Source organism: Mesocricetus auratus, unplaced genomic scaffold (assembly GCF_017639785.1).
Source record: "Mesocricetus auratus isolate SY011 unplaced genomic scaffold, BCM_Maur_2.0 Super-Scaffold_4256, whole genome shotgun sequence".
NCBI classification, from domain to species: Eukaryota; Metazoa; Chordata; class Mammalia; order Rodentia; family Cricetidae; genus Mesocricetus; species Mesocricetus auratus.
The window spans coordinates 117,500,716-117,609,552 of record NW_024429182.1 but is presented as its reverse complement, the minus strand read 5'-3'; the positions used below and the strand labels follow the sequence as shown (position 1 = coordinate 117,609,552).

At 46.3% G+C, this 108,837-nt stretch overlaps 3 protein-coding genes and 1 non-coding gene across 6 annotated transcripts; 2 read left to right on the top strand and 2 right to left on the bottom strand.

The window, feature by feature from the left end:
• Positions 1-6,614: 6,614 nt before the first annotated feature.
• Positions 6,615-21,758, bottom strand: Rlbp1 (retinaldehyde binding protein 1). Of its 2 annotated transcripts, XM_040729930.1 has the most exons (10): positions 21,672-21,758; positions 19,788-19,959; positions 18,209-18,323; positions 17,480-17,508; positions 17,146-17,274; positions 14,663-14,867; positions 13,160-13,338; positions 8,877-9,035; positions 7,647-7,757; positions 6,615-7,454 (listed from the first exon to the last, which is right to left on the bottom strand). In XM_040729930.1, the coding sequence occupies exons 4-10, from the start codon at positions 17,489-17,491 to the stop codon at positions 7,296-7,298; spliced, it is 954 nt and encodes a 317-aa protein (XP_040585864.1). In that variant the 5' UTR covers positions 17,492-17,508; positions 18,209-18,323; positions 19,788-19,959; positions 21,672-21,758; the 3' UTR covers positions 6,615-7,295. The 2 variants fall into 2 exon arrangements, with proteins under 2 accessions (XP_040585864.1, XP_040585874.1); XM_040729940.1 differs by lacking the exon at positions 17,146-17,274.
• Positions 21,759-31,885: 10,127 nt separating this feature from the next.
• Positions 31,886-88,068, top strand: Fanci (FA complementation group I). The gene is made up of 38 exons (XM_013118943.3): positions 31,886-31,956; positions 36,053-36,155; positions 38,989-39,061; positions 40,576-40,706; positions 40,974-41,130; positions 41,210-41,267; positions 43,118-43,159; positions 44,137-44,260; positions 45,183-45,268; positions 47,001-47,127; positions 50,507-50,599; positions 51,493-51,629; positions 56,321-56,501; positions 58,862-58,949; positions 61,095-61,222; positions 61,857-61,927; positions 63,098-63,212; positions 64,403-64,525; positions 67,711-67,779; positions 70,111-70,212; positions 71,280-71,453; positions 71,527-71,648; positions 72,316-72,480; positions 73,256-73,435; positions 77,489-77,655; positions 78,916-78,998; positions 79,788-79,904; positions 83,432-83,483; positions 83,644-83,771; positions 83,859-83,927; positions 84,057-84,165; positions 84,292-84,479; positions 85,106-85,159; positions 85,241-85,300; positions 85,763-85,828; positions 86,498-86,593; positions 86,742-86,846; positions 87,421-88,068. Exons 2-38 carry the CDS (start codon positions 36,072-36,074, stop codon positions 87,490-87,492), a joined length of 3,996 nt encoding a protein of 1,331 aa, XP_012974397.1. The 5' UTR covers positions 31,886-31,956; positions 36,053-36,071; the 3' UTR covers positions 87,493-88,068.
• Positions 87,353-105,018, bottom strand: Polg (DNA polymerase gamma, catalytic subunit). Of its 2 annotated transcripts, XM_005077785.4 has the most exons (23): positions 104,867-105,018; positions 103,383-104,150; positions 100,752-100,947; positions 99,483-99,647; positions 99,242-99,388; positions 99,005-99,084; positions 98,150-98,332; positions 97,928-98,076; positions 97,657-97,783; positions 96,656-96,892; positions 95,236-95,356; positions 94,998-95,075; positions 94,596-94,703; positions 93,983-94,137; positions 93,218-93,271; positions 93,005-93,122; positions 92,465-92,600; positions 92,114-92,360; positions 90,044-90,166; positions 89,760-89,928; positions 89,445-89,653; positions 88,284-88,444; positions 87,353-87,815 (listed from the first exon to the last, which is right to left on the bottom strand). In XM_005077785.4, the coding sequence occupies exons 2-23, from the start codon at positions 103,988-103,990 to the stop codon at positions 87,739-87,741; spliced, it is 3,648 nt and encodes a 1,215-aa protein (XP_005077842.1). In that variant the 5' UTR covers positions 103,991-104,150; positions 104,867-105,018; the 3' UTR covers positions 87,353-87,738. The 2 variants fall into 2 exon arrangements, with proteins under 2 accessions (XP_005077842.1, XP_040585855.1); XM_040729921.1 differs by lacking the exon at positions 90,044-90,166.
• Positions 105,019-105,204: 186 nt separating this feature from the next.
• Positions 105,205-105,277, top strand: Trnar-ucg. The gene has a single exon. It is a non-coding gene; the product is annotated as a tRNA-Arg (tRNA).
• The last annotated feature ends 3,560 nt before the right edge of the window (positions 105,278-108,837 follow it).

The window sequence follows — 108,837 nt, the reverse complement described above, 5'->3', positions numbered from 1 at the left end:
CGCCATCTTAAGGGTGCAGCACTTCACAGCTCTCTACAGTGCTGTCTCAAAAAAATAACCTTTTAAAAAGACATTGCAGGCAATTGACTGAACTGCATAGCCTTTCCCCAGAGAAGACAAAGTCCTCTCTCCTTGTGACTCTGGGCCACACCCAGAATGTCCTTCTGATGTTCTTGTTGGGAGTACCCAGCATTCCTACTGAACATATACTCCAGTTTTCTCTTCAAGTTATTGTCTCCTTTATCTTGTGACTGGGAAATGAAGTTCTCACATCACCATTCCTCGTCCCTTTCGCTGTCTGTGCCTCTCCCATGCCCAGATTATAATGAATAAGTTAAGTAAGGCCAACAATAGAGAGAGGCTAAGCGTGGGTAGTAGCAGAGTCAAAGGGATTTGGAGGCAGAGTCTCATGGCAGCCACTTCCGGGCCCTTTGACGCTGAGCAGGAATTAGTGTTAGATTTTGATATTTCTAGTGAAGATAAAAACAATAATGCCTACATCTTGGTCTTGGTGGCATGGCACATGCATTTAATTCCAGCACTCAGGAGGCTGAAGCAGGAGGATTGCTGAGTTTAAGCCTAGGATGGGGTACATAATAAAACCCTGGCAAGTAAATACATGGCAATTGAAAGAGTCAAGTAATATTTTCATAGTTTCTGAGTTACTTCTTTACTTTTATGATCATTGTGTTTCGCCTGCATGTATCTCTCAGTGAGGGCGTCAGAAGCCCTGGAACTGGAGTTACAGACAGGTGTGAGTCACCACGTGGGTGCTGGGGATTAAACCTGGATCATCTGGAAGAGCAACCAATGCTCTTAATCACTGAGCTGTCTCTCTAGTCTCATCTTGTGTTATTTTTAGCTTGGATCACCTGGTTCTTTCAGGATAGTGTAGAACTTGATGTTTTCCCACGGTCCAGCTCTGTCCCAGAACATCTAAAACTGAGAGGCCCAAGGACAAAGCAGAGAGAAACCTGGGTATGTAATTACTAGAACATTCCTGGGCTTGGAGATCTGCAGAACTGCAGTTGGGCACCCCAGTCCCATACTTTTTCTTCTTTATGTATAGAGAAAGCACAAGGCTGACTTGAGGAACAAACTTGACAGACAAGGAGAGAGAGGCACCATGACTAGGAAATAAAGGCAAAGAGCTTCCAAGGTGGCCTCTTCCTCCTCCTCCTAATCTGAGACAAAAGCCTGGCATCTTAAAACAAAGGCCTTGTGGTCTCCAGCTGGCGTACTAATTCAGTAATTCCCAGACTTTATCAGGGCACGTCACACAGATTTGTCACACACAGTTGTGGGCCAATCATCATCCCATCTACTTCAAACTTGCCAGCCTTAAACCAAGAGAGAAAACTCTTCAGAGACTTAAAGATCTCCAGCCCTCAAGAAGAGACTCCATGTTTTGGCTTTCTGAGCCTCCCCTGCTTGGTGAGAGAGGGTTGTGGTGTGTGTTTGCTGCCTGTGTGTGCTCCCTCGGCTGTCTGCTCCTGTTTGCTGTGTTTGAGATTTCTTTCCAGCCTTCTCATTCTACAGCTGGCAGAGAAAACTGACTGGATCAGGACCCCAGACTCTCACAGGCTCATCCACATGCACAAGTGTAGTTCCACCCAAGTCACTGTGGAACCTGGAAACAGCGATGACTGGCTGGGACATCGGACCAAGCACAGCAGAGCTCTGCATGGTTGGGAATGTGGCTCACACAAAGCCCTGGGTTCCAGCACTACACAACCAGGCACTGCAGTCACGTCTGGGACATGGAGGCAGGAGGAGCTGGTTTAAGGTCATCTTCGGCTGCATAACAACTTTAAGGCTAGTCTGGATGACATGGGTTCCTGTGTTTAAAAAATAATCTGGGTAGAGTGAAACCAGAATTCTCCCCACTCCCTAGAGGATCCTAGTGGGCAGAGGTTACAAGCTGCTGTGTTGGAAACTTTGATGTGTTCTTGAATGTTCAATCCCCTGGAAGTCTTTGTTTATTTGTTTGTTTGTTTGTTTGAGATGGGGTTTCTCTGTGTAGCCTTGACTGTCCTGGAACTCATGCTATAGAACTCACAGAGATTCACCTGCCTCTGCCGACTGAGTGCTGGGATTAAAGGCATGCGCCACCACACCTGGCTTTGGAAGTCTTGTTTCAAATGCAGGTTCTGATTCAGTAAGTCTAAGTGTAGCCTCAGATTCTGCAGTCCCGGCAGGCTCCCAAACAGAGCAATGCTGACTTCCTTGGAGCACCCCCTTTGAATGGAGGTCCTGTAAGTTTCAGGGGAGCTCGCAAGCTTCCAGGTTCAGAGCTGTGCCCTCCTCACCCTGAGAAGCAGGAGTAGAGTGGTCCAGTGCGCCCCCTTGGTGTGTCTCCATCTCTTCCCCTAGCTGGCTAAGACATGGCGTCTTAGAGAAGCCTTAGTCAGAACAGGCTGCACTGGTCTACTGTGGTGTCTCTAGGTTCCAGGCAGTGGCCAACTCAATTCAGGGTCTCTGAAGCAAGGACTCCCTCTCTGTCCACACCTGATGAGTAGCCCCCAGAATACGCTGTCCAAATTCTCTGAAGGTTCGCACACAAGGAGGGTAGAAATACACAGCTGCTGTCTTCCAGCCCATACCCTGCTCTAATCAGTTTGTGGCCAAGTCCTGCCAGATGTCTCCAGAAGGATGCTATTATATGGACCAAATGGTTGTCATAAACTTCTGTTTCTTTGTTCCCATTCCTGTGGCGTTCAAGAGTATTTTATCGTCTTTCCTATATCTCATTAGTGCAGGAGGGTGGGACACTTGTGGAATCGCAGATATGGGGGCGGGGCGCTCCGATCTTACAGGGCTGAGAAAGTCAGATTTTAGCATCCTAATGGCAGCCCACCTTTCCCAGACAAGGCTTAGCTGGCAGCCCCACTGCCCATCACCTCCACCTTTCCTGTCCGTGTCCCAGGGCTGTGCCATGCAAGGCCAGCAGGGGGCAGTGTGAACACATAGCAGCCTCACTGGGTCCCAATGTTATGGCTTCTCCCACAAAAAGCCACTGGGTTCTCTTGTTACGAGGACCTCTGAACTAAGTCTATGCCTTGCTGACTTCAGATGGATCCCAGTATCCTCTTGGAGCTCAAGTAGGACTGAGAGCTCCCTGGCCACAATTCCTGGCCAGATCTACCTGCAATGTCCTCCCTATCCTTATAAATAAGTTGGAGCTACCACAATACAGCAAGCCTATCCAAGAAAGAGATATCCAACACTATAAGTCACTGTTCTCTCAGGCTTGTAATATAATGCTAGCAAAACAATTAGAAGTGTGAGAGGTAGGTGGGTGAGTGTGTGGGGTGTGTGTGTGTGTGTGTGTGTGTGTGTGTGTGTGTGTGTGACTAGGCAGCCGTGGCTGGCCTGGAACTTATTATGTAGACCAGGCTGGCCCCTGCTTCTACCCCAGAGCTCTAGTTTTTATTCTTGTTTTTTGTTTTGGTTTGGGGGGTTGGTTTGTTTGTTTGTTGAGACAGGGTTTCTCTATGTAGCTTTGGAGGCTGTCCTGGAACTACCTCTGTAGACCAGGCTGGCCTCGAACTCACAGAGATCCACCTGCCTCTGTCTCTCGAGTGCTGGGATTAAAGGCGTGCACCACTGCCAACACCACCACCTAGCCAGAGCTCTAGCATTAAGCATACATACATGCCACCACACATCAGAAGTATGACTTGAAAACAAAAATGCTCATTTCTCAGAGGTAGGGCAATTGTTCAGTGGGTAAAGTGGTCCCATGCCCAGAAGATTCAGTGGTGCCCTATGAGGAAACTACGTGTTCAGCAAGCAGGAGCTCTAACAGGAATTCTCACACACTCTCAAAAATCATTATGTATTTGTGGAAGCCAGCTCCCTAGGAGGAAAGCATTTGTATTCATCAAAACTTGCAGATTTGAGAAATGTAAGCTGTACTGACTAGTTTTATGTCAGCTTGACCCAACCTGAGTCCTTTCAGAAGAGGGAACCTCAATTGAGAAAATGTACCCACCATATTGGCCTGCGGGCAAGCCTATGGACCATTTTTTTTTTTGACTGGTGGATGATGAGCAAGAGCCCAGTTCACTGGCTGGGGGTCCTAGGTGCTACAAGAAAACAGGCTGATCAAGCCATGAAGAATAATAAAGACCTGAGTCAGGAAGTCCAGCATCCTAGGTGGGTATAGTGGTGTCTTCCTGTAATCCCAGAGCTGCGGGGTGGAGACAGAAGGATCCCTGGGACTTGCTGGTCAGCTCAGTCTAACTGAAACAGTAAATTCCAGGTTCAGTGAGGCCCTGTGTCTCAAAAAAAAGAAAGAAAGAAAGAAAGAAAGAAAGAAAGAAAGAAAGAAAGAAAGAAAAAGAAACAAGTTGGAAGACACTTAACATTGACCTCTGGCCTCGACACATTTATGCACAAGCAATTACACATATAAATGAATAATAGCCAGATGCAGTAGTGCACGCCTTTAATTCCAGCACTTGGGAGGCAGAGGCAAGCAGATCTCTGAGTTCGAGGCCAGCCTGGTCTACAAAATGAGTTCCAGGACAGCCAGGGCTACACAGAGAGACCCTGACTTAAAAACAAAAAAGTCTATGACTCAGTCAAATACCAGTTCCCTCAAAACCACTCCTGCAGAAGTCACCATGGTGACCCTCCCATCTTGACAAACGCTAGCCCCTATTGTCACTCACCTGGCCTGACATCCCTGGACATAACTGCAGGGTTCTCATTCTTGAAATGCCTTCCACTCCAGAGGGTCTGAAGAGATCCCTCAGGGTTAGGATTCCATACCAAAGTTCCATGTAAGATTTAGTTTGAAAAGGAATCTTCAGCTTTTTAAACTATGGCCAAAAGAAGCTGGGAGGGAAGTCCACACTGGCCAGCCTTCACCCTTCTGGCCACAGAATAATCATTTGTCCTCCCCCAGCTCAGAAGCTCTGTGTAAAGACCGTTGAGGACCCTGACTGACGACTGTGAATGCCATAAGGAAGGCAGCTTCTTGGGTAAAGAACACTAACTGTAAACCTTGTTATTGAAAGATGTAAGAAATAGGACAGGTTTAGTGAGATGAGTCATAGGGTAAAGAGATTTGCCGCAGAACTTCACAATCTGAGCTCAGTCCCCGAGACACACATGGTTTAAAGAGAGAACTGACTGCTACAAGTTGTCCTCTGACCTCCGCAGACACACTCACACACAACACACTCACACACAACACACTCACACACGTGTGCACACACTCAGGCACACAAACACTCACACACACACACACACACACACAAATGTAAAAAAATAATTTAATGAATCCATGTAGAGGCAGGAGGATTGCCACAAGTAAAATACCTACTTGGGCTCTAGGGTGAGACCCAGTCTTAAAAAAAAAGAAAGAAAGAAAACAAGATATGTGTATTCATATACGTATATGTTCATTTATACATGCATTTATTACAGTCTCACTGAAATTAAGAAAGAACTTGTGGGTCAGAGAAACTCTCAAAGGTGTGAAAGCAGATGGGATTTAACTGGCCTCAGAATTCAGGGAATAGCTGAAAGGCCCACAGTCTGTGTACAGGACCAAGAATTCCTCATGTACATAGGAAGCAATGACCCCACAGGCAGGAGCTTACCTTGGTGGAACACAGGCAATCAACCAGGCCAGTGGACCCTCCCCTCAGGCCGCCACCACTGGCCAGACAACAGGAATGAATGCCTGCTACTAGCTGGGAAAGCAAGGGCGCATCTTGGGGGAAGTAACAATCATTGCCGGCCTAAGGGGAAAATCACATGCCCAGCAAGCAGAGATTCTGACAGGAAGTCTCATTCAAAAGGAGGAGAAGGAGGAGGAGGAGGAAGAGGAAGAGGAGAAGGAGGAGGAGAAGGAGAAGAAGAAGAAGAAGAAGAAGAAGAAGAAGAAGAAGAAGAAGAAGAAGAAGAAGAAGAAGAAGAAGAAGAAGAAGAAAAGAAGACATGAAGACATGAGCTGATGAGCTGGGAGTTAGTAGCTCACACCTTTAGCCCACTCGGGAGGCAGAGGAGGGTGGATCTCTGTTAGTTCAACGCCAGTCTGGTCTGCAGAGTGAGTTCCAGAACAGCCAAGGCTACACAGAGAAACCCTTTCTCAAAAAACAAAACCGCAGCACTCAGAAATCACTGTGCACTTGTGGAAGCGAGCTCCATAAGAGGAAAGCATTTGTATTCATCAAAGCATGCAGACTTGGGAACTGTAAACTGTGCCAACTTGTTTTATATCGAGTGACACACCTAGAGTCTTTTTGGAAGAGGAAACCTTAATTGAGAAAGTACTCCTCTGGATTGGCCTGCAGGGGCCATTTTCTTGATTGGTGATTGATATGGGAGGCCCAGCTCACTGTGGGTGCTGCCACACTGGGCTGTGGTCCTGGGTGCTATAAGAAAGCGGGCTGATGAAGTCATAAGGAACCCGCCAGTGAGCTGCACAAATCTATGCCCTGTGCTTCAGTTCCTGCTTTGAGTTCCTGCCCTGCCTTCCCTGGATGATGGACTACAAACTGCCAAGATGAAATAAACCCTTTGCCAAGTTGCATTTGGTCACTGTTTTATCACAGCCATCAAAACCCTAAATATAAGCCATAAATTCATCATGAAAGAGCTTGACACAAGACAAAGAATAGCTTTATTTGTCTATCAAGGACTAAGTGCTCAGAGATGATATCAACTATAAATTTAAGTAAAACTCACCCAACAAGACAAAGAGAGCTTCGAGTGAAAGGAACCACACACCTAAGATAGGTGGGGAGGAAGGAGCATGACCTCCACCCCGGACAGACCCAAAGCTCTTAGCTCCTGGGCACTCAGCAGCAGACCACCCCCAAATGCAACTGTTCCAAGGCTGCTGCCTCCCTGCAATTCTGGGTGGGAAACCCCTACTGGTGCTGTGTTTGTTAAATTATTAGAGCTTCAAGCCTACCCCCTCTGTACAGAATTGTGAGTGGGCTTTCAATTCTGCCTTACATACCCTAAATATCAAAGTGATTACAAAGGAAATCATGAAGAAACCTAATTAGTCTTTGAAATTCAACTTCTTGCATGGTCATTGTCCTATAACTGCAGAGGTGGGTGGGACTACAACTCTCCTACAAGTCTCCTGTTTAAGGGCATTCCCCTTGACTCACTACCCTCCATGTCAGTTTGGGATGAGGTGCCTTCCCTCCTAAACCTAGGGAAGTCTGGGGAGACCACAATCACCCCAGGCATCCTTGTTCCCAGGCTTGGGTTAGAAAAGTCGAAGAAGGCCTAGGATGCTAACACAGACCAGAGGGCAGGGCGTCTCCTCACAGGGCTGTATTCTCAACTTGGACCCGGGGGCCAAAGAGCTGCTCAGCAAGCACCTTTCCATCGTACTTGGGCAGTGTACCCCCAAAGTCAGCGGGCAAGATGTCCTCATCAATCTCCTGGAAGAAGCCATCGAGGTCATCTCCATGAACAAAGACCTGCAGGACAGTGAGCAGAGCAACTGAGCAGGAGGAAGAGGGAGGAGGGAGGACAAAGCCATCGCGTGCTGTCTTTGCCTGGCGATGTCTCTCCCTACAGTCTTCCATGTGGGGCTGTCAGGGCATTGCCCATTCAACTCGGGACCAGTGTGCAGTGTCTGAGGAAGGCTCTGGGGGCAGCCATGAACTCACCCTCTGTAGCAACTTGTTCTTCAAGAAGGGCTTGACCACGTTATAGGTGGTGGTGAAGTACCATGGCTGGTGGATGAAGTGGATAGCTTTGAACCTGGCTGGGAATGAATCCTGTAGTGACAGAGAGAGACCCCCTCACACCATTGGCCCAGTGGTCTCTGAGGCTTCTACTTATCAGCACACACAGAGACAGCCTCTCCCCATGGAGTGAGGACTGACTTTTCCAGCATTTACATGCTGCCCTGGAGGATAGTCCATTCCGGGGTCAGCCACCAGAGAAACTTGACTTCACCTTTGCTCCAAGTTACACAACCTAAAGCTGTTCCATGATGCAAAGCAATTGGTGACTGTCTGGTGTGTGTGTGGTGTGTGTGTGTGTGTGTGTGTGTGTGTGTGTGTGTGTTGGCACTATTTGTTGGTTTTTGTGAGACAGGGTCTCGTGTGTCCAAAGCTGACCTTATGACACAGTTGAGTTATGACCTTGACCTTCCAATCCTTCTACCTCTTTCTTCTGACTGATAGAATTACAGGCCTGTGAGACAATGGCAAGTGTTGGGGATAGAACTCAGAGTTTTGTGCATGCTGGGTAAGCACTGTACCAACTGAGTATTATCCCCAGCTGCAGTGATTGATGTTTCTCCAAGTCTCTTGTCCCCTGGGTAGACTGCAAATGGTTACAGACCATAAGAACATCATTGTCATGCCTCCTTGTCCTTCAGCAACTGCCATACCCATATCTCCAACCTCTTCTTTCCCAACACACATAGGGTAGATATAAGGAAGCTCAAAGAAAGGACTGGGGATATCTGTATATATAAAGCAATAAGAAGGGGGCTGGTGATGTCCCCTCCTCAGGACAAACTCACAAGCAAAAAGGCAGCAGACAGCCTAAGGTTCCAGGATCACTCACATAGAGTCAACTCCAACCTCAGTCACTTTATCTGTGTGACCTTGCAAAGTCACTTAACCTCTGAGCCTCAGGTTCCAGGTTTGTAAGATGATGCAGAAGATAAGATGAGAACTCTCTCAAGGAAGCAATGACATCATCACCATGTCCTTATCACACTCAGTCGCCATGCAAGTGTTTGTGGTTGACATGACAGCTGTCACTGCTCTGCATGACACTAGGTTGTCAACCCTCAGGTCCCTTCCTGCATTGTAAAACTGAGAAACTAAGTCAGGCCTTCCCACCTGTGAAAGTTTCCTATGGAGCGGGTTCCAAGGTCTCACCTGGAGCATGTCCACCATCTTTTTGAGATCCGAGGGGCGGAGCCCCGCTGCCTGCTGCATGGTGAAGCCCTTAAAGTTCTCAACAATGCAGAAGCCATTGATTTGCGTTTCCTCATTCTCTAGCAGCTTCTCCAAGATGAAACAGTATGCCTGCAGGATCTAGAAACACAGGGGCTAGGTATGTGGTCAGTCACAAGGCCCCAGGGTTGGTCTCCAGCATCAGAAAGCCAGAAGCACAGCAAGTGGGGATTAAGATCCAACCCCCAGAGGTGATTAACCCCCAGGGTCCTGAGTGGAGAGCCAACTGACACATTCCTCACTGCAGGAATTTGCCAAGGTGTCCATCTAGGGCTTTCCCCTTGCAGAATACATGCTAATAAAATAACACTGAATGTCACGTTCACAGAGTTTATCCCAGCACTCTTATACTGCTGGAAACCACTAGAAACAACCTAAGTATCCAGTAAGAGAGGAGTGAAATAAAGGTAGATTTAAGCCATGGAATATTGTGTCACAGCAGTGGAAATGATGTTAAAACATTAACAATGCGGGGAACTCTTCGTGACACTTCATTGCACCGAGGAATCTCCTGATTTTGTTATGTTTTGGTTTGTTTGTTGGTGCCAGAGATCAGTGGTAGAGTCTTATGCATGCTGGTCAAGCACTCTACCACTGAGCCATATCTCCAGCTCTTGGTTTGTTTGAACAAAAGCTCCTCCTACAACCAACTCCTGAGTGCTGGAACTTCAGCTCTAATCACCATTACCTTGACTGCTGCGATCTGCTTATCCCAGATCCTTTTGCCTCCCTCCTCTCTCCTCTCTCTCTTTCCCTTCTTCTCTCCCTCCCTTCCTTCCTCCCTTCTGGGGATTGAACCCAGGGTATTGCAAATTACTAAACTATATCACCAGCCTTCTTTTTACTTTGTATTTTTAGGCAGTGTCTTACTAAGTTACTTAGGCTGGACTTGAACTCACTTTAGCGCCCAGGCAAACCTTAAACTTGTAGACAGTTCTCTTGCTTCAGCCTCCCTAGTAGATGGGTTTACAGGTCTGTGACACCAAGAATGATTGATGATCCTATGGTTAAAAGTGTGTTAAAGCAAAGGATAACTATACTACAGGCCACAACCCCAGAGAAGCTAGCTAACAAAGAGGTCCCTAAGAGAAACATGTGGTTCTGCCTAGGAAGGGGAATTAGAAAAGGTCTCCTGAATAAATTGGGAGCATGGGAGGGAGGGGGAGAGCGAAAGGGGAGGAGGGAGGAGGGAGGAGAGAAGGGAAGTGGGGAGGAGAACATGAGAGAACAGGAAGGACAGAGAGGGAAAGCAAAGAAAGAAATATCTTCATAGAGGGAACCATTGTAGGATTATTGAAAAAACCTGGCACTAGAGAAATTCCCATGAACACACAAGGATGACCCCAGATAAAAGTTTAAGCAATAGTGGAGAGGGGGACTGAACTGGCCTTCCCCTGTAATCAGATTGAGGTCTACCACAATTGTCAAACCTTCATCCTATAATCAGATTGAGGTCTACCACAATTGTCAAACCTTCATCCTATAATCAGATTGAGGTCTACCACAACTGTCAAACCTTCATCCAGTAACTGATGGACGCAGATGAAGTAATCCATAACTAACCACCAGGCCAAGCTCCCAGAGACCAGTCGAAGAGGGGAAAGTGATAATATGAGCAAAGGGGTCAAGACCATGATGGGGAAATCCACAGAGACAACTGACCCCAGACTGACCGCAGCAGAACCTGCGTAGGACTGAACTAGACCCACTGAATGCAGTTAACAGTAGGTGGACTGAGCAGTTTGTAGGACCACTGGCAGTGGGCCCAGTGTATGAACTGGCTTTTTGGAGCCCATTTCCTCTGGAGAGATACTTGCTTAGCCCAGTCATGAGGGGTGGGGGTGGGGGGTGTTGGTCAGACCTCAGCATGGTGATGAGACAGACTTTGTTGACTCCCCATGGGAGACCATACCCTCTCTGAGGAGCGGGTGAGGGATAGGGTGAGTGGAAGGTAGAAGGAGCAGGATGAGGGGATGGAGGGAGAACTTGGATTGATATGTAAAATTAAAAATTAAATTAAAATTTTAAACGTGTATGTGTGTAATGCATAATCTTCCTGCCTGCTGCCTGGGTCCTGTTGCTGCTTTCAGCCCCCAAATAACACACAAGACACTCTATTAATTATGAAGCTGTTGGCCGTTTGCTTGGTTTCTTCTCGGCTAGCTCTGATTTGATTATTGACCCATAATTGCTAATATATATTTTATAAGGAATTATCTTTTTGAGGACGCAGCCTCATGAGTCCTTTTCTCCAGGGATATCACATGGTGAGCACTCTCTTCACTACATTTCCCAGAATCCTCCTAGACTCCTAGTCCCACCTATCTTGCTTCCCTATTGACCAACAGTGCTTTATTTACATATACACAGAAGGACTTCCCTATCATATGTGTGTATAAATTAACTGGAAGGATACAGTGATAAAAAAAATCTAAGGTAGCAGAATTATAAATGATTTTTTAAGCTTGCAATTTTTTACATTACCATGTAATGTAAAAATGCAATTCTTTTCAGAATAGATAGGATTTGCATAATAAGCAAAATGCATGTTTTGAAATCTTTTTATAAAAAATAAAAACAATACTTTCAGTTGGAGCTAGAGAGATGGCCCTGAGATTAAGAGAGCTTGCTGTTCTTACAGAGGACCTGAGTTAGGATCTCAGTACCACAGTTGGTTGGCTCATAACTGTCTGTAAGTGTAACTCCAGCTCCAGGGGATCTGATGCCTCTGGCTTCCCCAGGAGCTACCTCTCTCTCTCTCTCTCTCTCTCTCTCTCTCTCTCTCTCTCTCTCTCTCTCTCTCTCTCTCTCTCTCTCTCTCTTTCTCTCCCTGTCCCTCTCCCTTTCCCTGCCCCTCTCCCTCTGTCTTACACACACACAATTTTAAAAAATATAAATCTTTCAAGTCATGGTGGTGCATGCCTTTGATCCTAGCACTCTGGAGGCAGAACCAATTTATCTGTTTGTTCAGGGCCAACCTGGTCTACTTAGTGCGTCCCAGGAGAGCCAGGACTATGTGAGAGATCCTGTCTTTATGTGTGTGTATATGATTTACTTTACTTACTTTTTTGGAGACAGGGTTTCTCTGTACCGCTAAGATTTAAGGCCTGTACCTCCACCGCCTGTCTTATTTTTATTATCACTTACTTGTGATGAGGATGTGGGTTCCACTGAAACTGGAGTGACAGGAGACTGTGACCTGCCTGACGGGGGCTGAGAACAGAACTCCAGTCCTCTGCAAGAGCAGCAAGCGCTCTTAACAGCTGAGCCATTTCTTCAACCCTTCTCCCCGAAATAATATGTCTTTCTTTTTTTAAAGCTTTAATTCTAAAGCTAGAATCTCATTTACTGAGAAGGCCTAGTAACACCCTTAATAAGAGCAGGCATAAGGCAGGGATGTTGACTTTTTCCATCACTGTTTAACTAGACTGAAGGGCTGGTCAGTGCAATCTAATTTCTTCTTAAAGTCTGGGGTCCAAAAAGTAGAGAAGGTGGAGGAAACAGTCTCCTTTATTTATATATACTAGTATGCTTAGAAACACAGGTGAAGGCCGGGGGACTTAGCTTACTTGGTAGAGTGCTTGTCTAGCATGTATGCAGTCTTGGGTTTGATTCCCCAACACTGCATAAAACCAGGTATGTTGGCTCATGCCTGTAAACCCAGCATGGCAAGAGAAGTTTGAAGACCACCCTTAACTACACAGTGAATTCAAGGCTAGCCTGGGATACCTGAGACTCTGTTTCAAAACAAAACAAATAAGAAAGGAAGAAAACTAAGAGAAAGATTAAAAAATAAAGGAAAATCCTAAATTCTTTCTCTTGATCAGCCCTCCTAAGGGCGTAAACATATGACCTTACGGAAAGCAGATGGTTAAGTAGGACAGAACCTGTGCCTTCCAGAATCCTCCTGCCCACAGCCCTCTGATCCCAGTCTCTGTTGTTCTCAGCTTTCAGGCTTGGCAAGGTTTCCTTCAGTCCATGGCCCACAGCTGTTGCCTCACTCGGCATTGCTGGGGATAACCAGGCCAGTGGGCTCTACTTGCAAAGCTGCTGGGCTTCCCAGCTGTCCTGGAGCATCCTAGGAATCCTCTCCCTGTTTGGGAAATGCCTGGTGGCAGGTGACTGCCTGCCCTCATCCCTCCACGGACTTGTCTCCTGGGGAACCCCACGATAAAGACAGGGCTAGGACAGAGAGCCCAGCTGACCTCATCAAAGGTGACCTCTTCACAGTGCCAGTTTTCAATGTTGAAGAGCATAACCACTCTGCCATACTTGTCCCGACTAGAGAGAACGCCAGGGTAACCCGCCTCGATAGTGCAGCGGACGGCCTCCATGGACAGGCTATCGAAAAGTTCAGGGTACTGGAGCCGGAAGTTCACATAGCCTGGAAGAGGGAGAGGCAAGGAGCCATCTCGGAGGCTATTCCAGCCACGCTCACCTATCTTCTCTGGTGGTACATGGTGGGAATCAGAGACCTGGCTGTCTGTGTGTGACAGGACTTCCAGCTGTCTGAGTCCCTTGTTTCCTTCCCACAAGATTGGCCTGTCTCCCCGAAAAGTTGTGGCAATTACACGTGGTTCACAATGTTCACATTCTGAGCTGTACAGGCATGAGGTACAGTCCTACATAAGAAGGTAATCCTATGCATTATATTCCTTCGCTTGGGGACAAGGCACAGGCTGTTAACTGGGCACAGGGCCAGCTGAGTGGGTGGGTGGGTGGGTGGGTGGGCAGGGCTGAGGATAAACTCAGGGCCCCAGCTAGACTCAGAGGCTCTTCCTAATTCTGGCAGTGCCTGCTTTGCTCACAAATACCATTCAACTTACCCTGCCTTCCCGTGGCCTTCTGCGCCCCCAACCTGGGGCCCAGGAGAGGGGTTTAGGAAGCAATTGCCAAGAAGCTGCCAACAACTTCTCTGCCGTTCTAGAACACTGCAGTCTTATCCCACCTCACGTGTGCCTTGTTCCCTCTGCCCAGTTACTCGATGCCTCGTTTCCTTGGGGGTTATTTTCAGATGTCCCTTTGCAGTGGAAGCCTTTAATGTAAGTTCCACAAGAGCATGGGAGGCTTGAGCTCCTTGACCTAACACAGTGGTGGGCCCTGGTGGCACTGACTTGACATTTGGGGGCAGAGGGGAAACGTAAAAAGGAAAGCCATTAGGCCACAGATCACCCGCTTCAACACTTCCCTCTATAGACACCACAGACTTGATTTCCTCAGGGAATGTTTTTTTCCACCATGCACCCACCCACCCACCAACAGAGCCCAAGTGATCTTGAGTGTTAAGAGAAGCTTTTTCTTTTGCTAGCCGCTTTGGTTTATCACCCGCCAGTCGCCTGGGCTCTGCAGCGTATCAGTCCCAAATAAACACACAGGAGGCTATATTAATTATGAAGCTGTTGGCCTTGCTTGTCTCTTACTGGCTAGCTCTGCCTTAAGTAATTACCCCATAATTGTTAATCTAAGTATGTTTCTTACCGGAGAAGTTTCCGGGCTCCTACCCGGCGTTACACTTGAGGACTGCTCAGCTGGCACTGTGTTCACATGCTTGCACACACAAACTCATGTCGCACACACAGACTCATGAAGGAGCTGGAGACAGTGACTACATCGTGGCATAAGGACAGCTTCTTGGTGTAGAAAGGGTAGACACCCTCCCCAAAACTTCCTCCCACATTATAGGGCCAGCCCTCCAATGCAGGCCTTACCTTTGAGCAGCTCATAAGCGCGGCCCACGTCAAACTTTCGAGCACGGATGAAGCGCAGGAGGAAGGCACTGTCCCTTGCCTGTACCCTCTCAGCCACCGCCAGGGCCAGCTCCTCCCCTGAAGCTGCCTGTGCCTGCACCAACTCCTGCAGCTCCCTCACCACCTCCTCCCGGGTCTCCTCCTTCTCGTTCAGCTCATCCTTGGCCTGCAACAGGGTGGGTTGGAGCAGAAGTTACCACTCGGTGCTGCTGAGAAACGGGGCGCATGTGAATAGGCTCAAATCTAAGTTGGCCTGCTGGAGTGCCGCCCAGGGTGCTACAGTTTGGGCCTTACTCCTTTGCAGCTCTGCCTTCCAGGGTCAAGGAGTGGTGTGCTGCTCTCTCATAGACACTTGCATTTGGAGAGAGTCAAAACTGCTCAGCCTGGCTTTGTTTGCAAGACATTGACAGCCATAAGTGATTCTAACAAATGCCCATGTGTACTGTGCTCTTACTCAACACCCTGCTCAGTCCTCTAAATGCCTTGTGTGTTTCTTTAATTCATTGAATTTATTCGTCGTATATGTGAGTGTTTTGCCTGCACGTATGTCTGTGCACCATGTGCATGCTAGGTGCCTGAGAAGGTCAGAAGAGGGCATCAGGGCCCCTGGAAGTGGAGTTATGAATAGTTGTGAACCACCACAGGGAGCTAGGCATCCAACTGGAGTCCTTTGCAAGAGCAACAAGTGCTCTTAACCACTGAGCCATGTCTCCATCCCTACACTGTGTTTTTAATTTTTGCCACGACCCATTGTGGGGTTTGTTTGTTTTATTATTATTTTGCTCTGTGTTTGTTTGCTTTTAATTATTATTTTGTCCTTTTGCACTGATTTATTTTTGCACGCATATTTAGGGAGGAGCATGTGTGTGTCGTGTTCATGTGGAAGTCAGAGGACAACTTGTGGGCGCTGTTTCTCTCCTTTTACTGTGCGGGTCAAGTTTGATAGCAAATGCCTTTTAGCCAATGAGCCACCTCACCAAGCCCTTATTTTTGTTTGGGGTTTTAAAATTTATTTTGTTTTGGTTCGTTGGGGGTTATTTGGGGGGGGTTGTTTTTTTTAAGACAGGGTTTCTCTGTGTAACAGCCCTGGCTGTCCTGGAACTCACTCTGTAGACCAGACTGGCCTGGAACTCACAGAGACCCATCTGCCTCTACCTCCAAAATGCTGGGATTAAAGGCAAGAACCACCACAGCCAGATGTTGGTTTGTTTTTTGAGACAAAGGTTTTAGCTTAGTCTGACTTCAAATTTGAGATACAACCAAGGTTGACCTTGAACTTCTTTTTTTTTTGTTTTTGTTTTTTTTTTGTTTTTTTTTTTTTTCGAGACAGGGTTTCTCTGTATTGTTTTGGAGGCTGTCCTGGAACTCACTCTGTAGACCAGGCTGGCCTCAAACTCACAGAGATCCTCCTGCCTCTGCCTCCCGAGTGTTGGGATTAAAGGTGTGCGCCACCAATGCCTGACTCGACCTTGAACTTCTGATGCTGCCTGTACCTCCCAAGTGCTGGGACTACAGGCATGTGCTACCATACCTTGTTTTATGAGACGCCAGAGGTGGAATACAGAATCTCATGTGCTTTAGACAATTCTGTCAACCGAGCCACACCCCCAATCCTATTTTCAATTCTTTTGAGACAAGATCTCTATATGTAACCCAGGCTGGCTTTAAAATTATAATTCTCCAACCCCTCTCTCCAAATGCTGAGGTTACAGGCATGAACCACTATACTTGGTACAGTTAGCGTTCTTATGCCTATCTCCCAGAAGACTATGCTAGGGGGACTAGATGTGACCTGTACTTGCCCTAGTTCCCCCAAGGAGGAGGACACCCTGTCTTCACTCAGAGGCATCCAGACTTGACCCAGCAGAGAACAGCCTGCCTCAACTCCCCTACCCCCCATCCAAGAGCTCCTGTTGCTAGAGACACCAGTCAATGCAGAACAGAGCCTGGCAGAACTCAGCCACTTCCCACCTCCGCTCCGGGCAGCCACTAGTACAACTGCCATGTTTCATAGACACACAGAGACCAGATGCAGAGAGGAGAGCTCTTTGCTCAAGGTCACAGAGCAAGTTGAACATGTCTGGTCCTAGAGCTTGAGCCTCCTGCTTTTCCCCTGGGGACAGTCATTTTATCCTTGTTCATTAGGGCCACTTCAGAAGCCTGTTCCTTATATGAGCCGAGGTTAGCCCCGGGCCCTTAGGCTCCAGGCTGCAGTCTCAGATTAAGGTGTTTTGAGTACTGACTGACTAGCCCAGTAGTTGCAATAGCTCTGACCTCCAGGATAGTCTAGAACAGGCCAGTCTCTCATGTCCAGGATGGCCTAAAGGGTGCGGATGAACCTTTTCTAAAGGAGAGAGGACTCTGTCTCATGCCCACCCCACCCTACTGTGTTCCTTACCAGTTTGTCCCAGCCAGCGCTCCCCTCCCCCACTCTGCCATCTCACCTTCTGCAAAGTGTGGCGGGGCAGCCGGCTGCACGGGCCAAAGACAGGACCGTGGTCCTTGGTTGTGAGCTGCTCCAGCTGTGCCCGGAGCTTCTGCTCCTCCTCGGGGACCATTCGGTATGTGCCCACCTGGGCAGAGACGAGTCATGTAGAAGGCAGGACAGCTCTGCCCCCAGCAGCCAGAACCACTGTCATATGGGTCTGCTGAGATCTTACATAATGCCTTTGGCCAAGATCTTTGCTGAGCCTCCTCCCTTTGGTGGATCAGGGCCCCAGAGAGATTATCAAGGTATAGGGAGGAAGGGAACAAGGGAAGAAGAGCCGGGCTACTCACCCCCTCGGACATATTGCCTCTCGAAGACACTGAAAGAAAGAACCTGTTTGCTCTACCCTGGCCTCTCCAGGTGGCCTGTTCCCAGCAGCCAAGGAAGTCAGCAATACAGTGATATTGGGGAAACCCTTCTGTGTTTGTCCTAGAACAGTGAATCTCAAGCCTTCAAGTCCCTCCCAACAACTAGGTGATTGGTCAGAAATTCAGACGCATAGGTCCTGGCCCCTGTGATTCTGACTAGAAGGCTAAAATTAGAGGCCCCTCTTCCCCACCCAGCTCTAAAGGACAAGGTTCCTGGGCTACACTTTGAGAACACTGCATTTGGAAGGAGCACAACACTAACCCCCTACTCTTTAGCTGTGGCTCGCCAGGAACAAAGCAGAACGGGGCCCCATTCTCAGCCACAGGGTCAGGTCACTACAGTGTAAGGGAATCTCTCTTCCATTATGCAGCCTTCCTTCCCCAGTGCAAATGGGCACCCCAGAAACCTCTCAGCCCAGTGGATGACTCTGTCCCCAGCATGTCCATTCTTAGGCGCGATGGTGAATCTTTATACCATCAGTCCTGGGTGTGTGTCCAGAGCTGTGTGACACACTAAGAACTTTCAGATTCATTATCTCAGAAACAGGCACGGTAGCACCATTCCTGTTTTATCTATGGGGGAAATGGGGCCAGGATAGTGACTTGTCCAAGGTAGCATAATCCAAGGAAGCTGGGGACTAGGATACATACCTAAGATGTGAGTACTATAGGCAGCAAGGAGCAGCTTGGGGCAACTGGATGAGGGTCCTGGTTTCCGATCCTGTCTCTCTCACACTTGTATGATTTCACTTGAGTCTTGACTGCCCTGTTGGGATGGGAGGGTTATGAGATGTAATTAAATATTGTGCACACAAGCAGACCACAGAAGAGATTTCAGTCATGGCCTACGTGTTCTCAGATTTTCTCCTCCCAGGCCTGAGTGTCCCTAGTGACTGTGAGGATCTTTAATCACTGTTTCCCCCCTTGATCCGGTTCCTTTGGTCAGCTCAGCCACATACTCACAGTTGGTAAGTAACTGGGATTTGAACCTGAATCTACCTGACACTGAGTCTGTTTGATGCTTGCAGCCATGTCATCTCCATGCAAACTCCCTGGGGGAGCTGGTGAAAACCTTGTAGGTTGGAGAGATCTGGATTTGAGTCTGACTTTTACCCAAAGTGACTGTCACAAAGACCACAGGGTTTCTGTGACATAACCTAGAGTGGAATCTTGCTCTATAACCGAGTCCCCTCTTCCTTTCACACTGAGATTAACCCAGTTTGGACACTGGAACTTGAGATCCAAGAGAAAGTCCGAGGATCTCTCACATTTTAAATATGTCCTTTCCCTACACAGCCCTGCAAGGACGAGGGGATTCTGGGGACTGGAATCCACCCATAGGAACCAAGCAAAAGTCTGTCTGCTTTTTAAATAGCAGACAGACATCCAAATATGTGGGCATAAAGAGCTAGAGGGACAAAAAAAAAAAAAAGAGCAAGAGGAGCGTATAGTGGCACATACCTATAATCCCAGCGCTTGGGAGATAGAGGCAAGATCAGAGGTTAAGGTTATTCTTGGCTACATAGTGAGTTCAAAGCCAGCCTGCATTACATGAGACTCCATCTCAAAAAACAAAAAGCAAAAGCTGGGTGTGGTGGTGTGCATCTTTAAACCCAGTACTAGGATCACTGAGTTTGAAGCTAGTCTGATCTACATAGAGAGTTCCAGCCAGCCAGGGCTATGCAGGGAAACCCTGTCTGAAACAAACAAACAAGCAAACAAAGCAAAGCAAGACTGTCTGAAGAACTCAAGAGGAATTAGTGGATCCCCCAGCCAGATAAGCAGATCAGCAGCACAGGTCCTAGGTCTTAGAAATGTCAAGTTAAAGCCAGCACTTGCGTTTATCTCTCATTTTTAAAAAGCATGTACCCATGAGCTGTTTGCATGTATGTAATGGAAACGTGCTCCCCCTCCAGCTCCACGTCGATATTCTCTGCCATTTAGAATTGGCAAATAAAGTACAATTAATTTCACATATAGGACATAAAAGGCATTGGATCATCTGCAGTTCTAATTGAATTAGGTACTCCATATTTATATGCGCTGAGTCTACCTGTAGATGGGTCTGGCTTACCCTGAAGAGTAGCACACCACTTTACAGGCAATCAGAGAAACCCTGACCACTCACACACACACACACACACACACACACACACACACACACACACACACACACACACACAGTCTTCTGCTCCCTGGCCTGGCCTGGCCTTGTTACTGACTTACTTACCCGACAGCTCTTCCTTAGGGCTATGGTGCCTGAATTCTTCTGGCACTCCAGAAGCTGCCTCCTTTGGAGGTGTGGTCAGGTCAGCAAGCTCAGATTAGTGTGTCACAAGGAACTTCTCAGGCCCACTGTTTCCCATTAAATCAGGCTCACAAGAGGCCCAGAGTGAAACATCCTGAGGGAGAGGGGAGAGGCCCAGCCTGCAGGCAACCGTCAAAGCCCTTTGTGAGCTTCTGCTTGAAGCTCTGTTCAGCCATGTGGAAGCCACTTCTCTGGGACCTGGGCCAGCCCCAGCCCATTCCTCTGCCCCCTCTCTTCTCCGACTGGGAGGCAGGGGATCCTGAGTGAGCACCCCCTCCCCACAAAGGGAGGACAAAGATAGAAATGAAGAGAAACTGTAAATGTCATCATCAGTGCAATCCAGGCCTATGGTCCACTGTCCCACACACACACAGGGCACGGTGAAACCGAGCAGGGGAGAACCTGCTCTGTGTCCTAAGCTGGCCCACTCTCAGATGTGTTTGTGGATTGAACCAGGCCTGACACACGAAAGAACTCTATCTCTAAGCCACACCCTCAGCCACCGCACCCCTCCCCAAGCCAGGTAAGTTTTGAACTTCTGATCCTCTGCCTCTCAAAGGGGAGGAAAGCAGGTGTGTGCTGCCCCAGCCGGTCTCCCTTTGCTCCAGAGCCCGTCAGGCCGAGGTTACTTCTCCACACTGTGACTTGGTCTCCTTTGAGAAGTGAGATGGCCAGAGAAGAAGCTGGGGCTGTGGGGAAGGTCGGCGGTGGCCACACAGCACCCACTTCAGGTGCTTAGCTGCCTGTTCCTGCGGAGCTGCCAGTCATGCCCAGTACAGAGTCAGTGGGCTCCTAGGTGAAGGGGACACATCCAAGCCTCAGTGCAGCCAGAAACTCCTGAGCAGCCCTCAGTAGGGGACACCCTGCCTCTGCCTTGGTATTGCCCTGGGGTATGAGAGATACAAGTCTTTTAGATCATTCTCTGCAGGGGATTCCAAAGCCAGGGAGCTCCCTAGGAAGTTCTCCTTAATGAAGCTCATCTTAGTCTGAGCCCACGCAGCCCACCTTCGATCCCAGTCCTCTCTCCCAGAGGTACTCAGGGCAGCCTGAGCTCATGGGTACAGGCCATTCTCTGGAATCCAACCACAAAAATGATTTTGCTCTCACCACAGTTTGGGGCTTACACAAGAAAGAGCACTTGCAGACACGGAAAGAAGACACTACCCACAAGCTAAGGAGGTGACAAAAGACAGCACCTTGGTCCTAGACCTCCAGCATCCTGGGTTCTAGAGAGTGGATTCCTGGTGGTGAAGTCACCTAGGCTGTGGCATTTTGTTATCCCCAAGAAACTTCAATGAATGTAAGGTTCACAGGAGGTGATAAGAACAAGAGGCCAGGCTGCCCCCTACACCACTAAGAGGCTCTGTCAGGACCCAGTAAAGGGCTTCATTACAAAACATCCCTATGAACCCAGAGCACTGTGAAGTCCACGTCATGGCCTAGTAGAAGAAGGCAGTCTAGAGCATCAGTTCTCAACCCGTGGGTTGTGACCCCTTTGGAGGGGGCACCTTTCAAATATCCTGTATATCAGATATTTATATTATGATTGATCATGGTAGCAAAATTGCAGTTATGAAGTAGCAACAAAATAACTAACATTTTATGGTTGGGGATCACCACATCACGGAACTCTATTAAAGGGTCTCAGCAATAGGAAGGCTGAGGACCACTGGCCTGGAGCATCTCAGGACACCAGCAGGCATGAAGCCCTCCCTTCTGGGGAAGAAGAGCCCCAGAACAGATTTCTGTTCACAGCCCTTCTCCTGTCTCCTCCTGCCCTCCTCCCATTCCGAGAGTCTTGTTTACCTCTAGGTCCTCTGGCTAGAACAATGGTGGCACTGTCCTCATTGGCCCACAAACCTATGCTGGCTGTGCTGGCGGACACCCTTGGGCTTCCTGGCCTGCCTGGCCCCAAATGACTGAAAACAGGGAGGGAGAGAGAGAAGGAGGGAGGGAGGGAGGGAGGGAGGGAGGGGGAGAGGGAGGAGGCTTGTATTTATAGGGTCAGTGTATTAGTGTGAAAGTCTCTCAACTTTGTTTCTGTCATGAGCAGAAACAGATGGACATGCTCATGTCTAAATTTATTGAATACAAAGAAAATCACAGCTTTGTTGGCTGCAACCTCCCAAGTAATTTTGATTTTGCTTGAAAGTTGGTCATAGACAATCATCAGAATTTTATTCCAATCTTAATTACCAATATTAACTATTAGATCACACATATATGTGTATACACACACACACACACACACACATATGTATATATACACGTAGATAACAGAATGGCCATGAAAAGGGTTGAAGAGGCTGTGACATTCAGAAAAGTATTCAATAAGTCTTAGGAACCTAAGGGCAGCATTGTTCTGGTACAGAGGTGTCAGACCCAAGTTTAGAAAGCCATTTAAGGGTCAGTTTGAAGAGGGATCTCATGGGTAGGAGAGACTGTGTGCTGGACCTGAGGGACTAGGTCAGGAGACAGTCACTGGGTGGTTTTATTTGGTGAGGGTTGTAATGAGTGGCTGAGTGACATTTCTGCCACGTGTCGACCTTGGGGTGCTCTGCTTTTATAGTCCCGGGTGAAGGGTTTACATCTGGTGTGGTGACATGCTCACCTGACTGGCATTTCTGGTATTATTTGCTATTCTTCGGTTTCATTGTTTATTGGCACTAATGAATTGTTTGTGTTTCTAGTGTGCCAACAGATGGAGGTCTTTCAACTAACATTTACTGACTGGGTACTACGTTTGACACTGGGAATCCAGAGAAGAATGAAACACTAACTCTGCAGTTTAAAAGATCAAAATCATACACACAAAAAATAAAACAATAATGTACTGGCTTTAGACCCCACCACCACCAAAAAGGGAATAGCGTGTGATAAGTAACGCAATAGTATCCTCAAGTGTTCCAGAACACACCCATCTACAAAAACGCCACAAAAGATGAGCATGCGTCTGGGGACAGGGGTTGTCTTTAGATTATTAAATTTGAAATATGTTACAAACAATACTTTCTTCTAAGAAATTGCCAATGAATGTAAACAATGTAAAGGTTCTGGAAAGTCCTGAAGGAAAGAAATCTTTTCAAAACCTATGTAGTCCTTAAAGTGCTTGCCACTCAAGCATGAGGACCTGGGATTATCTCCAGAGCACATGTAAAAAGTCACTGTGAGGAATTATAATCCCAGAATTGGAGGGCTAGAGACAGGAGGATAAATGGAACTCACAGATGGACCAGCCTAGCCTCACTGGCAAGCCCTGGGTCCTGATGCAAGACCGTCTCAAAAACAATATGGGGGGATGGGGCGGGGTGGCAGCAGCTCATGCCTTTAATCCCAGCACTCAGGAGGCAAAGGCAGGTGAATCTCTGTGAGTTCAAGACCAGCCTGGTCCACAGAGCAAGTTCCAGGACAGCCAGGACTGTGTTCACAGAGGGACCCTGTCTCAAAACACAAAACAAACAAATAAACAAACAAAACCAGCATGGAGGAGCAGCACTTGAGGACGACCTTTGGTCTCCACTGCCCATACATGCACATACATGTGAGCATACATGAACAGGTTGTAGGGAACAGAGGTCCATACGGGCAGGTTTTTGTTAGATTACTTGGTGAGGGTGTGGATAGTCTGCATGGGCCTAAGATGTTACAGAGACCTTAGCACAGCTGACTTCATGCCATTCAGGTTGTAAAACTCAGCATGTAGATAGTACAGCCTGCCACAAAATGAAAACAAAGACCCAAGCCATCAAAGCCCACAGTTATGGGGAAGTCTTTAAATGTCCTAACCTTGCTTTTTGGCTTCTATAGTTTCACTTCTGGATAACTGTTCTCAGTTTTTGGTTTTTGTTTTGTTTTAAGGTATTTATTTATTTACTTATTATTTATTTATTATGTATACAGCGTTCTGTCTGCATATAAGCATGCACACCAGAAGAGGGTTGTGAGCCACCATGTGGTTGCTGAGAATTGAACTCAGGACCTCTGGAAGAGCAGTCAGTGCTCTTATCCTCTGAGCCATCTCCCCAGGCCCCCCTGCTCTTGTTAACTGAAGTGTGTCAACCCAGGACATGATTTTGTGTGTGTGTGTGTGTGTGTGTGTGTGTGTGTGTGTGTGTGTGTGTGCTTAAACTTTCACCCTCAGAAAAGCTTGGGGCTATCCTGGAGTCCCTAACACTCAGTATAGTCAAAGGCAAAGACTTTCTATTGCCTTAAACCCATGTCTGAGCAGTCTTCTCTGGTGAATATCCCACAACAAAGATAGCTTATGATGCATATATGGGAGTGGGGGCTCTGAGTCAGCACAAAATAGCCGAAACCAGGTGTCTAGGGGTGTGTGGGCCTGCATGCCACGGCACTCCTGTGGAGACAAGGCACAAATTGCCAGAATCAGCTCTCTCTCTCCTTCTACCTTGTGGCTCCTGGGTACTAAACTCAAGTTATCACATTTGGTGACACGCTTCTTGCCCATTGAGCCATCTTGCCAACCCAAAAATTTGCTTTCTTTTTTTTTAATGTTAAAAAAGTTGTTTAATTTTGTATTGTTGGGGGAGGTGTACAGGTATGTACATGTGCAACTGCACATGCCCGAGGAGCCCAGAAGAGGCTGTAGGACCCTGGAGCTGGAGTTACAGGCGGTTACCAGCTGTCTGAAATGAGTGTTGGGAATTGAATTTTGATGCTCAAAGAACAGCAAGTGCTCTTACAGTTGAGCCACCCCTCCAGCTCCCAGTTTTAATTTACAGAACACTGGGTGCCAGGCCTGAGCCAGGTGTGGGAGGAAGGCTGTTGTGGTGGTTTAAAAGAAAACGGCCCCCAAAGGGGAGGTGGGGCTTTGTTAGAGGAACTGTGTCACTGTCCGAGTGGGCTTTGAGGTCTCCTGTGCTCAAGTTACTCCCAATGAGTCAGACCACTTCTGATTGCCTGCAAGATGCAGGGCTCTCAGCTCCTTCTCCAGCTCCGTGTCTGCCTGCACATTGCCATGTCCTGCCATGACGATAATGGACTGAACCTCTGAAACTGTAAGCTAACACCGCAATTAAATGTTTCCCTTTATGAGAACTGCCGTGGTCACAGTGTCTCCTCACAAGAATAAAAACCCTAAGACAGCTGTCTTATGACAACCTACTCTTACTAGCCCCCAGGAGAGCTGCAGAAGGGCGTGGCCTGACTCCAGGACAGAGAGATGCTGTGGTCTGAGACCCACCAGGTTCAAAACATGAAAGTGCCACACTCTTGGCCACAGAGGTTTGGTGAATTAATTCAGAGCAGAAGAATGAAGATTCAGGAATAACATGTCCTCAAGGTTCATCCATGTTGTAGCACATGTCAGGATTTTCTTCTCCTATAAAGGTGGATAATAGTCCCTTGTGGGGATAAACTAGATTTTCATCATCTATTCACCAGGTGGCAGGCTTTTGGTTGGTTTCTACTCTTGGTATTGTGAAAACCCTGGTCTGACTATGGGTCTGTTGATATGTCTCATAGTAGTCTTTTTTCTACAGACAGGATAGACAGGACAGGATCTCACATATTGCAGGAGGATATGTTATGTGGCTGAGGTGACTTTGAACTTCTGATCCTCCTGTCTCCACCTCCAGGGCGCTGGGATTACAAGCATGTGACACCACACCCAGTGCTTCTCACCAGGAAAACAATGAACTAAACTTCTGAATTGTAAACGAGCCCCAATTAAATGTTTTCCTTTATAAGAGTTGTCATGGTCATGGTATCTCTGTGCAGTAATAGAAACGCTAAAACAGAAGTTGGTACTAGGGACTGGGGTATTGCTGTGATAGACCTGACTGTGTTTTTATTTGGAGGAATGTGGACTTTGGGTTAGGAAAGCAGTGGAATATTTAAGCACTGCCTAATGGGCCATACTGGTAGGACCATTGTAGACAATGGTACTGAGGGTTTTTTTTAACTGTGGAGGCCAGGCTCAAGAGGTTTCAGAGGAGAAGAATGTTAGTATTGACCTAGAGACAGTTCTTGTGATTTTTTTGGTGAAGAATGTGACTGCCTTTTGCCCTTGTCCAAAAAGTCTGCCTGTGGCTAAAATGAAGAGTTTTGAATTAATTCCATTGGCAGAGGAACTCTCAAAAGACTCTTATATAGATTTAGAATGAAAAGGAGCAAGATGATCAAGGAAAAATACAAAATGTACAGTTCAAGGAGAAAGGGACACCTGGAAATGGAATGGAGCTAAATCCTGTGTTGAAAGAGATAAACAGATTAAAGAAAATCCTGATGTTAAATGGAATAAAGGGAGTAGTGACCTCAGGGCAAGATCTCGCCCAGTTAAGCTTCTAACTTGTGCAAAGCAATTACAGAAAGCTTAGAGCCAGGTATGGTGGTGCATGCCTTTAATCCCAGGACTCTGGAGGCAGAGGCAGTAGGATCTCTTGAGTTTGAAGCCAGCCTGGTCTGTAGAGCTCGTTCTAGGACAGCCAAGCTTGGGCAGTGAAGGAAACCACTGAAATCAGAAAGTTGGTGACAATGTAATTCAACATGGGGGGTGGGGGATGTTCCAGCCCCAGCCAGCAGCAGAACTTGGCAGCTTTGGCCATATTGTTCTGGTTTTAGAGTCAAGGATAGAAGACAGAATTGCCTCCTTGACTAAGGAGAGCTGCTGAGGCCAGGCATGTGTCAGAGGTGTCCCCGTGTGAATGCCTAGAAAGGCCACTGTGTGAAACTGTGAAGGTGAAGCCTGGATTGCCTTGGAGACCCCAAAATATTGGATGCCAGAGCTGTGGGATACCTGCTAAGGAGGTGGAAGGATTAAACTAAACTCAAAAAGGCTTCAAGCCTTCAGAAGAAACTCATTCCCACCCTCCCCCTTAGTCTCCAGGAGACTTAGTTCTTGGAGACTGTGTTATATACAGCAGTCCTAGGGCCAAAACTAAGCACAAAGACTCCAAGACAACCTTCCTCTTAGACTTAGCTAATATCTGGAAACTGTGTTTAGCAACAAACCACCTCCAAGAGACAGACAAAGTCATAGAAACCACAGAATGCGCCGGGCATTGTTGGCGCACGCCTTTAATCCCAGCACTCTGGAGGCAGAGGCAGGTGGATCTCTGTGAGTTCGAGGCCAGCCTGGTCTACAGACTGAGTTCCAAGACAGGCTCCAAAACAATACAGAGAAACCCTGTCTCGGGGGAAGAAAAAAAAAAAAGAAACCACAGAATGCTCCCTCCCAGTACCAACCAATGAGAACAGGCTACCTGCAAGTAACAGACAAAGCCATAGAAACCACCAAATGTTCCCATCTGTAGCCAGCCGATCAAAAATGCTAACACACCAGTTGCCCTGACTCTGAAAAATTTCCCTAATTGTTCCCCAAATGTCAAGCAATCAGGATCTGCTCCCTAACTATTGATGTAATCCTATGATTTTTGCCTTCAAATACTCCTGCAATAGACTATGTGGCCGCTTCCTCTGGTGGCTGCTGAGTCAGCTAACTAAACAAAGTCCCTATCATGGATGGATGAACAATAAACCTTGCTTTTGCAGTTCTGTGGGTCTGTCTACCTCGTGGTCTTTGGGGATCTTTGTGACTTGGGCAGAACAGAGGACTGCTAACAGGGAGCAGAACCAGCCCAAGAGAAAGAAGTGTGTTGCAGTCAACAAAGCTGAAAGGAGTTAGAGATGTGAAGAGCATCTTGACATCAGACATGGGGATGCAGAGTTTGGAGTTTGCCCAGCTGGTTTTTGGTGTTTGGTTCAGTATTTCCTCAATGTGCTCCCTTTCCTCCCTTTGGAATGGTAATGCATATCCTGTGCCATTATATGTTGGAAGTATGTGATCTGCTGTTTCATTTGATTTTACATGAATCTGAGAAGAAACTTTGGACTTTTAAACAAGTTTGAGACTGTTATAGATGACGGGAACCTTTGAAGTTGGACTGAATGCACTTCTGTATTATGTTATGGCTACAAGCCTATGGCAGGGCAGGGAATGGAATGCGGCAGTTTGAATAGGAATGCCCCCAGAGACTCATGTGTTTGAATATTTGGCCCATAGGGAGTGACACTACTAGGAGGTATAGCTTTGTTGGAGTAGGTGTGGCCTTGTTGGAAGAAGTATATCTTAGAGGGTGAACTTTGAGGTCTCAGAAGCTCAAGCCAGCTCACTTTCTGCAGCCTGTGGATCCAGATGTAGGACTCTCAGCTCCTTCTCCAGCACCATGTCTGCCTGCACGCTGCCCTGCTTCCCAGCCTGATGGTAACGAGCTAAACCTCTGAACTGTAAGCCAGCCCCACTGTGGTCATGTGTCTCTTCACAGCAATAGAAACCCTAAGACAGCAGTTTTCATGCCTGTGAAGTAATAACTCTAGCAATGGAGCCACACCCCATCTCCCTGTTGCATTTCTTTTACACTTGAGACTGCTGCAAGTTAACACTGTTAAGTGCTTCTTAGTATGGCTCTTTGTGTGTCCTTGCTGAGTCTGCAAGTGGTGTTGCTCTTTAGCTGAGGCTACTGAGGGCTTCCAGTACGTACCTCATTGGTCTTCCTCTGGTTATGCCCTTCCCTGAGTCACATGTTCTCTTTAGAACATGTATTCAGTACCTCCTTAGACGACCTCAATCTTGTAGCCAACCCATGCAGGCCTTTTTCTGAGGTCCATCCTCTGCAGAGTGGGCCCACCAGTGTGTGAGGCATGATGGGTGGCTGAGGAGTGACTTTGCGGGAAAGACAGATGGCAAATCTTCAGGGTGGGTGTCCACAGTAGGTGCACAGAGTCCCTGGCATAGCAGGAATAACGTCAGTCCCCACTCAGACTGTTTCCCCGGACTCTGACCTTGTTTGTGCTACAGCATTGCTAGGCTCTCATACCTCTCGCCAACCTTGAAAGCTCTTTACGTTCCACTACTGTAAACCTGTATTAACTTACTCTATTTCCTTTTTTATAATTCAATTTACTTATTTGTTTATTTTGGTTTTTCGAGACAGGGTTTCTCTCAATTCCTGGCTGTCCTGGAACTCACTTTGTAGACCAGACTGGCCTTGAACTCACAGAGATCTGCCTGCCGTTGCCTCCCAAGTGCTGGGATTTAAAGGTGTGTGCCACCACTATCCAGTTTTTTTTAAATTTTTGGTTTTGGGACATGATTCCACTATATCATTCTCTGTCTTCCTGCATCAGCCTCATCCCAACTGAGATGATAGAAGCATGCCACCATGCCTGGTGCTGGCTATATTTTCTAGTATTGGGTACATCAATCTACCTTTTTATGTTATCATATCTATATGATATGTGTAATGTGTAATGAAGCTGCTTTTTGGTGAGTGCAAAGTCTCTGTGTACAACCAGGAGATAGAGGAACACAGAGGTTCACATTTGCAGCAAGTAAGGAGCTCACTAGCGATCATTCCCAAAGCAGTGTCTTCCCAGGAAATCTCACACATATAGGAAAGGCATCATCATATGTAGAGGCAGGCACATTTTTGTTGTTATTTCTTTAATGTGTGTACATGTATGCTCACGTTTGTATTTGTAGTTGTGCATGTATGTCTGTGCAAATACAGGCGTTTCAGGATGGGTCGGGACAGGATGGAACAGCAGTGGATCAGGTATTCTGGCACTCAGGAGTCACAGAATACTCAGTGTTACACAGCTCAGGTGGAAAGGTCCTGGAGCTCGGGAGCCAAGGACCACCACAGGTTGCAGTAAGTTTAGCAGCTTACAGCCTTGCCTCAGAGCTTCCCCGGTGTATCAGCTCCGCTCCAGCAGGACAGGGTCTTCCAGCTGGGGATGTTCGCCTAGTGTAGCAGTTTTGCTCCGAATGAGGTTTAGGTTTCTTGGGCGAAGTTGCTACAGTTCAGCTCTGCTCCTGGAGAGCAGAGAGCCGGGATTGGAGTGTACTCAAAGCTCATCCAAAGGGGTTTATTGGAAGGAAGCAGCTGGACCAGCCAAGCTGAACATACACAGTGTTTATATAGGGATTCTTGGGGGTGGGGAAGTTTTTCCAGGGTAGGGATTGGTCTGATTTCAGTGCTGAGCTCAGATTGGCTAGAGCTCCTGCTCGAGGATTGGTTAGTTTTCTGCACAGACTTAAGGTCAGATTTGGCTCTGGTTTCAGGGCCAAAGTGTGTTTCTTTCTTTGGTCCTTTTTAGCTTTTTGCCTCCAATTTTAGGGCCAGGTGCATTTCTCTCACTGACTCAGATTCCAGGGACAAAGTGTGTTCCATTGGAACTGGTTTCAGGGTCAGGGTACATTTCTTTGGTTCTGGTTGCAGGGCCAAAGTGTGTTTCTTTGGCTCTGCTCAGGGTGTGTTTCTTTGGCTGGTCCCTTTTCCCTACACAGGCCAGAGAGCAACCTCCAATTCTCAGGCTCTATTCACTTCTCTCTCTCTCTCTCTCTCTCTCTCTCTCTCTCTCTCTCTCTCTCTCTCTCTCTCTCTCTCTCTCTCTCCCTTTCTCTCTCTCCCTCCCTCCCTCTCTCCTCTCCCTCCTTCTCTCTTGGAGACAAGGTCTCTCACTGGTCTGGAACTTGCCAAGTTGGCTACACTACACTAGCTGGTCAGTGAGCCACAGAGATCTGCTTGTCTGTCACCCCAGTACTGGAATTACGGATGAGCCCCTAAATAAGTACCTACCTAGTGGCTCACATAGAGAATCTAGCTGGTGAGCTGGATGGAAAAGATTATTAGCTGCTTAGTTAAGGAAGTCTGCAGCAGAGTGGAAAACTACAGATACTAACCCAAATCTATTCTTCTTTATCTTACTAGCACCGTTAATGCTGGCACATTTGTAATCTCAGGCATTTGGGAAGTAGAAGGAGGATTAGGAGTTCAAGGTCAGCCATAGTTACATAACAAGTTAATGTTAATGAAAAACATAGATGCTTTTTTTTTTTGTTTTTTCGAGACAGGTTTTCTCTGTATTGCTTTGGAACTAGCTGTGTAGACCAGGCTGGCCTCGAACTCACAGAGATCCACCTGCCTCTGCCTCCGGAGTGCTGGAATTAAAGGCATGCGCCACCAACGCCCGGCTACATAGATGCTTTTATTCACATTGCTGGGTAGGCATTCATATAAACAATTCAGTAAGTGCTGAGATGCACAAATGGAAACCCAGGGGTGCTGATGAACTCTGAAGCTACACAGACTGTGCCGACCGTTTTACAGCTGAATGGTCCAATCCTAGAAGGGATTTGGAAGGAAGGTTTGCCAGAAGATGGGACGAAGTCGTCTATTTCTTTAGTGAAGTAAAGAATTCCTCTCAGGAACCATCCTCCACCCCAGCTGCTGGGTTTTAGCTACATCTCACAGCTCAAAGTTGAGACAGAAATGCAGGAGAGTTCCAGCAAGGAGCATAGAGAGACAGCGGAGGCCGTCACTTTCCTCCAGCAGTTATGTCTTCCAGATCTGGTCAGGTAGACCCATCACACGCCTGATGTCTTTCAAATCCGAGGCCTTGCTGACTGCCACAGTCTAGACCACAGCTTCTTAAGGGGTCCTACTTCGGGCTCCCTCACTCAGTTCATCATCTCTGGGGCACACACGCCCCATCTGGAGCTTGTTGCCTCTGGGCACTTTCCACCAGCCGTACCCTCAATCTAAAGTAGAACCTCGGTCCGCTGCTCCATTGATCTTGACTCCACAGTCGGGTGTTTATTAACAAATATGCTTCTGTGAAAGTACCAGCTAAACGTCGAGGTTATGTAAGGGAGCAGAGGTTAGTTCCCGCTTCTTCTCCCCAGGACAAGGTGAAATATGAGCGCCCCCTCACTCCGCCTTTCAGGTGCTTCCAATGCAAAGACCTGCAAAGCCATCCATTGATGCAATTCCTTCCGCACTGGCTTTTACTACAAAGCTCAAGGAAAGCTTGGCTGGGTCAGACCATAACACGCATGCTCACTCTGGGGTCCCCAAGGCGAGTAAGTAGGTCGTGTCTCCCTTGCGGGTGAACTTAGACCATGAACTCCGCAATGATTCCCCCCACTCTGTCAGCTGGAATGGTACGCTCCATCGAGCTAGGGAGTCGGAAATGAGCCGCGGGGGCGGGACCTGTTGCTCTGGGCGACGGAAGTGCGGCTGCGTGGAGTTGAGCGGGAATTTTGGAAGGAGGCTGCGGTGAGGTTGAGGTGACTGCCCAGGGTCTGCGCACGCAGGGCGGGAGGAAGTGGGCTCGGGAGGACAGGCGGTCTCTTTGCGACGTGGCTTCCCGCGCGGTGCCTGGATGCCTGCGCCGGGGTCGGGTGCCTCGGCTTTGGCGGGTTTCTCCGGGCCGCGCTCGGCTCAGCTCTCCCTATTGGTCCTGCGCTTCGGGGACGTCCCCGAGCCCGGTGTCGCGCGTGGAGCCCAGTGCCAGTGGGAAGACGGGCCGGTGGCACTGCGTGGGATAGGCAGGCTGCTCAGGAAGGTACACTCGCGAGTAGAATGGAGCTCCAGAAGCCGACAACCCCCACCAGAGATGCCTCGTGTTGTTTCCTGTTTACATAGCGTTTACTATAACATACAAACCCAGCACCCAATCTTCATTAAACGTTTGGTATATTTTTGGCACAGTATTTAAAAGCTGAGATAGCAAAGTATACATTAGCTGCCTCGTTTTATAGTTCCTTTTTCCCTTTCGTTCTGTTTTTGAGCCAGGGTCTTACGTAGCCTAATTGGCTACAAAGTCTGTGTAGCCGAGGAAAACCTTGAACATCTGATCTTGTATCCACCTCCTGAGTGCTTGAATTACAGGCATGCAATGCCATGTCAGGTCGACACAGTCTTGGGGTAGTGTTGTGGTCAAACACAGGACTTCATGCCTGCTAGGCAAGCCCTCTACCAACTGAATGACATCAGGTGTTAGGTCCTTAATAGATGCTTGTTACTGTGCTCAAGATAACAATGATTAAACAAACAAACTGGATACACTAATGGAATTGTAGTGGGAGACCTAGCCATAAATTCAAAATGTATTAAAAGTTGGTAACATTGGGGAAGGAATTTTACTGGGGCTTTTAGAGGATGCAATGGAGAGCATCTAACCCCAGCATCTAAGAGGGTTGAACTGAGGTCTGAAGGTTTTGTAGAAACCAAACGGTTAGAGAGCAAGGATGGAAGGGTGGGTATTTATTTTGTTTCAGGCGAGAAATCATTTGTAGGACCAATAACAGGATGGCCTTGGGGCTTTGAAGGACAGAAAACAATTCGCTGTTCTTAGAGTGATAAAACTAGAGAAGCAATTAGCTTTATATCCTTTTTTGGGACTCAATGTCCGTTTCCTGCAAACAGTCCTTTCTTCTCACCTAGTTTAAACTCTGTCACATATCTTTCTTTTTGGTGGCGGGTAAGTGCATAAAAACATATTTGGCAGAGAAGGTGTAAAATCCAGGGTGAAGCGCCTCTGCTTCAGAATGGCTGTTCTCACTGTATAGTTCACTGTGATTTATAGACTTTGTGTCTGGTTAATTTCATTGTGATTTTTTTTCTTATTTGCTAATTATGATAAAGTTTTAGTGTGTGTGTAGGTGGGAGGGGGTGAGTTAGGCATGGGCTTAGACCCCATGGCACGTTTTGAAGATTTGTTTTCATTTTTCTCAAGTGTATGTGTGAATCTGCCATGTGTGCGAAGGTGCTCTTTGAGCCTGGAAGAGAGTTAGAAGCAGTTGTGAGCCACTTGATGTGGGTGCTAGCAGTGGAACTCGGGTCCTCTGGAAGAGCAGTAGAGGCTCTGCTGCTGAGCTGTTTCTCCAGCTCTAGGATGAGTGTGTGTGTGTGAGAGAGAGAGAGAGTGTGTGAGAGAGAGTGTGTGTGTGTGTGTGAGAGAGAGAGAGTGTGTGTGTGTGAGAGTTTGAGTGTGTGTGTGTGTGTGTGTGTGTGTGTGAGAGAGAGTGTGTGAGTGCCTCTGGAAGAGCAGTAGAGGCTCTACTGCTGAGCTGTTTCTCCAGCTCTAGGATGAGTGTGTGTGTGTGAGTGTGTGAGTGTGTGTGAGAGAGAGAGTGTGAGTGTGTGTGTGAGAGAGAGAGTGTGTGTGTGTGTGTGTGTGAGAGAGTGTGTGAGTGCCTCTGAAAGAGCAGTAGAGGCTCTGCTGCTGAGCTGTTTCTCCAGCTCTAGGATGAGTGAGTGTGTGTGTGTGTGTGTGTGTGTGTGTGTGTGTGTGTGTGTGTGTTTGAGACAGAGTCTCACATGTCCCTGACTGTCCTGGAACTCACTGTGTAGACCAGGCTGACCTCAGACCCACAGAGATGCACCTGCCTCTGCCTCTCGAGTGCTGGGAGTAAAGGTGTGTGCCACCACTATCTGGCTGGAAAACCATTTTTAAGATAAGGTAAGGATGGTTTGGAAGGAAAGGATATATTGGAAGGAAAATATATAATTTGGTTTTGTTTTTAAAGTAATCTTTTTCTGCTGTGTAGAGGGGGACAGACTAAATTATTTTTGGAATGGTTCAGTGAGAGATGTTGGTGACTTTGAAGTAATGTGGAGAGATGCTGACAGATTTGAGAGATGTTGGGGTGGCGACACTGCAGGTCTTGGTAGTGCATATGGAGGATGAAAGAGAGTTCCTGAGAGCTTGCCCAGCTTTCTGGGTTGAGTGCACGATGCTGATATGTATGAGGATGAGAAACAGGAGGAGAGGCGGGCAGGCTTTCCCCCTGCAGTCCTCGTTTCCCCCTTCACACCTCATTGTTGAGGGCTGTGTCCAGTCTGCGTTTCCCCTTCACTCCCCATTGCTCAGGGCTGTGTCCAGTGCGCCTCCACTCGTCCCTTCCATTGCACAGACTCCACTCTTACAGACCTTCATCTTTACCACTCACATAGCCTCTAGGTTGCCTCTTGGTTTCTTCGTTTTCCATATTTCCCTTCCCACTTTGATTTCCACAACAGTTTGACAGTTGGTGCCTCAAAGACTGTCCCCAGTCTCGTGAGACTCTGTCACTTAGAGACTTTTTTTAAAGATTTATTTATTATGTATACAATGTTCTGTCTGCATGTATGCTACACACCAGAAGAGGGCACCAGATGTCATTACAGATGGTTGTGAGCCACCATGTGGTTGCTGGGAATTGAACTCAGGACCTCTGGAAGAGCAGTCAGTGCTCTTAACCTCTGAGCCGTCTCTCCAGCTCCCCACTCAGGGACTTTTGATAGTTGTCAGTAAAATCTAAATTCCTTAACCGAGTCCTGAGATCTTGTTTCTTCTCAGCCTCTTCTTTAGCCTTCTTGTTGTTCTACATGGTCTCCCTCTCCACCTGTTTACTTATGTTCCCAAATACACCTTTCAGTTCAGACACGCCTGGCTTTGTTTATGGTACCCTCCTTCCCAGTGTTGTAGACCATCTGGTTGTCTTGGTTACCGAAATTTAGTCTCTTAAACCGGGTGGTGGTGATGCACAACTTTAATCCCAGCACCTGAAAGGCAGAGGCAAGCTAATCTCTGTGAGTTCCAGTCCAACCTGGTCTATGGTGTGAATACCAGGACAGCCAGGGCTACACAGAGAAACCCTGTCTTGAAAAACAAAAAAAACAAAAAAAGTAGTTTCTTAATTTCCAGTTCAGACTTCTCTTCTGAGACCATTTTTAGGGTTACTAGCTTCTCACTTGTTTTGTTTCTGTTCTTTGGTTTGTTGAGACAGACTCTTGTAGCCTGGGTTGGCCTCAAACTCACTATGTAACTGAGGGCTGGTCTTGAATTCCTAATCCTGTCTCTCCCTCTCCTGGTGTGAGCTAACCAACCAGCGCATGTAATCTCCACCCTACACACACACACACACACACACACACACACACACACACACACACACACACTCTTTCCTGCTCTCATTCTCTCTCTCTTCTTTTTTATGGCATGGGGATTGAACCCAGGACCACACTGTAACACTGAGCCTTACTTGTTTTTTTCTTTTTAATGCCATTTAATTGGCACTTAACACTTGCAATGCTGTTAGTTTATTCATTTGTTGAATGGTATTTTATTGTATGCTTATATAGTCCTATATATTTATAATATATCTGATATATGACTAAGTGCTCTTTGGGTTTTAAGCATTATGTTGAATAGATGGTGAAAATGTATGCAGGAGCTATGAAACCATGTACAAACTTGTAGGGCATTCGTAAGACTTGATTAGGATAAGCATCATCTTACCCTAGGTTTCCATCTGCTGAACACTACTGTGTTGTCTGTATCTGGTATGAATTACTTCTAGATGCTTCCAGCTGTGACCTTTTTTTTTTTCCTTACAGTTCTTTGATATGAGCAACCATGGACCTGCAAATTTTATCTCTAGCAACAGATAAAACAACAGATAAACTGCAGGAATTTCTTCAGACCCTGAAAACTGATGATGTGAGTACTGCTGAGAGCAAAGGCCAAGCTTGACAAATCCTAAGGATGTGTGAGCAGCCAAGAGAGGAGCAGCTACAGGGCCACAGAGATACACCGGGGCTTATGCTCACCAGGGTCCTCAGGTGGTGAGGCTTACTTGATGGACATGGTAGACAGTGAGCTGTATGTTTGTGTACCATGTGCATACCTGGTGCCCATGGGAGCTAGGAAACCGTCAGATGCCCTAGAATTGGAATTATAGATGGTTGTGAGCAGCCATGTGGGTGCTGGGAATCAAACCTGGGTCCTCTGGAAGAGCAGCAAGCACTGTTAGCCACTGAGCATCTCCTCGGCCCCCAGATCAATGCATGTTTGTAGTCCTCAGAGCAGGCATATTAGAAGCTGCGTAGAGGCTGGAGTTATGGATTTGAAGCATTAGTTTACTTGTTGATGCATCTCCATTTATGTTTTTCTTTAAAAAAATAAGTTAGTATGCAGAAAAATCTTTTTAAAATGCTGGTAAAAGAATGCAATGTCTAAGTCTTCACTCTAAATCCATGATTATAAAAATGCAACAATAATGACCTAGTTATCTCCTTGTCATTTTTGCCCTCATAGCTCCGAGGAGAGGTCCTAAGCTCTGAGAAAGACACCTAGACAGACGCTGGGTAGAGCCCAGCAGTGTGCAGTAGTAGCCCTCTGGTTATGTAGGTGCTCACTAAAACCCACATTTCACCGTTTTCATTAGATGCTACCACCTCCAGTTAGTTGCTCAAGTCTGAAATTAAGAATTCTTCATTGGCCTGTTTTTCTGCATCGCTCTGTCTCCTCTTTACCTCTGAACTATGATGGGTTTCTATTTTTAGCTCTCAGATGTCTTGAATCTGTCTCTTTCCCCCCATCTCCTGTATATTAGTGTGTTAAGGCTGATCTTATAAAGGACCTCAGACTGGATGGCTTAAATAGTAACAGTTTATTTCCTAATTCTGGGTACCAGAAATCCAGATCAAGACTCTGACAGGGGTGGCTTCTTGCAGGACTGTGGTAGTCTATTCCAGGCCTACCCCTTAATTTCTCATCATTTTGCTGTGACCCACATGGCTTGTTCCTGGAGCTCTGACTGGGGTGGTGAGGGAATGGAGAAAGAACAGACTTGCAGACAGGAAAGAGTTGGTGGGCTGTAATGGAGTGCTACCAACTGCTGCAGCAACCTGGAACCTCAGTGTGCTCACTGTGCAGCACAGAAGGGTGCAGCTAGTCTCTGCAGGAGGGTCTGTAGGCCAGCAGTCTCAGGCTGTAAACACTGAGGAGGAAGTTGCAGCTGCTGGTTTTTGCACACACTGATCAATCATTCGTAAGTACTGTGCGTAGACCAGAGGAATCCACCACCTTTTGCCTTTTTGAGCCTAACGTGGCAGAAAGGCTTTGCCAGTTTTCCCATGGGTTCAAGGCCTTGGTCCGCAACATGGCCATGCCATGTCAACAATGTACCTTCACTCAGGACTTCAGCTGCTCTTTACACATTCACTCTTTCTCCTAGTAGGCGTCTCTCCCCTCCTCAGTCCCCACAAACCATTCTCTCTTCATAAGAAGTATCGCTTGTTTTTCTTCAGCAACTCCTCTTGCACTTAGAGGAAACCTAAGTTTCCTACGAGGGCCTGTGGGATTCTTCTTACTCTGGCCCTTGCCTTTTGCCCCAGTATTACTTCTTGCTACTCTTCCTTCTTACCACTCACCTGAACATTGGTCTTTCCTCGGGTACTCAAGCGTACCAAACGCTTGCTCTGTTGGGGCCTTGCTACAAGAATGCCTGATCTCTCAGTAGCCTGCTCTTTCCTACTTGCCCACTCTCTGCTCAACTGTTTCCTGCCTCAGAGAAGCTTTGACTGCACTTCCTGCTATTTGCCATTGCCTCCCTCCCTCAAGCTATTGTCTATCGCAGCTACTTGCTCCTCATCTTGACAAATTCTTTTCTCTTTTTTCTCATCCTTTCCCCTTTCTCATAAACTTTGAGGAAATGACCATGTCTGTTTGTCCAGCCTTATGCTGTTCTCTGAAAAAGTACATGCACCAGAAGTATTTGTTGATGGGATGTCTCTAAATCATGCCATGGTACCTAGTGCTAATGAAAGAGTTAATAAATATTTGTAGAATGAATTTTACCCCCTTTGCAATTTTGAGACAAATTCTTACTCTGTAATATAGATAAACCTTAAGCTCCTGCCTCAGCCTCCCAAATACTGGGACTATAGACATGAACTGTTTCCATATCTGGTCTAAACTTCTGAATAGCTATTAGTCTTTTCTTTTTTTTAGCGGGGTCTGTAGCCCAAGCTGGTATTGAACACCTGTGTAGCCAAGGATAACCCTGGACTTGTGATCCTCCTGCCTCCATCTCCAGAGCACTGGGATTGTAGGTATGTGTCGCTACACACAGTTTTTGGAGAGCAAGAGTCTGAATTCAGAGTCTTGTGCATACCAGAGGCAAGTGCTTTACCAACTGAGCTACATCCTCAGCCCTAGTCTTTACTGTCTTTTAGAAGTTTTACTCTGTGGCCCTTGCTGGCCTTGCAGTTGCCATGCATCCTAGGCTGACCCAGAACTCATGGATGTCCTCCTGCTTCAACCTGAAGTGCTGGGATTTCAGGTCTGGGTCACTATGCCTGGCTAACTTTTAGTCGGTGGTGCAGGGTTCTATTAAGATCTTGCTGCTCTATCAAAATAAAAAGGAGAACCTGTGTGTTTTACTTGGCCCTGAAGCTGGCAGCACCTGTTTTCCTTCTGCACAATGAGGTCACGTAGGCAGAGGAGCAGGTCCTGGAGACTTGTAATTGTGGTCTCCCTTTGGTTGCAGTTGACCGATCTCCTTCAGAGTCAAGCCGTGAAAGGAAGAGCTGTTGGAGCGTTCCTGAGAGCCATCTTCAAAGGTGATTGCATCCCTCTCAGTGTACCCCTCAGTCAGGTGGTTTACTTTGGATGTCATTGCTGTTTTTCTGACTGTCAGACACCCCACGGGAACATCCTTTTTGTTGGGGAGATCCTATGGAATCAGCTGCAGCGGAGCTCGCCTTGGTGTGATACTGAGATACCTTACTGAGGGAATTGGAAGGACTTGCTGACTTGGGGCCTGTAAAGTGCACTCTACTGTAGTTTACTTGGTGTTTCAGAATTGTGGAGAAGAGACTAGGATGTGTCTGGTACTCACTGAGGGGCTAGGGACCTCTGGGTTTGAATAGAACAGAGTGTCTTGCATACCTCATACAGAGCCTTAATTCCCAATGTAGTATGTGTGTTTCATTTTCTTAAAGAAGGACTTTATGGGGAGCTGGAGAGATGGCTCAGCGGTTGAGAGCACTGGCTGCTCTTCCTGAGGTCCTGAGTTCAATTCCCAGCAACCGCATGGTGGCTCACAACCATCTGTAATGAGATCTGGTGCCTTCTTCAGGCCCACAGGGATATATGCAGGCAGAACACTGTACATAATACATAAATCTTTAAAACTGTAAAAAAAAATAGAAGGGCTTTATGTTCAGATTGTGATTCAGAGTAGTTTCATAAAATATGGTAGAATCCTCTAAAAAATTATTTGCTTATTTATGTATAGACAATATCTTACTATGTAGCTCCAACTGGTCTGGAACTTGCTATGTAGATCAGGCTGGCCTTGAACTCACAGAGATTCACCTGCCTCTTCTGAGTGATGGGATTAAAAGTGTACACCAGCATCAAATACCTAATCCTGCCTCAATGTCCAAGTACTGGAGTTACAGTGTGTGCTACTATACCAGATTTTGCTTAAGCTCTTACATTCAGATCTTCATTTGTTTTTGAATAGACTTTTGTGTGTGTTGTGAGATAGAGATTTAACTTTACCTCCCACCCTGCCCCAATTTGGAACCTTTATAAAATTGATTGCCTGGAATTATTCCTCTTTGTTTTAATTTTTGAGACAAAGTGTCATTTAGCCCAGGCTGGCCCTAAACTGATGCAGTCCAAGGTGACTGTAAACTCCAGGCCTCTTGCCTCCGCCTCCCAGTGCTGGCATAAAGGGGTGTTCCACTGTGTCAGGGACTATCTCTTACAGAAGTGCGGAATTGAATTTGGCTACTTCCGTCAGTATTCTTGTATCTTACTTATGGAAGAGATGAATTTTACTGTCTTTTTTACCTTGTTGACATAGCCTGACAATAACATAAAGCATTAACAGTGGATAAGTGACGCCCCCTTCCCAAATTGCTGCACTGTGTAGTAAAATAAGTTAGTGGAACAGAAGGTGACATTCTTTAGTCCTTTGCTTAGCTAAACCGAGTGCTTCTTTAAAGCCCCTCAATATTGCTGTTAAAGACACCATTACACTGTTTCGGTATTACATTACAGGCTTGCTTGATTTTCCTATTTATCCTTGATCTTTGTTCCTTCTTCCTTTGTTTAAAACACCAAGGCTCCCCCTGCTCTGAGGAAGATGGAGCCCTTAGGAGATCCAAGGTATATTCCTGTTGTATCCAGTTGGTTGAATCAGGAGATTTGCAGCAAGAAGTAGCATCTGAGATCATGGGATTGCTGATGCTGGAGGTAAGATGGAAGGGGCAGTGCTCGACACAGCATAGTTCCTCCATGGGGAGAGGACCTGTGACTTAAAACGTGGGCCAGGAGGGTATTGGCCACTTAGATTACAATTACCTTCCGGTACCATGATGCAAATCTCCTTGTAGGGGTTGATGGAGGACTCTAACCTTTGATTACAAATATGGAACAAAACAGCATGATTCCATGAATCCCTGGCAGTGCCTGTTGTGGGAGGCTATGACTATTCAGTATTCTTTGTCCTTGAACTTTTAGGTTCACCATTTCCCAGGACCATTACTTGTCGAATTAGCCAGTGAGTTTGTTGGTGCTATCAGAGAGGACAGCCTAGTGAATGGGAAATCTTTGGAGTTATTACCCATCATTCTTACTGCCTTGGCTACCAAAAAGGAAGTGCTGACTTGCGGGAAAGGTAATTTTCTTCCGACTCTGTGAGCTTTTTCTTTTTTCATATTGCGCATTCAGTCTCTCCATCCATTTTGCGTTTTTAGGTGATTTGAATGGAGAAGAATATAAGAGGCAGTTGATTGACAGCCTGTGTTCTGTCAGGTGAGTCTCTGGACACATACACACACAAAACTCTAGATGATTTTGTTGTTTTGAGACTGGGTTTCCCTGTGCAGCTTAGGCTGTCCTTGAACTTATGATCTTCATGCCTCTGCTTCTGAGAACTGCCATTGTAGAATGATGTGGTCCCTGACTGTATTTGTAAACTTTCTTGTCTGTTTTGTTGATGGTTGTTGCTTATAATATAACACTATAAGAGCCAAGCATGGTGGCATGTGCCTGTAATCCCAGCACCTGGGAGGTGGACCCAGGAAGATTAGGAACAAGAACTCATCTTGGCTGTGTAGCAAGTTTTTTAAGAGTAACCTGAGCTACATTCGACCCTGTCTCAGAAAATGGAATAAGTGGTTCCTTGTCTGGCTTCCATCATTAGTGCTGCTACTGCTGCTTTTCAGCTTTTCTGAGTTCTGTGTGTGAGTGTGTGAGTGTCTGGTGTGTGTGAGTGTCTGGTGTGTGGGCGGGTATATGCACACTACTGCCAAAGCCTGGGCATGCTTTCCCAGCACTGGGCTTTCTCATTTCGGAAAGCTCCCTAATACTGTCCACTGCTTGTTTGCCTGCTGACTGCCAGGCTTAGCTCAAAAGGCCTGGCCTTTTCTCTTCCCTATATCTTCCAAACCTAATATTAATTTATTATTATTTAATATTGTTTCCAAACCAGATAATAATATAATAATAATCTCTATTATATGTAAATTTATATATAGTTACATGTAAATATATGTCAGCACATGATATATTAACATAGTTATAGCAATTATGGTAATAACTTTAGTATTATTTCTAAACCAAGTAATAACATACCAACAATCATAGCACCATTGGTTTGCAGTAAGTATTTAAGAAAAGGAAGAGCTGATTTAGTACTAAAGCTGCACATGCTTCCAGTTTACTTGGCTGTTTGTTTTACTGCAGCTGCACAGTACTCTAAAGATGGTCCTGAGGGAGTGTCTAGTTAAGGCAGAGGAATGTCTAGTTCATTTGTGGGGTTTTTTTTCTTTGTTTTTAAAACACTTTGGGTTTTTTGTTTGCTTGTTTTGTTTTTGAGACAAGGTCTCATTGTGTAGCTCAGGCTAGCTCCAAATTTGTGGCATTCTTTCTGTCTCAGCAAGTACTGGGATTACAAGTGTACACCATCAGGCCTAGCTAACTTATTTGTTTTACTAAAGACAGATTCTCAATATATAGCCTTAAATCCATGCCCCTCCTGCCTTATCCTCTAGAATACTGGCATTATAGGTCTGTGTCAACAGTCCTGGTTTAAATATTTTCTCTATTTAAAAACAAAAAAAGTTTTCCATAACCTGTTTATATACCTAAGTGACATTTTGTAAGTATATATGTAAACTGTATGTAAACTGTTCCAAGTAGTAAATTGATTTGTTGAGTGTGTACTTTTTTAAAGTTGTAACTTGTACACTGTAAGATGTATATAAAATGTGCTTGCTTCCTATGATTTTACCAGTATTTGATATTATCAGAGTGGTCTGTTTGTTTTTGGTGCTAAGGCGTAAACCTTATCATCTGTTTTTATTTTCTAGTCTGTTAAGTTAAAGTTATTGGGCCTATTTATTCATTTTGTATTTTTTAAAAAGGCAGGGTCTCATGTAAGCGGTGACCTTGAACTTCAGGTCTTCATACTGCCTCTGAAGTCCAAGATCCCAGGGCCACTAATACCCAGCTATTGTTTAAATTGTGTTTGTTTCATGCTGTTTCCCAGTATTTGAAAATCAAACTTGAAATGCCCCCCTTTTTCTTCATTAGTTTTATAAAATTGTATGTAAAGGAGTTAAAATGAAATAAACATACTCTTCTTCATTGTCTTTAACCAGATGGGCCCAACGATACGTGATCCAACTCACTTCTATGTTCAAGTAAGCATTGTTTGTTTGTTTGTTGTCTTTGCATCAAGCTTTGTCAACATGCCCATAAGAAATTGAAACACAGTGAGCTCAAACTCCACTTTTTCTGAATAATAGCATTGTACCTTTATTTTCTGCTATGGCATTCTTTCCCCTCCCTCTGCTTTGGCTTAGTTTATTAAATATATGACTGATTTTTTTTGAGATGCTTAGGTAAATTTATTAGTTCTCCTAAAAGACTGTTCATAAGAAAACTCAAAGAGGACAGCTATAGTCTAATAGCTACTTTATACTTTAACTCCAAATTTTATTTAAAGACTTGTTTTATTGTTTATGTGTGCATGTGTGTGTGCATGCCTGAAGAGGCTAAAAGTGGGTGTCAGATCCCCGGAGCTGGAGTTATAGGTGGTTTTGAGCAGCTCATTGTGTGTGTTGGGAACCAAACTTCAGTCCCTGGAAGAGCAACAACTGTTCTTAACCACCGAGCCATCTTTTCAGCCCCTTAATTAATTAACTGATTGATTGATTGATTGTGTGTGTGTGTGTGTGTGTGTGTGTGGTGTTTATATGTGAATGTGTCTTTACTACTATGAAGGTACTTATGAGGTGTATGTGTCTTTGCTGCTGCGAAGGTACTTAGGTTGTAAGTGTGGGTATATGTGGCGGCCAGAGGTTGATGTTGGGTGTCCTCCTTGATCATCTTCTACCTTAGGTATTGAGACATTTATCCCATAACCTATTCTAATTAGGTTGCTTGTCCAGAGATCCTGTCTTGGATGAAATTATAGGTGACGGGTCCTGGGGATCCAAGCCCTGGTCCTCACTCTTGCATAGTAAATGGTTTACCCTACTGAGATGTATTCCCAGTCCCTACATTGTATTTCTTAAAAAATGTTTGATAGGATTTTAATTATTACAAAGCCCTGAATTTAATTCCTAAAAACAAAGCAGTTAGGCTCTGGGCTAGACTTTAAATCTCTGCTCTACAGGGATGTCCGTCTGACGACAGAAGAGATGGATCTGGTGGTGGCAAAAGTGTTGGCGATGTTTTCAAAGTTGAACCTGCAAGAAATACCACCCTTGGTCTATCAGCTTCTGGTTCTCTCTTCCAAGGTACAAATAAACAGTTATTCTTATTCTGTGACATAAGCAGCTGTCCCAGCTCAGCCTTTTCAGATTGTTGGTTTCCATACTAAGACATACATGTTTTTATTTTATTTGTGGTGATTTGACCATGCTTTTCAGCCAAGGGAAAAAATTTTTTTTTTGCGTGTGAAAGTAAAAGAAATAGACCTAGAAAGCGTGTTCACTAAGAGCACAGAAACTACAGTATTCGTTGTGTGACACTATTCCTAGAGGGATGTAAGCAAACACCCACTCACACCAGATAGGGAGCCAACGACAGATCCCTTAAGAAGCCACCAAGGCCCACCTTGGGGAAACAACAAGCTTTACTGGGGTTGCTTTCAGGAGTGTGGGTGGGAGTTACTTGCAGGAGCAGAAATGACTCAAAGACTATATTGCCAAAGGCCCACCGCAGCATGGATGGCAGCCCACAAAAACTGGAATTGTGGAGTGTAGGGCACTGGGAGAGGCAGCGCAGCAGGTTGGAGTCTCCTTCCAGCAGCTCAGCTGGTCTGACAGTGTGTCTCACCAGTCCTTGCTGCCTACATGTGCTTGAGGAGGTTGAGGCCTAGTGCATCTCTTCAGTTCCTGGGACTTCCTGAAGCTTTTGCCTGTCATTATTACCTAGGCTGAGGGAGCTTCCTTGCAGAATGAAATGTTTTATCTAGAAGGAAAGCCTCACAACCATGTTTCAGCTACGGTTGGGCCCCCAAGGCACATACTCTACAACCACGCGGTTTCCCTGGCATTGTAAAGTATTGCAAACTTTTGCAACTTGCAAGTGTTCTGTGCGTTATTACCATGACACTAGGTTGTAACTTATTTAAACTTCTACTTGATAGCCCTTGGTTATTTTACCTTCAGTTAGGAGAGCATTCTTTTATTATAATAATAATTATTTTATTTTTAGGGAAGCAGAAGGAATGTTCTGGATGGAATAATAGCCTTCTTCAATGAGCTAGACAAGCAGCACAGTGAGGAACAGAGCAGTGATGAGTGAGTAGCACAGTTTAAAAGTGCAGCACATTTTTTGCAAATTCACCTTCCCACCATGCGCTTTGATCATCAGTGTGGTTGTTAGCTTTGCTTTACCCCCCTCCCTCCCCCCTTCAGAACTGTAGCCCCCCCTCCAGCTGCTCAGTTAGGAAGGTAGGAGAATAATTCAGTGTCTTACACTCTCACTCACACCCTTCCAGGAAAGTACCACTAACTGCCTTGTGAGATGCAGGTTTAGCATCTGTTTTAGAAGAAAATTAACAAATAGCTGATTGCCTGCTCTGTGGGTAGCATTGGCCTTGGGACTATAGTGATGAACCAGTCAGATGAGACTTCTGTTGCAATGGAGCTTAAATTTTGGTGAGAAGAGAGTCTTAGAGTTGGCCGTGTGTGACGAATGGAAAGGATGATGTGTCAGTGACAGCACAGCTACTTTCAGTTGGGACTGGGAAAACGTCTCTGGGGAGGCTCTGCTTTAGCCTAGCCTGACTGATAAGAACCACCATGCGCTGATGAGGAGCGCATTTTCAGGTTGGGACTAATACAAAGACAGAGCACAATGTGACATATCTTAGAAAACTGGTGGATTTTTTTAATGTTTATTTTGTGTGTTTATGTGTGGCCCTAAGTGTATGTATATGCACCATGTGCATGCAGTACCGTCAGAAGCCAGAGAGGGCATCAGATCCCCCGAACTGGAGTTAATAGATGGTTGTGAGCTGCCATGTGGGTGCTAGGAACTGAACGCAGGTCCCCTGCAAGAGCAGCCAGTGCTCTTAATCACTGAGTCATCTCCCCAGCACTGGATGTTTCCTTTAAACAAAAAAAAAAAAAAGTGTACAGAGTGCTTATTCTAAGTCAGGTGCATGTACTATAAACATTGCTTTTTTGTGGATATGGAAACCAAGAGACAAATTTAGGTATTATCCTCCGTTGTATAGCCAGATAATAATAGCAAAGATTTGAATCCAAGTGGCCTGGCTAAGGGGTTCTTGGGGTTGGGTCTAGTACAATCAGCTGCTCCCAGTCTGTAATAACCTTTGTTACTTGGCTTGCACAGTTGACAAGACAGTAGTTCTCTACATTGACTTAGTCTCTAAGTTGACAGCAGGTTTCACAGATGGTAAGGAGATCTGTTCTAACCACATTAGGCTTGCAGTGCTCACTGGCAGCTGGTATGGAGCATTGAGCAGGTAAAGGTCTGAACCAAAACTATAAATTGATATATATTGAAAAGTAAACACACATATACATGTAAATGGGAAGGGACTAAAACCAAGGGGCAGGATGGAATTATCTAGGGAGAAATGAAGAGGAAGAAACCTAACAGCTCAGAGATACTGGACATTTTCAGATGGGAAGGTGAGCTAGGGCTGGGAAAACATTAAGATCAATGGCAGTGACCCAGAGGACAAGGAAACCAGGCATTAGGCGCACGCTTACAATCTCTGCACTTTGGGAGCTGAGGCAGATAGATCATGAGTTCAAATTCAAGGCCAAATAGGCTGCATAGCCCCGTGAGACGGTTTTGGTCACATGGACATCATCTGTGACCCTTACGAGAATAGTGAGATGGGTTAGGAGAGGACAGAGCCTGAGTGAATTTGGTTGGACTTGGGTAGAGAGTATGAGATAAAGAAATGGAAATGCTGACTACAGACAGTCCTTGCTGTGTGTCCCAGCACCTTTTTATTTGCTAACCCTACTTAGACCTTGCTATTGAATCTTCTAGGTTGCTGGAACTTGTTACCGCCCCAGAAGATGAACTCTATCATGTGGAAGGCACCATCATTCTGCACATTGTGTTTGCCGTCAAACTGGACTGTGAATTGGGCAGAGAACTTCTGAAACACATAAAGGTAGCACCAGCTCTTACTAAGATGTTTCCAGGTCTCCAAGAGACAGGGAGTTTGTACTGAAGCCTCTTTCATGCAGTGACCTCAAAAGATCCGCCTGCCTCTGCCACCTGGGTGCTGGGATTAAAGGCGTGTGCCACCACTGCCCGGTGGCACTTCTACTTTCAAATTTTAATAAAATTGCCCTTGAACTCCAAAAATAAATTAATTAACTTAATTAAATAAAAACATTTAGGGGGCAGTCAAATGGCTCAGTGGGTAAAAGCAATGACTGTCAAGCCTGATTGCCTGAGTTCAGTCCTGGGTCCAGCATGGTAGAAGGAAAAAACTGACTCTCGAAAACTGTCCTTTGACCTGCATGCATGTGCTGTGGCATGTATGCTGTATGTGTACACACATGCACACAATTTTTAAAAATCTTCTGTAGTACGAAACAACAAAAGCTGAGAACTGAGAAACTCACTCTAATTTTATTTGTTTTGATTTTATCTGTTTGTCTATCTATCTATCTATCTATCTATCTATCTATCTATCTATCTATCTATCTATCTATCTATCTATTTTTGAGGCAGGGTTTCTCTGTGTAGTCTTGGCTGTCCTGGAACTTGCTTTGTAGATCAGGCTGGCCTCAAACTCAGATCCACCTGCCTCTGTCTTCCAAGCCCTGGGATTACAGGTATGAGCCACAACTGGCAGGAAACTCAGTCTACTTTTAAGTATTTTTTATCTTGACTTCAGCTTCCCTGTTTATGAACTGGGATTCTACTTATTTCTAGTATATCATAGAATTTTATGATGCTAAATTAGTCATCATTAAATGTCTGTGAGGTAGAAAAACAAACTTTTTTTTAAAGATAGGATTTGTGTATCCTAAGCTGGCCTCAAGCTCCTTTTATAGTTGAGGCTGGCCTTGAATTTATGATCTTCCTGCCTTCACCTTCCAAGTCCTGAGATTATAGGCATATCCTACCATCATGCTTACCTTCCTCTAACTTTTCATTCTGAAAAAAAAAACAACAACAAAGTCTAAAAAGAGAAATACCTCTTTTCCCTTCACCTGGTTTCACTTATTAAGTATGATTGTAACTCTCACATACACCTTTTCCCGGCTGTGAACCTTTTCAAATGAAATTGTGAAACCATAACCCTTCATTGTCTGACTCCTTTAGTATGTGTCTCTTGAGAATGTGAGTGTATTACCACAGTGACATTGTCTCACCTACAAGTTTAACTTTAACTAACTCCTTTAATGCCATTTAATCTTGTAATCCTAATTTAGATTTTCATAGCTGCTTTATAGCTGTTTTTACTTCTACCCCATGATCTATTCAGGCTTAAAACGTTTTGCATTGGTTTATTTATTGTGCCTGATATACATACATACGTTTATTTATTTATTGGTTTTTCAAGATAGGGTTTCTCTGTAGCTTTAGAGCCTGTCTGGAACTCAATCTGTGGAACTCACACAGACATCCTCCTGCCTCTGCTTCCCAAGTGCTGGGATTAAAGGTGTGTGCTATCACTGCCCGGTTATGCTTTTGAAAGTACTATTTACTTTAGCTTTTATTTTGGTTGCAAATATATCTTTGTAATGTGTTCTTTAAGTTTTTTTAAATATTATTTTGTGTTTGTGAGTGTTTTGTGTGTATACATGTATGTGCACCTCATGTGTGCCTGATGCCAGAGGAGGTCAGAAGAAGGCATCAGACTCCTGGGACTGGAGTTACTGGTGTTTGTCAGCCTCCATGTAGGTCCTTGGAACTGAATCTGTGTCCTCTGCAAGAACAAGTGCTCTTAACCACCGAGCTGTCTCTCCATCCCCATTATATAATCTTTTAAAAGCATCCTCCCTGTCATCTTGCGTTCTACTTTGTGCGATTTACCTGATTGTTTTCTTGGGACCCTTCAGAAGCCTTGGACTTTTTGTCTGCGGAGGTCAGCAGCTCTGTACAGGGGCTGATAATGTCTAATGTAGTGCTGCAGGCTTCACAGTCTGTCACAGCTGCTCAGCATTAGTGTGCTAGAACTCAGCCCTGGACAAGACACATGAATTGTATGGCTGTGTCCAAACTAAACTCTATAGACACTAAGACTTGAAACATTTCGTTTCGTGTTATGAAATGTTATTTTTCCTTTGATCCTTTACCAACTATTTTAAAATGTAAAAACCACTCTTTACTCACTGGCTGCGTAAAAACAGGTTGCCTTTGGTTGACAGGCCAACCCCTCTCCCATGAGGATTTCTTCTGGTGATGGTGAATCATTTGATTAAGATAATGACTGCCAGTTTTCTTCATTTATAAAGATATAAAGAGAGATAGCTCAGTGGCTAAAAGTATAAGAGTTCCATTTGCAGCACCCACATTAGGCTGCTCCCAACCACCTGTATCTCCAGTTCTAGAGAGTCAAACACCCTCTTCTGGCCTCTGCAGGCATCTGAACTTGTGTACAAAATTACACACATATGTACATAAATAAAAATAAATCTTTTGCCAGGCGTTGGTGGCACATGCCTTTAATCCCAGCACTCGGGAGGCAGAGGCAGGCAGATCTCTCTGAGTTTGAGGCCAGCCTGGTCTTCTGAGCGAGTTCCAGGACAGGCTCCAAAAACAATACAAAGAAACCCTGTTTCAAAAAAAAATTGTTTTTTTGAGTGCTACGTCTTGCTATCACTAGCTGACCTAGAACTTGTTTTGTATCCCAGGTTTGCCTCCAACCTGGGGCAATTCTCCCTCAGCAAAATTTGAAGATTTCTATTGTATCTTTTATTCTATTGATGCAGTGTTAGTTTTTTACATTTCCCCTCTATTGTTTTGAGTGTTGTCAGTATGTCAGTAAAGCTTTTTAACTGGTTCACACTAGCAGTCATTATCTATTTTGAGCTCTGAGTTACTTGGATTCCTTGAGTTGGGTTATGTGTCCTTTTGATGTGGCAGCATTGGTCTTTGAGCATTTTTGTGGCACAGGATATGCAAGGTTTACTTGCATTTTCCTTGACACACCAGAATACCAGCCACTTCCTCTAGGAGCCCCAGGTCCACTGTATAGGAAAGGCTCCTTAAGGACCTCGATTGGTTAGTCCTGAAAGTCTTCCATCATCTCCTGTCAGTCCACTGCTCACTTTATGTGTTCAAAGTAATCATTTTGTTGCTATTTTCTCTCTCTCTCCCTCTCTCATCCCTCCCTCCCTCCAGGATTTCTCTGTATAGCCTGTCCTAGAACTTACTCTGTAGATCAGGCTGGCCTCAGACTCAGAGATCCGCCTGCCTCCACCTCCCTAGTGCTGGGATTAAAGTTGTGCCACCACTGCCCTGTGTATTGAACTTGTTTTGAGCAGGTTTGGTTGTACTTGTGAAGTATAACGACGTTTGCTTTATTCTAGGCTGGACAGCAGGGGGACCCCAGTAAGTCCTTATGTCCTTTCAGCATCGCTCTTCTTCTCTCTCTAACAAGGATACAGAGATTTGAGGAACAGGTACTTTTTTTTTAACGATACTTCAATTCCTTTTATAGCTGACAGGAACCTGTTTTTGTTAGTATCCTTCCCTATCCTGCCAGCAACAAAGGCCGCTGTTCCAGGCTGCTGGAAACCTTCAGATTCCTGGAGTGTGCCTTCATTTCCCACTGAGAAAGCCAGATGGTAGAGAGTAAGAGTCCCGTGATGTGCTCAAGCTACAAGAATGCCAGCTTAGGTAGCTGTTCCGCAGCAGCCTCGTGGTAGCTTTCTAAGAACTATCCCTGATAATCAATGAGAAAAGCATAGAGTCCTTGCCCTCTTTTTCTTGTGGGTTCCAAGGTTATGAGAAACGATTTTTGTCTTTTGTTTTGTGGTTGTGAAGCATTGATTCAGCCTCACGTTTGGTGGCAGGTGGTAGAACCCTGAGTTACACACTTGTCTCTGTTGACTTATTACGTAATTTGAGACAAGGGAGCCGGTGAGATGGCTCAGCAGCTGAAACACTTGCTACTAAGCCCGATGACGGAAGTTCAATCCCTAGGAATGACAGAGTAGGAGGAAAGAGCGAACTCCTAAAAGGGGTTCTCTGACTTCTCCATGTGCACTGTGACATGCACTCCCCCAAAATAAGCTGTGTCATTTGTCCTCAAACTTGTAATCCTCCTGCCTCAGCCTTCTGGGTGTCAGATGATAGACATGCACCACCAGACCTGGCATGGGAAATGTTTGGAATATACTGATGTTTCACCCTTTTCTCATGAAGAAGCTCACAGCTTTTGTATCATCTCAGTCTATTTAAACAGTCGGCATAGTGCTGTGTGTGAGCAGCGACTCAGGGGACTACTTGCGGGTTTATCTCAGAGCAGAAACTATGATTTTGGCTCATTTCCTCATTTCTTCAATTATATCAGGTGTTTGATCTTTTAAAGACTTCAGTTATAAAAAGCTTTAAGGATCTTCAGCTCCTCCAAGGCTCAAAATTTCTGCAGAATCTTGTCCCTCACAGAACTTGTGTTTCATCCATGATCTTAGAAGTGGTAAAGAACAGGTGAGTTAATGAACCATATTCTAAAAGTGCTTGAGGGTCTGGGCTAGAAAAGGCAGTGTGGACCCACACTTACACCACTCAAAGCAGACTGACAGCTGTAGTTAATGACTTTGTAAGATTAAAGGTCTGTCCCTTTAGAACAGTAAAAGACAACATTTCTATATTGAAGGAAAAAAAACCCCTTTTATCTCAGGGCCTGATTTCTTAGACACCTGCTCTCTAACAAGAATATAAAGCATTGTCTTGTTCCTTTTTTGATGCTGCAGCACTGTTAACCTAAGTCTTTATTGGTGCCTTCTTAAGTGAGTGAAAAATACTAACTTATCTTTGACCATTGAAGCCTGGGGCTGGAAAGTCAGAAGTGAATCATTGACTTAACCGTTTTATACAGTCCTACTTAAACTACAAGGAGAGCAGTAGGATGTTCGTTTTATTTTGTGTATTTCAGGGTAAATAGTTATTGTAACAATATTGTGTCATACTTTTCTTTGTCTATTGGTTAAATATAAAGTTTTACACTTTAAGCCATAATTTAAGGCCTTTTTAATGTGCTGGAACTCTGAGGTCTCTTCTCAGAGAGCTCCACTCGCAGTGCGTGAGACAGTGTCTCACTATGTAGCCCCCTAGCTGGCCTCAACCTCTGACAACCATACCTCTGCTTTTCCAGTGCAGGCATAAGCCACCATACCCAGCTATATCCAATTTCTTTTTTTTCTATAGTTAATGGTGTCTCTCCAGTATTTTCCCAACTGAATCTCTCCAAGTTAGGTCAAAGAGTCAGGCAGTGCATAACCAGGAAATGGGAGCTCCGCCCATCTTCTGGAAGTCTCTACCAGTCATGGGATCTAAAAGCATCTTCATCTGTAATCTAGTGGAATAGGCTCTTGCTACTAGATGGGGCCAGACGTTGGAGGGAGATATATGGGTGACATCATTATAATCTCCCTCAGTTATTTGCTGGTTAGTCATACATGATTTCTCCAATTGGTTAATTAACCTAAGAAATAACACATATATTACATGATTGAATTTTGGGTACCCTAACTTGTATTTTTAGTAGAATTTTATTTAGACTTACTTCTATATGCCTAGCAGTGTCTAGAGAGGCACTAGATAGTCATTTTTGCTCTAACATAATTTATTCCTTAAAAATCTTTTGTTCGCCGGGCAGTGGTGGCACAAGCCTTTAATCCCAGCACTCAGGAGGCAGAGGCAGGTGGATCTCTGTGAGTTAGGCCAGCCTGGTCTACCGAGCGAGTTCCAGGACAGGCTCCAAAACAATACAAAGATACCTGTCTTGGAAAAAAAAATCTTTTGTTCAAGAAAACTGTGCCCTAAGAGCAACAAGACCCATGGGGATAGTAAGATGGGACAAAGTGAAATGCATTTGGCTTTGTGCTCTGAGCACTACGATGGTTTATGTTCTTCTTGTGAGATTCTGTAATAGGTACTGGACCTTACTTGAGCAACAAGCTTAAATATCAAAACTGCTGAATTGTGGGGAAGGAGCAAAATGTGTAAACATTGGCAAGAACCATGTAATGCACACTTCAGAATACTGAGTTATGCTTGTGACCTAAGCCAGGAGGTGGCAAATGAGGTGACAGACTCAACAGTATTGTGTCCTCCAGAGTTAGCCACGTTAGTACTGTTAACAGCCTGTTTCCGTGGTGTTTTGAAATAAAAAAGACATTAATGTACTAGGGAAAAAAATCTACAAACTAGTTTTCAGTTTATTGCCCACTTGCCAATCATGTAGCCATGCCTCCATGTTGTAACCAGAGGAGGGCTGTGACCCTGGGTTCTGTGATGAGAACCTCAGAGGGCACTTAGTTCTCTTCCCTCCCTTGTTCCTTTCACACACACACACACACACACACCCTCTAGACACGCACACACACGCACACACACACCCTCTAGACACGCATGCACACACACACACACACACACACACACACACACACACACACACACACACACACACACACACCCTCTCCTGTCGCCTCCTTGTTATTTGGACTTCGTGTTAGCTTTACTGATCTCTTCATTCACCTCTATTCTTTGGCCCACATAACCTTTCTCTTCGAAAAAAATGCCATAAGTCCATAATTTTTGCAGTAATTCTTTCTGATACAGTGTAGATGATGAATTTTGAGTCTTGATATCTGAAATTTTTATTTTGCTCTACTAGTTAAATTACCAGATGTAAAGGTCTAAGTTCATTATCATTTTTCATTTTCTCTTTCATCTAGAATTGCTGGTAGAAAGTCTGATGATTATCTGATTTTTGTGTTATTGTAGATAACCTGTGTTTTTCTTCATAGAAACTTTTACAACTTTGTCTAATCTTTGCTGTTCTGAAATTAACAGTTCACGTTCATGCATCTTCCTTGTCCATGCTACCTGTTACTTAGGCTTGTATTCTTTATAGTGATTTATGTCTTCCTTAAACACTGATATTCTTGTTTTTGCAATTGGGGAGATGGCTCAGTTGGTAAAGTGTTTGCTATGCGAGCATGAGGACCTGAGTTCAGATCTGCAGCACCCATGTAAAAAGCCAGGCATTAAATGTGCGCCTGTAATCCCAGGGCTCGGAGGTGAAGGAGGGGAGATCTCTGGGGCTTTCTGGCCAGCCAGTCTAGCTGAAACCAAGAGGTCCAGGTTGAGTGAGTGACTGTCTCAGAGTAGGGTGGTACAAAATGTTTTAAAATAATAAAACTAATAAGGGGAGGAATTGGGGGTGAATATGATCAAAATGCAGTATTTGAAATTCCCAAAGAATTAATAAAAATTCACCCTGTCAGCTATTCATATTTATACTATCTGTAAACTACAGAGAAATGAGTTGTTTTTGATAGACCAGAAAACCAGCTTCTTACTTTATAGTTTAGATTGTGTATGTGTGTATACCATTTATGTACTTATATATGTGCACAGGCCATTAATATATATGGGATACACTACACACACACACACTCACCTTGTATATACATTGTCTGTGTGTATCTTTTTAAAAAAGATTTATTTATTATGCATACAATGTTCTACTGGCATGTATGCCTTCATGCCAGAAAGGAGCACAAGATTTTGTTATAGATGGTTGTGAGCCACCATGTGGTTGCTGGGTATTGAACTGAGGACCTCTGGAAGAGCAGTCAGTGCGCTTAACCTCTGAACCATCTCTCCAGCCCCTTATTTAGGTACTTATATATGTGTGCATGCCATTAATATATATGGACTATATTACATATACACAACCTTATGCATACATTTTAGGTATGTACCATTTATGTATATATATGCTATTAGTATATATGGACTTTTATACATATGCACATATACTTTATACATTTTTTGTGTCTACCATTTTGTACTTGAATTTGTATACATGCCATTTATATATATGGGCTATAATATATATACACACACACCTTATATATACATTGTGTGTGTACTCATGTCTTTTTTGAGACAGGGTCTAATGTATCCCAGGCTGGCTTTGGAACTTACTATATAGCCAAGGATGACCTTAACCATCCAGCATCTACCTCTCAAATGCTGTAATTGCAGGTGTATGTCACCATGCCCAGTTTTATGCAGTGCTGTGGCTTGAACCTAGGACTTCCTGTATGCTAGGAAAGCACTCTATCAACTGAGTTACTTCCCCAGCCCATGTTTTAAGTCCTAGGGTGGGAAGAATGGAACGTATGTCTTATTTATCTTATCCTTTCTCTCCAGAGTGAATATTGTTAAATCTGTCAAGATGCATAGCTATTTCAATTGTAGTTTAGTGCTGCTTTATACTTTTCCTGTGTCTTAACCGGTAGATGTAATGATGTAAAGACCAATTTAAGCTTATCCCTTCCACTATAGAGGGTAACATCAAGTGGTAGTCACTAAGGTTCTTTTGGTTACAAAGGTTATTTGTAGTTTAGCTCATGCTGTTGCAACCATATCATTCATCCACCTATGCTATAAATATTTACTGAGTGCTTTGTGCCTAGGCTATGTGGGTAAAAATTGACTACACTTTGGTCTGAATCCTAAAGAATCTCAGTCTAGAGAGGGACAACTTTTGAAGTATGTACATTGTGCTGCATAGAGAGGAGAATTGAAAAAGCTACTGGCTATGAAATCGTGAATGGAAACTGCAAAATGGTCATTGAAATACTGTATATTTCTTTTTATATTTTTGGTCTCTTTCTTTCTTTTTTTTTTTTTTTTTTTTGGCTTTTCGGGACAGTGTTTCTCTGTATTGTTTTGGAGGCTGTCCTGGAATTCACTCTGTAGACCAGGCTGGCTTTGAAATCAGAGAGATCCGCCAGCTTCTGCCTCCCGAGTGCTGGGATTAAAGGCATGTGCCACCAACACCTTGCCGGTTTCTATTTTTTAAAGGTATTTTAGATACTTTCTTTTATTTTTGACTGAGGATTGAATACAAGGCCTTGTATGTGCTAGATAAGCATTCTACCACTAAGCTACACCTGTAGCCCATAATTTATGGATTCTCCCTAGTAAGTGTTCTGTCTGCCTTGGAAACCTCTTGCCTAGATTTGTATGACTGCAGTAAGAATTCTGTCAAAAGACAATGTGTGCAGAGAAAGGAGATCTGAGTTAAATGAGCAAATAGCATTGTGTGTGAGGGTGGGTATTTACTAAGATTCTCTTGATTACACTTTGTTTCCTTGCAGTGTTCATAGTTGGGATCATGTAACTCAAGGTCTGATAGAACTTGGTTTCATCTTAATGGATTCATATGGGCCAAAAAAGATGCTTGATGGAAAAGTTGTTGAAATTGGCTCCAGTCTTTCTAAAATGACAAACCAGCATGCCTGTAAGCTGGGAGCTAATATCTTGCTAGAAACCTTTAAGGTAAGTGAACTTGATAGTTTTATGTCAGCTTGTCACAACCTAGAGTCATCAGCAAGGAGGGAGCCCCAGTTGAGAAATGCAATGCATGCAATGCATTTTCTTATTAATGGTGAGGGAGGGCACAGCCCATTGTGGGTGGTGCCATCCATGGGCAGTGGTCTGAAATCAGGCTGAGCAAGCCATAAAGCACAAGCTACTAAGCAGCACCCCTCTGTGGCCTCTGCATCAGCTCCTGCCTCCAGGTCACTGCCCCGCTTGAGTTCCTGTCCTGACTTCCTTTGTTGATGAACTGTGATGTGGAAGCATAAACTGAAAAAACCCTTTCCTCCCCGAGTGGCTTTGGTCATGGTGTTTCATCACAGCAGTAGTAACCTTAGAGAAGACAGTAAGAGTCTCATTTGACTATCATTTTCAAATTGTGTCTAAATAATATAAATAGAGCAAGATGTTGCCTGGAAGTTTGGCATGTAAGGAAGTTTGACAGTTGGCAGAGTGTGTGTGACAGCTTGAGATGGTATTGAAACATTATAGATCCAGATTACAGTCTTGTTTTTCTTTCTTGTTACTTGTGTTGAGAGAGGGAAAGCTATATGCGTGTGAGTAACTTGCCCTCGTGTGCACATGTGTGCAGAAGAGCGGAACAGAGCGTGGGTGTCTCCTCTATAGTTCTCGGCTTTATTGCCTTGAGCCAGAATTTTTCACTAAGACCTTACGTTTGAGTGGAAGGTAGATTTCTCCCCCTCTAGTAAACAGTATGTTAGCTTTTTGTCTCCGGAATAACCTAGGAGAAACAAATTACAAAAAGGAGTTATTTTGGCTCACAATTTCAGATGTTTCAGTCTGTGTGTGCCTGAATTAATGCCTTTGGGCCTAGATGCATCAGAGTATCATTTAAGGCAGCAGGACCAGGATGGAGGAGACTACTCACCTGATAGTGGCTGGAAAGTGGAGAGACACGCACAGACACAGAATGCACCAAAGAGTCAGAGACAACAGAAGGAGACAGAGACTAGGTCAAGCCAGTACTCGCTGGCTTGTTCCTTCTTTGTCTCTTAGCTTACTGCATACTTCTGTCCACATTCAGGGTAGTCTGTCTTTTCATCATGTGCTAGCAGTGCCAGAAGTCCCATTAATCCTGGGACTCAGGAGGCAGAGGCAGACAGACTTCTCTGAGATCTCTGTGAGTTCGAGGCCAGCCTGGTCTACACAGTGAGTTCCAGGTCAGCCAGGGCTGCATAGAGAGACCCTGTCTCAAAACAAAACCCTAATCAAGTTGACAACGAGGAAGAACCGCATGGTCCTCAGCACGTAAGACCACTTGCTGCTCTTGCATTGGACGGGGTTCTGTTCCCAGGGTTCAATGGGGACCACATTCCCCTCCAGCAGCTCCAGCGCCCTCTTCTGTCCTCCTTGAGAACTGGGTGCTCATGGTGCACATCAATACACATAGGCAAAACACTCATACACTTTAAAAAGAAGTATGTTAGCAACATTCTTAGAATGAATTGTTGTTAAAATCTGTATTCTTATTCATTTATTTATAATTTACCTCTTCATTTGAATGAAGATTTTATTATTTTTATATATTTTACTTTATCTTATTTGCATTGGTATAGAAAGTGTCACATTCCTCTGAAACCAGAGTTACAGACAGTTGTGAGCTGCCATGTGGGTGCTGGGAATTGAACCCGGGTTCTCTGGAAGAGCAGCCAGTGTTCTTAACCTCTGAGCCATCTCTTCAGCCCCTTAATATCTGTATTTTTAAAAAACAAGATGTTCCATTTGATTTCAGAGGTGCTGATTGTATCAAAGTATCTATAGAGCACATAATTGCTATTAAATAAGTACCTATCAAGTCTAAAAAATCTAGAATGTCAGAGTAATCAAATTCAAGTAAGAGTTTAGATAAAATACAAGTTAAATTTCTTAATTTTTTTTTGATACACCTGTTCTGCCTCTTGAAGCTGAGAAGACATTGGTTAAGATTTTGTTGTTTTGTTTCTAAAACTTTCCATGGGCATTTAAGTTTTACATTTTGGGATAAAAGTTACTGATTCTGTCAGAAATGTGTCTGTTGACTGTACTGGACTCGTAGGAGTAGTCCCTGATGCTTGACCTTGACATTCGTGAGAACCGTACCTCTTCATTAATACAATAAGCACTTTCCTTGACTAACAAATCATTTGGGTGAAGAATGAGGAGAGAGCTGATTCTTTTTCCAGATGATTCATATTGTATCCTGATTTGTCAGAAAAATTGAGTTTCACACCTGTCCAAATTATTCTTGTTCTGCCTAGTATGTATGGATGTGTTAGCAAGCTGGAAATCACCAGGCTTCTTTATTGATCCCATTCTTTCAGATTCACGAGATGATCAGACAGGAAGTTCTGGAGCAAGTCCTCAATAGAGTCGTTACTCGGACATCCTCTCCCATCAGTCATTTTTTAGGTACCGGACTTCAAAAAGATAGCGCTCTTAAGAATATTTCCTTTTAAGTCACAATTCGGTCCCAGGGAGAAAACAAACATCTGCAGTGTGTGAGAAATGGCTCCGTGATTAAAGCGCCTGCCGTGGTCAGCTGGAGTTTGAGTGTGGGTTCTCAGAACCCACATAAATGCCAGGTGGGCAGGGTGGCCTGCTTATAATTCAGCCTCAAAAAGTGGAGGCAGGGAATCCCCACAGCAAACTGCCTGGCAAAGGTAGCCATATTGATGGGCTGTGGGTTTGACTAGGAAGGCACGCATGCATACACCCACACACACCACTCAACATGCTCCCACACATATGCAGCACATGCATATACACTCATGCACAATGCATACACACACATACCATGCACACACAGGAGAAATGGAAAAAAGAAAAAAGTAAAGCATAATAATGATATAATAGTTTAATGTATTGTCTCTGACTATGATGCCAATAAGACAGATGAATCCACTTGTCTGGTGTCAGTAAGGCAATATTTAACTGATGCGTGGGATGCCCATTATGCATCAGCATTCTTCTTAACACTTCTCCAGTGAGGCCTATTGTGTTGCTAAGTGACAGATGCTGGCCTTAAACGCCTGAGATTCTGATCTTGAGTTTATCACTCTGGTGTTGTCCTTCTCCGCCATGTATTGACTTTTACCTGTCTGTTTTTATTAGGTATCTCCTAGTGTCGAAATCCATTGCCTTTTTCTTTCCCACCAGTTTTGCTAAATTCTCTATTGTTTGACCTGTTTTAGCTTCTGTGAGACTTTGAGAAGGTCCTCAGAACTGTAATTGTTGGTTTCTTATCATGCCTATGGCCAGTCGTCATCCCCCCCCTCCCAGTTTTTATTGGTAACGTTTCTTTAACCCTTAAATTTTAGAGTTTAGTAAAGTTCAATGATTAATATTTTATTATACCTTAAAGCTTTATGATGTCTAATTGACATAATCTCCACATTGAAAGGATGACAATATAATGACTTAGCTGTGAAGCTATTTCCATAGTCAATTTAGGAACTGGGGAAATGAAATTAAACAGCATAGCTAGATACTGTTGTACACATATTAAAATTTAAAAAGAATGACCATGGCCAGGCATCATGGTACATGCCTTTTATCTCAGCACTCAGAAGGCTGAGGCAGGAGGATCTCTGTGAGTTCAAGCACCAGGTTAACTAAGGCTACATAGACAGACCCTGTCTCCAAAATAAAAAACTGACCTCACCAATGCTGGTGACAGTGTTGAATAATTAGAAACTGTTGGAGGAAGGTTTATTAAAAAAAAAAGTATGTGAAAGAGGAAATGGTTAAAAAAATTAGTAAGCTAGAATTTATCCAATTGTAGAATTTCATTTCTGTGTGACATTACTGCAAATGCTAAGATCAGGTGGAGATGTGTAGGAAGCATACCCTGACCTGACCGTGGACGCTCTCTTCCTCTGTTAGTGGCTCGTTTCTCATTCCTGAGAATTCCAAACCGCTTTCTGTTTTCTAATGTATTGCTTTGTGTTCTCACTTTGATGATTGTCGCTTTGTTTTCTTTCTCATACTTGTTTTGCTTGTAGTCTGTTCTTCCTCTGGTTACACACTCAGTTTATTAATCTCCAGCTGGAATTAAAGGCATACGGCACCACAGCCCAGCCAGTATGTTCTTTTCTAAATTATCATCTCTCACCCGACGTGGCAATGATACACATCTGTAATCCCAGTACTCTGGAGGCGGAGGCAGGAGGATTGCAAATTTGAAGCAAGCCTGGCACTTCAGTCCTAACCTGCCTTTTCCACGCTGACTTTACCACTCTAGATCCTTCGCCTCATGCACTGACCTCCCGTCCCCTTCTGTGGCGTTCTTACCTTCTTAGACTTTCCTGCAGTTGGCCATTCTGGGTTTCTGTGTTCCTTCAGAACCTTGATAATTCTTTGTCTTGATCTTCTAAAATACCCACCATGACCTCTTCTTGTGCACATCCTGTTTAAATTCTGTTTTTATTGTTTGTTAGGTAATACATGTTTGGAATTACTAGGTATTTGATAATCTGTTATTTTTCTCTTGAGGTATTTTTGCTTGTGTTCTAAGTACTAATTCTTGAAGCAACTAACTGTAGATTCTGTCTTCAGAACTGCTTTCCGATATCGTCATGTATGCACCTTTAATTCTTCAGAGCTGCTCTAAAGTCACGGAGACTTTTGACTATTTGTCCTTCCTGCCACTTCAGACAGTGCAGGGGCTGCTCAAGGCCGTACAGGTAAGTCAGCTGACACATCGGCTCATTCCCGGCTTTAACTGTCTAGAAGGGAAAGTGTAGGATACCTTTCATAAACATGTATGCAGAACTCGTGTTTCCCCTGAGCCTAACAGTTTCATGATGAAGGGCTAAATGCACAGAGAAGGACTGCTTCCCAAGTCCATCCCCATATAGGTCTATTGCCTTCAGCTCATTTTCAGGTTAGTCAGCACAGGGGGTTCATGAAGGCATTCAAACTACTCTTTTGTTTGTCTCATTGACTGATTTTTGAAATAGTATCTCACTCTGTAGCCCAAGCTACCCTGAAACCCACTGGGTAGTCAAGGCTGGTAGGAAATTGGTGCAATTCTCCTGCCCTAGTTTCCTGAGCTGCTGGGATTTACAGTATCACATTAAATAAACTTTAGGCAAATACCGTATTATTTAAATAATAAATACACTATCACAGCCTTACAGCCTGTATCACCGTGCCTGACAGTAACAACTTTCAAGTTACTATGTCAAAAATGCACTGTTGTCTTTAAGCATAATCGGCATTGACCGTATACATGAACAGACTTGGAGCACACAGAATCCCAGTGGCATTCACAGAAAGGAGCTAAGCTAATATGGGGTGGTCTGCTCTATTTTTCAGCCGCTTCTCAAAGTCAGCATGTCGATGAGAGACGCTCTGATCCTTGTCTTGCGGAAAGCTATGTTTGCCAGGTATGTCGCATTCCATGAGACCACAGGGAGCTACGCCTTCTATGTAAGTTATTCCTGCTATCTCCCGCTTGCCCCTGCTCACAGGGGTCATGCGGATCCCTAACTCAGCACAGTACTTTCAGCAGCTTTTCATTCAGTTTCAGGCAACCTCAGGAAGTGCAAACTATTACAAGTCTCATTTTACACAGGGACAGTTAGTTAGGCTTAGACATGATGCGTAACTAAAGGTTAGATAACACGTGGCATTGGGAATAGTCTACCATCAGTGTTGGTGATCTCCAGTGTCCCGCTTGAAAACGTAAGCTAACCACCACACCAGGGAGAAAGGAGTCAAGAAGAATATACTCAGCTGTCTCACTCTCGTAAGCAGAATAATTGTGGCCCAGTCACTAGTGGGCTCAGTGATTATTGAGGGGCCTGTGTCCTCTTTGGAGCTCACCCAGTGCCTCCTGACCCCTCTTCCTTTATTATTTAGTGTATGAGCTAGAGATGATTAATACTGTCTCCTAAAATGTAATACAGTGATGTGTGGAAGGCATTTGATACTTGGAGGACAGGATACCCAGTTATCAAGTTGACTGTAATGCTCTCATATATGTTCAGAGGAATAACTGGCAAGTCACTGTTATCTCTGTTCTAGAATTGACAGTTTTTTATTACTCTTCTCCCAAAAGCATTCAGGCCAGACAAGGTTATGTGTTATAACATGCATTGATCACTGAGCCAAAGCCAGAAGCTGTCATTTTTCTGGATGGAAGGTTTATGTAGCATCAAATACTATGCGCCTCTATGAACAGGAGGCTTGTAGGAGAATACACTCATTCAGACATAGCAAAACTCAGCAATTTCTGTTGCTGTTCATTATGTCGGTGTGAGTTCCAGCCCAGTTTTTTTTAGCCTCTCAGGATTCTTCAGATTGCCATCAAGTATTGCAAGCAGGATAAAAAGTACAGATAGTCATGAGCTTAACTAGATAATGAAGACAGTCACAGCGTTCATGTGCTGTTAATTGCTCTGCACACCTGGTACCTTATTTTGAGCTTGTAAATTCAGCTGGGCTTGGCTTGTGCTTGATTGTCCATAAGTCATCTTCCTATTCCTTCTGTGTGAATTTTTGCATTGCATTGCATACTCCTGTGCTGCTGACTTCCCTGTGTGTTCCTGAGCTAGCCAACTGGATGCCCGGAAATCTGCAGTTGCTGGGTTTTTGCTGCTCCTGAAGAACTTTAAAGTCTTAGGCAGCCTGTCGTCCTCGCAGTGCAGTCAGTCTATTGGTGTCACTCAGGTAAGGTCACTCAAATCAACTGTCTACTGAACCAGTATCGTGGAAGCCATTTAGATAGGGTCTCAATAGCTCAGGCTGCCCTTGAGCTTACAGTAACCCTCATGCCTATGGCTCCTGAGTGCTAGAATTGTAAGCATGAGGATTGTCTTCATCCCATACTTAATAATAGTGGGTTTGCTCTATGTTACACTGCTGTCTGATGTGGTAGAGAATAGCCTTCCTGTAGCTGCTGAACTAGACACTTGATTGAAGTGTGTGTGTGTGTGTGTGTGTGTGTGTGTGTGTGTGTGTAAAACTCATGCTCATTTAAAGATTTAGAGTAGAATAAAACGAATAAAACAAAGAAAATATTTCAGTCATTCTATTGCTGTGAAGAAAGAGACATCATGACCACAGCAAGTCCTATAAAGGAAGACATTTAATTGGGGCTGGCTTATAGTTCAGAGGTTTTAGTCCCTTATCATCATGGAGGACATGGAGGTGTGCAGGCAGACATGGTGCTGGAGAGATGGTGATGATGATCCTATGGTCTGTGGCAGTGAGCAGTTACAGCAGCAGCCCCAAGACTCCTGAGTAGACAAGCAAGGTCAGCTGGCCCTGAGAGGCCCCGGTTGCAAAGTTAGCCACAGTTCACACGGCTTCTTTCTGAATTCCGCTTTCTTTAGTAGGATTACCAATGGAGGCACTTGGATGTTAGGTTAAATAAAAAAACACTTCATCTGCTTCATTCTGCTTTTTTTAAAACTTGCTTTTTAAAGATCTTACTTATATGTAAGAGTGTTTTGCCTCCGTGTTTGTATGTGCACAGCTAAACAAGACTAGACTATCTCTAAAACTCTGGTGTTCATGGATGTGAAGAGCTAGATTTTTTAGTGGAAATCTTGACGTTTTTAATGAAATCATGAATGTCGTGACTACTGGGTTGTCGTGGCATGAGGTAATCAGCTACCTTCCTGAGTAGCTGCATTGTTCAAATAAACCTTAAGGAACAGAAGAGTTATCTTGTTAGAATGGTTTACACCTAGCTCATTTCAAGCCAGAATGAATGGCGTGGAATGCACCTTCATGTGTTCTGTGTTGTAATGCAGGGAGAGCTAGGCCTAGCATCTTTCCCTGATCATGAGCATGTCGTCTGTAATGGGAACTGCTTTTTTAGAAGGCTGGCCACCAGCTGTCACTCTCCCTTCCAGGTGCATGTGGACGTCCACAGCCGCTACAACTCTGTTGCCAATGAAACGTTTTGCCTCGAAATCATAGACAGTTTGAAAAGATGCTTAGGGCAGCAGGCTGACATTCGACTCATGCTTTATGAGGTAAGCCAGGAAAGTGGGAGAAATGTGTCCGCCCCTCCAGAGAACAGTACTTCTGGTCAGTCTTTTTCTGGGTCTACAAGTACAGCTGTGCCCTTATGCAGTTAGAGTCAGTGGGTAGTAATGATAAGTTGTAAATAATTGATATATCTTAACCATTTTATTTTACTCTGGAGTATTTAGATAAACTGCTAATTTACCAATCTAAATTTGACACCAAATTTGTTGTTTGTGAGTTCTTTCATACACAACATACCCTTACTTTATTGCCTCAGATTTCAAATATTTGTGTACCTAAAGCAGCTTAAAAACTTCCAAGAGCTCTGGGTATGGTGGCACATGCCTTCACTCCCAGTACTGGTACTTTTTTATTGCATGTTAACACCACAGCTAAGACAACTTCGAGGAAGAAGTGTTTAATTGGGGCTCACAGCTCCAGAGGAATTTCTCACTGTCATGGCTGGGAGCTTGGCAGCAGGCAGACATGGCACTGGAGAGGCAGCTGACCCCTCACACCAAAATCCATAAACAAGAGCGCTTTGCGGAGGTGGGGGCTTGTGAAACCTCAGAGCCCATCTAATCCTTCCCAATAGTTCCACCAGCTGGGGGCGAGGCATTCAGCGTGAGCCTGTGGGTGTCATTCTCAAACCCCCACACAGGGGCAGGCAGAGCTACATCCAAAAAAAAAGTCAAGAACCATTCGATAGACTTAGAGTAGACACGACTTAGAAGGGTCAGGGTTCGGCTTTCCCTTTACAGTGGTCTTTTGTTGTTGTTGTTTTGTTTTTCGAGACAGGGTTTCTCTGTATTGCTTTGGAGGCTGTCCTGGAACTTGCTCTGTAGACCAGGCTGGTCTCGAACTCACAGAGATCCGCCTGCTTCTCCCTCCCCAAGTGCTGGGAGTACAAGGAGTGCTGTCACACGTGGCACTCATTTGTCATCCTAGAGCAATATTTATATAGAAGTTGGTAGATACCGGAATCTTCAGATTGGCTGTAGAAAATGGGAAGAATTTTTTAGAATTGTTTAGGTTAGGGAGGTGTCTGGGAGAGTAAAATGCTTGTTGCTGAGAGGTGAAAATGGGAAGGTTCTGGGGCTGACTGGCCAGCCAGCTGCCATGTCCAGGTCCCCTGAACAATGAATGCTGCCTCAAAACCTAAGGGAGAGAGTGGTTGTGGAAGACGGTCTGTACTGACCGTTAGCCTCCATATGGACATAAGCACACACACAAATTTGTTTAGTAGTATTGCCAACAGTATTATATATTGTTTATATATAATATATATGTACAATTTATATTATGTTGTAACCATTTTCTCATTCATTAAATTTTCTCTGGTCACATGATTTTTAAAGCCAAATAAAATATTTTGGGTACATTGTATAGTAATTTAACTGTTCAGTTCTTGGCATGCCTTTGCAAACACTGAAATTCTCTGTCTCTCACTCTCTGTGTCTCTGTCTCTGTCTGTCTGTCTGTCTGTCTGTCTCTCTCTCTGTCTGTCTCTTTCTCTCTCTCCTGCATTCTACTAGTGAGACACACCTCTAGCCCCTAATTTTTTTAAGCTTATTTTTGTTATTTTTAATTATGTGTGTGTGCGTGTATCTGTGTGTTGGTTTGTGTGTGTGAATGCAGGTGCCTGTGAAGGCCAAGGAGCTGGAGTTACAGGCAGTGGTGAGCCCTTGGTGTTGGTACTGGGAAAGGAACTTAGGTCCTCTACAAGAGTAGCAAGCTATTAATGGAGGGAGCTAGGCAAATGAGCATTTATAACCCTAGCGCTGGGGTGACCAAGGGAGATGGGTCATAAAAATTCATGGAAGCCTGGGCTACATAGGCTTTGTCATGCATTCATGCACACGTGTATGCACAGACACATGCATGCATAGACACATACTTGCTCAACCAACATTCCTTTATGATAAAATCTTTTAGAGTCAGGTGTGGTGGCACACACCTTTGATCCCAGTACTCAGTAGACAGTGGTAGGAGAATCTCCATGAATTCAAGGCCAGCCTGATCTATAAATCGAGTTCCAGGACAGTCAGGGCTGTTACACTGAGAAACTCTGTCTCAAACCGCTCACCCTCAAAAAATCTTTTAGAAACTCAGCAAACTACATTCAGGAAAGGACTTCCTCTTTCTTAGAAAAGGAATCTGTGAAGCCTTGAAATGTCCGAAATGTCGACAGAATGAATGCTTTCCCCTGTGAGGAGGAATGAAGGTATTTGTTCAACTGTTTTATTCATCATCATAGTTGAGATGCTTTCTGATACACAGAGCAAGAAAAAGAAATAAAGGCATAACAATTTAAACGGAGAAACTAAAGCTATCCTGGTTTGCATAGTATCAACAATACCAAACAATCTATTAAAAGTGGTTTAATAAGATGCATGTCAATGTAAGCTGTGATAAGATCAACGACCATGTGAAAGTTTACTAAAATTACACATCCTAGCATTGAATAGCTAGAAATGGAAATAAAGTATTTTAAAAAATGGAAAGGAAACACTTAAGCCTCCAAATATTATGAGAGAAGTTAAAGAATAAATAAAAGAAAGGTATGAATGCCTGTAGGCTTCTCAGTACTGGTGGTATTTTAAAATCTCAGATCTGTAGTTGCAGGGCAACCCTAATGGAAACTCAGAATGCTGGGGTTTTTGTTTTTTGTTTTTGTGGTTGGTTGGGGTTTGTTGTTGTTTTGTTTTGTTTTGTTTTCTTATTATTGTTTTGGGGGGGTGTTTGTTTTGAGACAGGGTTTCTCTATGTAACAGTTCTGGCTGTCCTGGAACTCACTCTGTAGACCAGGCTGACCTCAAACTCACAAAGATCCTCCTGCTTCTGCCTCCCAAATGCTGGGATTAAAGGCGTGCGCTGCCGCTGCCACCTCCACCACCCAGTTCAGAATGCTGTTTTTAGTGTGTATGTGTAAAGCAAGAAAATTTTATGGGCTGGAGAGATGGGTGCAGCAGTTAAGGAGTGCTTAGCTCTGTAGAGGACCTGAGGTTCCCAGCCCTCCTTTAGGTGTCTCATAACTGCCTATTATTTCAGCTCCAGGGAATCCAGTGCCCTCCACAGGCATCCATACATATGTGGCATGTCCTCCAACCCTGTCCCACACAAACAACAAATTTAAAAAGACCCGAGAGCAGCATAAGAAAGAGAATGATCTTGTCTCTATTGCTCCTAGGGCTTCTATGATGTTCTTCGACGCAACTCTCGGCTGGCCAACTCAATCATGCAGACTCTCTTCTCACAGGTAAAGTATGTCCTTATGGCTCATAGCAGAATCAGATGAGGTACTGAGACATGCCCATGCTTTTCAGACTTTTGTAAATACAAAGTAACTCACTAGAATGCTAGTAAGCCTTAGGCATGCTTTGTTTGAATTGTCACTTACCTGCTGCTGTCTTGCAATCCTCTAAATCTTCCTTGAATTCTCAGTCTTCTCCTTAAATCAAAGGGAAACTTTATGGAACCATTCAATTTCATTTTATGTATGCATAATCTTTTGAGACATGAGTATAGTCCAGGCTGCACTCAAATGGTCTTTTAACTCTACTTTCCAAGTGCTTGGACTTTTCGTTTTCAAAAAAATGGTTTGGTTGGTTCTTTTGAGATAGGGTCTCACTTTATATCCCTGGCTGTCCTAGAACTTACTGTATAGACCAGGCTAGCCTAGAACTCACAAACATCCTTCTGCCGCTGCCTTCCAAGTGCTGGGATTAAAGATATTTGTCATCACACCTGTCTTAGTTAGGGTTCTGTTGAGATACCATCGACTCCTATAAAGGAAAACCTTTAATTGGGGCTGGCTTACAGTTCAGAGGTTTGGTCCGTCACCACCATGATGGGAAGCAGGTGGCTGCAGGTGGCTATGGTGATGGAGAAGGAGCTGAAAAGTTCTACATCTGGATCTTCAGGCAGCAGGCAGAGAACTGCCTTGAGTTTCTGAGACTTCAGAACCCACCCCCAGTAACACATACCCTCTAACAAGTCCATACTTCCTAATGTGCCACTGCCTATGGGCCTATGGAGGCCATTTTTATTCAAATCACAGCACCCAACTCAAAAATGTTTTAAATTAATGAAATATTCCAAAGGACCAACAAGATGAGACAAGTTCAGATGGAGACATTATATATATATATATAAATTCTCAAGATTCTTTCATTAAACACTATCAGTAATCTAATTTTTTTAATTTTAAACCAGATATATAACATTTATTCCTATCAGGAGGGCTCAGGTAGGCCCCAAGTCCATCATTTTCCTACAATTAGATGTGAACTGATACAGGTCCATCCTCCATTGCTTCATGGTAATTCTGAAAAAAAAATCCATTTGAAATTAAGTCCTTAGATACATAGAAGCTACTGGAAGGCCTTTACTATCTGAAAATTTCTCACTGGGTCTCTGCATGGCCCTCTGTAAAATGTGTGCCTTGGTAGCTAAATTACATCTTTCAAGCATCATCACACTGTAACAAGAATTAAAAATGTGCTTGAGGCATAGAGTGGTGCTTTCCAACATAGGTTAATACATGGCTGGTAAAATTCTGCAGACCACAGGAGTTAAAAGACAGAAGTAAATGATAGCCAAGATTTACTTTAAAGCTCTGTTGTTCTTTATATATATTGTAATAGTTAACCCTTATGTAGCTTTAGTTTTGTCAGTATGATGGGAAATGTCCTTCTGTATATATGTTTCTCTTAATTGGTAATGAAATAAAACACTGTTCTGGCAATGAGGCAGAAAGATAGGCAGGACTAGGAGTCTAGGAGAATTCTGGGAAAGGTAGGCAGAGAGGGCTTGCCAGAACAGTCACCATGTGAGCCGCCAAAGGAGTTAGAGACCCTTCTCTGGTAAGATAAGACCACGTGGAAATACACAGATTAATAGAAATTGGTTAATAATTAAGACAGAGCTAACCAATAAGAAACCCAAGCCACTGGCCAACAGTTTTATAATTAATACAGCATCTGTGTGCTTATTTGGGTCCCAAGAGCGATGAGACCAGTCAGGACAAAAAAAAACCTCTTCTTACACCAATGGACTCATTTTTCAAATGATGACCCAAGATTTGAATAACTATCAACATCAGTAGTAAGTGATAGTACTGGTTTAGGCTCAGGAGTCTATACTCTTTAAGAATCTTTTATTGGTTGACAACTTCATACGTGTGTATAATGTATCTTGATCTCCTCCATGCACACCCCAGTTCCCCCGGGCACCTCCCACACATCCCCTTTCCACCTTCATGTCTTCCTCTTCCTTTCTGTAATGCACTTAGTCCGTTGATGCTGATTGGCAGCCTGTGTTCTTCATCAGACTCCCCAAAGATGCTGATTGCCTTTCAAGTTTAGGGACTGATATGAAGGGAGTACAAGTAAAGTAAAAACATTGCCTTGATCAGTGCTGTGCCTACAACACTTAGGAAGGATGCAGGCAGGCTAAGCAATATAATTTGTTATGTCATTCTTGGGCAATTGGGAAACATGTCCTAGATGGCTAAGGTGCCCTCAGCTTGAACTGTTAAATACTCAAGAAGTATTCATGAATCATGATTTTTCTGTCTCACTGTACACAGTTAAAACTGTTCTATGAACCAGAACCTGATCTGCTACCTCCTCTGAAACTAGGAGCTTGTGTTCTGACCCAAGGAAGTCAGGTCATTCTACAAGAACCGCTGGTAAGACTTGCCCACCACACAGCCACTGTCTCGCTGTCAGTAGTAAGGTTTATCTATGGTAGGTTTTTCAAGAGTTTTTGCTTTTTAACTTCCATATCCACTATCTGTGACCCTTTTTTGGGGGGGGGGGCGTTGAGACAGGGTTTCTCTGTATTGTTTTGGAACCTGTCCTGGAATTCGCTCTGTAGACCAGGCTGGTCTCAAACTCACAGAGATCCACCTGCCTCTGCCTCCCGAGTGCTGGGATTAAAGGCGTGCGCCACCACCGCCCGGCTCTGTGACCCATTTTAAGATTTTTTATGTATATGAGTAGCTGCCTGCATGCATGCGTGTGCACCATGTGTGTGCCTGTCCTCTGTGAGAGCAGCAAGTGCCACTGCTGAGCCATCTCCCTGCTTTGATCCCTTGGTCAGAGTCTCCCTATTAGTACTTCACTAACCATGACAGCCGCCTCTTTCTAAGAGTGTCATATCTGTCCCCTACAGAGCTTTGGTTACACACTGATGGAAGCAGAGATGCATGCAAGAGTCAGTGGCTCTGCTTCCTTATCTCATGGGAGTATGTGGCTTCAGTTGAGTTGCCGTGTGTACTCTGGTGAACTCTAGAGAGACTAGGACAGGTCTCTGTTCTTAGCTAGCTTCAGAAAGGTAGGACGGGATGGCAAAAAGTGAAACGCCCCACAAGAGACTTTGAATTCAGGGCAAGGAAAATGGAAAGAGTGATCCCACCTGGTTTTCATTAAGGTAGCTTCAGTGCTATGAGATAATGCTGTGTTGGTATCCCTGTCTTTAGAACAGTTTTCAGGACTTGGGAACTAGAGGTTGTTTATCTTCATAATGGGTCCCTCATGATGCTGCTGTCAAACCCGAGAAGCACATGGGAAGTTCCACTCTGAAGTTCTAGCTCCTTGCGGGGACAGTCTGCAGGAAAGGCTTCGGAAACACCTTTGTTAGCTCAGCCACACTTTCCCAGCTTTGTTGCTTCAGTGAACCTGCTGTGTGGTGCCAGCAAATACCATGGACCTCATAACAGTGTCGTAGGTTATCATGCTTTATTTTCTTCTACAGGATCATCTGCTGTCTTGCATTCAGCATTGCTTGGCCTGGTATAAGAGTAGAGTGATCCCCTTGCAACAGGGCGATGAAAGAGAAGAAGAAGAGGGATTGTACCATGAGCTGGATGATATGTTGGAGTCTATTACTATGAGAATGATTAAGAGTGAGCTAGAAGACTTTGAGCTGGTAATTACTAAGTCCTCAGCTGCATGGACCAATAGAAGTTTTAGTAGTGTGTTAATTTGTATTTGTCTTGTAGGATAAATCAGCAGATTTTTCTCAGAGCACTAATGTTGGCATCAAGAATAATATCTGTGCATGTCTCATAATGGGAGTGTGTGAAGTTCTAATAGAGTATAATTTCTCCATAAGTAACTTCAGGTAAGGATCGCTATGACCTTTCACATTGTTTTATCATTTGCAGGTTTACTCTAACACCATATTAAACATGAAAAGAACAAAGACTATAATATTATGTCTTTCTCTTTCTTTGAGGTTATTTTGTTGTTTTTGGTTTTGGTTTTTTTTTTGTTTTTTGTTTTTTTTTTTTTTTTGAGGCAGGTCTCGTTACATAGCCCTGATTGGCGTAGACCAGACTGGCCTTGAACTCACAGAGATCCACCTACCTCTGCCTCCCAAGTGCTGGGATTAAAGGCATGCACTATCACCCGGCTAATATTATCTCTTAATAAGTCCACACTATGTTCTTTGCACCAGGCCTGTGAGTCTTGACTTCCTGCAAGCTTTCATGTATTCAGTTCCCAGACCCTGAGCCCAAGCACTACTGATTCTAGTATAATGAATTTATTAGTGGTAGTACTGGACTGCCAGGTTTCTTCTTTGACTGGACCAAATCAGAGGAAAGAAAAAGGGGCTCACAGAGATTGCTGTGACTTAGAATCACCATGCTAATGGGGGCTCATTAACACGCAGTGTGGTGTCTAAGACTGGACATTTGAAGGAGCGTGGGAATCTCCTTATTCTCCATGAAACCAAACCACACGGTACTGACACTGCTGGCCTTTGCTCTGTCTTTCCTTCTATGCAGCAAGAGTAAGTTTGAGGAGATCCTCAGCCTGTTTGTGTGTTACAAGAAGTTCTCTGACATCCTTAACGAAAAAGCTGGTAAAGGCAAAACTAAGGTGACCACTAAGACAAATGATAGCCTTTTGTCCATGAAATTTGTGTCTGACCTTCTCACTGCTCTTTTCAGGTAAGAGAATATATGCCCCGTGTTCCTGTGTTGCTTAGTTTGGAGTCACAGTTCATGCCATATTATATACAGAAGGAAATAAGTTAGGAGGTTTTAATTTTCTTAACATGAAAATTGCATAACCCAAGGTAGGCATTCTAAAGAGGGAGGTGTACCTCAAAATTATTAAAGCAAATGAGAAGTCTTGGACTAATGAATGACAAGGATGAATTATGGCAGTGTTGTAAGATCTCCTTAAGAACTTTGTATACAACAGATTAAAGGGGAAGAAAGGAGAAACTGAACTAAATAGTAGCAGGACAATCAAAAGTCAAAAAGACTAAGACCAGTGCTTTGATTTCATTAAAGTGTGGGGGCTGGGGGGAGAGGGAGGAGCTGAGGGGGGAGGGAGGAGCTGAGGCAGCAACAAGCAGAATGAATCGAGCAGCGTGGCAGCAACTGGGCTCCTGCAGCTCCGTGAGTCTTCACTCAAAGCCTGCTGAGTGCTGCTCTTCTGAAGTCTCTAGTAGGCCTAGTCACAGACCCTAGCAACAGGAGGGAAATCTTTTTCCCTCGTATGTAGTGCTGGGGGTTAAACACGAGCTGTGAGTGTGTTAGGTGGGCACTCACTACTCGGCTGCAACCCACCCTCTTTTTCTCTTTTTATTTGGACAGGACCATGTTCAGTTTCCCATTCAGGCCTTGAACTTGCAGTCCTCCTATTTCTACCTCCTAGTCGCTGGGATTGCAGGCCATATCACAAGGATCAGCTCCTTTTCCGTCACTCTTTCTCTAGAGACAGTATCCAGAGTCACGAGGAGGCCCTGTCTGTGCTGCGGTCCAGCAGTGAGTTTATGCAGTATGCCGTGAACGTGGCTGTGCAGAAGGCGCAGCAGCTGATGCGAAGAGGGCACGTGAGCGGTCCCGATGGCCAGAACCCAGACAGGATCTTCCAGAACCTCTGTGACGTAACTCGGTAAGCACTTTCACCCCAAACTCTTTGCTAGCGTGTGTGGTGTGAGTTCTGCAAGATAGGAAGTTAGGGGCACAATGACTGGGCATGATTAGAGTAAGAGTGTAGTATCTCATAGTGAGCATTTTCTCTCCTGTATTGTGTGGGTTCTTTGTCTCGTATAAAATCTTACTGCATTCCAGGAAGGAAAGGGCTATTATTACATAGTGATTGAATCATGCATAAAGTAAGCATGATGATCCTAAATGTACATGTACCTGACAACAGATTAAAAATACTTTTTAAAAGCAAATAAATAAATAGCCCAGAGAGATGACTCAGCAGTTAAGAGTGTGTACTGTTGTTGACCCTGGGTCAGTTCCTTACACCTGTACATGGGGTTCCCAGTCCCCTCTAATTCTAGATCTAGAAGGATCCAATGGCCTCTTCTGAACCAAGCAGACTCCTGCACTCACATTCATATATCCATATACAGAATACACATATAGATAATTTAAAATGAAGGAAAATCTTTCTTAGAACGCAATAAAACTGAAAGAAATAGACAAAATGGGAATGAGGTAAAGACCTGAACAGCATTAGCATCCATCTTTACTAAGCTGACATTGTAGAAGACTCAGAACAGCTTCTAACTACATTCTTTCCATGTGCACACGGTACTTTGATCAGAGCGTACCATAGGGACCGGAGGGTGACTCCAGAGTTAAGAACTGAATACTGCTATTGTCTTATATCTGGGGAGGTATTGTAAGTGTTACAGCTCTGAGGGGAAATCCCCAGTGCATGTGTTTCAGCTCGGAGGGGAGAGAGGTTTCCCCTACACGAGTGTTACAGCTCTGAAGAGAAAGGCTTCCTGAGGGGGTGCCACGCTAAGCACATCATCTGTACTAGCTGTTCTCATAGCGGTGAAACCAGGCTCCCCCACACCCCATGCATGTTTCTCTCTGTTTAGTGCTCATATGTGGCATGTGTGTATATACATGTAGGTGCATGTACACATAAATGTATGCATGTAGAGGTCAGAGGTTGACACTGTGTCTTCTTCAAGTGGTCTTCGTTTACTGCTGAGGCACATTTCTCTCTCTCAACTGGGAGCTCACCAGTGTGAGCTGGTCTAGCCGGCCAGCATGATGTGCCGTCTGTCTCTGCCTCCCAAGTACTAGGATTAAGGTAGGCTACCACACTTACCTAGACTTTATGTGTGCTGGCGATTTGAGCTTTGGTTCTCACACTTGTGTGGTGAACACTTTACTCACTGAGCCATCTTTTCAGTCCTCAAGGTTTTTTTTTAGTGGATAATAATTTAAACAATAATAACAATGAATAATTCAAACAATTCAAAAGTCTAGGGGCTGATAAAGAAGCGCAGTGGGTAAAGGCATTTGTCACCAAACCTGATGACCTGAGTTTTGATCCTTGGAATCAGTTCCTGCAAGTTGTCCTCTGATCTCCACACATAAGCCATAGTATAGTGCATGTGCACACACACACACACACACACACACACACACACACACACACACACACACTAACTTAATTTAGGATTTTAAACTGTTTGTAGTGGCTCACACCTGTACTCCTGGCCCTCAGAAGGCTGAAATAGGATTGCCAAGAATTCTAGGCCATCGTGGGCTGTGTAGTGAATTTCAGGCCAGCAGGTTCTAGCTCAAAAAAAGGATGTACGTGTACCTTGTGTGTCTAGTGCCTGAGGAGGCCAAAAGAAGTTGGATCCCCTGGAACTTAAGACACAGTTGGTTGTGAGCCACCAGATGGATTCTAGTAACTGAATTTTGGTCCTCTGCAAGAGCAGCAAGCAACATTAGGAAAAACACTCATACATATAATATTTAAAAGAAATAAATTTTTTAAAGGGGTGGGCAGTGCTCATCAGTCTAAAAGTCATAATAATGCTCTTGCAGAGAACCTAAGTTCAGATCCCAGTACCCACAACAAATGGCCATCCCTAATTCTACTCAAAGAAAACAAATGGTTACAACATCAAACCATATGAGAGAAAGAAATACCCAAAAAACCATTGATGTTGGTGCTGGAGAGATGGCTCAGAGGTTAAGAACACTGGCTGTTCTTCCAGAGGTCCTGAGTTCAATTCCCAGCAACCACATGCAGGCAGAACACTGTATACATAATAAATAAGTCTTTAAAAAAGTTTGTTGATGAACACTTTCTCTGTAACCAGAGACCATAGAACAGCAAGTGTTACAGAGTGTGCCAAAGTTACAATAAATGTTATAGGGGGTGTTAAAAATTTTATAGTGCAAATATAGAGATAGTAAATGATGAGAGAAAGAGAAGAGGAAAATAGAGAAGGAAGGTTAAACAAATAAAAGAGAGGTAAAAGGGAATTATGGAAAAGGTAGGGGTGGGTAATATAAAATGATAAATAGTCCAGACAGTTTCTCTGTAATGAGAAAATCCAAGAATAAGGTGAAGTAAACCTAAGAAAGGGAATAAATAATAAATATATAAAAAGGTGCTTTTTGTTTTATTTTGTTTTGATTTTTAAAGGCAGAGTACAAGAGGGGAGGGAGACACCTGGTAAAAGGGAAGGGAGTCAGGAAAAGAAAAAATATTACCCAATAGTGAAGAAAATGTATAAAGAGAAGGGGGAAATAAGAACAAACCCTTTAGATATGTTAAGATTAAAATACTGCTAAAGTGAAGTAAAAAGATGGGGGAGGAGAGGGCAGCAGTTATGAGCAATGGCTACTCTTGCAGAGGACTGGAGTTTGGCTCTTAACACCCATGTTGAGTTGCTCACAACTGCCTGTTGACTCCAGAAATTCAAGAAGACCCAGTGCCCTCTTCCTGGCCTTCTTGGCACTCGGCTAGTACACTACACACACGAACACGTAATTTTTTCAAATAATAATAATAAAAAGGCGAATAGATAGACCGTTACATCCCAACAAAAATTGAATACTACTCAGCTATAAAAACAGAATAGGGAATCCTGTCTTAAAAAAAAAAAGAAACAAAACCAGAATAGGGGCTGGGGATGTAGCATGTAGATTGTAAATGGAGTCCTTAATTGTTCTAAACAATAAAAGCCCAGAGTCAGATACAGAGGAAAATGCTAAGAGATCCAAGAGAAGACAGCAAACCAAAGCCACCTTTACCTCGGTAGCTTCTCAGTGTAAAAGGGGAGTAAGTTCCTGTTTCTTCCCACTTATATCATCTCTCCACCCAGCCATCTCACTTCCTGTCTCTGCCCAGCCATCTTGCTTCCTGTCTGTCTGCACAGACCTCCTGACCTCTATGGTTAGCTAGTGGCAAGTGCCATCCTCTGATCTTCAGACAAACTTTATTTGTACAAGCAAGATATCACCACAGTAGGCAGTTAAGAAAGCTTGTCCAGCAGGCATGAGGCCCTGGGTTTAGTCTCCGGCAGTACATGAAGCCAGCTGTAGTAGCACAAGTCTATGATTCCAGCACTAGGAGGGTCAGAGGTTTAAACTCATTCTCAGCCACTCAGCAAGTGTGAGACATGCTTGGCTGGGCTGGAGATGACTCTGAGTTAAGGCTGCTCTTCCAGATAACCTGGTTCTATTTCCAGCATCCACACGGTGGCTCAAACCTGACAGTAACTCAGTCCCAGGTGTCTGACACCTTCTGCAGGCTTTGCACACTCATGGTCCACAGACATGCATGCTGGCAAAGCATTCATACACATAAAATTTAAAAAGGAAAACCTGGGCAATGAGGCCCTGCTTAACAATAAACAGAAGGATGCCATCTACTGATATTTGCAGCAAGAGGTACATCTGAAAGACATGCTGGATCACGAAGGCTCTAGCCTTGTACTCAGTGATAGCACTTGGATAGGGTGCCTTGTATAACACTTAATTGTGGAGGAAAAAATGAGACTCATAGTTGTTTGTGTATTAAGGGGGCATAGAAGCACCTCAATGGTGAGGCAGTTTTCCATGTGTAAGTTTCTGGAACTTCACAGAACCTTTGTTTACGCAGGCTAAAGTTTACTATATGTAGATCGACATTAATGGTCCGTGTTGACAAAACAACTTTCCCACCCTTTAGGGTTTTGCTGTGGAGATACACATCCATTCCTACCTCAGTGGAAGAGTCGGGAAAGAAAGAGAAAGGGAAGAGCATCTCACTGCTGTGCTTGGAGGGTTTGCAGAAGACGTTCAGCGCCATGCAACAGTTCTATCAGCCCAAGATGCAGCAGTTTCTCAGGGCTCTGGGTAGGCATTACAGTGTCATGAGTGGCTTTGTTCACCTACCAGAGGACACCCAAGAAGGGCCCTAGTGCTGCTAAGGAGTGACATCTGGTGGGTTCAGGATTGGCTCTTACTGCACTGCTGTATCCACAAATAGTGACTGAAAGAGGAATACAGCATTAAGAAAGTGAAATTTAAAGCCAGGCATGGTGGCACATGTCTTTAATTCCATCACTTCAGAGGCAGAGGCAGGTGGATCTGTCACTTTGAGACCAGCCTGGTCTACAAAGTGAGTTCCAGGACAGGCCAGAGCAACATAATAAAGAGACCCTGTCTCAACTCCTGCCAACTCCCACAAAAAAGAAAATGAAATTTAGAAACATATTTAAATCAGCCTCCAGAACTTTTGGGGGGAGGGGGATCTCTCTAAAATTTTTGCTATCTCCAGGTGTGATGGCTTAGACCTGTAATCCCAGTACTTAGGAAACTGAGTCAGGATCACAAATTTGAGGTCAGATTTAGCTCATAGTGAGTACCTAAGTTATGAGACCCAGTCTCAAAATATAATTTTAAGTATTAGTTCCCTCCAAAGTTGGGGTGTGGTAGTACATGCATATAAACCTAGCATTCAAGGGGGGAAAAGGCAGGAAGAGAACCACAAATTTGAGGTTGCACAATAATTTCTAGAGTGATGAAGGCTGCAAAGTAAGATCCAAAAATAAAAAAAGTGTGTGTGTGTGTGTGTGTGTGTGTGTGTGTGTGTGTGTTTAATTAAAAACAAGCAAACAAAAAGTACCTGAACCTGGAGAGAAGGCTCAACAGTTAGGAACTCTTGCTGCTTTTCCGGAGGACATGGGTTTGGTATGGTACCTAGCACTCACTCCCATGGTGACTCACAGCCATCTATAATTCCACTTGCAAGGAGATATAGCACCCTCTTCTAATCTCTGCAGTTATGTGAGTACTACACACACGGTGCACAGATACACATGCAGGCTGAATGCCCAAACACATAAAATAAAGGGAAGATTCTTGTAGTTGGTAGGGCACTTGCCTAGTACCTAAGTGGGGCGTGGAGAGGTCAAAAAGAAGTGGGCATGGTGGTGCTAGCCTCTTATTCCAGAATTCCGGAAGCTGAGACAGGCGGTTGCAGGTTCAGGGCAACAGGAAGTTCCAGGCTGGATTGGGTTATTACTGTAACCTTGTCTCCCCACACCCCCCAAAAATGCCTACAACAAAAACCCAAGTCAGTTTGAAGGAAGATAAGATTGTTTCCATTTCCAGATGTCACAGGCACAGAAGAAGAGGGAGAAGAAGCAGCTGTCACTGTCACTCAAAGAGCTACATTCCAGATTCGGCAATTTCAGGTGAGAAGCCTTGGGAAGCAGCTGTGTTCAACTCTTCTGGGAGGAGTCAGACAGGAAGTCACAGACAGCGCTTAGAGCAAAAGGTGCTATGTTGGAAAGGATCCTAGTGAGGACCCACCAGGCAGAATTCGTGGCCTCTGAGAACCCTTATTTAAGGCACAGAAAGGAAGTCAGTCCTCCGTGGGACAGGGCTTTTGGTTTGATTCTGTGGTATAATTTGGCCTTGTCTAACTAACAGACACCTGACTGGGAAAATGAAGTCTGTGAAGTTTCTCCCATCATTGCCAGAGTATTTGTGTCGAGGACTTCTTTAACAAATAGTGGCACTCCTACCATGTCTCAGGACTTGTTGCTGGAGCACTTGTAGGATCAGAAGAGGTGAAGCATTCATGTGGGGAGCCCCACTGTAGAAAGGAAGACTGCCAAACAGATTAGTCAGACAGATTCCACTGTCAGGGCAGGGCGCCAGGGAGCTGAGTTTGGGGCCTGGGCTAGCCCTGAGGCCAGAGGCTAAGCACCAGCTCTAAGCAGATGAGACAGCCAGAAACTAGTTTGTCCCTTGTGTACTGCAGGGAGTGAGACGAGAAAGTGCCTTGGTTTTAAAGAGAATTCTCCAGTTTCTAGCTGAAACAGAACTGCTGTTCAATCCAGGTTTCTTTTCAGATTTTATCCCCTTGGAATTGCATAGCTTTGAATCATTCTGTCCCAGCCATGAGGCTTTCTGGCTGGATGTCTCTTCTCTGATACAAAATGTCTACACCCATGTGTGTACATCCATTCCTTTCACAGAGGTCCTTGTTGAACTTGCTTAGCAGTGAAGAGGAAGATTTTAACAGTAAAGAGGCCTTGCTGCTCATCACGATTCTCTCCACCCTGTCCAGGCTGCTGGAGCCCACCTCTCCTCAGGTAACAACAGGACTTGTTCAGTCCCACTTAGTGTCCCTCAGAAGACAAGAATTGTGTCCTCATAAAAGCATATGTCTAGGGCCGAGGAAGTGCTGGTCGGTAGGAACGGTGCTTACCTTGTACACAGGCCTGCCTGCGTCTGATCCCCAGACACATGAATCTGGTGTGATGGTGCACGCCTGTAATCCAAAGGAAGATCAGACACTCAGGGTCATCCTCTGCCAGATAGCAAGTCTGAGACCAGCCTACTTCAGACAATCAAAGTATTCCTCTAAATGTCCTCTAGAAGGGGCTGTAGGGTGTGCCTTTTCTTAGAGTGTTCCTGTTGGAGCACATGCAGCCAGGTAAGATCAAGAACATACTGGTTTGTTTGTTTCATTCACTGTAAACACTCTTTGTATCAGACAGGGTTATCTTTGATGCCCTTAATCTTTTAACACAGTTCTTCCCAGTCTTTGTGCTCCTTGATGTTTTTACCTTTTCTGGAATGACAGAGCTTTAATCGTGACGGTAGCTCAAGTTCAGCATTTGGATTTCGTAGGAAAAAAACCAAGTTTGAGGAATTTAACAAATAATAAGTCAGCAAGAGTGATCACAGTCCCAAAGCAGAAATGCCTGCAGAGATGGATTGTGTGTATGTATGTGTGTCTATGTGTACATGTGTGTGTATGTGTAGGCATGTGCACATTTGTATGTGTAGGCATGTGTACATGTACTTAGCTTGCCCATCCATATGAGCATTCACACATAAGAAGAAGGAGAGAAGGGTCATTTTGGTGGGTCTGTTCCGTTCAGCAGTTACGTCTCCATAGGACAGCGAAGAAAACCATAGGCGCTAGCAGTCCATCCATGCCCGGTTGAAGCCCTAGGGAGCAAGGCTCCTCATGTGGGCTCTTGCCTCCGGGAACTGCTAGTCCCTGAGAGACTGTCACCTGTGCTGGTGGGGTGTTTGAGCACTGGAGGACAGATGCTAATGTCCTAGATCCAGGTTAGCCTGGGACAAGTTCCCTTTCTACTCCATCCCTGCTACAGTTCACCTACGCTGAAACAGCTTCCTTCATTCGTACTGCTACTATGGTTGGGGAGTTTGAGGAAAACAAGTGAGTTTTGGAAAGACCCCTGGGTGAAAAATATTTGACAATATTCAACACCCCTTCCCAGTTAACTTCAGATTGTGTCTTTGATTTTTCTAATGTTTTTTGTTTGTTTGTGAGACGGGTACCATGCAGCCCGGTTTAGCCTTGCACCTGCTGTGTTCCTAAGTATAGCCATGCTGGTTATTTTTTTGTTAACTTGACATGAACTGGAGTCATCTGGAAAGAGGTCAACTTAGGTGAGGATTGCCGCCATCAGGTGACCCAGGCAGGTCTGTGAGGGCGTTTTCTTGACTAATGATTGACGTGTGAGCCTCAGTCAGTGCGCTGCAGGTCATGCCACCCTTGGGCAGTGGTCCTGCTTCTGTAAGAAAGCGGCTGAGCAAGCCACGGGGAGCAAGCCAGTCAGCAGCCTCCTCCATGGCCTCTGCACCAGCTCCCGCCTCCAGGCTCCTGCTTTGAGTTCCTGTCCTGACTTCCCTCAGTGATGACTGTGAGCCTCTCTTCCTCAAGTCGCTTTTAGTCAGGATGTTTTCTACAGCCAAAAAACCCAAAACAGGACTTGTTGAAGGAGACTCCCCCCTCACAGCAGGGGCTCCCTCCTAGACCCCAGAAGAGGCACAAACCACACCCAAACACCTGTTTGTGATCACAGAGGTCCTTTGTTAAGTGGGAAGATAAGTTAAAGTGGCTGCTCTCTGACTCAGCAGAAAAACAGCAGCAGATGACCTTGCAGGGTCATCCTTAAGAGGAGAAGAAGGAGGTCTGTCTTAGAATGGACTAGGGCAGGTAGTAAAGGAGATAAGGATGAGGTTGAAGGGGAAAGGGACATTGGTCCTGAAGGGACAAAGGACGGCCTCTGGATAGAGAGGAGGCAGGCATGACATGGCACATAGGAAAATGGCAGTTTAGAAAGGTGATGGGAGTGGGAGACCCTGCATTAAGACGAGATGTTTAATTTTAATTAGACATGTTAATTAGGCCATCCTAAGAGGGGCTTTTGATTGCTGTACTTTATTCCTTTGACAGCTGGACCTTAGCAGTCAGCCTCAGGAGGGGGAATTGGCCAACTAAGGGAATAGACCTTGGGAACTAGCTTCAGGGATGTGATCTAATGGTTTAGCACAATAAGGGAATGGGGGACAAGGGCAAGGCCTGCCAGAGCCATGTGCTCCAGTGGGCTAGTGTCCCCCAGAGCCACATGCTCCAGTGGGCCAGTGTCCCTTCACATAGAACTGTAAGCTTCTGACCTTCTGCCTACCCCGCCCAGCTGCTGCTATTACAGGCACGCATCAGAAGCACTCCTAAAAATTGATCTACATTCCTAGTTCCTATCCAATTTTTGTTGTCTTATCAATAATTTTAATTTATAATAAAATTCTGTAGTTTGAAAATGAGGAATTATAACAATGTTTACCATCACTAGTTTCCCCCGCACAGCCCCTCCATGTGTTCTTAAATAAGCTAACAATCTTGTCTGGGTCTTTCTGAGTTTCTTATGGAAGCAAACACAAATAAAGATTCTTACCCCAGACCCAGCACTCTCACCACAGTAGACTGCTTCTACAGCCTAGTTACCTCATTGGCACAGGGTACTGGAGATCTTAATATCAGTTCATAAAGATCTTTATTACTAACTGATTGACCTTAGTTACTGACCTCATGATTGACCTTTTCCCCTCCAACAAACCAAAGTCCTTAGTTGTCTGTACTTAACTGTCACTGTGTATCAGTGCCTTTGTGCCTGCAAGTCTCAGATTCCTGTTACCCCAAAACCTCAAGTCTCCTTCACCTAAATTGTGTGTGGTTTATATGTAATTCTTCCTCATTCTTTCCCCTTCTCTTCTGTCTTTATAGCCCGGATATTACATATCTGAAGTATCAGAACATAGGGTATTTAGCCCCGGGCTACCATGGTAGCAGTAGAGGAAGCTCGAAGAGCTCAGATCCAGATCTCAGGACACAGACATTGAGTATCCAGCCATGTGCAATGACAAGTGTCACTACTTCTCGTCCCGTTGGACTCATTTTTATGCTATTATGTAACTGAGTCCAGGCACAGGTCTAAGATTCTTGTTCTGACAAAAACATGTTTAGTTTTGTTTTTCTTTTTTTTTTCTTTTTTTGGTTTTACGAGACAGGGTTTCTCTGTATTGTTTTGGAGGCTGTCGGTCCAGCCTGGCCTCGAACTCACAGAGATCCGCCTGTCTCTGCCTCCCGAGTGCTGGGATTAAAGGCGTGTGCCACCACCGCCCGGCTTTTTTTCTTTTTTTAATAGAAAAAAAGACAGGGTCTGACTTTGAAGCCTCGGCTGGCCGAGAATCCAGTATGTAGATTGGGCTGGCCTCCAACTCACAGAGATCTACCTGCTTCTGCCTCCCAAAAGCCACCATACCCTGCACCGTTTTCTTTAACTGAAGGTCTTTTGTTCAGTTTGTGCAGGTGTTATCCTGGACGGCTAAGATTTGCAAGGAATACAGCCGGGGTGAGTTTCCTGCCTCCCTTCCAGAAGGCTTTATACAGAATTACCATCACTAAAACCTGTTAGAGAGGGATTCCCTTTACCCCTGTCACTAGTGTGGCCAGTCTGCAAAGGCTATAACAATAAGTGGATTAAACTTCCCTTCCTTCCCTCCTGCTCCTAGAGGATGCCTCATTCTGCAAGAGTTTGATGAACCTATTCTTCAACCTGCATGTCTTATATAAGAGTCCTGTCACCCTGCTTCGTGACTTGTCCCAGGATATCCATGGGCAGCTGGGAGACATAGACCAGGTGCACAGCAAGTATAGTGTGGCATCCTGTCTGGGGAGGTCAGAGCCATGACTGCTGGTCTTAGGTCTTGCCTCTTTTCCTTTCCAGGATGTAGAGATAGAAAAGACAAACCACTATGCAATGGTGAATTTGAGGACAGCTGCCCCCACTGTCTGTGTAAGTGTTGATGTAACCCATGGTTAACAACCCACTCCATCTGAAGTCTGTCATAGTGGCTTTTGTCCTCAGGCCTGTAGGGTTCCTGTGGAGGCAACGTGAACAGAGCCACACATTTTCTTTTCACAGTTACTTGTCCTGAGTCAGGCTGAGAAAGTCCTAGAAGAAGTGGACTGGCTAATCACCAAAATTAAGGGCTCAGTGAACCAAGAAACCGTGTCAGAAGAAATGGCTCCAGGTGGGGATTGTAATGCTAGCAAAGCCCACCAAAATATAAATGTGAACTGCTGTGGGTGCTGTTTTAATTCCCCTTTACTGTTTACTGGGAAGTAAGATGAACCGCATCCGTTCCATTTCTCTTCAGAAGTCGCCTCTTCTCAAGCAGTCCCACCAAATCTTCTCATCGAGAAAGCCATCGTCATGCAGCTGGGAACACTGGTTACATTCTTCCATGAACTAGTGCAGACAGCCCTGCCATCAGGCAGCTGCGTGGACACTTTATTGAAGGACCTGTCCAAAATATACAGCACCCTAACAGCGTTTGTCAAATACGTGAGTTTTTGTTAGATAATCAGATCATACCCCACCTTCTGTCCCCGCTTGCCAGGTGCAAAGCGCTTTTGAACCCAGCTCTTGCCACACCAATGTCACAGTTTTGTTTTCATTTGATGAGTATTTAGAAGGGATCTCCCCAGGTCAGGCATAATCTTAGTCAGCTTTGCTTGGCATGATGGATTTTACCCCCGACAGGGAATGAACATACACATTTCTGGTCCTCAGAGAATTCAGAAGGTGATGGGATCTCGGTGGTTTATCTGTAAGTGATCTAGGCTAAGTACTTAGGCAGACAACACACAGGCAGTATGTGGTCATCCCTGGGACGCACATCTCTAGTTGTCTGCTGCGGCTGCTAAGCTGCTGTGGTGGAGACACAGGGAACCTGTCTTTACTTGCAGCTTAAGAGGACAGATTTATGTCCTAGATGCAGGGGCTCTACCTGAAGGACTCTTGAAGTATTGAGCTGGCCAAGTCAGAAGCAAACCCGTTGTTGCCTGTTGTCTGGGAAGCTTATGTGCTCAGAGAAGGGAAGGGAACCTGTGTCTGATTTTGTTATGAATATTGCCTTTCCTCTAGTTAGCAATGGCTGACGAATAGATAATCTAGGAACTCTTTGTTAGTATCTCCAGGTGTGTCAGAGCTCCAGAGGAATTCCAAACACTGTGGAAAAGCTGGTAAGTTGAGACTGGCTTTCCTAAAGATGGGGGATGTTTTATTGCTACAGTTACATGCATGTCTTTTCTCCTTTGCTGCAGGTGAAGCTGTCCGGCTCTCATCTGACCCCCATGTGTTACTCTTTCATTTCTTATGTACAAGTAAGTAATTTGGAGGCAGTACCAAAATTATCTTCGAGAAAGGAGGGCTGGAGCAATGAGTCAGTGGTTAAGAGTGTGGAGCACTCTTGGAATAGACCCACCTGCCTCTGCCTCGAGTGCGGACTAAGGGTGTGCACCACCACCAGGTTCCTCTTTTCTGCCCAGAAGCCTTACACACTAATCTACAACTCAGGAAGTATCCCTGTGGCCCTTTACACACCTCCCAAGCATGGTAACTATTGTGCATAAGATTACCTCTAAGAAGACTGACTGTAGACTTCTGCATGGCCTTTTAGTCAGGTGTCCAGCAGAAAATGCCTGTTCCTGCTACCACCCTGACAGTGTCCATTTTAACTGTTTATCTCCAAAGGCTATACTGCATCATAGCTTTTCTGCTTTCCAGAAAAACTTGCAGTTTACAGAGGAGTCTTGAAGAGTGAGACAATGTTTCTGTTTCTTTAGAATAAGGGGACTAACAACCCAAAGTGCACGGAGAAGGAGAAGGCTGCAGCAGCCGGCACAATCATGGTAAGACTGGCTGTTCAGACCAATGGGACTTACTTGTTGAACATTAAAAATTGTTTCTAGGAAAAGCAAGAGTGTAAAAGGTGCTCTGTAAAGGATATAAGAATTAGTCAGGTGGGGGAGCACTGCCAGATATCTCTGCGTTTGAGGCCAGCCAGGACTACGCAGAGAAACCACCTTGAAAAACCAAGGGAAAAATAAGAAAATCTAAGGATTGGTGAATGCAGGAAAGTGACTACATTTTAGGAAATATAGCTGTAACAATTCCTTTTCCGATACAGAAGGCCTAGGTACAGACTTATTAAAGGGAAGTACTGGAAATAAGTGTCTGGAAGACCAGCTAAATAAATTACAGTGTATGTCATACAGGAAAGCACTGGGCAGGTCTCGATGTGCAGCTAGAAAGCTGTCTCTGAGGTATTTTCAAAGTGGGATGGTGGCATCAAGGTCGGTGGCTCCCAGAATTCAGGAGGAAACCCAGGGAAGAAGAGTGGGGGTGGGCTCGCTTGAGGGGATAATCCTAGCAATGCAGGTGTATTTACCCATCGGAAACAGCAGTAAGTGCCAAAGTGGGTTTATTCTTTTAAGAATGTTAAATTTGAGAGACACTACAGATAAACTTCAAAAGCTATTGAACTTGAAATCTAAGTCTTAATGTCCTTCTGCCCTCAGGCCAAAGTTCTTCGTGAAACCAAGCCAATCCCTAACCTTGTCTTTGCCATTGAGCAGTATGAAAAATTTCTAATCCAGCTATCTAAAAAGTCCAAGGTAAAAACACTGTATCCACTCCCCTGTTGAAGGCCAAGGCAGTCAGCACAACAGTGTTTGCCATTTCTGAGTTGGTGGACTCAGGGTCTTCCAGGTACACACTGAAAGCATGTTAAGCTGTTCCTGAGTAAGTGCCTGTCTGTCCCAGGTAAACCTGATGCAGCACATGAAGCTAAGTACTTCTCGGGACTTCAAGATCAAAGGCAGCGTCCTAGACATGGTTCTTCGAGAGGATGAAGATGGAAATGAAGAGGTCAGTGCCGACTTGCATGTATTTTTGGTATGCATTTCCAGGAATGTGGCAGGCAAACTGCCCTGTCCTAGGGGCCTGTTCCAACATCATTCTGGCTGGTGTTTATACCCTCCCTCAAAGTAGACCATTCTGAATCTCAGGTGAGGTTTTTCCATTTCCTTATCTGAACCCAGTTTCCTTGTCTTTGGAAGGGTTCCAGCTTATGTTTGTTGAAACTAAAACTACTAACAATAGTAGCCTAGATCCATTCAAAATTGGAAGTTTATATAAAATAACCTGAATCTGGCTTATCAGAACATTGGTCCTGAATTCTTTAGATCATTGAACTCTCGGCCCTACTGTGTATCTCTCCTTGGAAAGGTCATAGGAGCACTGTGATACTTGAGTCCTGACTTCTGATCCTAGTATTACAAAAGTTCATGGGAGTTAGGTACCATTTTATTCAGGACGGAGGTTTCTAAATACCCACCTGGGAGGCACAGAGGAAAGCATGACTTATACAGGAGTTTTGGTGTTTGTTTTATTCCCATCACCCTGGGGCAGGGTTACCAGAGCTTCTACTCTCCCCTTCTAGGGCACTGTACCAGCACACGCAGAGCAGGACAGAGAACCAGCCAAGAAAAAAAGGAAAATATGCCTGAGTTAATGTGGCCTGTGGGGCAGCTGCTTCTTGGTGCCCGACAGTACAGCCTGCACAGATGTTGGCATCCTGGTTCTGAACCCACCAGACCGTGCCTTCAGTTAGAAGGACTCTTCTGAGCAGAGCTTGCTACAGAAAAATGGCTGCCTAGGCATGCCCTTTTGCAAAAAGCACATCTGAAAGCCTGAGTTTAGGGACCTGCACCACTCCAATGAAGCTCCACAGGAGCAAATACAGAGCCTCCAGACGGAGCTAGGGTCCAGGCTGACTTCGCTTTTCCAAGGAGCCTTTGGTGAGTTCAATTATCTGGTAAATATCCAGTGCTTCACCTGCAAGACAGTGGGAATCAGTTAGGATGTCTCCAGAAGAACTATGGCTGCACTCAGAAACAAGAATATGAATGTTAAGAAGACAGTGCGTGCGTGGGACCGTTGAGGGTAACTGCCAGGACTGGAGGTTGGTCTTAGCAACACTTTTAATAGAAAGCGGGTTTTCTGACCCACTCTGGTATCTTCAGCAAAGATATATATTTTTTCCATGTAAGAATGCACTTTGACTTATCCAATAAACTGTTAAAATTTTCTGGTGTAGTTTTAAAAGTGGGTCAGTGGAGACCGAATATTTGAAATTCTATCATCTTTATTTTATGAACCACTTTCTGCGACAGTTCCCTTCCTTTGTGTTTGAGTATCGTGTCCATGTTAGAATATGGCACATGCTGAAAGTGGATTTCTTCCCAGGGCCCCAAGGTTCTAAGCCACCTCCCATCCTATATGAGGAACACAGGTTGCGCTCACCCTGGGGAATCCCGTATCTTCTTTCCATCCCCGTTGGATTAGAAGGAGTGTTACAGTCCATGGTCACTTCCTTCCTGAGGCACTGGTCAATGTCTACTGCACTGAAAAAGGCGACTGACTGAGGCAGATCATTCAGACCCAGCTTGTAGGCAAACATGCACCTGGAAGAGACCCAGTCTCTGCTCACAGCCACGCCCTGCTCTGAGTACACTCCTTACTCCAGGAGCAATGACCCGAGATCGAGCCCACAGAGCAGGGTTTCTCCTGTGACAGTCAGCAAAACCGTGAGAGTGGAGGCTGTGCTGCCTCCATGTCAGCCTAATACCTCTCAGACTGAGATACTGAAATACAATTAGGAACTCAACACACTTTTCCAGTTTGGAATACTTTATTGACACTAAAAAAAATAATTTCAATTACTGGACCCAAATATGAGAAATAAATGCTGAATTTTAAACATAACAACCACCCCCAAGCCCAGGAGAGAGCATGGGTAACAATGTTGAACTGTAAATTTGTTATTTACTCTTTTATCAAGATAGATTATGGTTTCCAGATTAGTTCTGGATGGCAGATCAACATGAAATAGTAATATTTAACTCATCCATATGAACTAGGATAAGAAAATGCAATTCGACAGGCATGGTGGTTTACACCTTTAGTCCCACCATTTGGAGAGGCAAAGGCAGGTGGATCTCTGAGTTCAAGGCCAGCCTGGTCTATATCGAGTTCTGGAACAGCAAGGACTGCATAACCTCTGTCTCAAAATAACAAAGAAAATACAACTCAATAATACATAAAACATATGTTTTCTAAGTTGTATTTGAGTTTCCTCATTAAAGAGGTTTCCTGTTAGATACCTTAGGCAGTTTAAATATTTAGGGAAGAAAAAGAAAATCATCTCACTTTTCTGAGTTGAAATGTCTTCTGTCGTTGATTCTAGGCATATTACTAGGGGAGCAATAAAAACTTCCTTGACTTTGCCATCACCTGAATGATTCAGTGCTAACATGTGCCACTTTCAGATCTAACAAATCCTTTAGAAAAGTTGAGGAACTTTTAGGAATTCCATAAACTTTAAGAATAAAGAAGGAGAGCTAAGCCAGTCAGTTCTGAGTTGACAACTGAGACCTGCTCGGTGGGCCCCAAGACCCAACATACCTGGTCAGGAGGTTGGTGATCTGCAGGGCCAGCGCGGCGCGGTAGCGGTCCTCCTCCCGCACCAGGTAGCGAACCTCATCATGGATGCTGATGCAGAAGCGCCCATCAATGGCAAACTCCTCAAACAGCCACTTCATGGCCACAAGCATGAGGTGTAAGTAGTCCACAGCAGAGCTCTGTACCACCCAGTTCACACGACTGGTCATAAACTGAGGCAGACATCAGGGACGGGAGATGCATTTACCAGTTTGCTCTAGTCCAGGGACCGTGCCCTCCCCCGCCCCTCCATGCTCTAAGGGTAGCAAGATACCTCACCTCTCCCTGGACAACCGCGGGCTCCAGGGCTCTGCTGATGCAGCAGCCTAGCACTGGGGTGCGCGGTGTGTCAGACATGGCAATGCTCTCCAGCTTGTTAAACATTTCTGACTCTGTGCCCCCTGTCCATGCTCGCTCAGACACCACCTCCCACTTCTTCCAGCGTGACCTGGGGGAACAGAAACCCTTGTCTGTTAGCATCATCTCGGTGCTAAAAGCTGAACTGTCAGCCTTTTGGGACTAGGCCACACCAGTCCTGCATCTTGAACACAGAAGGTTCTCACTTCCTTGAAGCTTCTCTCCGAATCTTTCGAAGGTCCTGTAGAGAAACCCAGCCATCCTCTGTCCTGTCCACAGGGAGGTCCAACTGTCTCACCAGCCATTCACCCTCATCTGACAGTCGATACCTGTGGGGAATAGCACCATGACATTCCCATTAAATGGCCTTCTCTGTGGCATACCCGCACTCTATTTCCCAAACAGCCCCTGGTCATGCTTCTCCCCGAGGCTAACTTCAGCAGGGAAAACAGGCTCAAAGAGACTGAACGGCTTGCTGGGTTCAACAGCTGGAACGGGGCACAGAAACTAGCGCTTTTGTGTTCCCAAAGGCCTGAACTGTATCATGTTAGCCCAATAAAGGGCAAACTCCAACACAAGCCAATCCTGGTCATACTGTCCTAGTGCCTGCTTGACACTGAACTGCCCAGCGACCCCTAAAGGGAAGAAGGAACCTGGAGAAGCCAAAAACAAGACAGTCAAGCCCAGCTTCTAAATTCCTACTGACCCAGGCTCCTACTGGAAGGAGGAGCATCAGGGCTTCCCCACCATTTGGGGCTGCGGTTCAAATCCTTGTAATGTCTTCACTTCTACAACTAAGGCCCAACCTCCTTTCTCATCACTTTCTCACCACCAGCACACTGCCCACAACATGCGTCCTATCAAAACATGGTCCCTCTGCTCTCAACACGCACCCTGGCTCAGCTCCTCAGTTTTCAGTCTCAGAGTGAGTTTGCTGACTGGTTTTATCAAACCAGTCATGGGGAAGAGGGAACTCGATTGAGGAAATGCCTCCATCACACTGGCCTACAGGCAGGTCTGTAGTGTATTTTTTTTTAATTAATGAATCATGTGGGAGGGTACAGCCCACTGTGAGCAGCCCCACCCCAGGCAGGTGGTCCCAGAGAATATGAGAAAAGCAGACTCAGCAAGCCTCCTCCATGGCCTCCCTCAGTTCCTGCCTTATTTACCTCAGAGATGGAGTGGAACCTGAGGGTTGAGTTGTAAGATGAAATAAACCCTTTCCTCTCCAAATTGCTTTTGGTCATTGTGTTAATCACAGAAACAGAATCCTAACTAAGACAGTTTCCACAGTTAATTAGCTATCTAAATGGGGACACTACACAGTGTACCTTAAAAAAAAACCTGCCAATGTATTGCTACCCCTCCTCTGCACTTGAGCTGCCAAAAAGTCCACGTAGCTGAGCACGCAGCACGCAGCACTGCTGGAGCAACGGCGCTGCGCTGCGCGAACTGCAAGGCTCCCTCCTGCCGGGACTAGCCTGCACTCTGGCTCTGCATCCTCCTGCCCTGCCGGGACTAGCCTGCACTCTGGCTCTGCATCCTCCTGCCCTGCCGGGACTAGCCTGCACTCTGGCTCTGCATCCTCGGTTCCTTCAGCTCCTGTTTCCTGCATCTTGCACTCTTGTTGCTACCGCCATGAGCGCCAGACCCTGTGCTGGCTGGTTTGTGTGTCAACTTGACCCAAGCAAGAGTCAGCAGCAGGAGGAGCCTCAGCTGAGGAAACGCCTCCATGAGACCCAGCTGGAAGGCGTTTTCTCAGTGATTGATGGGGAGGGCCCAGCCCATGGTGAGTGGTGTCACCCCTGGGCTATTCTGGGTTCTATAAGAGAGCAGGCTGAGCAAGCCACCGAGGCAAATGAGCAGCACCCTCCATGGCCTCTGCACCAGCTCCTGCCTCTGGGATCCTGTCCTGACTTCCTTCAGTAAAAAACAGCAATGCTGAAGTATAAGCCTCTCCTCCCCAACATGCTTTGTGGTCATGGTGTTTCATCACAGCAATAGAAACCATAATGAAGACAGACCCCCTAAGCTACTGCAGATGTTACCTAATGATAGCCATGGGCAACCACTTGATGACAACATACCCTAAGTACAGTTTTATCCTGTGAGAAAAAACTAACACTATAAAGATAACACTACAACTTCAAAGATAAGCTATCCTGCAGCTAGGTTTAGAGGGGGAGCGCTCAAGTGATGGACCAGAGATGGAAAAGAAGAGAGCTTTAAAGCAGGCTTCAGCCCTGGATGCTAATGTGGTGGGACAGGGCCCTCACCGGCGGAGGCCCTTCGTGACTGCATACATCTGCTGGGCCTTCTCGGCTGCTTCCTGTCTTGTGAGCCTGTGGTTGAACTGCATCAATAGGCGCTCAGCAAAGGACTGCCCAGCCCCATAGATACGGCCGTAGTTGAAGACTTTAGCATGCTCTCGGCTGATGCCTACAGTGGTGGCTGTCTTACTGTGTAGATCAGTGCCCCTGCTCTTCCTGCCCTGCAGTGTCATCCAGCCAAAGGCCGTGCAGCCTGGAGAACAAGAGCACAGTGAGAAGCTTTGCAATATTCGGTCCAGCCACCTGGGCCAAGAGTCCTGCTGCCTCACCCCTGCCCGAGCCACAGGTCCTGCTTACCGTGCATACCAGCAAAGTGAGCATCTCCAAGGACAGCTGCAATCCACAGTTCTTGCGAGTCCACGTCAGCACCCACCAGGACGTAGCCAGGTGGAGCCTGCACCATGGCTTTCAACTCACTGCCTACCCGGTCAGGCTGTAGGAAAAGTGGGGTCAGGCCCTCCTAGAAGCCCACGGCAACTGCTACCCTGGATTCCTAGGCCCAGGGCTGCACTGACCCAGACTCTGCAGAGAGAGCCGGTCAGCAGCAGGCCTGAAAAAGAAGAAACCCTACCAAACTGTGTGCCAGCACCCCAACCTGGCTCACCTGACCCCCATGATAGCTGTGGCCACTATCCCTGGCACTGTCTAGCCAGCAGCAGGCACCTAAAACACATTTGCTAATGGAATAAATGACATGAAGTCAGATTTGAACCAGAGCCCTGTGCAACCCCGACTTGAGTTTCCTTCCCGTGTTCCTGACTAAATCTCCAAAGGCTCTGAGGTAGTTTCCCGAGACCTAAGAAAAGAACAGAAGCCAGGAACAGAGGGGACACGTACCCGAGCATTGCTGGCAGTGAGCCATGTGGGCTCCACAGCTCGTCGGGTGATGGTGCCAGCAGTCACCACCTGGGGCAGGATGGCCCCATAGCGGCCTTCCTCGTCGAAGCTCGGATGCCTGGGATGGAGAAGCAGACAAGTGTCAGCAGCCTGCTCTGGCCCTAGGCCCCACCACGCTCGGTCCTCTCCCCCCAGCCACTCAGCAGGTCATACCTGGTCACAGCACGGGGCAGGGCGGACCTGGGGAGCCACACCACCATCTGGGAGCTAGAGGACAAGAAGTCTGCAGCTCAGCACAGCCACGGCGAGCAGAGTCCACCTCAGTGTGCTGTCGCCAGCATCTATACCTCATCAGCCTCAGGGACACTGTGTCCCCTCGAGGCCTGCCATCAACTCTCCTCACTAACCTTACTCAGGTGGGCTGTGGTCAGTCAAAGCCTGGACCTACAGGAGGATCTGGGCTCACAGAAGAATCTAGGAATGGCCAGCCTTCGAAGGCAGCTTCGGACTCTCCCTCTGCCACCACCGCCTCCCTGCAATCAGGGCAGACTACCACCCCTTCCCAAAGGGCTGTGACCAAAGCCATCTGCCAACGACCTCTGAGATGAATTCATTTGCCACTGCAGAGAGACTCATCTCTCAATCCCTAATACAGGTTACAGATAACCAGTCCTCTAAGGCCTTTATTGACAACCATGGCTCCAGCAGTTTAGCTAGGGGATTTAATGGGAGCTGGGAAGAGCTATCAAAATCCCACCATGCCACTCCACATAAACAGAGAAACTGCGGTTGATGCGGGAGAAACATGCCCGAGATCCACATCACCTGACCAACAGCTAAGCTTCTAAGCTATGGCTAGGCTAGCCCTCTGCAGGAGCCCAGGCAACATCAGAGTAGAATGGGAGGAAAGGAGGCTTGGGGCTGCAGACACCAGACCAGCCATACAGACAGGTTTCCTGCTACCCTACTTTGGCCCACCTGATACGTTTATGAGCGTTCCTCCAAAAAGAAATCATTTTATTTATTTCCAGGGCACGAGGTCCACCTCCTGGGCCAGCCTGCAGGGTGCCATCTTCCATCTTGGGCAGGAAGTCTTTGGCAAAGGGACTTCCCACATTGTAGTTGTTACCATCCTGTAGAGGACAAAGAAAGCAGGAGCTGGAGACGGGGCAGATCACCAGGTAGGAAGCTGACATAGACACTAGGCCTTCTCCCAACAGAATCTACAATCTCCAGCAACTGGGGAAATTCCCACATTGGTATCCTCCACACACATTCATATGTGTGCACGCCCATACATACTAAGATAATCAGACAAAGGCAGTAGCAACAGCCAATAAAAGCTACCAGATGACTGATAAAATGTCAGACACTCCATGGCCATGTCAATTAATCCCACCAGGATGCCTCTCCATTCAATTTTCACAAGAAAACCAAAAGCCCTAGAGATGAAACTTGCCCCAAATCATGCTTGGCTCCATGCTACTGCCAACCCCGCACATGCAGTCTCCTGGTCTGAGTGAGCAGCACCCCCCACTGTGGGCCTTGGCCACAGTGAGATCCTGAGGCAGCACACAGGCAGAGCACACACCTTGTGAGGCAGCTTGAAAAACCAGCAACCAGGGATATCCACATCATTGTAAGGTCCGTTGCCGTGGTGGTAAGTGGGCTGGCTGGTTTGGGGGACACAAGCAGCAGGCTGTGGGGGCCACACACCCAGATCAGGCCCTGCTCCAGCACCTGCATTCAGCAAGGGCCAGGGGGTAGGGGGATGGGAAAAGGGCCTGAAACTGAGTAGGCAGACTGGAAAGTGACAGGAAGGCATGAGGTCACAGGTTTCGCTCCTTGGTCTCCCTATACCTGCAGGACCAGAGGGGAGCAGAACAGCGTCTCCAAACCCCCCAAGACCCAGTGAGCTCTGGTGGAAAAGAACTGTGAGCAAGACGAGGTCCCCGTCACCCACCCAGAGAATCCAAGCAGGTGTCTTGCTCACCAGAGCTAGGGGCTGACCCAGCAACGAGCTCTCCATCTTGGCCTCAGCTTCCACATCTAAGCAGCCCAGCTCTTCCGCCTGAATGGACCCAGGGATGGGGTGAGAGAGGGAGGCAGCTATAGCCTGAATCCACCAGCCTCCCTCAAGAGAACTCAGAGCAGTCCAGTCTAAGATGAGCAACCAGTGGCAGCTCCCACACCAAAGGTGCCGCAACCCCAGGCTCAAAGCACGTCCTCACCGTTTGCCACATGGAACTATTGTCGGTGACTAGGAACTCCTCCGCCACCTCTGCCTCCTGGGTCTTCAACTGCTGCTTCCCCTGATCAAGACAGTGCTTCTTGTACAGCGCCTCGATGGCTCTGGGCAGAGAAGATAACGGCTGATTACTGGATGCCTGCTCAGGCCACAGCTTGCTCAGTGTTCTACGAGTTTCTTTAGCTCTCACATGAGCAATTTCCCTGGATTTTAAACAGAATGACCAACCCAGATGACTTAGCATACTGGTGGCAGGCTGGAGAGAGATAACTGGTCTGACTCAAACCCAAGCGCCTCTATGCTTGAGAGTTCTGGAAGCAAAGCAGCTGGGGAAATCAAGGCTGCACCGCGGGGCTGGCCCCTGTTCCTTCACCCATGCGTGGGCTCCATCTGAAAGCCTGACAGGGACTCCAGCTGTCCTATGGATCCAGGACTCGGGGCCACTTTAAATACCTCACTTCTCTGTAACACCTGCCGTCCCAAGCTCAGGGTCTGCGGCCTCAAATACATCAACCAAACAGCTTCTCTAGGCCTTTGTCAACTATGAATGTGGGTCCCAGACCTGGTAAGACACTTTGCCTTCTGTACATGACGACAGAGTTCAATCTCTAGCACCATACAATTAAAAACTTAAAAACAGACAGACAGATAAATAAACAGAGCAAGCCAGGTGTGGTGGCACACAGCAGTTGACAACCTGAGCTAAGGGACTGGAGAGCTGGCTCAGTGGTTAGAGCACTCAACCTGCAGTCTTCCAAAGGACACAGGTTCAGTTCCTAACAACCACATGCTGGTTCATGGCCATCTACAACTCCAGTTCCAGGGGTTATGACACCCTTTTCTGACTTCTGCCATATACCAGACATACATGTAAATAAACAGTTATGTAAGTAAAAAAAAGTAGTAATCATAAAAGATTACTTAAAGAAGAAAAAAAGAAAAGCGGAGGCAAGATTGCCTTGAGACTGAGGCCAGCCTAGGCTACATAGTGAATTCCAGGCTAGCCTAGGCTATAGAGGGAAACCGTCTCAAAAATGAATAGGTAAATAAAATAAGAGATAAATAAAAATAAAAAAACTCCTCATGGAGCAGCTTAGATGCCAAGTGAGATTTGCACTGCAAAACCCCAGAGCACTCAAATTCTACCCAAGGAAGACAGCAAGCCTCCTCCTTCCCAGGCTACGTCAAAAGCCTTCCTTCTTGGTGTCACTGAAATCAGCTAGGCTGCTAAGCCTTGTAGTAAGGCTTTGAGGTCAAGGGGTAGGTAACCCACAGCAAAAAGAACCAGAACCCAGACACCTGGACCACAGCTCTCCCCAGCAACTGGAGCTGGCCTCGGCTACTCTAGCAAAAGAAGGGATCCAGTCCCTTCCTTCTTGGAGGAGCCAGAACCTGAATCTTACCTGTAGGGGCAGGCTAGCCCAGCTGACTCTACAGTGGGGCTCACTGGCTGCTCAGCCAGATTATCCCGCCGTCCAGGCACCAGGTAGCCCCAGCCATGAGTGTCTGAGTAGTGAAGAGGGAAGCCATCCCAGGTCAGTGCCATGAGCTTAGGAGTGACCCGCATTTGCAGGCTGAGGAGGCTGGGGCCTGGAGTCCACGCAGGGTCATCTAGCCGAGGGCAGAGCTTCCGGTACCACCTATTCCAACAGGGGAAAAAGAGTCACACTAAGGAGTAAGTAAGGATCTCTCTCATGATGTACTCAACCAAGGCCACCAGGCTTTCGGGGACTCAGAAGTAAGTAGCAGTGCTCTCCTTTGGGGAGCTCTGGACCTATCTGCTATTTCTGAGACTCACGTTATCTCAGAAGGCAAACCCATGTGTCTCCCTGGCATCCTCCAGGCAAAGCTCCTTCTAAGTGGAAGGAACAGCTTCCTTCCTGTCATGAGAACTCCCGCTGTCAGAGAGACACTCAGACTGTCAAGAGACTAAGGTGAGGCCAAGGCATTTGCATCCAGGGTCACATGTACCATGAGGCTACACCGCTGGCCACTCTGGCCGCCCTTTTTCTCATCTCTGCCTCTAAGACACCAACGAAGGGCACCTCCTCAAGGAAACTGCCTCACCCCACAGGCACAACAGAACTGCCTCTAAACTGTACGCTCCTAAGTCTCATTACAGGTCAGCTGCGCTGGCTGGTCTGCACACCAGCTGCCCCTTGAAGGGAGAGTGCCATGTGAGCCCCTACAGCCACCACAGGTAGCTTACATAGGGCAGGGGCTCGATGCACTGTGCTCAATGTGTTCAGACATTGGGGTCAGAGTAAACACAACTGAGCAGAACCGGAAGGCAGAATGCATGCACACCAACCAAGGTCCAAGACCTTGCTGAGGCCCAAACAAGCAGTGTCCTGAGGATCACGCCACACAGCGCCCCCTGGATGCTGGAGAGAACCAGTCTCACCCAGGGTGGCCGGGAAGGTGCTGGGGTCGCTTAGGCAGGAGGTCTGTGCTGCTCTTCAACTGCTGTAAACAGGTGCGGGCCACTACATCTTGATGAAGCTCCTCCTCCTCGCTGGGTGGTCCAGGATCTGTGCCAGAGTCAGGAAGTTAGGACCAGAAGGGACTCACAGGTCTCAAGGACTATAGCAACCTCTTCCAAGGACCCCCCTCCCCGCCCCATCCTAGGACTGTCCCAGAGGTCACCCTGTCCCGCTCCCACCTAAGCTTCCCACCTTCCTGGTCCGCAGGCTCCCCAAAGGGCCCAGCTCCCTGGGTGGGCAGCTTGCTGGCAGAGGCTAGCTTCTTCACCTTCTTTGCCTTTTTCTGCTTAAACTCCTGCAAATCCCACTCTAGGTCCCAGAGCCAAGGGTCTTCTTTGTACCTGCAGAGGCAGTCCACCAGGTGAGGGTAAGGCTCCTACCTGCCTGTCCCCTGCCCTGCCAGGACCCGATTACCTCTCTCCTGAGAGCAGCTGGCAGGCATCATTAGCCAGGTCCATCAGGGACTTCTTCATCTCCCGCTGCAGCTCCTCATATGTGCTCTGCGCCTCTGCCAGGTAGCGCTCCCAGTTCTGGTTGACAGGTAGGTAGGACACACCCATCTCCAGCATGCCAGCCAGAGTCACCGGGTGGGGGCACCTTAGGGACAGACACCAAGGGCTGCCATAAATGACCACAGGAGACAAGGCTTGAGCCCAATTCCTAAGACAATTTGACAAGCTTAACCCAACCAGCTTTGTGGCACAGCTCTAAAACCAGACAGGCTTGAACCCAGCTCTACTCCACACAGCCCTGCATGGGTCATCTGACTTCTCTGGGCCTCACCTTTACCTGTAACACAGAAATAATATCCCCTCTTCGGGGGTGATATGAAAATGATGGGGCCAGTGAGTGACAAGTCGGTGTCGCTGTGCTAACAATCCCATCCCATACATGCCAATGATCGCCTATGGACCTCACAACCAGGAGTACGGGAGATCTGTGTGTACTTCTTGATGAAAACACTGAGGCTCACACACACCAAGTTACTTATCTAAGGTCAGTGAGGGATACAGCAGCCAAGGTTTGAACTTTGGGCGAGAAACAATCATCACTTACTACAGGAAATTGGGACCACACGAGACGAGCCCCTAGGACTCCAGAACCCAGAGTCCAGGGCCCACATGGATACCACTCAACAGAGGGGCTCCATTCCTTCAGCCTACAAACGCTAAGCGACCAGCCTGAGGAAGAATCAGCCCCACCCGATCACAATGGGACTGGGTGCCAGGACCTGCGCGCACCCAAGGATTGCACCTGGCTCCCTCTCACCTCTCCAAGAAGAGTGGCAGCTGCTGCTGGAAAACCTCATAGGTGGCCCACACGTCACGGGCACAGTACTGCATCAGATCCTAGCACAAGGGGACAGGAACTTGTTGGAGGGGTGGGGTGGATAACCACCTCCTGCCACTGCCACATCTCAGGGGCAGACCCAACGGCTGTCCTCCCCAAGTTCCTCTGCAGGTCAGTCACAGCCTGAGGGTCTGGAGCTCTGTGCCAGCACCATACCTGGAAGTTCTCCCGGATGTCTCTCATGCTGCCCTTGATGAACAGTTCCCGAGGCTCCTTCTCTAAGGGAGGCCCCCCCACATAAAGGCTGTGCACATCTGCAAGATTATTGGCACTGCTGATGTTCATCCAGTCCCAAGATGAAATCTGAGGAACCAAAGGGGTCAGCTTGGTCTTAAGTCCAACAAGCAGACAGTGACAGGATCCTCCCTGCCCCTCTGGCAGTCCCAAGCGCTCTCACCTCTGGACCGTTGGCTTTCCTCCGGGACTTCTGACCCTGATGTGTGGGGTGCCGGGCCTTGTGCTTGTCCTGCTTGGCTGCCATCCACAGGCTGCGCTGGAAGCTGCTCAGCCCTGAGATGGCCATGTGCATGCTCATCGTGTCCAGAAAGCGCATGCGGGAGCCCTGCAGGAGCAGGAGAGGAGCCGCTGCTGCAGGGGTGCTGACCTTGGCCCAGCCTTAGCGCCTGGCATAGCGTCCGCCCCAGCATGCAGCCTCCAACACAAAACACACAAGGGCTAAGCTTGTCCCAGCACCTGGGAGGGGCCTGCTCATCCCTCAATGTGCAGAGCTGGCTGTCCCGAAGCACGAGTACCTCCCAGCTTCCAGCAACAGCTCTGGACAATTCTGGGTAGATGAGCTAAACAAGACTTTCAGAGCTATGGGCCAGCTCCCAGTTCTGGTCCTGGCCCTGGCCTTGGCCCTGACAAGTTAACAAGGCTGTCTGTGCCATAGTGCCCTAAATGCCAGGCTAAGGGCTCTGCCAGGGAGACCTCCTTGCCCTACCCTTCACCTTAGCCTGTTACGAAGATTCAAAGAAAAAGTGGTTTTTACACTAACTGTCACTATCATACACACCAGTCAGTCCTACTTGTCTGACACATGTGCTATCCAAACTCTCCTAAAAGGACATTGGGGGAGCTGCTGTCAGCTCTCTTTGCAGAAGAAGAAACGGGCTTAGAGATGTTAAGGCTACTCTGCCCATCAATGGATGAGGCAGGATGTGGCCCAGGCTGTAACTCAGAGCCCTCAAAAGCTTTAAAATGCCACAAAAGGTAATAATTTTATTCTAGAATAACTCGAGTCCTGTGCCAACACAGATGTGATGGAGCTCCTTGCAACCTTTAGGGAAGAGACGGGTTATCTGCCTCAAGAGTTTCAAGCACCACACTAACTTGTTTCCAATCTGTTCTGGAGACCCAACAGCTAAAGTCCCTGCAGATGCTGCAAAGAGGGTGGAAACAGTGGCCAAGAAAGCAAGGCTTGGGGCTGGAGGGGATGACTCAGTGGTTAAGAGCACTGACTGCTCTTCCAGGGGCCTGAGGTTCAATTCCCAGCACCCACATGGCAGCTCACAACTGTCTGTAACTCCTACTTCAGGGGACCTGACACCTATGACAAAAACACCACTGCACATAAAAATAAAATATTAAAAAAGAAAGGAAGAAAGAAAATGCTTTCCTTAGCAAAGGAGGCCAGGCTCAAAGCCTGCCATCCCCACAGCCTCACCTGAATCAGGTACTGCTCCCTGATATGGGCTCGGTCAAAGGAAACATTGTGCCCCACTACCAACTGTTCCTGCCAATCCTGCTGGGTGGAGCTGCTGGCACCAGCAGAGACATCCAAGGGGATTAGGTCAGCCGGCGATAGCTGGCTGGTCCAAGAGTAACGCTCTTCCACCAGCCGCCGGCTGCACCAGGAATACCTGAAGGAGATGAGAAGTGGGTTACTGTGAAGGAATAGACTCCTATTCCACACCACCCACTGCATGCCAGGGCCCCAGGTCAGGGATCATCGGGGAGGGAAATCACAAAGTGTCTTTACTATGTCACTCCCACAGACCAACAAGGAGCTAGACGCTATGGTAGTGGGTGTCATGTGCGTGCAGGAAGGTGTGCAGGCCCAGTGCTCAGTCTGCGGCTAGCTCTGAGGCCTTCATGGATACGGCCAACCCCTTGCGCCTTGAAGCACAAAACAGCTAGTGTTCCAAGTGCTAATAAAGGAGAGAGAGAGTTGGTAAAACAACCCAAAATGGAGAATTTTTTCATTGAAAATGGAAAAAAAGAAAACAAATGGCAAACAGTGCATACACATACAGGGTGAATTGTCTGAGGGCTGCAGAGATTCTCAAGGGAGAAAACAAACCGTGCACCTTCTGGGAGCAGCCAGCCTCAGTGAGATGCCACAAAGCACACCATGATGAGAGAATGTAAGCACATGCGCAGTGTGGGAGCGAAGAGGCAGGATGAGTGCTGTCTGGGGGGGGGGGGCTGACGGACACTGACTCCAGATCCCAAGTGGGAGAACAGCCACTGACAAAAAGCCGACCACCAGTCACACACCATTCCAAAGACGGGCCACACATTAGACAACACAGCTCTGGTGGTGCTCCCAGCAGCCTTTGGGGAAGACGGGCACGATCCAATCGCAGAACTAGCTGCTTTCAACCGGGCAAACTCTAGAGCATCCTCCATGTGAGACTCAAGCAGGGGCCCTTCCTCTTTTCCCCATCTGGTCAAAGCCCTTTGAGACAACAGAAGCAAGGGCCCAAGAGTGCTAAACCCTGGAAACTATGAAGGTGACAAGGACTTCAGCTAACAAAGGCCACGCTGGTGTCTAGACATAGGCCTGCAGCTGTCTGTGAAGCCATCTTACTATAAACTTACTTGCCATTTAACAAAAACAGCTGGGGGAAGGGGGCGGCAAAATTAAGATGAACCATCAATACTGAAGTTCTCCTTGGACTCTCAAATGCCAGGGCCTGGGTAGTAACCCTTCAGGCAGATGACTAACCCAAACCCTTACCGAAGCCTGCGGGAAGCTGCCTGATGAGGAACACGGCTGTCTAGGCTTCTATCCTACAAGCTGTGAGCTAGTCAGGTGACACAACCGTACGGCAGAGCAGGCCAGGTTAAATGTGGACTGCTCCGGAGGCACCATCTACAACCACAATAGCCAGGCTGCTAGGAGAAAGGTCTTCGTGCACACTCAAGCCTCGGCACCGGCTTCTGCCATCAGGCTGACTGAGCAAGGCCCTACCGGCAGGATGGGATGAGGATGGAGGCAGAATGAGAAGGACGTGAGGGAGGCGGAAGAAAGGGGACCTGACGCGTCCAAGAGTGACCAACTGTCCGCAGAACTCACTGCCACTGGTTTCCTTCCAGCCACCAAAGCCTACTTTATCTTTTCAACTGACGGCTGGGATTCCCCTCGACTCTGGCCATTGAGTTACATAAGACCATGGTTCTGATCACAACTTCAGCTAAATCAATGCAAAGTCATCTAGATTGGCTCTTTTCGGCCATGGATGCCTACCTTATCTATTTAGCCATGTTTCACCATTTTCAACTGCATATATAACACTTTCGCAGCTTTCTTTACAAAGATGTAGCTTCCAATAGGAATAAAGAAACTGCCAACTTTTTTTTTTGCTGGCCATGCCTGAAAGCATTAAGGTTGTAAATAGTATTTTAATCCTGGAATGAAGAATAAAAAAAGGGAGGGAGAAACAGTACTGCCATCATTGCTTGAAAAAGAAACTTGGGTAGCACTTAGAAAGTTATTTAAAAGAAAAGACAGAGACTGGATATACCTGTTTGGGATCAAAACGTCTGCTTGGTAAGGAAGTAATAGTTGTCTCAGCCGGGGGCGGTCAAGACAGGCCACCTCCAGGGCCATTTGGAAAAGGCTGAGGATCTGTTCTGGCATTTATGGAAGACACTAGGGGCGCTGAGCATTTTAAACTGTCTGGAGCAACCCCACCGAGAACATCTGCCGGTCCAAAATAACCATTGGCATTCCCAAAGCCACACACTTTTCAGACTGACTTCTCACAGAAGCTCCTAGGGGCCAGGGGTCGAGGCACAAACTCGCGGTCGTCTTAACTGGTCTCTCAGTCTGTCTCAAACACAACTCTGATTCTCTGCATGGCCCCTGACGTTTGCTTGGGTGTTGTCTAGAGCCTGTGACTCTTTCCCCCAGAGTGAGCCCCACAAAAGCAGGATTAAGCGGGTTCAGTTCGCCACACCAGCAGTCCTTAAATGAGCACACAGCAGGAACTCAAACTGTTCACCGCACCAAACCATTTAGCTGGGCCCCCTACAAATAAATGGTAGCTCCCTGTTCCTAATCCTCACTTACCAGGCCGAGGGGGATATGGCCACCGCCAAGGTGGGGCAGGTTCCCTCTGCCATGCAGACCTCCACGTCGAACACCAGGGCCCGCTCCTCGGGGATGGCCACGGGTTCGGCCTCCCCCTCGGGGCCGTACCGGGTCCAGCCCTCCGCCCAGGCCCAGCTCCCGGGCTGGGGCGGCAATTGGGCCTCCAATAAAGAGGCGGCCGCCTCCAAGTAAGGCAGGCTCTGCTTCTGGGCCAGGAGGCGGAAGTGCTGGTCCAGGTTGCCCCCTAGGAGCCGGGGCAGGCTCAGCTGCACGTCTGGCAAGGGCGTGGTCGGCTGCCCCCAGAGCCCGTGCTTCTGCAGGTGCTTGATGCTGCGCCGCACCGCGGCCTCGTCGGGCCTCTCCTCTCCGCACCCGAAGATTTGCTCGTGCAGCCCTCTCGAGAGCATCTGGATGAGCAGAGGGTTGAGCCGCAGCTGCCCGTCCTCCGAAGAGGCCGTTTGCGACTGCGGCTGCCCGTCGCTGGGGACGGGGGCGAGGCCGGAGCTGGAGATCCTGCGTCCTGTTGCTGCAACTGGCCCTGAGCTGATCCTGCGGCTCGCCACCTTCCTCCAGAGCAGGCGGCTCATGGTTGGTGCAGGGAGCCCCCCGCTGTGAGTCGGGACACCGGGCCTTGGGCTCCAGCTTGACTGCTTTTACTGGCCGAAAGACTCAGAGAGAGAAACGTGCCCTCTCCGCGTTCCTGTCAGTGAAATGGGTCTCACCATGCCTGCCTTCCCCACACAAATCCTAAGGGAGATAGACGATAAAGTGTTATTACATGTGTCGTGTCTTGTACAAACAGCGTATCCCTCGTGAACTATTTGCTGCGTGCCAAGCATTTTTCTCCACTTGATCTTAGTTAGCCAAAAGGCCAGTGTGGTGTAGGTACGTTTTCTGTCATGCCTCCAACAACCTTAGGATAAACGGCCCTGCCCCTCCCGAGGAAAGAGCCACACGGGCTCACGAGTGAATCTGGAGAGGCTGCGGGGACGTGGGAAGAGGGAGACGCGGAGCAGAGTTCCGGCTCTCCAACTGCGTGACCTTGGGCAAGCTCCTTAGGCCCCAACCTCCCCCTCTGGAAACTAGGGTTAAGGTCTCTACGAGCCACGGGGCAAGGCTGCGAGGGGCAGAGGGCGCGCTCGTTGCGCAGCCCTGGCTCCAGCAGACAGCAGCTGCCAGCACCAAACCGCCGGCGGCCCGAGGGCCTAGCGCCCGGATTCGAACCCTCCGGCTGGGCCGCAGCCCCCGGGGTCGCCACCCACACCCGGGCTGGCCCAGGGCGCCCTGCTTGGGGCGCCGGCGGCCACCCCCGCGCGCCGGGACACCGGGTAGCCGTTGCAGCCGCCGCCGGCACGGCGCGCCCCGGGACCGACCGCCGCCCTGCCCCGGGCCGCGTTCCCTGACTGCACAGGGGGCAGCCGCGCCTCCGAGCCCGGCCTCCCGCTGCCGAGCCCGCCGGAAACCTCGATCTGCTCCGCGCTTCCCGTCCTGCCGCAGCCCTAGTGACGACGCGGCGCCCGCTCCGAGCGGCCAACGCAGCCTCCGGGTGGCGTGTGGCCGCGCTCGCAGCCGCAACTTCCCGTGTGCGCGAGCTGGCTCCCGCGGCTACCCGGAGGCAGGCGGGCCACGCCCCGAGTGCCCAATAGCAGCGCCGCCAATGGAGCCGCCCGCCCGCGGGGGCGGGAGAGGACTTCCGGGTGGGCCCTCCAATCCCCCTCCGCCTGGAGACGATGGATCGGGCGGAAGCGAGCCTGCAGGGGCCTTGATGCTTTGGGCTAAGTAAAGGTAATCTGCTGCCGTCGGCCGCGTGGCCTAATGGATAAGGCGTCTGACTTCGGATCAGAAGATTGCAGGTTCGAGTCCTGCCGCGGTCGGGCGGGGTGCGTTGTTTACTTTTTAATTTTCCCACCTTGGAAATGAAGCCAAGCGACCGTAGTGGCCATACCCAACTTCTACCATCCTATAGAATCTGGGAACTCTGCATCTGAACTAACAACTGTGAGTGCGGGGTACACTTCGGAAATGTGACGGCGGTGGAGAGTGGAACGGAGCACGTGCCTTCCGAAGCCCGGATTCGATGATGATGATGACGTTGAGCCTGACTGAGTGTGCCCACAGGCATCAGCGGTCCCGCCCCGGGCACAGTTGCCGCGCATCCCTCCCCAGGATCTGCCAATCTCCGCGTCCAGCGCCTGTTGCTTTAAGTGCTTTTGCTGCCAGCTCTCATTGGCGGTCAGGGGCAAAGAGTCGCGCGAATGCGCACTGGTGAACAACGGGAGAACCTGGGGATTCGAGTCAAGAGGAAAAGAAGGATCAAAGGTGTTACAAACAGACCGGGGGTCACGCACAGCTGATTAGGGAAAAAATTGGGGCCTCGCTGAAAGGCAGCCCCACCTTCCCGCCGCTGCAGTGGCCAGCACGCTGCGAAGTGACAAGAGGAAGGGTCTTCGGCATTTTTCAGGGCTGTTGCGGCAACACCCTTGCATGGACCCCTTCTTTTTTCTCCTTTTCAGTTTCTTTTCTTTCTTTTTCTTTAGTATTGTTAGCATTATTTTCTATATGATGAGGTCTCACCCTGTGTGCAGTCTAAGCGGACTTGGAACTTACTTCGTGGCCCTGGCTGCCCTCCTGTCTCGTTCAGGGACTGCAAGTGTCCACCATTTGTCTTCCTCTTGCTCTCCGTTTGAGAAACTCTTACAGGTTTTCTAGACGTACTTACTAGACACAAAATGGTTTTTTTGTTGTCAGTTCTAGAGATAGACAGACACAAATACAATCACCCAGCAAGTCCTTATTCTGCTCCTTCTAGTTTTTACGTAACTTTGCACAGTTGACGTTTCCAAAAAGTGACAAAGGAGAGACTCTTAACCTGGGAGTCCCTGTGCAGGGGTAAAACTTTCTTTTCATTTCGTACAGGCTCCCTCTGAAATCACGTGGCTTCATCTGTGAGCTTAGGCAAGCAGCTGCTGTGGCACCTGCGGCTTGTTCTCAGTGGTGATCACAGACTCTTCACAGCACATTACATTCGCTGCAGAGTTTTCAAAACTCTGCTTACAGCTGTTGGCACAGAGATCCCCACAGCAGGGGTTGTAAGGGGGCGGCTAGAACCTTCGAGTTAATGGATCCACAAAGCACACAGAAGGCTTGGGGTTAGGCAGGAAGTGACTGCCCACATCTTCAATCCCAGCTGAGGCAGTCAGATCTCTGAGTGTGAGCCCTCAGCTTGGCCTGAGGGGATAGGAGTGGGCATGCCTGGCAAGCTTGAGCTTCTATCTCCAACACCCACATACAAAGCCTGGTGTGGTGGTGGGGGCTGCTGGAACCCAGAGAGCCACAGAACCCTGCCACCTGATCTAATCAGCAAGCTCTGGGTCCCTGTGAACGGCCTGGTTTCAAAAAGCAAGATAAGCAAGTCCTGAGAAATGACCCCCGCCCAGCACCAGAGGTTGCCTTCTGCACCGTGCACATACCTGTGTACCTTTGGCATCTGACCCACAAAGAAACAAACACCGTTATCAACTGATGGCTGTCTCCAGCCCCAGGAATGCATGGACTGACCACCCCCTCCAGCCTGTGGCTCCTGCTGAGTGTGTCTGCTGGGGTGCCTGGGGAACTTTCTGCTCTGTTTGTTTGGTTTTGAAACAGCGTTTCGCTGTGCTGGCCTAGAGCTTGCTATGTAGACCAGCCAGTTTAGCTCTCCTTCAGAAATCTGCCTACTTGGATCTGGGGACCTCTCTAAAATCCATAATAGTGCCAACCTCTGGAAGTTATTAAACGAGTTACATGGTTACGTGATATAGTGTTGGAAGGGGTTCAGTGCGGCCCCTGTCTCCACCTCCAGAGTCTGGGATGACAGCCTGCACACCTGCTTTGTGAAGACGAAACCCAGGACTCGGTGTGTGTTAGGCCAACACCCCACCAACTGGGCCACATGCCCAGCCCTATGGAATAAACAGAGAGCAGCAACGATTTATCGGATTTTCTTCCTTGGCAGAGGCTGTTTAAGAGGCTTAGGAAACAGGAACCAATACAGTCATCAGAAGTTAGCAGATGTGAGGGATCCAGGAAAACCAGGCCGGGACATGAAGGCTCCTTGGTCAGTGTGGAATGACAAAGCCTGCCTGGTGGCCTACTCGGCACGCGCTGGGGAGCAGATCTGAGGGTTCCAGGACCAGTCAGTAAATACTGCACAGTGACTTAGTGAAGCATTATTCTTTCTGGTTTCCAGTCCCACACAGGCGAGAACTCCGGAGTCGACCATCGACATGCGACTCGTGTGCTGCGCTCCTGGCACACTGCGCTTGGCTCTGGGGCTCTCAGGGAGCAGGCCCACCTCCCTGTCACTCCATCTCCTCATCGTGAAAGAGGGTGACAGCTCAGCTCCTCCCCGGGAGCTTCAGCAGCAGCGACCAGACGACATCAGCCTTAGAACAGGAGCCGGCATGCCTGTGGTCAGCACTGGTCATTACCAGCAGGCTTTGGTCAGGCCCTGGACTAGAGCTCAGAATGAGTCCCTGTGAGTTCAGTCCCCATGAAGATTCACAGCAGTGGGGCGCTGGGAGGAAATCTCAGCTATCTCAAAACAGACAACAAGAATGTGCTCCCAGCACTTGGGAGGTAAAGGCAGGAGGATCAGAAGTTCAAAGTCATCCACTGCCACAGAATGGATTCAAAGCCCACCTGAGATACACCAGACCCCGCCTGGAAAAAAGAATAAGAAAGGAAAACTGTATGCATGAGAAGTAAAAAGAAATTTTCAGTCTATGGGAGATATTAATCAAGTTCTTTAAACAAGTACCAATCAAAGTACATTGCGTACGTGTATTAATATCATTGTTTTATATAATTAATGTACATAACTTTTAAGAGAGAAAAACACGTGTGCCATAGATGCTTCCAGCATCCCAAATTATTGGGGAGCCAAGGTAAATGACAAGAGTTATACAGCGGGGAGAACTCTTCTGCAAATGTGACAATCCATGCGCAATCCGGTCTCCGCTGATTGCAAAGTGCCTAGGTGACATTTAGCTGATAACAAAAAAAAAGAAAAGAAAGAAAGAAAGAAAGAAAGAAAGAAAGAAAGAAAGAAAAAGCAAGAAGAAACTACAAGAGACCCTGTCTGAACTCCACTCCTCAGCTGGACTTAGTCCTAACTTGGGAGGCAGAGGCAGGCAGATGTCTGTGAGTTTAAAGTTAGCCTAGCCTACATAGTGAGTTCCAGGACAGCCGGGGCCACATAGTGAGATTCTTCTCAAAACAACAAAACTAAAACCACTCCTTTCCCCCATACCCTTCCCTCACTCATAAAAAAAAAAAAAGCAAAAATAAGTAAACAAATAAAATCCGGAGGCCAGCCATGTGTCTCAGCAGATAGAGGTCTTGTTGCCAATTCTGAAAGTCTGAGTTTGAGCCCCTGGGGTAGAGAGAAAGAACC

What these genes read in the sequence shown, in the direction of transcription:
- Rlbp1 (XM_040729930.1), bottom strand. An exon ending in CGCTTATGAGCTGCTCAAAG is followed by an intron (nt 13,339 to 14,662) that starts GTAAGGCCTGCA and finishes TCCCTCTTCCAG; the next exon opens with GCTATGTGAACTTCCGGCTC. An exon ending in AGAACAAGTTGCTACAGAGG is followed by an intron (nt 7,455 to 7,646) that starts GTGAGTTCATGG and finishes ACTGTCCTGCAG; the next exon opens with GTCTTTGTTCATGGAGATGA.
- Fanci (XM_013118943.3), top strand. Translation starts at nt 36,072, where the DNA reads ATGGACCTGCAAATTTTATCTCTAGCAACAGATAAAACAACAGATAAA. An exon ending in GACAGCCTGTGTTCTGTCAG is followed by an intron (nt 41,268 to 43,117) that starts GTGAGTCTCTGG and finishes GTCTTTAACCAG; the next exon opens with ATGGGCCCAACGATACGTGA. An exon ending in CTTCTCACTGCTCTTTTCAG is followed by an intron (nt 72,481 to 73,255) that starts GTAAGAGAATAT and finishes CTCTTTCTCTAG; the next exon opens with AGACAGTATCCAGAGTCACG.
- Polg (XM_005077785.4), bottom strand. Translation starts at nt 103,990, where the DNA reads ATGAGCCGCCTGCTCTGGAGGAAGGTGGCGAGCCGCAGGATCAGCTCA. An exon ending in ACATCCGGGAGAACTTCCAG is followed by an intron (nt 99,085 to 99,241) that starts GTATGGTGCTGG and finishes CCCTTGTGCTAG; the next exon opens with GATCTGATGCAGTACTGTGC. An exon ending in CCGCGGTTGTCCAGGGAGAG is followed by an intron (nt 89,654 to 89,759) that starts GTGAGGTATCTT and finishes TGTCTGCCTCAG; the next exon opens with TTTATGACCAGTCGTGTGAA.